Genomic DNA, 144,179 nt, shown 5'->3' with positions numbered 1-144,179 from the left:
CGTGAGCATGATGGGAAGGAAAATTGTGCTCAAGTGCTGAAAGAAGAATTACATAGAATGCTTGGCATAGAATATGTGAATGATGAGCATGATTGCAATGTTCTTAGCATGAATTCTTTGAATACCCATGATGCTAATGATATGCAAAGCCACAAGCTTGGGGATGCTATATTTGATGAAGATGATCTTTTTAGTTCTTCCACTTTGAATGATCAAAATCATTTTGATGAAAGCATGCCCCCTATCTATGATGATTATTGTGAGGATACTTATGCTTTGAATAAGAGGGATGATAATACTTGTCATACTTTCTAAAACCCCTTTTCTAAACCTTGCTTTTTCATTGTGGACACAATTTGTAGTGCTCAAGTCTTTTACGATACTCCCACTACTATTCTTGAGAATAGATTTCCTTATGTGGAGAGTAGTAAACAATTTATGCTTGTAGATCATGAAAAGAAATCTTTAGGTGTCGGTTATATTGTTGAATTCATTCATGATGCTACTGGAAATTACTACAAGAGAGGATCGTATGCTTCTACTTATTGCAATAGTATCAAGCTTCCTCTCCATATGTTGAAATTTTTGAAGCTATGCTTGTTTTGCCTTCCTATGCTAGTTGATTCTTGGTCCCATAAATTGTTTGATCACGAAATCCCTATGCATAGGAAGTGGGTTAGACTCAAATGTGCTATCCATTTGCTCCATGATGCTCTCGTTGTGTTTCAATCCTTACCTTTTATGTGAGCATCATTGAAATCAATGCCTAGCTAAGGGCGTTAAATGATAGCGCTTGTTGGGAGGTAACCCAATGAATAAATTTTTCTTTGCTTTTTGATTCCTGTTTTGTTTTCTCCACACCATAATAATTCTGTTATGATTGTGTCTTTTGTGTTTCTTTTTGTGTTTGTGCGAAGCAAAATCGTTATGATTAGTCTTGGTGATGATTGTTTGATCATGCTGGAAAAAGACAGAAACTTTCTGCTCAAGAAAAGAATTTTCATTTTTATTCAGTAAGAGCTTTTGAGTTTATTATTTTTGATGCTTGTTTCTATGAAATTTCTTCAGACTGTCGTAAGTTTTCAGAATTTTTGAAGTACAAGAGGTATACGAAATATACAAATTGCTACAGACTCGTCTGCTGTTAACAGATTCTGTTTTTGTTGTGTTGCTTGCTTATTTTGATGAAACTATGGATAGTATCGGGGGGTATTAGCCATGGAAGATTGAAAATACAGTAACCCAACATCAGCATAAGTAGAATTTAAGCTCGCTGCAGTACCTAAGGAAGTGGTGGTTTGCTTTCTCATACTAATGTTATCACGAGTTTCTGTTTAAGTTTCGTGTTGTGAAGTTTTCAAGTTTTGGGTGAAGTTCTAATGGACAAAAAGATAAAGAGTAGCAAGATATCAAGCTTGGGGATGCCCAAGGCACCCCAAGAGATGCAAGGATGCCGTAAAATCCTAAGCTTGGGGATGCCCCGGGAAGGCATCCCCTCTTTCGTCTTCAATCCATCGGTAACGTTACTTGGGGCTATATTTTTATTCACCACATGTTATGTGTTTTTGCATGGAGCGTCTTGTATCGTAGGAGTCTTTTATTTTTGTTGTGTCACATTCTTCCTTGCTGCACACCTAGAGAGAGATACATGCACTCACCGTGATTTTGTCGAGCTTCACTTATATCCTTTGGTAGACAATTCAGCTCACATGTGCTTCACTTATATCTTTTGAGCTAGATACTTTTGCTCTATGTGTTTCACTTATATCTTTTAGAGCACAGCGGTGCGTGGCTTGGTAGTTGATCTATGCTTTGGAAGTAGTCTCAAAAGGGGTAGTTATCCAAAGGGATACGAAAACTTCCACCTTCATGTGCATTGAATAGTTAGAGAAGTTTGATTCCTCTCAATTAGTTTTGAGATATGGTTGTGGTAATATTGAAGTTATGCTAGTAAGATGTTGTGGATCTAGAAATACTTGTGTTGAAGTTAGTTATTCCCATAGCATGCATGTATGGTGAACCACTATGTGATGAAGTCTGAGCATGATTAGTCTTTTGATTGTCATCCTTTGTGTGGCGGTCGGGATCGCGCGATGGTTTATACCTACCAACCCTTCCCCTAGGAGTATGCATTGAATGCTTTGTTTCGATTACTAATAACTTTTGCAACAAGTATATGAGTTCTTCATGACTAATGTTGAGTCCATTGTTTAGATGCACTTTCACCTTCCACCATCAGTATCTTCTTAGTGCCGTGCAGCTTTCGTCGGTGCACAAAACCCACCATTAGCCTCCCTCAAAACAGCCACCATACCTACATACTATGGCTTTTTCAAAGTCATTCCGAGATATATTGCCATGCAACTACCACCATGACATGTTCCACCACGTCTACATTGCCATTGCATGATCGTAAGACAGCTAGCATGATGTTTCCATTAATGTCTATGCCATGCTAGATCATTGTCACGGTACACTACCGAAGGCATTCCATATAGAGTCATCGTTGCTCTAAAGTTTTGAGTTGAAAGTGTGATGATCATCATTGATGGAGCATTGTCCCATGTGAGGAAATAAAAGGGGCCAAACATGCCCACCAAAAAAAGAGGCCAAAGAGCCCACCAAAAAAATAAAAAATATATGAGAGAAAAAGAGAGAAGGGACAATGCTACCACTTTTCCACACTTGTGCATATTAACCACCATGATCTTCATGATTGAGAGTCTCTCGTTTTGTCACCACCATATAGCTAGTGGGAAATTTTCATTATATAACTTGGCTTGTATATTCCAATGATAGGCTTCCTCAAAATTGCCTTAGGTCTTCGTGAGCAAGCAAGTTGGATGCACACCCACTAGTTTTATTTAAGAGCTTTCACATACTCCTAGCTCTAGTGATCATTTGTATGGCAATCCCTACTCATTCACATTGATATTTATTGATGAGCATCTCCATAGCTCATTGATATGCCTAGTTAATGTGATCATCTTCTCCTTTTTTTGTCTTGCAACCTCCACCACACTCCACACCACTTATAGTGCTAAAACCATGGCTCACGCTCATGTATTGCGTGAGAGTTGAAAAGGTTTGAGAAACTAAAGGTGTTAAACAATTACTTGGCCAATACCGGGGTTGTGCATGATTTAAATTCGTTGTGCAATGATGATAGAGCATAGCCGGACTATATGCTTTTGTGGGGATAACTTTCTTTTGGCCTTGTTATTCTGAAAGTTCATAATTACCTTGCTAGTTTGCTTGAATTATTATTGTTTCCACATCAATAGCAAACTATTGTTTTGAATCTAACGGATCTGAACATTCATGTCACGTGAGAGAAGTTACAAAGGACAACTATGCTAGGTAGCATGCAACATCAAAAATTCATTCTTTATCAGTTCCCTACTCGAGGACGAGTAGGAGTTAAGCTTAGGGATGCTTGATACGTCTCCAACGTATCTATAATTTTTGATGGTTCCATGTTATTATCTTGTCAACTTTGGATGTTATATATGCATGAATATGCTATTTTATATCTTTTTTGGGACTAACCTATTAACTCAGTGCCAAGTGAGAGTTTCTGTTTTTTCCGTGTTTTTGGCCCATTTTCAGACGGAGTCCAAATGGAATGAAACTTTACGATGATTTTTTTGGACCAAAATAGACCCCCAAAGCTTTGGAAGAAGGCCAGATGGGCCACCAGGGAGTCACAAGAACTCACGCCGCCACCCCCCCCCCCCAGGTGTGGCGAGCAGGCTTGTGACCTCCTCGTGGGTCCAACTGAAGCAATTCCACCGCCATAAATTCCTATAAATTCAGAAACCACCAAAAAGAAACCTAGATCGGGAGTTCCACCGCCGCAAGCCTCTGTAGCCACCAAAAACCAATCTGGAGCCCGTTCCGGCACCCTGTCGGAGGGGGAATCCATCTCTGGTGGCCATCTTCATCATCCCGGCGATCTCCATGACGAGGAGGGAGTAGTTCTCCCTCGGGGCTGAGGGTATGTACCAGTAGCTATGTGTTTGATCTCTCTCTCGTGTTCTTGAGATGTCTTGATCTCGATGTACCATGGGCTTTGCTACTATAGTTGGATCTTATGATGTTCTTCCCCCTCTCCCTTCTTGTAATGAATTGAGTTTCCCCTTTGGAGTTATCTTATCGGTTTGAGTCTTTGAGAACACTTGATGTATGTCTTGCACGTGTCTATCTGCTGTGATCAACTTGCGGGTTTGGGACAATTGGGAACCTATGCATATGGGTTGGCACACGTGGATTCATGTGAGTACTTGATGTATGTTTTGGTGATCAACTTGCGGGTTCGTGACATTGGGAACCTATGCACACGGGTTGGCACACGTTTTGACTCTCTGGTAGAAACTTTGGGGCACTCTTTGAAGTTCTATGTGTTGGTTGAATAGATGATTCTGAGATTATGTGATGCATATCGTATAATCATGCCCACGGATACTTGAGGTAACAATGGAGTATCTAGGTGACATTAGGGTCTTGGTTGATATGTATCTTAAGGTGTTATTCTAGTACGAACTCTATGAAAGATTGAACGGAAACAATAGCTTCGTGTTATTTTACTACGGACTCTTGAATAGATCGATCAGAAAGAATAACTTTGTGGTGGTTTCGTACCCGACAATAATCTCTTTGTTTGTTCCCCGCTATTAGTGACTTTGGAGTGACTCTTTGTTGCATGTTGAGGGCTATTTATATGATCCAATTATGTTATCATTGTTGAGAGAACTTCACTAGTGAAAGTATGAACCCAGGCCTTGTTTCCACGCATTGCAATACCGTTCGTGCTCACTTTTACCATTTGTTACCTTGCTATTTTTGTAATTTCATATTACAAAAACCTATATCTACCATCCATATTGCACTTGTATCACCATCTCTTCGCCGAACTAGTGCACCTATACAACTTACCATTGTATTAGGTGTGTTGGGGACACAAGAGACTCTTTGTTATTTGGTTACAAGGGTGCTTGAGAGAGACCATCTTCATCCTACGCCTCTCGCGGATTGATAAACCTTAGGTCACCCACTTGAGGGAAAATTGCTATTGTCCTACAAACCTCTGCACTTGGAGGCCCAACAACGTCTACAAGGAGAAGGTTGCGTAGTAGACATCACATGCTGAAGTCACCATGAATGAAAACACCAAGCTTTGTGACTTCTCGAATACTAATAATAATGATTTTATTAGTACTTCGATTGCTCCCGCCACTAGTGCGGAGTCATACGAAATCAATGCCGCTTTGCTGAATCTTGTTATGAAAGAGAAATTCTCTGGCCTTCCTAGTGAAGATGCCGCATCCCATCTCAATACCTTAATTGAGCTTTGCGATATGCAAAAGAAAAGAGATGTGGATAATGACGTGATTAAATTGAAGCTTTTTCCTTTCTCGTTGCAAGATCGCACAAAAACTTGGTTTTCTTCTTTGCCCAAAAATAGTACCGATTCTTGGGATACGTGCAAAGATGCTTATATATCCAAGTATTTTCCGCCGGCTAAGATCATCTCTCTCCGTAATGATATCATGAATTTCAAGAAACTTGATCATGAGCATGTTGCACAAGCTTGGGAGAAAATGAAATCAATGATTAGGAATTGTCCCGCTCATGGCTTGAGCCTTTGGATGATTATTCAAATCTTTTACATTGGCTTGAATTTCGCTTCTAGAAATATCTTGGACTCCGTCTCAGGTGGAACGTTCATGGAAATCACGTTAGGAGAGGCCACAAAGCTCTTAGACAACATCATGACGAACTACTCTCAGTGGCACACTGAAAGGTCACCTACTAGTAAGAAGGTACACACTATAGAAGAAATTAACTCGTTGAGTGCTAAGATGGATGAGTTAATGAATTTGGTTGCTAGTAGAAGTGCTTCTTTGGATCCTAATGATTTGCCTTTGTCTTCTTTTATTGAGAGTAGCAACGCTAGCTTGGACGTAAATTTTGTTGGTAGGAATAACTTTGGCAACAACAACGCTTTTAGGGGAAACTATGTTCCTAAGCCTTTTCCTAGTAACTCCTCTAATAACTTTGGCAACTCCTACAACAATACCTATGGAAATTACAATAGATTACCCTCTGATCTAGAGAGTAATATCAAAGAATTCATCAGCTCTCAAAAGATTTCAATGTGTCCATACAGGAAAAACTACTCAAAATTGACGATTTGGCTAAGAGCGTTGATAGGATTTCTTGTGATGTTGATGCTTTGAAAGTTAGATGTGCTCCTCCCAAAATCAACATGTATGAAACTTTGAAAGCTATGCGTGTTTCCATGCTTGAGAGCCAAGAAAGAACCGCCCAAATTCGTGCTAGACATGAATGGCTTAAAAAGGCGTGTTCTCGTGATGAGAATCACGAAGATCTTAACGTGTCTGGTGTGACTCCCATTGAATCTTTGTTTTCTTGTGTCAAACCTAATGATTGTGGGGCCAGTATGAATCCACTTTGGTTGAAAAGTGCCCCAATGATTCGGAGTCCATCTATCTTGATGCTAAAAGCGTTAAAAGTGGAGTAGAAGACGTTAAAACTTTGAGTAGTAATGAAGTTACTACCATGGATTTCAAGGAATTCAATTATGATAGTTTCTCCTTGATTGAATGCATTTCTTTGATGCAATCCATGTTAAACACTCCGCACGCTTATAGCCAAAACAAAGCCTTTACCGATCATATCGTCGAAGCTATGATAAAAGCTCTTGAAGAGAAACTTGAATTGGAAGTTTCTATCCCTAGAAAACTTCATGATGAGTGGGAACCTACCATCAAAATCAAAATCAAAAACTATGAGTGCAATGCTTTGTGTGATTTAGGTGCTAGTGTTTGTGCGATTCCAAAGTCTTTATGTGATATTCTGGGTTTTAATGAGATTGAAGAGTGTTTTCTTAATTTGCATCTTGCTGATTCTACTATCAAGAAACCCATGGGAAGGATCAATGATGTTATTATTATTGCAAATAGGAACTATGTACCCGTGGATTTCGCTGTGCTTGATATTGATTGCAATCCTACATGCCCTATTATTCTTGGTAGATCTTTCCTAAGGACTATCGGTGCTATCATCGATATGAAGGAAGGGAATACTAGATTTCAATTTCCTTTAAGGAAGTGCATGGAACACTTTCCTAGAAATAAAATAAGATTGCCTTATGAATCCATGATGAGGGCTACTTATGGTTTGAGCACCAAAGACGACGATACGTGATTCTATCGCTATTATGCCTAGCTAAGGGCGTTAAACAATAGCGCTTGTTGGGAGGCAACCTAATGAATTTATGTTTTTTCTTTCTATTTTATTGTGTTCACACTTTCACAATTCTGTTGTGATTGTGTTTTTTGTGTTTCTTTTTTGTGTTTGAGCCAAGCAAAATCTTTATAATTGGTCTTGGTAATGGTTGTTTGATCTTGCTGGAAAAAGGCAGAAACTTTTCGCTCACGAGACGATTTTTCATTTTTATTCAGAAAGAGCTTTTGAGTTGAATATCTTTGCTGCTGATTGATATGATTTTCCCTAGACCGTCGTAATTTTTCAGATTTTTTGAGGTACCAGAAGTATACGAAGTATACAGATTGCTACAGACTCGTCTGTTTTGACAAATTCTGTTTTTGTTGAGTTGGTTGCTTGTTTTGATGAAACTATGGTTAGTATTGGAGGGGTACTAGCCATGGAAAAGTGAGAATACAGTATCTCATCATCAATATAGATGGAATTCAAGTTTTCTACAGTACCAAAAGAAGTGGTAGTTTGTTTTCTTGTACTAATGTTATCACAAGTTTCTGTTTAAGTTTTGTGTTGTGAAGTTTTCAAGTTTTGGATGACGTTCTCATGAACAAAGAGATAAGGAGTGGAAAGATCTCAAGCTTAGGGATGCCCAAGGCACCCCAAGCCAAATTCAAGGACACCAAAAATCCTAAGCTTGGGGATGCCCCGGGAAGGCATCCCCTCTTTCGTCTTCAATCCATCGGTAACATTACTTGGAGCTATATTTTTATTCACCACATGATATGTGTTTTGTTTGGAGCATCTTGTATCATAGGAGTCTTTTCTTTTTGTTTTGTCACAATAATCCTTGCTGCAGACCTTTTTGAGAGAGAGAGACATGCACCCATCGTGATTTTGCTAGAATGCTCATTGTGCTTCACTTATATCTTTTGAGCTAGATACTTTTGCTCTAGTGCTTCACTTATATATTTTGAGCTAGATACTTTTGTTCTTGTGCTTCACTTATATCTTTAGAGCATGACAGTGCATGATTTGGTAGTTGGCTTATGCTATGAAAGAAGTCCCATGTGCTTGGTACCCAAAGAGGATGCAATAACCTCCATCTTCATGTGCATTGAGTAGAAAGAGAAGTTTCGATTCCTCTCAATTAGTTTTGAGACACGGATTCGGTAATATTAAAAGCTATGTTAGTAGGGTGTTGTGAATATAGAAATACTTGTGTTGGAGTTAGTGATTCCCGTAGCATGCACATATGGTGAACTGCTATGTTAGGAAGTCGGAGCATGATTGATCTATTGATTGTCATCCTTTGTGTCGAGGTCGGGATCGCGCGATGGTTTACACCTACCAACCCTTCCCCTCGGAGTATGCGTTTAGCACTTTGTTTTGATTACTAATAAAAACTTTTGCAACAAGTATGTGAGTTCTTTATGACTAATGTTGAGTCCATGGTATAGATGCACTTTCACCTTCGACCATTGCTAGCCTCTCTAGCGCCGCGCAATTCTCGCCGGTGCACAAACCCACCAAACTCCTTCCTCAAAACAGCCACCATACCTACCTACTATGGCATTTCCATAGCCATTCCGAGATATATTTCCATGCAACTACCACCGTTCCGTCTCATGACTTGTGCCGTCACTTTTATATTGCCATTGCATGATCATACTAGATCGTTGCACATCCCGGTACACTGTCGGAGGCATTTCCTTTGGAGTCATCATCATTGTGATCTTTGAGCTTTGAGTAAATAAAAGTGTGATGATCATTATTATTAAAGCATTGTCCCATGTGAGGAAATAAAAAAAAAGAGGCCAAAGAGCCCCAAAAAAAGAGAGAGAGAAAAAAAGAGAGGCCTAAGAGCCCAAATAAAAAATGAGAGAAAAGAGAGAAGGGACAATGCTACTATCTTTTTCCACACTTGTGCTTCACGATAGCACCATGTTCTTCATGATTGAGAGATTCTTGCTTTGTCACTACCATATGCTAGTGGGAATCTTCGTTTTATAACTTGGCTTGTATATTCCAATGATGGCAATCCCTACTCATTCACGTTGATATCTATTAATGGGCATCTCCATAGCCTATTGATACTGAAAGTGCATACTATGCCCCTAATTGTATTTTGGTGTTAATGACAACACATACATAGGAAACTAATCCTATTTGTTGAGTGTATCTCAGGACGGAAAGTACTTTAGTAGATTAAGATTTATGTGCCAAAGGTTGCCTGAAAAGATTGGTGAGTTATATTTCGAGAAGACTCGGGATTAAGAAGAGATGCTGTAGAATAGTCTTTCGAGTTTACTGATATTGAGTATAGGGATCCCGCACTATTAAGAGGGGATCACAGGCTTTGCGAGAAACTTGCTCATACCACATATCTACAACCATGTCAAACATCACATATTGTCCACTCTCTACAATTCAACATATGTCCAATCTCCTCGGACATCCGGCTCCCTCCGGACGTCCGAGGGCCGGACGTCCGGCTGGGTTCGGAAATCCGCAACCAGACACCAGTAGTTTGAAGGAACTATATCTCGGAAATCCGGCTCCCTCCGGACGTCCGAGGGCCGGACGTCCGGCCAAGCTCCGGAAATCCGGAGGTCAACACCAGTAGTTTGTGTGCACTATATCTCGGAAATCCGGCTCCCTCCGGACGTCCGAGCGCCGGATGTCCGACACCCATCGGAAATCCGGAAGCCACCACCAGTAGAAATTGTGCTGTATAACACGGACTTCCGGGCCACTCCGGACGTCCATATGCTGATGTATTCAAACATGTTCAGGCACATCTACAGGCCTCGGACGACCGACCCCTGTCGAACGTCCGGCCGCTAATAAACTAAGAAGAGTTCCAGTCATGCCTACAGGTCTCGGACGTCCGACCCCCGTCGGACGTCCGGTCCGTCACGGACGCCCGGACTTCCGACAAGTGTCGGACATCCGGACCGTGTGTGACTTATTGCACCTCCAACGGCTAGATTTCACTCCACACTATAAATACTCTTCTCCCACCTCGTGAAATGTTGTTCAACACAGCTAAGACACACCCAAGAACACCTTTCCTCTCACTCACTCTTGTCTACACTAAATCCTAGATCCCAAGAGCATTTGTGAGTCCTTTAGAGTGTTGTTCCAATCAAAAGATAGATCGTCTCCCTCTCCTCCTTCCCACCAAAGTGATTTGTGATTTGAGCAAGTTTTGAGCAATCCCCGTGATCTTGTTACTCTTGGAGGTTGGAGACTCCTAGGCGGTAGGAGTCTTCGGAGAGGAATCAAACCATTGTGATATCCCCCAAAAAGTTTGTGAAGGTTTGGAAGCCACCTCAAGGCTTACCACTAGTGGTTGAGAAACGCCTTCGTGGAGTTATCTCAAAGGGAGAATAGGGTGAGCCTTCGTGGCGTTGGTGTGCCTTCGTGGTAACATCCGCCCCTCTAACGGTGACGTAGCTTCCCTCCAAGGAAGTGAACATCGGGATACATCCTTGTCTCTCTCGGAGTTTCGGTTATTCCTAACCCTAACTCTCTACTTGTGTTAATCCTTATTACATACTTGTATTTTCTTATTGTTTACCGCTTGACTTGCTTCACTCCTAATAGCTTACTCTTTGTCATAGCAATTATTAGGCTTACACTTATATTCCGCACTTTAGCCTAAAATTGCTAAGTAATTATTAAAATTTGGATTTGTACCTATTCACCCCCCTCTATGTCCATCTTGATCCTTTTCAATTGGTATCAGAGCCTCGTGCTCTATTTGTGTGGCTTAACCACCCTAGAGCGAGATGGGCGTGGATCCAGGTGCAGTAGCTCCAGTGCAGAGGGACGGGACTTCCGCGGAAGTCAAGTCTTTCACCTCTGAGGACCTGGAATGGGCCCTTGCCAAGCAAAAAGAGGAGCATGATGCTTCTCTTGAGTCCATAATTCAAATGAGACTAGCAGCACTAACCACGGGGACAACCACGTCCCCGAGGGCCTCAGGGCCCCACGTGCACGGTACTTCATTTGGCCAACCTCCTCCGGAGAGGAACCAAACCAGTGTTCCATGGCTTTATGCTAAGTCTCAAATTGAGAAACCTAAGTACAATCCTGGAGGAAAACCTCCCTTGCTTGATGACAATTCCGATTTTGCTTTGTGGAGAGTTGGTATGCAGGATCATCTTAGGTACGCCAATGATGAGATGCTGGACATCCTCGAGCATGGGTACAATCCTGTTGATCCAAGATGCCTCACGCCCAGAGAAACTTATGACAAGCATCTCAATGACACTGCGATCATGTCACGCCCAAGATGCGAGCCTATCCTCAATTTGGCACGAGGGCCTCGTCAGGGATAGAAGCGCATCTCGTCGTGTCGCAAGAATGGATATCGTTACAAGTACATGTACTGAAAAGGAGAGATATATAAATAGAGTTGGCTTACACTCGCCACAAGCAACATCAGAGTCACAGTACATTACATATTCATCAAGAGTAAGAGCAGGGTCCGACTACGGACGAAAACAAACGAGAAAAGAAGAACGACGTCCATCCTTGCTATCCCAGGCTGCCGGCCTGGAACCCATCCTAGATCGATGAAGAAGAAGAAGAAGAAGAAGAAGAAGAAGCAACTCCAAATGAACAATCAATGCGCTCGCGTCAAGAAATCTTAACCTGTACCTGCAACTGGTGTTGTAGTAATCTGTGAGCCACAGGGGACTCAGCAATCTCATTTCCAAAGGTATCAAGACTAGCAAAGCTTAATGGGTGAGGTATGGTTAAGTGGTGAGGTTGCAGCAGCGGCTAAGCATATATATGGTGGCTAACTTACGAGTACAAGAAGTAAGAGGGGGAAGATCTACGCATAACGGACGTGAACTACTATTGATCAAATGAATGATCCTGAACACCTACCTACGTCAGACATAACCCCACCGTGTCCTCGATCGGAGAAGGAACTCACGAAAGAGACAGTCACGGTTACGCACACAGTTGGCAAGTTTTAATTAAGTTAACTTCAAGTTATCTAGAACCAGTGTTAAACAAAGTTTCCACGTTGCCACATAACCGCGGGCACGGCTTTCCGAAAAGATTTATCCCTGCAGGGGTGCTCCAACTAGTCCATCACAAATTACCACAAGCCGCATAGAAATCCTCAATCGCGAAGCTCGCGATCTCGTCGGATTCCCTAGTGGAAAACCTCAACTCTGAGATTACCCAAAGCATCACCGGAATCCCGATGCACAAGATATCTCGTCAAAGGTAAAACTAATCCAGCAAGGCCGCCCGACGTGTCGACGATCCCGATAGGAGTCGCGTACCTCGTTCTCAGGACACGACGGATGAGCGATGGTTACCACGCCAAACGCCGAGTTGCCCCGGGTAGCGTTAATAAGCTGCTCTGTTTTGGACCAACACTCATGAGGAGCACTGGCCCGGGGGTTGATTAAATTATCCTCGGGGCCCGGGAAGTCCCTATGCAATTTTATTAGGTGATTAGGCAAATGTAGTACCAATGTTGGGCCTTGCCAGACCAGCTTTAATCTAAAACGAATTATCAAGGGGGTCCCCATAACGACCCCGATCGTGTAAGGAGCGCTTAGTTATGGAAAATAACACCGGTAGCCGGTAACTAAGGGGGCAAAGGTGGAACAAAACACCAGGCTAGAAAGGTCGAGCCTTCCACCTTTTACCAAGTATATAGGTGTATTAGATTAAATAGCATTTATTATGGTGATATAACAAGGAACCCATGCTTTCACATGGAAGCAAAGCACCTGCAACTAGCAACGCTAACAACAAGGTTAAGCAAGCAGTAACATAGCCAATCAGTGGTTTGCTAGGTTGAACAGGTTGAAGGTTATCATGGCATTGTTGAGAGGCTGAATTTAACAGGTGGTAGGCAATGAGACATAAACGATAGAAGCGATAATCTAGCATGGCAATGATAGTAATGGTATCTGGGGAAATGATCATCTTGCCTGAGATCCCGCTTGGAAGAAGAATGCCTCCGTGAAGCAGACGAACCGACGTAGTCGAACGGGTCCTCGCATCTGACACGCTTGCGGAACTCTATCGAGACGGGGAAACCGGAAACAAGCATCAACACACGATATTAACCACACGATGCACAACACAAATGATGCATGAGCAGCTGAAAACATGCAAGCCACGGCATGACAAATCACACAATCAAACACTACACATTAAGTGAAGTTCAATATGCACGAGTTGCATATTGACGAAACTCCACGTTTAATTATTTAGTTCTATCCCGGTTAGATACACGGCAATATTAATGTTATCAAACATGCAAGAGGTGAAGCGGAAATTAATCTACCTATCTAGGCATTTTAAATGAGGTCGGAAACGACATATAGCATCTCCGAGACGACCTCTCACGTTAATTTCCAATTCTGTCCAGATCTGAACTAATGCATTTAATTAGTTGTTAAACAGCAAAACAAATAGGTTCACGTGATTCTACGCGTCAATGCAAGCAATCTACACATAAAGAACATCTCTAACGGAGCTACGGATCAAAAGTTACAAGCACCACAAGATATGATGGCATGAATGCAATATGTGTGCAATGGCGGCTACGAGCACTTCATCACATGCAACCAGCCAGAGAAAATGAAACTACACGAGATTCCGAGCAAGTTTCATGTAGGACACGAACAAATCGGAGCTACGGTTCAAAAACTACGAGCAAAACAAGAAAGGACTACAATCTGCCAAAATCAGCCACATAGCATATTCTACGCCCCACAACTACGGATACACAACTCCGATAAACTCAAGCGAGACATTGCATGAAAGAGGGCAAGACGCACTACTACAATCAACTAACAACAACTAGCATGGCAGCAAGGAGCACTAGGAAAAGAAGTCACAAAATGGCATCTCACACACTATTTCAGACTTAGTGAAAATTACACCTCATGAAAGTGCAGTTTTCGATCTGAAGCAATATTGACAGCAGCAAAACCTATAGCTACAGGTCTCCAAATGGAATGAAACTTAACAGCATGCTAGAGGAACATAAGGGGTACAACTAACTCCATTGGACCAACCTCAAAAGAGCTACAGATCACAAGATGCAAGCAAGACAAGACAGCAACAAAATAATAACAGATTCCAGACTTAGAAATATTTCGGCTCCTCTAAAACAGCACTATCTCTAGCAACTTGAGGGCAATCAAAACACGCCTAAACATGCATTTCTATTGCAACTAAAAATACCATGGGCTAAACAAAACATCCAAGATCAACTCCCTAGTTGACAACTAACTCAAACGAGACGCGGAATAAAACCTACGAATTAAAGAAAAGGCCTCACGGCAAAATATCGCGCGATCTAACTTACTCAAAAGCTAAAACTAATTGCACAGAAAAATCCATGAGATTTTTCTACCCCGGAAACATATAAAATATGTGGGGTTGCACAACAAAATAAAGCCACACACTAATGCGGGAGAAATAAACCTAGACACGAAAAATAATCTAACGGCCAATCCCTACACGCAAAAATGACAATGACCGCTCTAAAATACGCGGAAAAATAGTCCCTAAAACATGGACATTTTTACCACGGCATCCGGGCTACCCGAGAACGCGCGAAAAATAAATACCGGACACTAACAAATTAGGACAGCAAGTTAATCTATGCATACGGCACGCCAAACAACGTCGAATAAGAATGCAAGTCTTATAATCGGGTTCTACGCGAGAAAATACACGTTTTACATATATAAAACGTTGCGAACCGACTAACGGTTGAAAATATACACGCGTTTTAAAATACGTCTACTTCTCTGGAATTTGATATAAATCCGAAAATCCCTAAACAGTCTTACGGGCCGAACTGGGCGCAACATAGCAATAAAATGCGTTGGCAGGGGAATACCTCAAGGCTTACCTGGGCTGGCCGGCCTGGTGGAGCGAGGAGGAGGCCTGACGCTCGGCTACTTGGGCCGCGACCAGCGCTGGGCCACAGGCGAGGCGGGAGGAGCTGAAGGGCCTCGGGCGAGGTGGCGGCAGCGAGGCCCAGAGGCGCTGGTGGGCCGGCCCACACGGGCGAGGAGGCGGCAGCGCCCGCACGATCTCCTCGTCCCCTCGACCAGGGAGCCACGGCGGCGCTGGCAGGGCTGGGCGCCGACGGGGGCTGCTGCAGCGGGACGCTAAGGCGACGGGAGGAGGCGGCGCCGGCCGGATCTGGCCGGACCTCGCCGGATCCGGCCGCCGGCGGGGCGAGACAGCAAGGCGGCGACGGGAGGACCAGGGCCCTGGCGGCGGGGTTGCAGCGGCGTGGCTCGACGGGGCAGGGACTCCGGCAGGCGTGGTGGCCACGGGCGGCGGGGTACCTCCGGCGAGGAGCTGCGGGTCGGGGTCGAGGTGGCGCAGAGGGCTCCGGCGGCGACGGCTGCTGGCCGTCGCGGCGACGCGGGAGAGGGAGCCACGGGGAGGCGCGGCTCAGGCAGGAAGAACGGGGGCGGCGGCGGCTCGGGTCCGGGCGGCGGCGCGCGGATGGGCCCGGCGGGCCTCAGATGGGCTCGACGGGCCCGCGGCGGCTGGGGCTGGGGAGAGAGAGGAGAGGCTGTGGCGGCTAGGGTTAGGTTTAGGGCGCGGATTTCGAGGAGGAGAGAGGAGGCTGTCCAAAATTAAGGAGGAGGGGGGTATTTATAAGGAAACGAGGGGCTCGGTTAACCGGAATCCCGATCCGGATCCAATCGCGGGGTCGGTTTCGGACGATTCCGAACGCAGGACATGCTAAGTGGTCGTGTTGTGCAGATATCCGAAGACGAGAGGGGAACGGGCGGCGCGGCACAGATTTTAAAAACACCGGCACACGTCCGACGAATAACCGAAGACGGTGCCGCTACGGGCGATCGTTCGGGTACCAGACGGTCTCCGATCGCGACGAAATTTGACAGGTGGCCTCGCTATAACTAAACACGGCCGCACGTCAAATCTCAACCCGATCAGAGAAAGTTTTAAACGCGCTTTAAAAAACAGGGTTTCGACGGTGCCGCGGGCGCGTGCGTGTGCGGTCAGGCTCGGAACGAACAACGACGAACGCGAAGAGAAGCGGCAACTAATAACGGATGCAAGTTTTGAAAACTGGCGGCAACGGAGATGCCGATGCAATGCAGATGATGCGCAGGATGCGATAATGATGCGACAAATAAAAAATAGACACACGACGAAAACGGAAAGAGAGGGGAATCTTCTGGAACGTCGGCATCGGGCTGTCATAGATCATGTGCATAAGAAAGGGGATGAATGACAAGCAACGAAGACCTTACATTCACATCACAAGTGCCAAGGAATTGTGGGACAGCATCATAAGAACCAAGACCGGTACCTCCACTCTTCGGCTTGCTCAATATGAAATTGCCAAGGGGCAATTACAGAATTTCTGTATGGAAAAGGGTGAATCTCCCAAGCAACTACTAGAACGGCTCATGACTCTCGCCGCAGACATCGAGTCATGTGACTGTGACAAGACGCAAGATGGTTTCAATTTGACCAAGAGATTTCTTGTGGACAAGTTACTTCACGCTCTTGCTCCATATCACCATCAAATGGTATGGGACATGAGACAGCATCATGCTTTCAAAGAAATGACTCCGGATGACATCATATCCACTTTCCAACTATTTGAAGAGTCAAAGGCAAATGCAACAAAGCACCTAGCCATGCATGGCACTTCAACATCAAATATCAACCTTGCTTTGAAAGCCAAGCATGAGTATGACGAAGAAGAAAGTGAAGAAGAAGAAGGTGATGATGACTGTCAAGATGGTGATGATGTTGACTCTGATGAAAGCCCATCTTTTGAGGACATTGCCCTCTTTGTGAAGAAGTTCAGTGCAGGGAAGTTCAAGGGTAGATTTCCAAATAAGAAGGTAAGGAAATGCTATAACTATGAGGAAACCAACCACTTCTCCAACGACTGTCCTTATGAGAAGAGAGAAGACAAACCAAGGTTTCCAAAGACCTTCGTAAAGAAGAAGTTACCAAACCCTGTGAACTCCAAGTCCAAGAGGACAGATGGAAGAGCAATGGTTGCTCAAGAAGAATCAGATCCAGAAGATGTTGGTGGAGTTGCCGGAGTAGCTCAAGATACATAGAGTACCTTGAGGCTAGTCAACAAAAGTGGTGATGTTGTTCACTACAACTATATGAAGGACTACAAGGGCAACGCTCACAAGTGTCTGATGGCAAAGACTGCCATGGGAGATGGGGAAGACCAAAGCTCCCATGATAAGGTTAAGGTAACCCCACGGTTAAACTCTTTCAGTCTAGCTTCTACCCTTTATGATGAGTATCTTGATGCAGAAGATCATTATGAGGATAATGATTTAGATCATCCCATGTTTGCTAAAATGAACAAATTTATGTGCTCTCTTAAAGGAAAGAAGCTCACTATGTTTCGAATACTTATGGAAATGGTGAGTAAGCACACCAATACCATCAAGGAACTCGAAACCCTCGTCACTGAGGAGAAGGAGAGAAATGAACTCCTTGAGCAGAAAGTCCTTTATGAGGAGGCGCAAAATATTGCATTATGTTCAAAAGTAGGTGAAAACCTTGATAAACATGCTAATGATCTTGCCTCCTTGAAAAAGGCTGAAAATGTGTGCAGAGAATTACTAAATGATAAAGATCGACTTGTGAACTCTCATGCTTCTCTTTCTAAGGACTGTGAGCGTCTATCCTTGTCCCTCAAAGACAAGGAAGAGAAACTCACTGTTCTTACAAAGAGATTTGAGGCACTTAAGGACACTTATCTTGACACTCTAGCTAAGGCCTACTCCTCACCTATTATCAATGTTGATACATGCACTACTAACCCTAGTAGTGAACTAACATCTATCCTTGAGGAAAACTGTTCGTTAAGGGCACAGCTAGACAGAGGTCTCATGACATGTGCACAAGGACAAAAGACTCTCAATGAGATCTTAAGTCGACACAATGGAGGTGTCGCCAAGGAAGGACTTGGGTTCGACCCAAGCACTACCAAGAAAAGTGCATCTCCTCTGAAGTGTACCACTCCTCTTAAGGAAATATTTGTACCAGAGGGACACACGGAGAAAGGTAAGGTTGTGAGTGGATCGGCCACTAGGGGCTTGTCTATTCACAACAAGACAACCGAATTCATGCCGCCATCCTATGTACTACGCAAATCAAAGGAAGGAGAGGTCTATGCTAAATTCGTTGGTCCCCGTAATGCATTTCGATTCTATGCTATTTGGGTCCCTAAGACTCTTGTAACTAATGTGAAAGGCCCCATGACAAAATGGGTACCTCAAACCAAGTCTTAATTCTTTACAGGCTATTTTCTCCGGTGGAGCAAAATGGGTGATCGACAGTGGATGCACCAATCATATGACCGGAGATAGTAACTTGCTCTATGACTTCATGCAAGCCATTCGACCATACATGAGCATTGTATTTGGTGGAGGGTCGAAAGGGCAGGTAATTTGGTTGGGCAAGGTGGCAATCACTAATGACATGTCTATTGCAAATGTCATGCTTGTTCAATCTCTTCAGTATCATTTACTTTCAGTTCGCCAATTGGCTTCCGTCGGTTATGACACATTATTTGGACTAACGAATGTGAAAGTCTTTAAGAGAGACACTCTTGAAGTGGCTTTTGTTGGAGAGTTGGATGGCAATCTTTACACGGTTGATTTCTCGAAAGAGAGCACTTTCCATACAACTTGTCTAATGGCCAAGGCCGACATGGGATGGTTGTGGCATCGCCGGCTCGCCCACGTTGGCATGAAAAATCTTCAAAATCTCTTAAACGGTAATCACATCCTTGGACTAACAAATGTATCTTTTAAGAAAGATCGTGTGTGCAGTGCATGCATAGCTGGGAAGCAACATCAATCAAGACATCCACCCAAGAACGTTGTATCCACTTCGAGGCCGTTAGAGCTCCTTCATGTGGATCTATTCGGGCCTCCTTCATGGGCAAGTCTTGGAGGGAAAAAGTATGGCCTAGTCATTGTTGATGATTACTCAAGATATACATGGGTGTTCTTTCTCAAGTCCAAGGACGAGACAAAGGTCACTTTCATTGATTTTGCCAAACAAGCCCAGCGGAAGTTTGACAAGGACATTAAGGCAGTAAGAAGTGATAATGGCTCTGAGTTCAAGAACTACACCCTAGAAGAATTTCTGAGTGATGAGGGGATTGAACATCAGTACTCCGCACCTTACACTCCCCAACAAAATGGTGTGGCAGAAAGGAAGAACCGGACACTTGTGGAAATGGCAAGGTCCATGTTAGATGAATACAAGTCACCACATAGCTTTTGGGTTGAGGCCGTCAACACAGCATGTCATGCATCAAACCGGCTCTTCCTCCGATCAATATTGGAGAAAACTCTGTATGAGCTCCTAACTGGGAACAAGCCCAATGTTAAGTACTTTCGTGTGTTTGGATGCAAATGCTTCATCCTCAACAAACGAGAACGGTTAGGGAAATTTCAATCCAAAACTACTGAGGGTATTTTTGTTGGCTATGGGTCAAACTCTCAAGCCTACAGAGTCTACAACAAATCCACTGGATGTGTTATAGAAACCTGTGGCGTGACATGTGATGAATTTAACCACTCCCATGGGGAGCAAGTTGATCTAAATGATGCAGGTGAAGAAGACTCCCCACAAGATATCTTAAACATGGGTGTAGGTGCACTTCTGCCTATGGAACAAAGACCCCACGATGATGATGAAGATGATGAGAGCATCTCGCATCCTCAAGACGGTTCACTACTCGTACCTCCACAAGATACTAGCACACCCATCATTCCAGTTGTTGAGGATAAAGTGGGAGATGACACTCAAGAACAAGTTGATCTTCAAGAGGTAGACCAAAGTATGGGTATGCTTGATGATGAACCTCAACAGGTACAACGCGAAGAGGAATATCTTCCTCCGCACATAAATGATCCATATGTTGAGGACATTGATGATGGAAATGAAGTTGAACCTCGTGAAACCTTGACCTCCATCATGCCGCGTGTGGCCGGTCGTGTTGATATTGATCAAATCCTCACAGGCGTATCGGAAGGTAGAGTGACTCGTAAACAATTAACAAACTTTTGTGCTCACTTTTTGTTTGTCTCTAGTACCGTGCCACACAGGGTTCAGGATGCGTTATGTGACAACGACTGGCTACTTGCTATGCAAGAGGAGCTAAACAGTTTCACACGCAACGAAGTATGGTCATTGGTAGAACGACCAACTGAGGAACATAATGTTATTGGAACTAAATGGATTTTCAAGAACAAGGAAGACGAGAACGGGACTGTTCTACGCAACCAAGCAAGGTTAGTAGCACAGGGGTAGTCCCAAGTTGAAGGTTTGGACTTTGGTGAAACTTTCGCCCCTGTTGCTCGTCTTGAGTCCATTCGCATTTTATTGGCCTATGCTGCTTTCAATGGTTTTACCTTGCATCAAATGGATGTGAAAAGTGTTTTTCTTAACGGTCCTCTACAAGAAGAAGTATATGTATCACAACCACCTGGGTTTGTTGACCCTCATCACAAAGACCATGTATATAAACTTCACAAGGCACTTTATGGTCTTAAACAAGCACCCCGTGCTTGGTACGATCATCTTAAGAAGTTCCTACTCGATGATGGCTTTGTGGTGGGGGAGATCGATCCCACTCTTTTTACTAAGAGGGAAAATGGTGATTTGATCTTATGCCAAATCTATGTAGATGACATCATTTTTGGTTCTCCTAACATCCATTTGTGCAAGAAGTTTGCGGCCTCCATGACCAAGACCTTTGAAATGTCACTCAACACGGACTTGAAGTTCTTTCTTGGTTTTCAAATACAACAATTTCAAGAAGGGATTTTCTTGTCTCAAACTAAGTATCTCAAGGACATTCTTGAGAAATTTGATATGACAAATGCTAAACCAATGAAGACACCCATGGCCACCGATGTAGTTCTAAATGAAGACTCAAACGGTATTCATTTTGACCCATCTACTTATCGCTCCATGATTGGTTCGCTGCTTTACCTTTGCGCATCTAGACCGGACATCATGTTAAGTGTAGGAATATGTGCTAGATTTCAAGCTTCCCCTATGGAAAGACATCACATGGCAGTTAAGCACATTCTTAGACACCTTGTTCACACCCCAAAGTTAGGCTTATGGTACCCTAAGGATGCAAAGTTTGATCTTATTGGGTATTCTGATGCGGATTGGGCCGGTGATAAAGTGGGACGGAAATCCACTTCCGGTGCATGTCAGTTTCTTGGACGCTCGTTGGTAAGTTGGTCCTCGAAGAAGCAGAACTGTGTTTCTCTCTCCACGGCCGAGGCCGAATATATTGCAGCCGCAAGCTGTGCTACTCAATTGCTATGGATGAGGCAAACACTGAAGGATTATGGTATCATGTATCGACACGTTCCTCTTCTCTGTGATAATGGAAGTGCCATAAAGATCTCCGTAAACCCCATTGATCACCCTCGCACAAAACATATTGATATTAGGTATCATTTCTTGAGAGACCATGTGCAAAAGGGTGACATTGATATTACCCATGTGGGTACCGACATGCAGTTAGCCGACATTTTCACCAAGCCACTTAGCGTAGCTAGGTTCTGTCAACTTAGGTGTGAACTTGGTATCTTGGAGCTTGACAACATATCTTGAAATCTTGCACACATACATACACTCACATTATGGTTGTGTCTTGATGTGCGCATATATTTAGGGGGAGTGCGTCGTAATTCTATGTGTTTTTAAGCTTACAACGTACGCATAGATCATTTCATGCATGTAATGCTTCTAGAAAAATAGTGCTCATAGTTTGTTTTATATATATACCATGCAAGTCATCATCATCACAACAAAAATTACCAGAACTGCCCCCCCCCCCTCCTCTCTCTCTCGGACGTCCGGCTCATCTCGGACGTCCGGCGCCAGAAAACCCTCCGGACGTCCGACGCCTCTCGGACGTCCGGCGCCAGAACATCCTCCGGACGTCCGACACCTCTCGGACGTCCGACCTCCGGACGTCCGAGGCCTCTCGGACGTCCGACGCATCGGGGCCCCTATATAAAGCTAGGCGCGGTGCTGGGCCTTTCTGCACTAATCCCCAGCGCCCCATTTTCCCCAGCCGCCGCCGCCAGCCCTCGGAGCTGCTCGAGGAGCACCTCCCCAACGCCGCCACCCCCGAGATCAAGCCGATCTCCTCCACGGATCCCCTAATTCTCCTTCCGTACTCTTCACGGGATCCATCTCAGGTTGCTCCTCCGTCTTTTCTCGCGTGGATTTGATTTATCCCATGTCTCTCCTTGTTTGTTCCTCATTTGGGGATTCTTCATCCGCGTAGGGCTCCATGGGCAAGACCAAGCACACCGCTCGGAAGACCGTGGTCGGCTCATCCTCTCGCATCCCTATGAACACGGGGTTGGAATCGGATGAGCCACACGTCCCTTCAAACGGGTTGCCCGGCGTTCTCCGCCCCGACGGTCGCCGTCTCCATCACCGTCTGATGATGCTGACCCCGACTTCGAGGAGGAGCTTGCCGCCGAGGAACTTCCTCAACCCGTCGCTCGAAGGTCCAAGCTCGGGTCTCGCAGGGCATCCTACATGCCACAACCGCCTCCTGCCCAGCCTGAAGGTGAAGCTCGCCGCATCTCTTTAGAGCCTCCTGCCATGTTAGGTCGTGATATCACAAACTTTACCACACTTGGGGCAGCTTCCTATCTTACTTTCCGCCGCGGTGTAAATCAATACGAGGTCGGCAGTGATTCTACGGATTCACATTTTCGCACAAACGTCCAGGCAGACGTCTTTTCCACGGTCATAGTTCCTAAGGGGTTATCTAATCATCATTACATTGATATTGAGCATATTCGCAAGCACCCGGCGAAATATCCGGGTGCCTTTGAGCTTATTGAGTCTTCGGGGCTTGCCGCCCCGTTTGCTTTTCATTGCGACTATAATGCTGCTGCCATTCACGAGTTCTATGCCAGATGTCATTTTGGCTCTGACAACACTGTCACCTGGATGACCTCTGATGTTCGCTTCAAAGCCACTTATGCTACTTTTGTTGCCGCTCTGGGTTTTCCCCATTCCGGCCATAAAATACATAAGGATGATCCTAACCATGCACCTAAGAATATTGAAGTGTGTGGACACCTCCTCAAACCACTACGTGAGCTTGATGAGGATGAGCACCAGAAGGACCTTAACCAGGTATCCATCTGGCGCTCACCTTTCTTCATTATCTTTCAGTGTGTCATCCGCACCATCTATCCCAAGATGGGTGATAAGGGTTCTTGCAGTGGCTATTGTATCGATATCATGTACCACTTGTTCGAGAACCCCAAGACCAAAATCAATGTGCCCCATTTCCTATGGCATGAGATTCGGCTTGCTAGCTTTCAGTTCAAGCGAGCCTTTCCTCATGCTCCTTTCATTCAGGCACTTATTAACCACGTTGCTGATTTCTCTGTGGCTACCACTCACATCCATCGCAAGTGGACCATTCCTGCTCACATGGCGAATGATTTTGCTCCCAAGAACGCCCCTTCTTCATCTACTACCACTCGCTGCACTACTGCACGGGCCGCCACCCCTTCATCTAGCTACGCGTCTCTCGGTCGCATTGCCAAATTCCTTGGCAAAGCTCACTCTGCTTTGATGAAGGTTGTCTCCTTTCAGTGTGGTCAAACCCATGATGTGGTTTCCCGCTTAGTTTCCTCTCAGAATGACCTCAAGGCTCGTCTGCGAGCCTCGGGCGATCTTACTGTGAGTGATGATGAGGCCCCTCATGCTGCTCCTTCCATTGATTTTGGCTTCCCTTCTGGTCCTGAGTGGTCTGAGTTCTTTGACGAGGTTGGGGGCAGTGGTTTGGCTGATGATGCTGATGATGATGGTGATGAGCTCTGAGTTTTGTTGGTGTTATTGATGTCTCCCTTTTTGGTACTTGGTGCCAAAGGGGGAGTAATGTATCGTAGTTAAATTTTCATTCTCGTCATTTTTAGTCTTTGGAGATTTAATGTAATGGATAAAACTCATGTATGGCTACTTATGAATGGTTGTGATTTGCTATGATATCATCATAGACTATTATGTCTTGCTCCTTTATTTCTATGATGATCTATTTTTCCTCCATGTTGATCCATTTGGAGCTTCGATTTCTTTATCATGCATATCCTAAGGGGGAGCTCCGTACTAAATATCTCCTAGACTATAATGTATGGTTAATATTTTTGAGACCTATGTATATGTTGTCATCAACTACCAAAAAGGGGGAGATTGAAAGTGCATACTATGCCCCTAATTGTCTTTTGGTGTTAATGACAACACATACATAGGAAACTAATCCTATTTGTTGAGTGTATCTCAGGACGGCAAGTACTTTAGTAGATTAAGATTTATGTGCCAAAGGTTGCCTGAAAAGATTGGTGAGTTATATTTCGAGAAAACTCGGGATTAAGAAGAGATGATGTAGAATAGTCTTTTGAGTTTACTGATATTGAGTATAGGGACCCCGCACTATTAAGAGGGGATCACAGGCTTTGCGAGAAACTTGCTCATACCACATCTCTACAACCATATCAAACATCACATACTGTCCGCTCTCTACAATTCAACATATGTCCAATCTCCTCGGACATTCGGCTCCCTCCGGACGTCCGAGGACCGGACGTCCGGCTGGGTTCGGAAATCCGCAGCCAGACACCAATAGTTTGAAGGAACTATATCTCGGAAATCCGGATCCCTCCGGACGTCCGAGGGCCGGACGTCCGGCCAAGATCCGGAAATCCGGAGGTCAACACCAGTAGTTTGTGTGCACTATATCTCGGAAATCCGGCTCCCTCCGGACGTCCGAGCGCCGGATGTCCGACACCCATCGGAAATCCGGAAGCCACCACCAGTAGAAATTGTGTTGTATAACACGGACTTCCGGGCCACTCCGGACGTCCGTATGCTGATGTATTCAAACATGTTCAGGCACATCTACAGGCCTCGGACGACCGACCCCTGTCGGACGTCCGGCCGCTAATAAACTAAGAAGAGTTCCAGTCATGCCTACAGGTCTCGGACGTCTGACCCCCGTCGGACGTTCGGTCCCTCACGGACGCCCGGACTTCCGACAAGTGTCGGACGTCCGGACCCTGTGTGACTTATTGCACCTCCAACGGCTGGATTTCACTCCACACTATAAATACTCTTCTCCCACCTCGTGAAATGTTGTTCAACACAGCTAAGACACACCCAAGAACACCTTTCCTCTCACTCACTCTTGTCTACACTAAATCCTAGATCCCAAGAGCATTTGTGAGTCCTTTAGAGTGTTGTTCCAATCAAAAGATAGATCGTCTCCCTCTCCTCCTTCCCACCAAAGTGATTTGTGATTTGAGCAAGTTTTGAGCAATCGTGATCTTGTTACTCTTGGAGGTTGGAGACTCCTAGGCGGTAGGAGTCTTCGGAGAGGAATCAAACCATTGTGATATCCCCCGGAAAGTTTGTGAAGGTTTGGAAGCCACCTCAAGGCTTACCACTAGTGGTTGAGAAACGCCTTCGTGGAGTTATCTCAAAGGGAGAATAGGGTGAGCCTTCGTGGCGTTGGTGTGCCTTCGTGGTAACATCCGCCCCTCTAACGGTGACGTAGCTTCCCTCCAAGGAAGTGAACATCGGGATACATCCTTGTCTCCCTCGGAGTTTCGGTTATTCCTAACCCTAACTCTCTACTTGTGTTAATCCTTATTACATACTTGTATTTGCTTATTGTTTACCGCTTGCCTTGCTTCACTCCTAATAGCTTACTCTTTGTCATAGCAATTATTAGGCTTACACTTATATTCCGCACTTTAGCCTAATATTGCTAAGTAATTATTAAAATTTGGATTTGTACCTATTCACCCCCCCTCTAGGTCCATCTCGATCCTTTTCAGATACGCCGAGTCAATGTGACCATCTCCTCCTTTTTGTCTCACAACCACCACCACACTCTATTCCACCTATAGTGCTATATCCATGGCTCGCGCTCATGTATTGCATGATAGTTATAAAAAGTTTGAGAAAGTAAGAGTGTGAAAACAATTACTTGGCCAATTCCGGGGTTGTGCATGATTTACATTAGTTGTGTGAGGATGATGGAGCATAGACAGACTATATGATTTTATAGGGATAACTTTCTTTGGCCTTGTTATTTTGAAAGTTCATGATTACTTTGCTAGTTTGCTTGAAGTATTACTGTTTTCATGTCAATAGCAAACTATTGTTTCGAATCGTACGGATCTGAATATTCATGCCACGTGAAAGAAGTTGCAAAGGACAACTATGCTAGGTAGCATTCCACATCAAAAATTCATTCTTTATCACTTCCCTACTCGAGGACGAGCAGGAGTTAAGCTTGGGGATGCTTGATACGTCTCCAATGTATCTATAATTTTTTATGGTTTCATGCTATTATCTTGTCAAACTTTGGATGTTTTGCATGCCTTTTATTTATTTTCTGGGACTAACTTATTAACTCAGTGCCAAGTGCCAGTTCCTGTTTTTTTCCATGTTTTTGACCCCTTTAAGAGGAGATTTTGAAACGGAGTCCAAACGGAAGAAAATCCCGAAAAGATTTTTTCTGAAACGGAAGAAGATCGGAGAGCTTGGGGGCCAAGCCATAAGAGCCCTAGGGGCCCCACAAGCCCCCACCCCGCAGCCAGGGGGGCGCGCCATGCAGGCTTGTGGGCCCCCTGGAGGTCCCCTGACCTAGATCTTACGCCTATAAATTCCCAAATATTCCAAAAAAAAATCAGGGGAGCATCGTAATCACTTTTCCGCCGCCGCAAGCTTGTGCCTCCGCAAGATCCCATTTGGGGCACGTCCTGGTGCTCTGCCGGAGGGGGGATTCGGACACGGAAGGCTTCTCCATCAACACCATAACCTCTCTGATGATGCGTGAGTAGTTCACCATAGACCTACGGGTCCATAGCTAGTAACTAGATGGCTTCTTCTCTCTCTTGGATCTTCAATACAAAGTTCTCCATGATCTTCATGGAGATCTATCCGATGTAATCTTCTTTTGCGGTGTGTTTGTCGAGATCCGATGAATTGTGGATTTATGATCAGATTATCTATGAATCTTATTTGAGTTTCTTCTGATCTCTCTTATGCATGATTTCATATCCTTGTAATTCTCTTCGAGTTGTGGGTTTTGTTTGGCCAACTAGATCTATGATTTTTGCAATGGGAGAAGTGCTTGGTTTTGGGTTCATACCATGCGGTGACCTCACCCAGTGACATAAGGGGTAGCGAGGCACGTATCGTGTTGCTGCCATCAAGGGTAAAAAGATGGGGTTTTCATCATTGGTTTGAGATTATCCCTCTACATCATGTCATCTTGCTTAAAGCGTTACTCTGTTCGTCATGAACTTAATACACTAGATGCATGCTGGATAGCGGTCGATGTGTGGAGTAATAGTAGTAGATGCAGAAAGTATCGGTCTACTTGTCTTGGACGTGATGCCTATATGCTAGATCATTGCCTTAGATATCGTCATGACTTTGCGCGGTTCTATCAATTGCTCGACAGTAATTTGTTCACCCACCGTAATATTTGCTATTTTGAGAGAAACCTCTAGTGAACACTATGGCCCCCAGGGTCTACTCCACACCATATTTTCAGCCTTACACTTTTTACTTCGTTGCACTTTCCGCCTTGAGATCTCACTTTGCAAACAATCTTGAAGGGATTGACAACCCCTTTGAAGCGTTGGGTGCAAGCTTGTTTGTGTTTGCGCACGTACTTTGGACTTGACGAGGCCCTCCTTCTGGATTGATACCTTGATTCTCAAACTGAGGGAAATACTTACTGCTCCTGTGCTGCATCACCCTTTCCTCTTCAAGGGAAAAACCAACGCAAATCAGAGAAGTAACAAGAAGAATTCCTAAGCGCCAGGAAAGGACTTTTGTTGCCGCAGCAGATAGCGGTCGATGTGTGGAGTAATAGTAGTAGATGCAGAAAGTATCGGTCTACTTGTCTCGGACGTGATGCCTATATGTATGATCATTGCCTTAGATATCGTCATGACTTTGCGTGGTTCTATCAATTGCTCGATAGTAATTTGTTCACCCACCGTAATACTTGCTATTTTGAGAGAAGCCTCTAGTGAACACTATGGCCCCCGGGTCTACTCCACACCATATTTTCAGCCTTACACTTTTTACTTCGTTGCACTTTCCGCCTTCAGATCTCACTTTGCAATCAATCTTGAAGGGATTGACAACCCCTTTAAAGCGTTGGGTGCAAGCTCTTTTGTGTTTGCGCAGGTACTCTAGACTTGACGAGATTCTCCTACTGGATTGATATCTTGGTTCTCAAACTGAGGGAAATACTTACTGCTCATGTGCTGCATCACCCTTTCCTCTTCAAGGGAAAAAACAACGCAAACCACACAAGTAACAAGAAGAATTCATACGCGCCAGGGAAGGACTTTTGTTGCCGCAGCAAAACTCAAGAGGTAGGAAGAAGAATTTCTGGTGCCGTTACCGGGGAGCATCAAGTGAAGCTTATCCAAGTAAGTGTCGCAAACTCATCTCTTGCATTTAACTTTTTTGCCTCTCGTTTTCCTCTCCCCACTTCTGAAAAAAAAAATACAAAAATATTTGCTTTTTTCGTTCGCCCTTTTCTTTTGCTTGGTTTCTGTTCGCTTGTGTGCTTGTCTCCTTGGTGAAGTCACCATGACTGAAAACTCCAAACTTTGTGACTTCTCGAATACTAATAATAATGATTTTATTAGTACTCCGATTGCTCCCGCCACTAGTGCGGAATCATATGGAATCAATGCTGCTTTGCTGAATCTTGTTATGAAAGAGCAATTCTCCGGCCTTCCTAGTGAAGATGTCGCATCCCATCTTAATACCTTCATTGAGTTATGCGATACCTTGGTTCTCAAACTGAGGGAAATACTTACTGCTCCTGTGTTGCATCACCCTTTCCTCTTCAAGGGAAAAACCAACGCAAGCCCAGTCTTCGTCAACGTGTCAATTTCTGGTGCTGTTGTCCGTTGCCGTAGTAGTGAGCTTGTGGGCTCCACGCTCCACTTCCTCCGCTGATTCTTGCGCCAGTATTTTTTATATATTCCACCAAAATTCTTCGTAAATTTTCAGGTCATTCTGAGAACTTTTATTTCTACACAAAAACAACACCATGGCAATTCTGCTGAAAACAGCGTTAGTCCGGGTTAGTTCCATTCAAATCATGCAAATTAGAGTCCAAAACAAGGGCAAAAGAGTTTGGAAAAGTAGATACGATGGAGACATATCAACTCCCCCAAGCTTAAAACCTTGCTTGTCCTCAAGCAATTCAGTTGACAAACTAAAAGAGACAAAATAAAAACTTTTACGAACTCTGTTTGATCTTGTTGTTGCAACTATGTCTAACTCATAACCAGAATTTTAGCAAGATCACAAGCTAACCACATAAGCAAATGACATCTAGGTCTCACGGTAAACTCATATCAATGGCATAATCAACTAGCGAGCAAATAATAATAAATCTCAAACGTCAACACTTCAATCAAAACAATCATGAAGCAGTACGAACATATGGTATCTCGCTAGCTCTTTCTGAGACCGCAAAACATAAATGCACATCACCTTCAAAGACCAAGGGCTGACTAAACATTGTAATTCATGGCAAAGAAGATCCAGTCACAGTCATACTCAATCACAGTTAAAAGCAAAGCATAAAAATGACAGAGGTGCTCTCTAATTGGTGCTTTTATAAGAGGAGGATGACTCAACAGGAACATAAATAGACAGGCCCTTCACAGAGGGAAGCATTGATTTGCAGAGGTGCCAGAGCTCAAGCTTTTAAAACAGAGACAAATAATTTTGGGTGGCATGCTTTCATTGTCAACGCAATGACTAAGAGTTTTCACCATCTTCCACGCTACACATGCTATAGGCGGTTCCCAAACAGAAAAGTAAAGTTTTGACTCTCCCACCACCGATCAATCACACTCCACGACCAGCTGAATACTCGGGTGCCGTCCATACCAACATCAATCCAGGGGAGTTCTGTTTGCAATTATCTTTTCGATTTGAGCATGGAACTGGGCATTCCAATTACCGGCCCCTTTCTTGTGAATGATAGTGAATAAACACATATCGAGGATAACACGCCTAGCATGGAAGATACTGATAGCCCCCTGTCACCACATGAGCGGTTCGGGCATGCAAAACAGATTATTTCTTGAAGGTTTAGAGAGTGGCACATGCAAATTTACTTGGAACGGCAGGTAGATACCGCATACAGGTAGGTATGGTGGACTCATATGGAACAATTTTTGGGTTTATGGAAGTGGATGCACAAGCAGTATTACCGCTTAGTACAAGTGAAGGCTAGCAAAAGACTGGGAAGCGACCAACTAGAGAGCGACAACAGTCATCAAAATGCATTGAGATTAACCAACATTGAGTGCAAGCATGAGTAGGACATAAATCACCATGAACATGAATATCATAGAGGCTATGTTGATTTTGTTTCAACTACATGCGGGAACATGCACCAAGTCAAGCCACTTGAATCATTCAAAGGAGGATACCATCCTATCATACTACATCATAGTCATCTCAAAATTCATGTTGGCATCCAAGACAAACCATTATAAGCTCCTAGCTAATTAAGCATGGCATCAGAAACTATGATCTATAAGTTGTCATTGCAAACATGTTTCTCTCACAACAAAGCTGAATCGGGAACTATGAGCCAGTCATATTTACAAAAACAAAATAGATCGAGTTCATACCAGCTTTTCCAGGCTCAGTCACTTCATCATATATCGTCATTATTGCCTTTCACTTGCATGAACGAATGATGTGAACAATAATAAGAGTGCTCGTGCATTGGACTAAGCTGGAATCTGCAGGCAAACACAAAGGAGAAGACAAAGTAATATGGCTCTTTGACAAATAAACATATATGCATGCGAGAGCCACTAAACATTGTAACCATGGTCTTCTAACCTTGACCCAAAAAAAACTATTTACACGGGAAAGCTCCCAACAAGCAAAAGAAGAACAAGAAAATCTTTTTGGGTTTTCTCAAACTAGACAGACACACGAAAAGAAAACGAGAAAAAGAAAATAAACTAGCATGCATGATACAGTGGCAAAGTGTGAACACCGACTAACAAAGTGAAAGCATAAGCAAGAATATAAAGTCGGTGAGAAACACGTACTCCCCCAAGATTAGGCTTTTGGCCTAAGTTGGTCTACTCCCAAGGAGGGAAATAACCAGCTCCGGGGTACTCCGGAGTGGACTGAGGGTGCCACTCCTGTGTGAGCTCCTCTGGCTCACACTGATAAACTGGCGTCTGGTACTCGACTGGTGGCTCAGGCACGGGCACCTGTGGTTGGGCTATGCCCCAATATGCGTAGATGTACGAGGGCATAATAATGTACCTACCTGCATGAAGATTGAACAAAGAAGTAGCAGGCAAAGTAATAGTCTCACGAGTACCCTGACTAAATACCAAGTTATAAATCATCCTTCTATTTATATCTCTATCAAGAAAGTCATGGCGAACCTGTTGGGGAACGTCGCATGGGAAACAAAAAATTCCCTACGCGCACGAAGACCTATCATGGTGATGTCCATCTACGAGAGGGGATTTCCGATCTACGTACCCTTGTAGATCGCACAGCAGAAGCGTTAAGAAATGCGGTTGATGTAGTGGAACGTCCTCACGTCCCTCGATCCGCCCCGCGAACCGTCTCGCGATCCGTCCCACGATCCGCTCCGATCTAGTGCCGAACGGACGGCACCTCCGCGTTCAGCACACGTACAGATCGATGATGATCTCGGCCTTCTTGATCCAGCAAGAGAGACGGAGAGGTAGATGAGTTCTCCGGCAGCGTGATGGCGCTCCGGAGGTTGGTGGTGATCTAATCTCAGCAAGGCTCCGCCCGAGCTCCGCAGAAACGCGATCTAGAGGTAAAACCGTGGAGATATGTAGGGGGGAGAGGGGGAGCCTTGCCTTGGGGTCCAAGGACCCCCAAGGGGTTCGGCCGAGCCAAAGGGGGGGAACCCTCCCCTTCCAAACCGAGTCCAACTAGGTTTGGAAGGAGGAGTCCTTCCCCCTTTTCCCACCTCCTCTTTTTTTTCTTTTCTCTTTGATTTTCTTCCTATGGCGCATAGGGCCTTCTTGGGCTGTCCCACCAGCCCACTAAGGGCTGGTGCGCCACCCCCAAGTCCTATGGGCTTCCCTGGGGTGGGTTCCCCCCCCCCCCCCGGTGAACACCCGAAACCCATTCGTCATTCCCGGTAACTCCGAAAACCTTCCGGTAATCAAATGAGGTCATCCTATATATCAATCTTCGTTTCCAGACCATTCCGGAAACCCTCGTGACGTCTGTGATCTCATCCGGGACTCCGAACAACATTCGGTAACCAACCATATAACTCAAATACGCATAAAACAACGTCGAACCTTAAGTGTGCAGACCCTGCGGGTTCGAGAACTATGTAGACATGACCTGAGAGACTCCTCGGTCAATATCCAATAGCGGGACCTGGATGCCCATATTGGATCCTACATATTCTACGAAGATCTTATCGTTTGAACCTCGGTGCCAAGGATTCATATAATCCCGTATGTCATTCCCTTTGTCCTTCGGTATGTTACTTGCCCGAGATTCGATCGTCAGTATCCGCATACCTATTTCAATCTCGTTTACTGGCAAGTCTCTTTACTCGTTCCGTAATACAAGATCCCGCAACTTACACTAGGTCACATTGCTTGCAAGGCTTGTGTGTGATGTTGTATTACCGAGTGGGCCCCGAGATACCTCTCCGTCACACGGAGTGACAAATCTCAGTCTCGATCCATACTAACTCAACGAACACCTTCGGAGATACCTCTAGAGCATCTTTATAGTCACCCATTTACGTTGCGACGTTTGATACACACAAAGCATTCCTCCGGTGTCAGTGAGTTATATGATCTCATGGTCATAGGAACAAATACTTGACACGCAGAAAACAGTAGCAACAAAATGACACGATCAACATGCTACGTCTATTAGTTTGGGTCTAGTCCATCACATGATTCTCCTAATGATGTGATCCCGTTATCAAGTAACAACACTTACCTATGGCCAGGAAACCTTGGCCATCTTTGATCAACGAGCTAGTCAACTAGAGGCTTACTAGGGACAGTGTTTTGTCTATGTACCCACACAAGTATTGTGTTTCCAATCAATACAATTATAGCATGGATAATAAACGATTATCATGAACTAAGAAATATAATAATAACTAATTTATTATTGCCTCTAGGGCATATTTCCAACAGTCTCCCACTTGCACTAGAGTCAATAATCTAGTTCACATCACCATGTGATTTCAACGAATCCAACACCCATATAGTTCTGGGGTATGATCACGTCTTGATCATGAGAGAGGTTTTAGTCAACGGTTCTGAAACTTTCAGATCCGTGCGTTCTTTACAAATCTTTATGTCATCTTATAGATGCTGCTACTACGTGCTATTCGGAAATGCTCCAAATAACTACTCTACTATACGAATCCGTTTCACTACTCATAGTTATTCGGATTAGTGTCAAAGCTTGCATCGACGTAACCCTTTACGACGAACTCTTTAACCACCTCCATAATCGAGAAAAATTCCTTAGTCTATTTAGTTACTAAGGATAACTTTGACCACTGATCAGTGATTCAATCCTGGATCACTCTGTGTACCTCTTAACAGACTTGCTGCAAGGCACACATCAGGTGCGGTACTCAGCATGGCATACTTTAGAGTCTACGGCTAAGGAATATAAGACGACCTTCGTCTATTCTCTTTATTCTGCCGCGGTCGGGTTTTGAGTCTTACTCAAATTCACACCTTACAACGCAACCAAGAACTCCTTCTTTGCTGATCTATTTTGAACTCCTTCAAAAACTTGTCAAGGGATGCATCTTGTTGAAACTTCCATTAAGCGCTTTTGATCTATCTCCATAGATCTTTGATGCTCAACGTTCAAGTAGCGCAATCCAGGTATTCCTTTGAAAACTCCTTTCAAACAACCTTGTATGCTTTAGATAAATTCTACATTACTTCTGATCCACAATATGTCAACCACATATACTTATCAGAAATTCTATAGTGCTCCCACTCACTTCTTTGGAAATACAAGTTTCTCATAAACCTTGTACAAACCCAAATTCTTTGATCACCTCATCAAAGTGTATATTCCAACTCCGAGATGCTTGCACCAGTCCATTGAAGGATCACTGGAGCTTGCATACTTGCTAGTATATTTAGGATCGACAAAACCTCCTGGTTGTATCACATACAATGTTTGCTCAAGGAAACCGTCGAGGAAACAATGTTTTGACATCCTACGTGCAATATTTCATAAATAATGCAGCAACTACTAACATAATTCTAACAGACTTTTAGCATCGCTACGAGTGAGAAAGTCTCATCATAGTCAACTGTTTGATCTTGTCGGAAACATCTTTGCGACAAGTCGAGCTTTTCTTAATAGTGACTTATCACCATCGTCGTCTGTCTTCCTTTTAAAGATCCATCTTTTCTCAATAGTCCTATGACCATCAAGTAGTTCTTCCAAAGTCTACACTTTGTTTTCATACATGGATCCTCTCTCGGATTTCATGGCTTTCAGCCATTTGTCGAAACCCGGGCCCACCATTGCTTTCTCCATAACTCGCAGGTTCACTGCTGCTCAACAACATGACCTCCAAGACAGGGTTACCGTACTACTCTGTAGTAGTACGCGACCTTGTCGACCTACGAGGTTTGTAGTAACTTGATTCGAAGCTCAATGATCACCATCATCAGCTTCCACTTCAATTGGTGTAGGCGCCACAGGAACAACTTCCTGCGCCCTGCTACACACTGGTTGAAGTGATGGTTCAATAACCTCATCAAGTTCTACCACCCTGCCACTCAATTCTTTCGAGAGAAACCTTTCCTCGAGAAAGGATCCGTTTCTAGAAACAAACACTTTGCTTTCGGATCTGAGATAGGAGATGTACCCAACTGTTTTTGATATCCTATGAAGATGCATTTATCCGCTTTGGGTTCAAGCTTATTAGACTGAATTTTTTTCACATAAGTGTCGAAGCCCCAAACATTCAAGAAACGACAGTTTAGATTTCTCTAAACCTCAGTCTATACTGTGTCATCTCAACGGAAATACGCGTTGCCCTATTTAAAGTGAATGCGGTTGTCTCTAATGCATAACCCATAAACGATAGTGGTAATTCGATAAGAGACATCATAGCATGCACCATACCAAATAGTGCGTGGCTATGATGTTCAGACACATCATCACACTATGATGTTCCAGGTGGCATGAACTGCGAAACAATTTCCATATTGTCTTAACTGCGTACCAAAACTCGTAACTCAGATATTCATTTCTATGATCATATCGTAGACAGTTTATCCTCTTGTTACGACGAACTTCACTCCGAAACAGAATTGAACTTTTCAATATTTCAAACTTGTGATTCATTAAGTAAATACTCTTGTATCTACTCAAATCGTCATTGAAGTAAGAACATAATGATATCCACTGCGTGCCTCAACACCCATTGGACTGCATACATCAAAATGTATCACTTCCAACAAGTTACTATCTTGTTTCATCTCAATGAAAACAAGGCCTTGCTCATGTGGTATGATTTGCATGTCACTAGTGATTCAAAATCAAGTGAGTATAAAGATCCATCAGCATGGAGCCTCTTCATGCAATTTATACCAACATGACTCAAGCGGCAGTGCCACAAGTAAGTGGTACTATCATCATTACCTCATATCTTTTGGCACCAATATCATGAATATGTGTAACACTACGATCGAGATTCAATAAACCATTGAAGGTGATTATTCAAGCAAATATAGTAACCATTATTCTCTTTAAATGAATAATCGTATTGCAATAAACACGATCCAATCATGTTCATGCTTAACGCAAGAACCAAATAACAATTATTTCGGTTTAACACCAATCCCGATGGTAGAGGGAGCGTGCGACGTTTTGATCATATCAATCTTGGATACACTTCCAACACGCATCGTCACCTCGCCTTTAGCTAGTCTCCGTTTATGCCGTAGCTATCATTTCGTGTTACTAATCACTTAGCAACCGAACCGGTATCCAATACCCTCATGCTACTAGGAGTACTAGTAAAGTACACATCATGTATATCAAATATACTTCTTTCGACTTTTGCCAGCCTTCTTATCTACCAAGTATCTAGAGTTGCTCCGCCTCAGTGACTGTTCCCCTCATTACAGAAGCACTTAGTCTTAGGTTTGGGTTTAATCTTGGGTCTCTTCATTAGTGCAGCAACTGTTTTGCCGTTTCACAAAGTATCCCTTCTAGCCCTTGCCTTTCTTGAAACTTAGTGGTTTTACAAACCATCAACTATTGATGCTCCTTCTTGATTTCTACTTTCGCAGTGTCAAACATCGCGAATCGCTCAAGGATCATTGTATCTATCCTTGATATGTTATAGTTCATCACGAAGCTCTCACAGCTTGGTGGGAGTGACTTTGGAGAACCATCACTATCTCATCTGGAAGATTAACTCCCACTTGATTCAAGCGATTGTCGTACTCAGACAATCTGAGCACACGCTCAATGATTGAGCTTTTCTCCTTTACTTTGTGGACAAAGAATCTTGTTGGAGGTCTCGTACCTCTTGACAAGGGCACAAGCATGAAATCACAATTTCATCTCTTTAGAACATCACCTATGTTCCATGACGTTTCAAAACATCTTCGACGCCTTGCTTCTAAGCCATTAAGTATTTTGCACTGAACTATCGTGTAGTCATAAGAAACGTGTATGTCAGATGTTCACAGCATCCACAGACGACGCTCGAGGTGCAGCACACCGAGTGGTGCATTAAGGACATAAGCCTTCTGCGCAGCAACCAGGACAATCCTCGGTTTTACAAACTTAGTCTGCAAAGTTTGCTACTATCAACTTTCAACTAAATTTTCTCTAGGAACATATAAAACAGCAGAGCTATAGCGCAAGCTACATCGTAATTCGCAAAGACCATTAGACTATGTTCATGACAATTTAGTTCAATTAATCATATTACTTAAGAACTCCCACTCAAAAAGTACATCTCTCTAGTCATTTGAGTGGTACATGATCCAAATCCACTATCTCAAGTCCGATCATCACGTGAGTCGAGAATAGTTTCAGTGGTAAGCATCTCTATGCTAATCATATCAACTATACGATTCATGCTCGACCTTTCGGTCTCATGTGTTCTGAGGCCATGTCTGCACATGCTAGGCTCGTCAAGCTTAACCCGAGTGTTCCGCGTGTGCAACTGTTTTGCACCCGTTGTATGTGAACGTTGAGTCTATCACACCCGATCATCACGTGGTGTCTCGAAACGAAGAACTGTCGCAACGGTGCACAGTCGAGGAGAACACAATTTCGTCTTGAAATTTTAGTGAGAGATCACCTCATAATGCTAACGTCGTTCTAAGCAAGATAAGGTGCATAAAGGATTAACATCACATGCAATTCATGAGTGACATGATATGGCCATCATCATGTGCTTCTTGATCTCCATCACCAAAGCACCGGCATGATCTTCTTGTCACCGGCGTCACACCATGATCTCCATCATCATGATCTCCATCAACGTGTCGCCATCGGGGTTGTCGTGCTACTCATGCTATTACTACTAAAGCTACATCCTAGCAAAATAGTAAACGCATCTGCAAGCACAAACGTTAGTTTAAAGACAACCCTATGGCTCCTGCCGGTTGCCGTACCATCGACGTGCAAGTCGATATTATCTATTACAACATGATCATCTCATACATCCAATATATCACATCACATCGTTGGCCATATCACATCACAAGCATACCCTGCAAAAACAAGTTAGACGTCATCTAATTGTTGTTGCATGTTTTACGTGGTGACCATGGGTATCTAGTAGGATCGCATCTTACTTACGCAAACACCACAACGGAAATATATGAATTGCTATTTAACCTCATCCAAGGACCTCCTCGGTCAATTCCGATTCAACTAAAGTTGGAGAAACTGACACCCGCCAGTCATCTTTGAGCAACGGAGTTACTCGTAGCGATGAAACCAGTCTCTCGTAAGCGTACGAGTAATGTCGGTCTGAGCCGCTTCGATCCAACAATACCGCGGAATCAAGAAAAGAGTAAGGAGGGCAGCAAAACGCACATCACCTCCTACAAAAACTTTTGTGTTCTACTCGAGAAGACATCTACGCATGAACCTAGCTCATGATGCCACTGTTGGGGAACGACGCATGGGAAACAAAAAATTTCCTACGCGCACGAAGACCTATCATGGTGATGTCCATCTACGAGAGGGGATTTCCGATCTACGTACCCTTGTAGATCGCACAGCAGAAGCGTTAATAAACGCGGTTGATGTAGTGGAACGTCCTCACGTCCCTCGATCCGCCCCGCGAACCGTACCACGAACCGTCCCGCGATCCGTCCCACGATCTGCTCCGATCTAGTGCCGAACGGACGGCACCTCCGCGTTCGGCACACGTACAGCTCGACTATGATCTCGGCCTTCTTGATCCAGCAAGAGAGACGGAGAGGTAGATGAGTTCTCCGGCAGCGTGACGGCACTCCGGAGGTTGGTGGTGATCTAATCTCAGCAGGGCTCCGCCCGAGCTCCGCAGAAACGCGATCTAGAGGTAAAACCATGGAGATATGTGGTCGGGCTGCCGTGGCAAAGTTGTGTCAAATCAGCCCTAAAACCTCCGTATATATAGGGGGAAGAGGGGGAGCCTTGCCTTGGGGTCCAAGGACCCCCAAGGGGTTCGGCCGAGCCAAAGGGGGGGGAACCCTCCCCTTCCAAACCGAGTCCAACTAGGTTTGGAAGGAGGAGTCCTTCCCCCTTTTCCCACCTCCTCTTTTTTTTCTTTTCTCTTTGATTTTCTTCCTATGGCGCATAGGGTCTTCTTGGGCTATCCCACCAGCCCACTAAGGGCTGGTGCGCCACCCCCAAGGCCTATGGGCATCCCCGGGGTGGGTTGCCCCCCCGGTGAACACCCGGAACCCATTCGTCATTCCCGGTACATTCCCGATAACTCCGAAAACCTTCCGGTAATCAAATGAGGTCATCCTATATATCAATCTTCGTTTCCAGACCATTCCGGAAACCCTCGTGACGTCTGTGATCTCATCCGGGACTCCGAACAACATTCGGTAACCAACCATATAACTCAAATACGCATAAAACAACGTCGAACCTTAAGTGTGCAGACCCTGCGGGTTCGAGAACTATGTAGACATGACCTGAGAGACTCCTCGGTCAATATCCAATAGCGGGACCTGGATGCCCATATTGTATCCTACATATTCTACGAAGATCTTATCGTTTGAACCTCAGTGCCAAGGATTCATATAATCCCGTATGTCATTCCCTTTGTCCTTCGGTATGTTACTTGCCCGAGATTCGATCGTCAATATCCGCATACCTATTTCAATCTCGTTTACCGGCAAGTCTCTTTACTCGTTCCGTAATACAAGATCCCGCAACTTACACTAAGTCACATTGCTTGCAAGGCTTGTGTGTGATGTTGTATTACCGAGTGGGCCCCGAGATACCTCTCCGTCACACGGAGTGACAAATCCCAGTCTCGATCCATACTAACTCAACAAACACCTTCGGAGATACCTGTAGAGCATCTTTATAGTCACCCAGTTACGTTGTGACGTTTGATACACACAAAGCATTCCTCCGGTGTTAGTGAGTTATATGATCTCATGGTCATAGGAACAAATACTTGACACGCGGAAGACAGTAGCAACAAAATGACACGATCAACATGCTACGTCTATTAGTTTGGGTCTAGTCCATCACATGATTCTCCTAATGATGTGATCCCGTTATCAAGTAACAACACTTGCCTATGGCCAGGAAACCTTGGCCATCTTTGATCAACGAGCTAGTCAACTAGAGGCTTAATAGGGACAGTGTTTTGTCTATGTACCCACACAAGTATTGTGTTTCCAATCAATACAATTATAGCATGGATAATAAATGATTATCATGAACTAAGAAATATAATAATAACTAATTTATTATTGCCTCTAGGGCATATTTCCAACAAAACCATGCTACCATAATCTAGATATCTCTCGGGAAGAAGAATCTCTTGTTCTTCCTCGTCCAGTCTAATAGGTATCTCAAAATGTCTAGCAAGACGAGTAGCATATATACCTCTATAGACAACGCCTTTAGAATGGTTCGTGTTCAACCGTTGAGCTACTATAGCGCCCAAGCTATAAGTTTTGTCATTATAAAGGGCTTCGCGCAAGACCGCAAGATCTGGGGAGCTAAGGGACCCAGCTTTTCCACGGCCAATCAAACATTTTCCCACAAATAATGAGAAGTACCGAAGCACGGGAAAATGTATGCTAGCAGCTCTAACACAAGACACTCCTCTCTCCTCTCCTACAGCAATAGTATCTATGAAAGCCTCTAAGTCCCGTGGACGAGGTTCATGAATATCCCCAACAAAAGACAATTTGCAAACATTGCAAAAATCCTGGAGTGACATGCGCTGGGGGATATCATATAATTTGAACTCAACCATAGGAGGATTCTTCCTTGGATAGAAGTTAAAGCTTTGCACGAATATATTAGTGAGGAGGAGGTATTGCGGACACTTATCTTCAACGAATGCGGTAAGGCCTGTGTTCTCCATCAAGTAATAAAAATCCTCATAAAGTCCGACGGCGTGTAAGAACACATCGCTTGGCCACTCGCACGCTCGAACTTCTGCAACTCGAGGGACCGGATACCTGGGCTTGTTCTTCTCACTTCCACCATCCTTGGGCTCACGGCTTGAAGAGCCTCTTAAGAACCTCCTCATCTTTTCCCTTTTCTATCTGTGAAAAATTCTGAAATTTTTAGTGATTCTAAGGAAAAGTGAATAAGTCCCAACGAAACTCGTAGCAACTACTCCCACAAGTGCCTAGAAGCCATATTACGCATCAAAACTACTTGGGACCAGCTAAAATTAGCATGCAAAGCTCAAGAACATGGTCACCAAGGCAGCAAAAATGCGCGATGTATAAGGCACTAGAGCAAAAACTAATTGGACCAATGGAGGAGTCACTTACCAAGGAGCAATTTCCCCAAAACAGTTTGGTGAATGGTGCTTTGCATAGGGAGATCGAAAGTCCCAGCAAGAAGAGCAAGAACACGGGTTTGAGTTGCGAAACGATTTTTTCTGGAGGTAGGAGAAGCAGATGGGAGCTAGAATGGGTGGAGGGGGTGCACGTGGGCCCCACAAGCCTGGTAGGCGCGGCCAGGGGGTGCCCGCGCCTCCAGGGCTTGTGGCCCACTGGTGCAACCCCCAGACTAGCTCTTCGTCTCAGTATTTTTCAAAAATTCCAGAAAAAAACCATACTTGATTTTCACGGCATTCGGAGAACTTTTATTTCCGGGGTACTTTTCTACGGGACGCAAAAACGGAAAACAGGGACAACTAAACTAAATCTATCATTTTTCTTCTAAGCAATCGAAGGTGAAAGCTTGGAAGAGAGGTTTGTGACTCCTCGATTCATCCATCTCATGGTCATCGAAAGAAATTCCGTTAATGAGGTTGATCAAGTCTCCTTGACAAACTTTTTTGAATTGCAAAAGAAGATGGAGAATTTTCGAATAGCCACTAGGTTACCTCAATGGGGATATGAATATCCCCAACAAGCAAATCATACTTCATCTTGACAGGAGGTATAGGGCATTCAAAGCTCCCAATATGAATCGATGAAGTTTTTTCGATAGCATTGATGCAATGTACTCGATATTGTTTCTTCGGAAAGTGCACCGTATGCTCATTACCATTGACATGGAAAGTGACATTGCCTTTGTTGCAATCTATAACAGCCCCTGCAGTGTTTAAAAAGGGTCTTCCGAGGATGACAGCCATGGCATCGTTCTCGGGAATATCCAAGATAACAAAGTCTGTTAAGATGGTGACGTTAGCAACCACAACATGCACGTCCTCGCAAATCCTGATAGGGAAAGCAGTTGATTTGTCGGCCATTTGCAGAGGGATTTCTGTGGATGTCAACTTATCCAGTTCAAGTCTACAATAAAGAGAGAGAGAGGCATAACACTAACACCGGCTCCAAGGTCGCATAACGCAGTTCTAACGTAGTTGCCTTTAATGGAGCAAGGTATAGTGGGCACACCGGGATCGCCTAGTTTCTTAGGAGTTCCACCCTTGAAGGTATAATTAGCAAGCATGGTGGAAATCTCAACCTCAGGTATCCTCCTCTTATTAGTCACAATATCTTTCATGTACTTAGCATACGGAGACATTTAACGCATTTGCACAAAGACACGTCTGATCATCTCAACAAAGCGCTCAAAATCTTCATCATCCTTTTTCTTGGATAGTTTTTGAGGAAAGGGCGTGGGTTTCTGAACCCATGGTTCCCTTTCTTTACCATGCTTCCTAGCAGCGAAGTCATTCTTATCGTATCTTCTATTCTTAGGTTTTGGGTTATCAAGATCAACACCAGGTTCAATCTCGACATCCTTTTCATTACTAGGTTGAGCATCATCATGAACATCACTATTGATATTATCATTAGGCTCATGTTCATCACCAGATTGTGTTTCAGCATGAGAGACAGAGGCATTGTTTGGACTCTCATGTGTAGGAGCAACAGGGTTGCTAGCATGCAGGTTCCTATCATCTTTCTTCTTCTTTCTAGGATGACTATGTGCATCAGTGCTAACTCCTTGAGAATCTTGTTCAATTCTCTTAGGATGACCCTTAGGATACAAAGGTTCCTGAGTCATTCTACCGCCTCTAGTGACGACTCTGACAGAATTGTCATTCAACTCATTGAGCAAGTCATTATGAGCCTTAAGTACTTGTTCTACTTGAGTAGTAACCATAGAGGCATGTTTACTCAGAAGCTTAAGATCATTGACATTTCTGTCAACACAAGCACTTAAATGACTAAGCATACGAGCATTCTGTTCCAATTTTCTACTAACATAATCATTGAAACTTTGTTGTTTGGCAACAAAGTTATCAAATTCATCTAAGCATAAGCTAGCAGGTTTATCAAAAGTAATATCACTCTCATCGAATCTACGAAGAGAATTTACTTCTACTACCTGTATCGGATTATCAAGACCATGGATCTCTTCGATAGGTGGTAGATTTTTGACATCTTTAGATTTAATGCATTTCTCTTTCATAGATTTCTTAGCTTCTTGCATATCTTCAGGACTGAGGAATAGAATACCTCTTTTCTTCGGAGGTGGCTTCGGAGGTGGTTCGGGAATAGTCCAAGCATTCTCATTGCACAAGATGTTATTCAATAGGATCTCAGCTTGTTCTACGGTTCGTTCCCTAAAAACACAACCAACACAACAATCTAGGTGGTCTCTATAAGTATCGGTAAGTCCATTATAGAAGATATCAAGTATTTCATTCTTCTCAAGAGGGTGATCAGGCAAAGCATTCAGCAGCTGGACGAGCCTCCCCCAAGCTTGTGGGAGACTCTCTTCTTCAACTTGTGCAAAGTTGTATATTTCCTACAAGGCAGCTTGCTTCTTATGGGCAGGGAAATATTTTTTAGAGAAGTAGTAGACCATATCCTGTGGGCTACGCACACAACCAGGAGCAAGAGAAGTGAACCAAGTCTTAGCATCATCCTTTAGCGAGAAAGGAAACAGCTTGAGGATATAGTAGTGGCGGATCTTTTCCTCACTCGTGAATAGGGTGGCTATATCGTGCAGTTTGGTAAGATGGGCTACAACCGTTTCAGACTCATAACCGTGAAAAGGATCAGATTCGACCAGAGTGATTAACTCAGGGTCGACAAAGAATTCATAATCCTTATCTTATCGGTCACAAAGATAGGCGAAGTAGCAAACTTCGGGTCGTATTTCATCCTAGCGTTCAAAGATTTTTCTTTCCACTTGAGCAGTAAATTCTCAACATCATAGCTATCCTTGCAAGCAAGAAAGTCCTCAGCTATCTCTCCCTCCATAACATAACACTCAGGCATATCAGGCAATTCATATCTAGGAGAGCTAGTTCTAGCAGGCAAAATAGCAGGTTCTACTTCAATAGTATGAGTCGTTTCAGAAGTATCATCACATCTAGCAGCAACTCTAGCAATTTGTGCATCAAGGAATGCACCAATTGGCAAAGCAATATCAAGCATAGCATCATCATAAGCATCATGGGCAGCAGAAGTAGCATCATCAAGCACATGCGACATATCAAGATTTCTAGCAGGAGGTGGTGTCGCAAACTTACTCATAACTGAAGGTGAATCAAGTGCAGAGCTAGATGGCAGTTCCTTACCTGTCCTCGTAGTTGAGGGCAAGACTTTAGTTCTTGGATCTTTCAGAATCCTCATAGTGACCAGCAGACGTAAATCCCAAGTGACTCAGAGAATATAGTTGTGCTTCCCCGACAACGGCGCCAGAAAATAGTCTTGATAAGCCACAAGTATAGGGATCGCAACAGTTTTCGAGGGTAGAGTATTCAACCCAAATTTATTGATTCGACTCAAGGGGAAGCCAAAGAATATTCTCAAGTATTAACAGTTGAGTTGTCAATTCAACCACACCTGAAAGATTTAGCATCTGCAGCAAAGTATCAGTAACAAAGTAGTGTGATAGCAGCAGTAGCAACAGTAACCAGTAGCAGCAAAGTAACAACAGTAGCAACAGAGTAACAGTAGGAGCAGTGACAGCAGTAGCGGCAAAGTAACATAGCAAGGACCAGTAGAAAAGACTCGTAGGCATTGGATCGGTGATGGATGATTATGCCGGATGTTATTCATCATGCAACAATTATAACACGGAGAGATAAGTAACTAGCTCCAGTTCGTCAATGTAATGCAGGCATGTATTACATATGTAGTCATACGTGCTTAGGGAAAAGAACTTGCATGACATCTATTGTCCATCCCTCTCGTGGCAGCGGGGTCCTAATGGAAACTACGAGATATTAAGGTTCTCCTTTTAATGAAGAACCGGACCAACACATTAACACTTAGTGAATACATGAACTCCTCATACTATGGTCATCTCCGGGAGTGGTTTCGGCTATTGTCACTCCGGGGTTGTCGGGTCGTAACACATAGTAGGTGACTACAACTTGCAAGATAGGATCAAGAACACACATATATTGGCGAGAGCATAATAGGTTCGGTTCTGAAATCATGGCACTCGGGCCCAGTGACAAGCATTAAGCATGGCAAAGTAGTAGCAACATCAATCTCAGAACATAATGGATACCAGGGATCAATCACCGTCAAAACTAACTCGATTACATGATAGATCTCATCCAACCCATCACCGTCCAGCAAGCCTACGATGAGATTACTCACGAACGGTGAAGAGCATCATGGAATTGGCGATGAAGGAAGGTTGAAGATGACGATGGTACGATCTCCCCTCTCCGGAGCCTAGAACGGACTCCAGATCTGCCCTCCAGATGAAGAACAGGAGGTGGCGGCGCCTCCGTATCGTAAAACGCGATAAACTCTTCTCCTTGATTTTTTTCCGGGCGAAACGGACTAGATAGAGCTGGATTTGGAGGCAGTGGAGTTTTGTGGGCCCCACAAGCCTGCCAGGCGCGGCGAGGGGGCCCGCGTCTGGTGGGCTTGTGGGCTCCACACTCCACTTCCTCCGCTGATTCTTGCGCCAGTATTTTTATATATTCCACAAAAATTCTCCGTAATTTTTCAGGTCATTCCGAGAACTTTTATTTCTGCGCAAAAACAACACCATGGCAATTCTGCTGAAAACAGCGTTAGTCCGGGTTAGTTCCATTCAAATTATGCAAATTAGAGTCCAAAACAAGGGCAAAAGAGTTTGGAAAAGTAGATACGATGGAGACGTATCAGACCCAGGTATACAAGACCCGGGCAGGCCAAGAGGATGGCAGCCAGTTGACCCCTGGCACACTATGTGTGCCAAAAGTGTATTGTGGTTGCCCGATGCTATACAAGGGGTGAATCAGAACCGAGAGGGAGAGAGGAACAATCTTGCAATCACACACTCTCTCTCACACACACACATGCTTGTCTCGGGAGCACGAACTATCAGGTAAGATGGGGTGTTACACCTACTCGGTGGCTTGAACCTAGATAAACAAATGCTCAATCTGTGGAGTGACATGAAGTGTTTGAACCATGCCCGAATCTCTAAAAGGGGATCCCGCGATCTCAGATCTCGCCGATCACCCATCGATATTTGGTGCGTGAGGTAGGGGGCAAGACTTCGTGTTTTCTTCATGCCATCGCTGTCAACAATGCCCTTACATGGATCACACGCACGGTGGTGGAGGCAGACTTCGCGACCCGCATTCGAGGAACCACCCCTCATGGAACTTCATCACAACTCAACCGATGCTCCCAAGGCAGCGGCGCAATACGCCCAACCATTCCCGCACCGTCGAGCGTCAACCAGCACACCACCGACTAGGAGTTGAGGGGACCATGCATGTCTCCTCCGACACCCGCCTATGCCATTGGAGGAGGAATCCTCCATTATGCCCGTGGCTTCAGGAAATCGACGAGCTAGTGGAAATTGGTCGCCAACACCCAGCTACGAGGGGCACCCGTACTTCCCCTTCGTAACCAAATTGGTTGCAACGTCCATGCTTATGTCGACGATATTGTGATCAAGACCCGCCAGGGGGAGACACTACTGGAGGACCTCAAGGAAACATTCGATAATCTACGGGTATATCAGATGAAGCTAAATCCCACCAAGTGTGTTTTTGGTGTGCCTGCAGGGAAATTGCTGGGTTTCCTGGTATCGGAGCGCAGCATTGAAGCTAATCTGGACAAGATCGAAGCGGTTACGTCCCTTGGAAAACCGGCGAACGTTAATCAAGTTCAACGACTGGCGGGTCGCATTGCGGTCCTAAGTCGTTTTGTGAGTCGCCTGGGGGAGAAGGCGATCCCTCTTTATCAGTTATTGAGGAAATCCGATCGATTTGTTTGGACAAACGAGGCAGACGAGGCGCTCGAAGCCCTGAAACGCCAATTGGTCAACCCGCCAGTCCTGGCCGCTCCGACTGAAAAAGAGCCCATGCTTCTGTATATCGCGGCAAATTCCAAAGCAGTAAGTGTGGGAGTGGTCGTTGAGAGAAAGGAGGAAGGGAAGGAATACCCAGTGCAACACCCGGTATATTTTATCAGCGAGGTGCTAACTCTTTCCAAGCAGCGGTACCCACACTGGCAGAAATTGGTGTATGGGGTGTTTATGGCGAGCCGAAAACTTAAGCATTATTTCCAAGAACACCCTATCACAGTGGTTAGCTTTGCCCCCCTTGGGGACATCATCCAGAATCGGGAGGCAACAGGGCGAATCACCAAGTGGACGATAGAACTTGGGCCCCATCACATATAGTATACCCCCCGCACAGCCATCAAGTCCCAGGCATTAGTTGATTTCGTCAACGACTGGACGGAGTTACAGGCTCCGGAAGACCGGCCCGATCTCACTTACTGGACTATTTATTTTGATGGGTCTAGGCAGCTGGAAGGCTCGGGGGCTGGTGTGGTGTTGGTATCCCCTCAAGGAGATAAGTTCTGTTACGTTCTCCGACTCATGTTTCCGTGCACCAACAATGCAGCGGAATACGAAGCTCTGCTTCACGGCTTGCGACTCGCCAAGGAGATGAATCTAACACGGGTCAGATGTTTTCGCGACTCTGATTTGCTGGCACAGCAAGTTTCGGGTACCTGGGATTCTCGGGACCCTATGATGGTGGCCTACAGGCGGGCTGTGTCTGATGTGGTGGGTCATTTTCATGGCTATCAGGTGGACCATATTGATCGGCGCCTCAACGAGGCAGCTGACGCCCTCTCACGACTTGGCTCCCAGAAAAAGCCGGTTCCTCCTAATGTTTTTCTGGATATCTTACATAAACCATCCGTGATTTTACCATTAGAGGAGGAATTGGCGATACCAGATCCCGAGTCTCAGCTCGTGGCGGCTCTCCATGTCACTTCGGATTGGGTTCTCCCTTATCTGGCTTATCTCGCTCGGGGCGAGTTACCGGCCGACGAAGTTTTGGCTCGCCAAATCGTTCGGCGCAGCAAATCCATGGTCATCATCAATGGCGAGTTATATAAACGGAGCGCCTCTGGAGTTTTTCAGCGATGTGTTTCCTCCGAAGAAGGATGCATAATCTTAAATGACATTCATTCCGGAGACTGTGGGCATCACACCGGGTCACGTTCTTTGGTATCGAAGGCTTTCCGTCATGGTTTCTTTTGGCTGACGGCTCATGCAGATGTAGAAGATATAGTTCGTCGGTGCGAAGGGTGCCAGCGTTATGGGAGGCAGGCTCATGTGCCGGCTCAAGAATTAAGAATGATTCCCATTACTTGGCCTTTTGCAGTTTGGGGGCTGGACATGGTCGGCCCCTTTAAAATGTCCTCTAACAAGAAGACCCACCTGTTGGTGGCGGTTGATAAGTTCACCAAGTGGGTTGAGGCGGAACCTGTTGGAGCTTGCGATGCGGAAACGACGGTCAAATTTTTGAAAAGGCTGATTTTCTGGTTTGGATATCCGCATAGTATCATTACTGATAATGGTACTAACTTGTCCCAAGGAGCGATGCAGGAGTTTTGTCGTCGAGAACATATCCGACTTGATGTTTCTGCAGTCGCTCACCCACAATCTAATGGGCAGGCAGAGAGGGCGAATCAGGAGGTTTTGCGAGGGATTAAGCCTTGACTCATGGTTCCCCTGGAAAAAACCCCAGGGTGTTGGGTTGAAGAATTACCTTCGGTGTTGTGGAGTATTCGGACCACCCCGAACCGATCCACGGGTTTCACCCCTTTCTTTCTGGTCTACGGAGCAGAGGCTGTTCTCCCTACTGACATAAGGCATGACTCACTTAGAGTCGCCGCATATGTGGAACAAGACAATGAACTGGCGCATCGAGACTCTTTGGACGCCTTAGAGGAGGCGCGTGACCTGGCTGCGGCTCGTTCGGCTATCTACCAGCAGGATCTACGGCGTTACCATAGTCGCCGGGTTAAGAGTCGGACCTTTCAGGAAGGCGACTTGGTTCTTCGGTTGATACAAGATCGAGCCGGCATGCACAAGCTGTCACCACCTTGGGAAGGGCCGTTCGTCATCAGCAAGAATCTCCGCAATGGCTCTTATTATTTGGTGGATCTCCGGCCTAATCGGCCAACCACGGAGGCTGAGTCAACTCGCCCGTGGAATATTGCCCATCTGCGGCCTTATTACACTTGAGCTCTTAAGCTCTACACTTTGTAAGTTTTTCAATTTCATTATGAAGTAATAAAGTTACAAATACTCCCTGGCTTGGGGGCTTCTTCATTACAGAGCAATTGTGTCATCCTGTTGCGACCTTATGAGCCGACAGAATCATGCATTTAGGGTGTGTGCACGAGCTTTCTAACTCGCCTCATCCTGTCGCAACCTTATGAGCCGACGAAACCTGCATTTAGGGTGTGTGCACGAGCTTTCTGACTCGCCTCATCCTGTCCCGACCTTATGAGCCGACGAAACCTGCATTTAGGGTGTGTGCACGAGCTTTCTGACTCGCCTCATCCTGTCGCGACCTTATGAGCCGACGAAACCTGCATTTAGGGTGTGTGCACGAGCTTTCTGACTCGCCTCATCCTGTCGCGACCTTATGAGCCGACGAAACCTGCATTTAGGTTGTGTGCTCGAGCTTTCTGACTCGTCTCATCCTGTCGCGACCTTATGAGCCGACGAAATTGCTGTGCTATTTTTTTCTTCATGGCATAGCCTCGAGGGCTTTTAAACCTTTCTTTCTGACGCCTATTGAAAATATTTGTTATCATTTGTTTGATTTCACATATGCTATTTTCAAAGTTTAAGTCAGGAGGATGATCAGAATTGTTTCATCCATGGCGAATTAAGCATCATAAAGGATTCTTAAAAAGGCGGGTCAAATATTTCAAATCGCCTTAAGGGCGATATGAAGATTCTTGCAAAGGGTATCACCAAAACAATACCGACTTATGGAAAAAGACCTATTACATGGCTCTCAGGCCAAAATCAATAAGGTTTATTCTGCTGGCGCCTTAGGATCATTCTGCTCTGAGCTTTGGCCGACTTCGATTTGCAAGTCGCCCAGTACCCAGTTGCACTTAGACAAAGTTGCGAAGTCATCTTCATCAGTCAGGATTGATGCCAGGTCTGCGTCCAAGTCAAAAGGATTCTTGGGTCGCCGAGGAGTTAGACTGGTCGTCACAAAGGTTGGCGGGTTGACCTTTTTGTTTTTGTTATCATAAGCCGCCTGATACTTTGATAAATCAAGACTTGCTGCAAGTTGGGTTGCTGCCAGCCGGGAGTCCTTGACGACACGTTGATAGTCTTCTTCAATGAATTCTGACCCGTCGTCTTTAAGCTGAGGAAAGCCGGCTGCTACCTCTCCCGGGTTGATTTCTGGAGCATACGCCAAGCAGCGACTCGGGGCAGTCAGAACACCCTTTCGGGCGACTGACCGAGTTAGCTCGCCAATCTGAGCAGGAAGTGTTGATAAGCAGCCAAGCACCTTCTTTATGGAAGTTATAGGTTCTTTGGCACCCATCACAGCTTTAACAGTCAAGACACTGCCGGTGTACAGTTGCTCTGTCAGCGTGTAAATCGCCTTCAGCATCAACACGCAGTCTTCTTGAAGGTTGGCGGCTCTCGGACCTGAGCACAGAGTCATGATGATCAGCAACTTATGATAAGAATTATTTATAAAAAAAGAGGAGATCAAAAGTTTAAGTAAGCTTACCAAAGATGGCTTGCGTCATGTTGGAGATATGACGCTTCAAGTCGGACAATTCCTGTTGTACAGTAGCCAGCCTGGCTTCAGCCTTCTCTGCTCTTTTTGTGGCGGCATCTTGGTCAGCTTGAGCTCTTTTCAACTCGGCCTTGAGTTTCTCCAGTTCAGCCAAGGCCAATTGATATCTCTCCTCTGACTTAGCTCGGGCGTCTTGTTGACCAGATAAGTTTTTCTTTAAATCGCCAAGCGCCGATTCGGTCTGAGCAAGAGTTTCCTGCTGAAAGTACAAAATAAGGGCAAGTCTCAGAACTATTGCAAGCAATATCCCTCACACTTGGGGGCTAATGTATAATTTTTTCTTTTCAGATGAAATTATACAAAATCAAGACCCGGCTCATCTTTTTACTGATGACCCGGCCCTTGGGGGTTACTGGTCGCAAAGTTTTTCTAAATTTTTTAAAGATCCGACTCATCTTTTTACTGATGACCCGGCCCTTGGGGGTTACTGGTCGCAAAGTTTTTCTAAAATTTTCAAGACCCGGCTCATCTTTTTACCGATGACCCGACCCTTGGGGGTTACAGGTCGCAAAGTTTTTCTAAAATTTTCAAGACCCGGCTCATCTTTTTACTGATGACCCGGCCCTTGGGGGTTAATGGGAGTAATATAGTATAACAAAACTTACCTCATGTTTGTTTTTTAACATCCGCAGCAGGCTTTTCTCCATCTCATAGCTCGCCTCCAGGCGACTTGCAAAACCAGAGCAGAGTTCCTTAAACTCCAGATTTTCATATTCGGAAAGCTTCGCTTTGGAGAGCCCAGACTCGGGAATGGCTTGAGAGGAGGATGCTACATGTTTGGACAAAACTGTTGCCGCCGGCTTAGAGAAGCCAGTACCAGTAATAACCACAACATCTGGGTCTTCTGTTGTCGTCAATGGACTTGGCGGCTTAGGGGTATCCATTGTTTCCTTTGGCGACTCAGGAAGATCCATTTGATTTTCAGGCTCGGCTTGATCCGGTTTGTCTTGAATCGGAGTTGATTCTTTAATGGATTCTGAAGTTGCGACAGGAGTTGATCCATTGGTTTTCCTTTTCTTGGTTTGTGCCCTAAAAAGAGGGAATAAGCACATTAAGGAACTGAAAGTTCATTACTCTCAAGATTCAAAGCAAGGTTATTAAAAGACTTACCCTGGAACTCGAATCATTGGTGGAAGTGTCGACATCACTGAGTCGCCAGATGCGGGAGGAGAATTCTGCAAGAATTATACGTCAATAATACAGGCGGGTTACAAGCGTGATCCAAAGAGACATGAAGAATTGTTATTCATAAAGTACCTCATTTGGTTTTCTTTTGTTCGTTGCTGGTAAGCCGGATACCAGATCGCCGGAGTGACTTCGTGTCTTCCGATTTGAAGTATGCTGTGCTTTCTTCAGTAGGAAATTTGGGTCCAAACAAGCATTTGGATGTGAGAAGGGAACTTTCCCACAAATTCGCCCGACCGGCTTAGGAGGAGAAGGAGATGAATCGGAGGAAACGGAAATTACCTCAACAGAGTCCTCCTGGCTTTCGTTGTCTTCATTCTATTACAAGGAGAAGGGGAGATATAAATACAAAGGTTAACAGTAATGAATGGCGAGTGAAAAGAGGACGAATTTTTACCTCCGAAAGTGCATCGCCGACTTGAGATTCGTCGACTTCGGATGGCTCAACCACATCAGATTTGCCCTTACCCTTGGTTTTCTTTGAGGGCGGCCTAACATTTTTCATGGCTGGCCTTTTGGGTTTCCTAGACCAGAACTTATCGCCTTTCTGAAATAACATGTGTTACGAAACCACAATGCAAATGAGGCATAAAGAGTAAGGACCAAAGGCGGGTTAGGTTTGTTCACCTTGGGCGCCGGGTTAATTTTGCAGAAAGGTTTGAGGCCGATTTGGCCGCATTTTCCCGCAGGCTCGCCAGTCAGCTTTTTGATAATGGTAACGATGTCCTTTTCTGTTAAAGCCGTATGGAAATAACATTGAGGGTGATCCAGGGTGCCATCAAATTCACACATCAGACCGTCCCGGCGGCTCAGAGGGAGGATACGCCATTCGACCCAACAGCGGATTAGGTCAACCCCGGTAAGGCCGTTGTTCGTCAAGGATCTTAATTCAGACAGTATCGGGATGAATTCCGTTTCTTCTTCCTCGGTGAGCTTGTCTGGGAGCTTGAAGTTGGTCGGAAGGCGAGTTGGCCTGTAGCCCAGAAGCTTGTTTTCGCCTGCAGGAGAAGTTTCTTGACAGTAGAACCAAGACTCACCCCAACCTTTGGGATGGCTAGGCATGGCGAGTGAGGGAAACGAGCTATCCCTGCAGCGTTGGACATTGACGCCGCCAAGTTCCAAGCTGGGGCCGTTGTGGAATTCCGTTTGGCGATTCAGATGGAAAAAATGCCAGAATAAAGGAATAGAGGGCTCAATCCGCAGATAAGCCTCACAGAAAACTTGGAATTGGCACAAGTTACTTATGGAATTGGGTCCCAAATCCTGGAGGCGGACGTTCATGAAAGTCATGGAGTCCCTAAGAAACTTTGATCCGGGCGGCTTAAAACCTCGCTCCAGATGTTCAACAAAAACGACTATTTCCCCTTCTTTGGGGTTAGGGAGATCTTCTCCGAACCCGGTGCGCCAGCCAATAACATTCTGAGGATCCAAGCTGCCCGTTTTCACATAATCAGCTAATATGGTGTCATCGACCTTGGTAGGAAGCCAGTCACTTTTGAAGACGGCGCCCATGCTACAAATAAGTAAAGTATGAAATTACATGCCTCGAACATCTACTGTATGAGATGAAATCAGTTCATTTAACTCGCCGAGTACTTTGACTAAGGGAAGGGTTTGACCCGCCAGATCAAAGGGCCGAGTTGGGTTACTATGGCGACTTACGGAGTGTGGCTATTCACAAGGGCTACGTTCTAAAGATGGTAAAGGTGTTTGTTTGAAGTATCAGAGTATGAAGACTATAAACAGCTTTTTGCAAACACTAGGTAATGAATGGATCTACTAGGCAGATGAGAAAACCTAAGAAAAATGACTGGACGCAGTAATTTATTATCAGATGACGCCCTTCGCTTGGTGAAAACATTATTTTAAAAAGATTCACAAGTAAAGGCGGATAAGTAAAGGTATTCAAAGCATTAGCTATCCTATCGACATTCATGCTAATCGGTTCAGGGTAGGCGGCGCCTGTATGCAAGGAACATCAAGAACATGGCAGTGGCTGGAGCTTCAAGCAGAGATTGAATCTATTCCTAAAAATGGGCGGAGGCCTAACCTGATGCTTTCGGGTGAAAGAAGCCGACGATGATGGAGTTTGTTGAAGAAGCACGGGAGTCCCGTCGAGCGAAGAGGTTTTCGGCGGCGGCAGAGTTCGTGGTGAATGGCGAGATGGTCGACGGTGATGCAGTGGACGACGACGACGGCGGACGGGTCGGTTGCGGCGCGAGACTGGACGACGGCGAAGGCCTACAGGCGGCACCGAAGCTCCTCGCGTGAAGGCCGAAAGCACGGTCGGCGGCGGATTCCTCGGGGGCGATGAGATTTTCTCACTGCTAAGATGGGGAGGAGGTTGACGAGACTGGTAGGTGGGAAGCACCAGTTCTGTCCCCCCTGGTCTATTTATCAAAGCGGGTGCTGGAATCGAGGCGCCGTGAGCGGGAACCGCCGGGGGATAAAAAGATTCGCTATAAATGCGGGCCGAAGATTTCGGGATAACAATGCGCTAAGATCCGTTGGGATTGTGACCGTCTTCCCGAAAATCGAGGAATAAGAAGAGGCTAATCAGTAATGGTTTGGCGACTTAAAGAATTCTCAGTGCCCAATGGCGGGTGTACAATTTCTGACATATGAAGAAAAATGAGGGATGAATCGCCTTCAATGGAGCAGAGGTATTGGCATGAAAAAGAAAAGTTCAAGTCAATTTGGGGCCTAATGTTGGGGATATTACCTGTGGATGACCCGCCCTAGTTGGGCCGGGTTATCCATTAGGCGATTCACCCAAACATTTAGTTGGGCCTCGTCTTGGCCGAATCAAGGTCGTATGACGGTTTATATCTCCTGGAAGGTCTCCAAGCTTCGGAAGATGGCGACTTAGAGACCACAGGGGTCACGGGTTGTAGGAAGGAAAGTATCCTTGTAAACCCTAGGGGTTCGACCTGTATATAAAGGCGAGTCCCAGGGGACGGAAGGGGGAGGTTAGAAATCATCGAGTGCTAGGTTCGGCGAGTTACGCCCTCCTTGTAATCGAAACCATATCAATACACACCAAAGCAGGACGTAGGCTTTTACCTCCTCACGAGGGGCCGAACCTGGGTAAATCGTCGTGTCTCTCCCGCTTAACTCCTTTGAGTCGCCACCAAGGTGCGATGGCTCCAGTATTAAGTCCTTTCACGAGGACATATGCCGTGACAAAACCACGACAGATGCCGTCACCACCGCAGAAGGGGAGCCTCGAGTCCCGCAAAACGAGTGGGCATCGAGTAGGGCCCTCCCCCTCTAACACCGCCCCCGCCCATGTCCATGACCTCTGTGACGTTCTCGACCGTAAGGGGGCAACCCTCACTTGCGAGGGGGGGGGGGGGGGGCGCTGGCACGTGGTGCCCGATGCATCTTTCCACCAGGACCGATCTCATGGACTGCCACTATGTTGAGGACCTCGTCAAGAGCACACACATGGTCCTCCATGAATTTTAGATTTTTTTGAATTGATGATCATATTTACAAATTTGTGAGCATTTGTAAAATTATGTGTTCTTTAAAATTTGTGAATATATTTACAAAATCACGATTTATGTCAATTTGTGAACATTTCTTTGAATAAACAAACATTTTCCAAATCCATTACATTTTTTAAATTTAGTGAACATTTGTAAAATCTGTAAACATTTTTAAATTTATATACTTTTTTTAAAACATGAAAAATTATAGTATCCATTTATATTTCCAATTTACACTTTAATGTAAAAAATTGAATTTTTTTGCTTGGTAAGTACTCCATTCGTTCCTAAATATAAGTCTTTTTAAAAGTTTTATTATGGGTATATATACATATTTTAAAATATAGATTCATTCATCTTGCTTCGTATGTGTTCGGTTAAGTGAAATATCTAAAAAGGTTTATATTTAAGAACGGAGGGATACTCAGTTTTTTTTAGGTAGTTGTTGTTCTTTTTAACCGGTGTGAGAGCGACCAGGAAAGCGCTATTGGGCCGCGGGCCGCCTACCGTGCGCGCGAGCGCCAGCAACCAATTCCGGCGCCTCAAGCGCCTTCGACAATCGCTCAGCCTCCAGTTTCCAGCTCCCGCATCCCCCAGCCTACAGAAACGGAGACGGAGCGCGCGGCTGGCCGAATCACCTCCCCACCGCCCCTCCGCCGGCCATCTTCCCACCGCGCGCCCGAATGCGCTGCCGCCACTTCCTAAACCCCCTCCTCTCTCCCCTCTCCTTCGCAAAACCCCCTTCCCGCCCCCTTGCCAGCCGCGCCCGCGCCGTGGCCCAGCCGCCCGCCCAGGCCCAGCGCCGCGCCGCCCTCGCCGAGCCCGACGTCGGCATCTCCCGGTTCGCCTCCTCACTCCCCGGCTTCCGCGGCGTCCTCAAGCAGCGCTACTCCGACTTCGTCGTCCACGAGGTCGCCCGCGACGGCACCCTCGTCCGCCTCACCTCCTTCGACCTCCCCGACGAGGTTTGCCTCTCGAGCTCCCTGTTGCTTCCACCCCGCATTGCGGTTTTCCGGATTCAGGAACCGTGGTCTGATGCCATGGTTTCGGCTTGGTGCGGATTCGCAGCGTGCAGATACGGATGACGAGGCCAACGCGGACCTCCCGCATGCACTGGATTCATTCCGGCTGCTCTGCGGTGACGCTGATGCTGAGGCGTTGAGGGGATTTCTGTCGAGGGTTTCAGAGGGTGATAGTAATGTCTCACCGATCATTCTCTCCCCTGACGCTGATAAGGCTCATCGCTTGGTGGGTTTGATTTTCCCGATATTGTGGTTAACTGGTTATGGTGGAAACTTGGATTTGAACTTGTCAAGTATTCGACATTTTCTAGGAGGTGCATGACTTCTTCAAGAGGAACTTCATCTTCTTGGTGACGGACACCGTTGAGCACAGCGATGGGGTCCAGAGGTGTATTAGGGTGCGGTTGAGGTCAGGGCCACGTGGCCGGAGGAATGTTGGTGAGAAAGCGAGCAATAGGACGGGCATAGGAAGTTCTGAACCTTCAGGCTGGAGAGATGACATGCCATTTGATAGTAGAGGATCTATAACCTGGCCTTACCATCTTGGGAAGTTTCTCAGGTGATGGCATTACATATCATCCCATCATTTTTAATCTATGATATTTTAGTATTCATGCATAAGGATGCATAGGACTGCACATTTAGGTTGTAATTCATTCTACAGGTTTCATCTCTACAAAGAGAACAAGGACACCCAGGAGGCACTAAGAGTTATAGGAAAAATGTTAGGGCTTCAGGTGCCTGTTTGCCATTGTTTTCATTAAAATATTTGCAACTTCTTTTTTTGAGTTGCTGAATGTATTCACATATTCTCAAATTACTTGTATTATCCACAGCCACGATCTTTTAGGATTGCAGGGACAAAGGATAAACGTGCCATTACAACCCAACAGGTCCTTATTTTCCACAGTAATTTATGCTGTCAATTCATGCACGTATCAACCTTTTGAATTTATTTTCATTTATTTATTTGGGCAATATGATTTGTGATTCAATATAAAAAGCATGGTGTCAAAATGGGAAGTATAATATTTTTCTCCGAAAAAAAGACGATACTTTTGACTATTGCAGCCACAAGGAAAATTGGATGATATAGTTTCAAAAGACAAATATTTTAGTTTTCCTTGGGTTTATGAATTTTTATTCTCTTCCTTCTCATCAGGTAACACTTTTCAAGGTACATGCTAGTAGGTTGGCTGCTCTAAATAATAAACTCACTGGCATTAAAGTTGGAGATTTTAAGTAAGTGGTTATGTGTATCATCTCCTGTGTACAACATTGATTTATGTCATTGATAATTCAGTAGCTGATTACCTTTTTCTAGTTATGTGAAGGAGGGCCTTGTTCTTGGTCAACTCATGGGAAACCGATTTACAATTACCTTAAGGTGCATGTTTTCTTTGTGATGGCACTATACATCAATGCTATAATGAATTTGTTTGACCTTCTGCAATACAAATGGTGCACACAGTCTGTGACACACGCTGTAACATAAGTATGGTGGCTATGCCGTGTCACAATTTTATGCTAAAATTCACGATGGTTACAATTTACTATTATCTTAGATTCCTGTCATGGCCTTATTGTTTTTATTTTCAACTACAGAGTGATTGGAGAATTCATGCTTTCCATTGCTGTTATCTGTCAGGAGTGTTATCGCAGAATCAGAAGACGTGATTAAGGCAGCTGTCGATGGATTGATAAAAAGTGGATTTATCAATTACTATGGTCTACAGGTACAAGAAACATACCGTCTTATTTCTTTTATCTATGCTTCAAGCTTTCTTGCCACTATTCTCTGACGTAAAATTATTTGTATTCTGTTTCTAGCGTTTTGGTAGTGCTTCAGTACCAACTCATCTCGTTGGTGCTGCTTTGCTGAGAGGAGAGTGGAGAAGTGCTGTTAGCTTGATTCTTGATCCAAGGGAAGGAGATATCCTTGATTATTTTTGCTGTTTTACAACTAGAAACTTTAAGATGTAGTGCTCGAAGTTGTTCAGCTTAACTTAGCTGCGTACAGTATGATGACATGAATGGGGTAAGGGAACATTATAAGGAACATGGTGATATTGATGTGGCTATTAGGAATTTTCCTCGGCGTCTCATAGCAGAGAGGGCCATCGTAAGTGTATTCCGTCTTCCTTTTCTTGGATTATATGTCGTTACATCTGAGCGCTTTTATTGTCCTATCACATTTGCTGGTTATCGTTGTAATGTTCTGGCTGATTTTTGGTGCTTATAAAGTCTATTTATCCGTAGCAAGTGAGATCGATGTATCTAGAAAATGTTGAATCTGTGATATGAGGACTTGTGATGCTATGGACCAACAGAAAACAAGATGATGTCACAGAATGATAATGCAAGCTTATATATTAGTCTATCTGGTGCCCAGAATTTGACATTGACTTGATTTTAGTAGATGTTGTATGAAGTGTAACTACAAAATGGAGAAAACTTACCAACTTATGCTGGATGAGGTTATAAACTAGAAATTATTACATTGATGTCTTGATTCAAATATATTAATTACTAAATACTCCCTCCGCCCCAAAATAATTGTCTTAACTTTGTACTAGCTTTAGTATAAAGTTGTACTAAGTTTGAGACATTTATTTTGGGACGGAGGGAGTAAGTTATAACAAGGAATGTAGTTTTCCTATTCTCTGTTTTATCATTTTAATTTGACAATAAAACTCTTATATCTGTGCTTTCTGTCATTTTCAGCTTCAGCGTTTGAAGAAGTACCCTGGCAACTATCTACAAGCACTAATGGCTATACCTAGAACACTGAGACTGATGTATGTTCTATACTTCTAGTGCATGCTCTAAGTTTTAGTACGTCTCATGATGTTAAATTGGAATACAGCATCTGTGATGGCCGTAGAGTTATTTCCTTGAGAATCCACCATGCCTGCAGTAGTTACTCTTTTCTGGGGGGCAGAACTTTGGCTCCTGTGAGCACATGCTCCTGGGCGAACAGTAAAAACTTAAACAATATGTAAATAATAAAAGCCATCTGTTCTTTTTTGGCAATATACATGTTCATGTCTTCTATCATCTTACAAAGTTCAATGAAAAAATGACATACATTTTGCTCTAAATAAGAAAGAAAGAAAAGAAAACCTGGTGCTCTAAAAAGGCAATTTTTAAGCGCCAAATATGTTTCTCGGTACAGGCCACAAAACCAGTGTTTCTCCTCATGAAAAGTTCATGTATATATAGGGCATGGACATGTAAATGTTTTCTTTCTTCAGTTTTTATATATCAAGATTGTCATTTATCACCCCCGGAGCATATGCTCTTGGGAGCCGATTTGAATATCCGCTCTTTTCTTACTCACGATGAAGTATGGTCTACACATCTACGTCTACTTATTAAGCGGTGTTGACTATTTTACACAGGTATGTACATAGTTACCAGAGTTATCTATGGAACCATGCTGCGAGTATGAGAGCTGGAATATATGGTCAGTGTACTTTGTGCTTCTGTGGCTCATTAGATTTTTGATCTCATTAGTTTTGTTATTTTGAGACAATACTGGAGACTTTCTGCTGTTACTTAAAGTATTATAGTACTACCTCTGTAACTTTTTATAAGATGTTTTTAGAGTCTATGACAGTGTCAAAAAACTTCTTATATTAAGTTACAGAGGGAGTACATCTTATATTGTAGCATACTGATGTAGGAGTTGTACTGAATGAAAATCAGCTCATATTTACAAAGCAATAAATAAATCCTTAGTTGCAGAATTGTCCTGGCATTGCGATATTGTTGAAAGACTTTATCAAGTAAGTGTACTTTGAGTAAACCAGAGGTGTCAATGCTGTCATCTGAACAAGAAAAATTTAGGCATGTTTAACTTAATCATATGGAAGTTGGAAACTATACGTCTACACCCAATATTTGCGGTGCACTTTTTGTATGGAAACAACAGAGCACTAGTGAATAAAAATATATATAAAGCATGAATAGTTTCAATAGTACAAGAGAAAAGATCTATACTTCCATAGGACCCAAAAGAAATCAAGGAACATGATACTACGAAATATATATAAAGCATAAATAGTTTCAATTGTCCATTCTTTCCTAAACTACACTCCCTTCAAGGCACTGTACGGTAAGGAAGCCAATCTAGGGGCGATGGCAACATGGCCGGCGGAGGCGCCCGCCGGCGACGACATGGACTGGGCGGCGCATACGGCGCAGATTCGGGCACAGCTGGAGCGCGAGTAGCGGCGGTTCAAGAAGCTAGCCGATCGCAATCGCACCGAGCATCACTTCGAGGTGGGGGAGCAAGTTCTCCTGAAGCTGCAGCGGTACGTTCACCAGTCCGTCGCCAGCCGCCCCCGCGCCAAGCTATCATTCAAATTCTTCGGGCCATACACTATGCTGGAGAAGATCGGGCCCTTGGCGTACAAGCTGGACCTGCCAGCCACAAGTCGGGTGCACCCCGTCTTCCATGTATCCCAGCGGAAGCCGTTCACGCCGGACTACACTCCAGTCATTGCCGAGCTGCCAAGCGTTCCAGACCTGTCCACATCGACGACGGAACCTACACTAATCCTGGAGCGGTGCATGACCAAGCGGGGCAACGTCACGATTGCACAACTCAAGGTTCAATGGGGCGCGTGCACAAATCCGGCCACGACCTGGGAGGACTATGAGGTGCTACGACAGCGCTTTCTGACGGCGACCATCTGGGACCAAGAAGACCACGGTGCCCAAGACGACGACCATGCTTAAGGAGGGGAGAATGTCACACCTGGCCACACCTGGCAGCTGTGACCTGGCCACACCTGGCAGCTGTGACCTGGCCACACGTGGCAACTGTGACCTGGCATGCCAGCAGGCAACCAGGGAGTTAACGCGTGTGTGGGGGCGTGTGGGTTATAAAGCAGCCGCTTGTGGCAGCGAGAGAGGGTGTGCGTTGTAAGAAACTTTCTGAACCTACCTAAGATTCCTCTACTATCCCACCTACCTCACTCTCGAGTCTCGTCCCTCTCTTCTTTGCCCTCACCCCCGATCTGATCCTTTCCCCCTCCCCCTTGGGGTGTTACACCTTGGTGTTGGATGTGGTGATGGAGGGAGCGCGACGGGGTAGGCGTAGACGTGGCCAGTCCACGGGGGCGGGGAGTTGGAGGCGCTCTGGTAGCCATCGTTGTTGGTGAAACGACGACGCTTGTTGTTGCACTGATTCGACGATGGAGACCCGAGCTTGCTGACATCGGACCAGGCCACCTGTTGTGGCTGCCCGAGGCTCCCTCAGGAGGCGGGGCAGGAGCAGGTGGCCGGTTGTGGACGACAAGGGCGCTGTGGTAGCTGGAGAAGTTGGCGTCGGAAGTCATCTCGTCCTGCAAGAACATGTCCACAACGATGTCAAACGCCAGGGGCGTGGGCGACTTCTCGATGATCTTTGTCATCATCTGGTTCTGGTCTTTGTTAATGCCGCGAAGAAATTGGATGATGAGCTCGTCACTGTCCACCGGCTTGCCGATGTTCCGCAACTCATCAGCGATGGTTTTCAAATGGGCGCAGAAGGTGGAGGCAGAAGAGTAGTCCTAGCGGATCCCATGCAACCCAGACTTGAGATAGAACTGCCGGGAGCGGCGATTGTTCAGGAACCGGGTCTTAATAGACGACTATATCCAAAAGGTTGTGGCCTCCCTGTCGAAGATGAAGCCGACGAGTCCGTGCTCATCGTCCCATAGAACCACTTCTTGACAGCTTTGTTGATGATCTTCCACGCCTTGTCGTCACGATGGTCGTTGAAGTCGGGAGAGATGTGGTCGGGGACGTCGTACTGGTCGATCGTCTCCAACACAAGGCCGCACTAGACCGAATAGTTGGCGCCTTTCATGTCCAACCGCATACCCACATGGTGGTGGATGTTGGCCCCCACGACACAGATGGCATGAGGTAGGGCCGGCGCGGGATAGAAGTTCGTGACGGGCGGCATGGTTCGGAGGGGAAGACCGGCGATGACCACCGTCAAGGGTGGAGAGGACAGTGGAAGGGAGGGGTTGGAAGAGGCGTAGATGCCATTGGAAAAGAGGGAACATACGTAGGCGAGGAGGCCGCCGACAAGGAATCCATGGCGGCGGTGGCCTTAGAGGCCGTAGCGGAAGCAACATAGATGGATCAAACTGATACCATGACAGGAAGAGCGTAAGAGTAATGATGCATTATAGGGTAATACTCCTCAATGGGGTGATTAAGTAGAGAGACTACATGAGAGAAATACACGCACATACAAACTGGCCGATCCTATCTATGTGGGTGAGGCGACACTCCGCAGTGTCATCGTGGGCTTGCCGAATGTTGAGACTTGACCGAAATTTAGCAAAGAGCATAATCGGGAACCCCTTCGTGAAAATATCAACATATTGCGAAGAGGTGGGAACATGCAGATCTCGAACCTCGCCGAGCGGGACTGTCGTGCACAAAATGAATGTTGATCTCGATGTGGTTCGTAGGATGCTACTGCATAGGGTTAATGAACATGTTGACAACAGACACATTATCACAATAGACAACATTGGATTTGTCGGAATTGACAAGGCCACCAGGTCTCAGTCATGGCACTGCACCACTTGTCGCTTCAGGACTCCAACAGTGGATGGTTCGCGGACTTCGGCGTCTCCACGCACCTCACCGCCGATCTAGGTATGCTCTTGCTGTTCTCCTCGATTTTGAATTATCCCCCTACTTATGTTGGAAACGGACAATCTATGCACGTCACTCACGTAGGATCGACTTCCCTCCTGAATCCCACTCGGCCCTTGTATCTCCAGAATGTTTTAGTAACACCTTAAATTATCAAGAATCTTTTATCCGTGCATCGTTATATCACTGATAATAATGCAATTGAATTTGGATCGTTTGGCTTAACTGTGAAGGACTAAACCAGCAAGGCGGCTATTCACCGATGCAACAGTGACGATGAACTTGTACCCATTTTCTCCAACAACACTCCCCACTTCGCCTCCATAGCCTACACGGGCACCATTTCCCGCCTCATGGATCTCTGGCATCGCCGCCTTGGCCACCCCACCTGCTAGCACTATCTGAGTCATTCTTTCTTTGGCCATCTCTGCCTCCTAGCCTATTCATCAGACGTCAAAAAACGCCTTTCTCCGTGGGAATTTAGCCGAGACTGTCTATTGCCAGCAACCTCGTGGGTTCGAGAATCCCGCTGCACCTTCCCATGTCTGTCTGCGTTCCATGTCTATCTGCTCCGTAAATCTCTCTATGGCCTTAAACAGGCCCCGCGTGCCAGCTTCACTCGCTTCGCCACGTTCATCCCCACCATTGGTTAAGTGCGACACCTCCTTATTTGTCTATAGATCCTCTGGACACACTGCCTATCTCCTTTTGTATGTAGACAATATCATTCTCACTGCATCCACCCATCTATTCCTTCGTTATGTTATTTCCCTTCTAAGGCAAGAGTTTGCCATGACCGATGTTGGTTCTCTCTCGCACTTCCTTGGAGTTTCTGTCATGCGCTCCACTTTTGTTTTCCTCTCTCAGCGGTAGTACGCGCTTGACTTTATCCAAAGTGCCGGGATGTTCGATCGTCATACCATTTGCACCCCATTAATTCCGGGTCGGCGGTGTGACGAACAACGAGGTAGTGGTGGTCGTCGCCTCAGGTCGGGTTGACGTTCTTCGCCGGTGGTGGCGACACGGCTAGATTCAGCCTCAGGTCTGTGGGTGGCGCAGGCTGTGGCTTGCCGGCAGCCGCCCTTGTCATGGCATTCGGCTGGTGGGGGTGGTGGCACAACAGGGGTGGTCGGCTTCCCCTCCTTTGCTCGTACGATTCGGTGTTGGAAGCTCAACGTGCGATGCATCGTTGACCGTCTGATGGTGGCAAGGGCGACCCGGGGAGGGAGGCATGATGCCTTCTAGCTTTGCCGACACCGAGATTTGAAGGAGCCAGATGTGCCGTGTCGGAGGCCTTGGTCCCCTAGGGTGGTTGGGTGGCTGCGGCACAGCTGGTGGCTGCCGACCTCCCCTGCTCTGTTCAAGTTGGCGGGGCCACCGCCCGGCCATGGGTTCGTTTGGGTTTGGAAGGACAAACCTTCTACCTTCCTTCAGTGGTCAGTCTTGTCTTCATGTTGTGGTGGCGTTGGAGGGGTGGTCTCGGATGTCGGGGCGGCTGCCCTAGTGGTGGGAGCCGCGATGCTCATGGTCGGGGCGCATGGCTCAGGTGCAGAGTGACGACCATGGCCGTGTGGGCGGCCTGGTGGCCGGTGCTTGGCGATCGAGGAGGGTTTTGGGGGCGGAGAGCGTGCCAGGGAGTAATACCTGTCTGGCTTGGACCAAGTCGACGGTGGCGGCGGCCGTGGGCGTCGTCCCCTTCGTGAAGGCTCCCTCACGCCTCTCTCCTTCCGTTAGCCCCAGGTAAAAATCGTGGTCCTTTTGTTTTGGGCGGCGATTGTGCCCCGGTGCCGTTCCCTTCCCGAAGGCGCCGTCTGGAAGTCCATGGTTTGCCGGGCGCAGCTTCGTCTCTTTGTGACGCCTCTGTCATGGTGGAGAACTCCGACAGCATCACGCGGGGATCTAATTGTATTTTTTTGTTGCCTTGTAGTGGGTTGGGATGGTGTAGCTGTTCTTGTGCACTGTTGTATCCTATCTTGGGTGTGTGTTGTGGTTTCGAGTTGTATGCTTTGGGTTGTATGTTGTTGCTTTATCTATAAAGTGGGGCGCGGGCGCGCGCCTTTTTCAGTAAATGTTTTGCTTAGTTTGCGGCTTGCCCAGGTTTCACATTTTTCTAGCTCCTCCATCAGATGCAACCATTCACTAAAAAACTAATTATTGCAAGGCACACAAGCCTCTTCCTCCATATTAATTTTTTGGTGCATTTAGTGACTCATATATTATTGTCAAGAGAGGCCGGGGGAGACCGAACATGACATGAGAGGAGTCCGTAAAGAGAGATCTCAAGGACTGGAGTATCACCAAAGAACTAGGCATGGACAGAGATGCATGGAAGCTTGCTATTCCTGTGCCAGAACCATGAATTGGTTGCGATATCTTATGGGTTTCACCTCTAGCCTACCCTAACTTGTTTGGGACTAAAGGCTTTGTTGTTGTTATTGTTGTTGTTGTTGTATTTAGTGACTCATATATGCATTTTGTTGCACTATAGTTATTCTGGGTGTCGAAAGTTTGCTTTCATTATTCAAAGCTACCATCCACTCTTCTTTGTTTTGTCTTTATATGCTAGTGGGTAAACATCACAGGTTTATCAGGTGTCATAGAAGGTGACTTGGTTTACAAAAAAGAATGTCTTGGAGAAGGAACTCTAACAGATACTTCAAAAAATAATGATGACCACACGATTGCATCTGAAATGGACATATTTGTTGAAACACTTCCGGAAGAAACGATCCAGTCTGTCAAGGTTTACTATATTTACACACAAACAACGTGAAAACTTGTGCATGAGAGCTGCTGTTTGTGAAATTCCCTTTCATATACTTCTCTTGTAGATAGCTGATTCTGAAGATTTATTGAAGGCAGTGTACACACTCGAGGATGTTGTCCTTCCTTTGCCTGGGTAATGAGCATTTTCTGTATGTTCTTTGGTTATTCAGTTGATTCGTTCGAGTGTTATGCTTACTTTTTCCATGTGCAGCTCAGAAACATTGTTTCCTGGAAATGAAGTTGCTGGGATTTATCATGAAATAGCTAATAAGGTAATGCTATCTTTACCGTGAATTTTATCGAATAATGTGCTTTTAAGTTCTTAGGCTTTTGTTTTTCTATTTTTTTCTACCAAACTATAGGGTGTAGGTGTGTAATATTGGATTAGTTTCCCTCTTTTTGTAGTACATTTTTAATTGCTACCCATGTGTTCTGTGCACCTTACCTGAGTACTCCCTCTGTTTGAGATTCGTAGGTGATAATTTCTGATTTTCTTTTCTATTTTACATGGAGTGTGCTTCTACCAAAGCATCTAGCGCAATTACTGCCTTCCCATTATGCCCTTCTTTGCTTTTATTGAAAAGCTGCAGAATGAAGTTGCCAACCAATCACGCTATTAGGTAACACCAAGCTTTTTGTTTTGGCAATAAATTCAGCTGCATGCAATCACTCTTGTCCAAGGCCAATCTAGTATATTTTCATTCTGATCTTTGTTGCTTTCTATTATTAGCTGGTTTTGTTGATGATCTTTGTAACTTTACTAGGAATGGTGGATGCTAAGTAATTTCTTATGTTTGGATTTATGAAGTTTGTTTTGTTGAAATGAGACACACATATCTCCCTCTTTACAGAGATATTATCTATGCGATTGTTGCACTTGTAGAGCACAAACCTATTTGTCAGACTAGTGAAAATAGATAGCTTCAAGCATTAAATAGTTTATTTTTAAATGTGTATTTAATGTCTATCTGTTTCTTTTTATTCCAGGATGGTATTAGCTTAACAAAGAGCATCCATGGAGTCAAGTAAGTTAGTTTGTTCCTATATATGTATGTTGCTTTCTGAAGCAAGTTATAGCTCTGTACAATAATTGTGATCTTAATGGGCCGCTATAAAACGGGTGTTCATAACACATCCAAAGTAAAAAGGGAAGTGTTTCTAGCCGTCTGACCGGCCGAGCCGCGCGCCGGTTGCACGCTAGCTCGGCACACATCAGCCCTACCCCACCAGGCCACAACCCACCTCTCTCTTTCTCCCTCTCCCGCTCTCTATCTCTGAGAATCCATGTGAGCTATTCCGTATTCTTTCTCCATACCTCTCGTTCATTCTCGTCTTCTTCGCGAGGTTTCCTCTCTCTCACCTCTGCTATCTCCCCACATCGAGTGAATCCCCGTTTCTTTTTTCTTGTCGTCTTGGCAGAACCGTCCTCCTGACGAACTTCGGTCGGCCAACCATCGCCGTATGTCTGGGGGTGCGATGCTGTAAGGGGTAGGAGGGAAGCGACCACCCGGGGGTCCTTCTGTTGTGACGCTACGAGCCGTCCTGGCCACACCGTGAGCGGGACAACGCTGTTTTAGTGGGGTAATGGCCGGGGTGTGTCGGGGTGTTGTGGTGCGAGGTATGAGGTGGTGCTATAACGGTGGTCGTGGGCGCTGCGACCGGCTGGGACAGATGCTGTGTCATGCTACGACTCCTGATAGTTGTGATTTTGGGTGAAGCGGCTCAACCTCCGTAGAGGCCCGCGTTTGGTATATATTGATCAGATGGGGCGCACCTCCCATCGTAGTGCATACATATGACGTGACTCACGGCAGGAAGTCACGAGAGAAAGAGAGGGAGAGATTACATCGAGGTAGTTACAAGAGATAGAGATAAAACAAATATGTAGAGACTAGCCCAACAACTACTCCTATACAGATATGTAACAACATATTTAACACCCTCCCTTAATCATAGCTTTGGTAAGTTCGCTTGAATTCCTCGAATGGTCTTGCAAGCAAGGCTTTGGTAAAACCGTCTGCAATTTGATCCTTTGAATGTACAAACCGAATCTCCAATTCTTTGCTAGCAACCCTTTCCCTTACAAAATGATAGTCAATCTCAATATGTTTAGTTCTAGCATGAAAAACAGGATTGGTAGATAAATACATGGTACCAAGATTGTCACACCAAAGACAAGGAGTTTGAGTATGACATATTCCAAGTTCTCTTAGGATTGACTTAACCCAGATGATCTCTGTTGTAGCATTAGCAGGTGCTTTGTATTCTGCTTCTGTACTAGACCTTGAAACTGTAGCCTGTTTTCTGGCACACTAGGAAATTAAGTTAGGCCCAAAAAAGACTGCAAAACCACATGTTGACCGCCTGTCATCTAGACATCCTACCTAGTCAGAATCAGAAAAGGCACTAACAAGAGTAGATGTTGACTTGCTGAAAGTTAAACCAGTGGTTAAAGTATTTTTCACATATCTCAGTAGGCGTTTTGCAGCTGTGCAATGTGCAGTGGTAGGTGCATGAAGAAACTGACAAAATTTATTAACAACAAATGAAATATCAGGTCTGGTAAGTGCCAAATACCGAAGTGCACCCACCAAGCTCCTATATTTTATGCCATCTTCTTGACTCAAGGACTCCCCTTTGCAAGGGATAATTTCTTTGCACCAGACAAAGGAGTTGGAGAAGGCTTAGAACCTTGCAGGCCAACTCTGTTCAGGAGATCAATAGCATATTTTTCCTGAGACGAATGTAGACCATCCTCTGAATTTCTTTTCACCTCAATGCCAAGGAAAAAATGCAGATCTCCTAGATCTTTAAGAGCAAACTCTGTATTTAGATCTTGTAACAAGGTTGTTATTACATTATTTGATGAGCTTGTGACAATGATATCATCGACACATATAAGCACAAAAATGAATGTATTTGACTTGTTGTAAATGAACAGTGATGTGTCAGATTTTGAAGGAACAAAACCAAGTGTCAAGTTTTGGGCTCAAGCGAGAGTACCATGCCCTAGGAGCTTGCTTTAGTCCATAAAGAGATTTATCAAGCCTGCACACATGAAATGGTGAGTTTTATTCTCAAACCCAGGAGGTTGTTTCATGTACACTTCCTCTTTCAGAACACCATGAAGGAAGCGTTCTGCACATCTAGCTGTCTGAGACTCCATCCTCTTGACACAACAATAGACAACACAAGACGAATAGTGGCAGCCTTAACAAATGGACTGAAAGTGTCCTCATAGTCAATGCCATACCTTTGTTTAAACCCTTTTGCAACAAGTCTAGCTTTATAACGATCTATGCTGCCATCAGACTTCTTTATTCTGAACACCCATTTGTAGTCAATTAGATTCTGACGTGGGTGAGACGGGACTAGGTGCCAAGTTTTGTTTTTCTGCAATGCAAATTCTTCTTCCATGGCTTTCTTCCACTTGGGGTCAGCAAGAGCCTCATGATAATTTCGGGGCTTTACTGTTGAACAAGTTAAACCAAAGTTAAGTTTGAAATTAATGGGTTGAATTACCCCGGCTTGAAGACGTGTACGAAGTTGTGTAGCAGTGATTGCAACAGGTTCTGTAGAAGGAGCAAGCGCAGAAGATCCATCTGCCTCGGTTGCCGAACCAGGGTTGTCTCTTGAGATGCCTGCAGGATCCTCTGTGGTTGTAACTGGTGGTGGAGACAGGGAATCAGGCACAGAAGATCCAGCAGGAGCAGCTTGATGCAGAGGGGATCCCGCGCCGGTCGGGGCAGGCCGGGCCCGCCTGGCGTAGCAGCGCATGTCCGATGGAAAACGCGTGGGTGGCGTGCCCTCGCCCGCCGACGTGACGCGTGCTGATTGGGGTGCAGCAGCCGCATGGTCGCGCTCGCCCACGAAAGACCGCGTGTTGGTCGCTGATTGCCGCGGAGGGGCTGCGAGAGATCCGCCTGCGCCTGGACAGGCCGCCTGGCGGGGCACAGATCCCGCGGAGGATCCCAACAGCTGGCACGGGGGTGATCCCAAGAAGGATTTGGCTGACGACGTGTCTCGACCCGGGGAGCACATGAGATATGGCTGAGAGGAGCTGTTGTCTTGATCAATTTGAGGCGTGTTTTTTTTTCTGTCGTCATCGTTTTTGCACCTATAACATCACGAGTCTCAATAACATCATTGGTATGGTTAGTCAAATGATCATTGCAAGTATCATCCCCATGTCTTGGACCTACGAGATTAGGGGGAAGGAGAAGAATTTCTTTTCAAAGTTATGCACCGGCATTGGGATGAAGATTAGCAAATGGAAACACGGTTTCATCAAAAACAACATCACGAGAAATGTATACCCGGCTAGTGGAGACATCTAGACATTTGACCCCTTTGTGTTGAGGACTATAACCAAGAAGGACACATTGCTTCGAATGGAATATAAGCTTGCGAGGGTTATAGGGGCGAAGGTTAGGCCAACATGCACAACCAAAAACACGGAGATATTTATAATCTGGTCTAGTATGAAGAAGTCTTTGCATAGGAGTTTCATTATGATTGACATGACTAGGCAACATATTAATAAGATGAATAACAGTGAGGAATGCCTCATCCCAAAATTTGAGAGGCATGGATGCACTAGCTAGGAGAGCTAGTCCAACTTCAATGATATGTCTATGTTTGCGTTCGGCAGAACCATTTTGTTGGTGGGCATGAGGACAAGAGATATGATGGGAAATGCCTAGTTGTGGTCGGTGACCTTGGCAGCCTGGATGCGCCCTTCACCCCTGATGAGATTTGGGCTGCGGTGCGGTGAATGCCGGCGCACAAGGCACCAGGGCCAGACGGGTTCACCGCAGAGTTCTTGCGGGCCTGTTGGAGCACTATCAGGCAGGACATCCTGGATGTCTTCGAGCAGTTATTCCTGCTTCGTGGGAGAGGGTTTGGTAAGCTCAACCAAGCACTCCTGACCCTGCTGCCAAAGCGCGCGGATGCACATAAGCTGGGCGACTATCGGCCTATTTGCCTGATCCACATTATGGCCAAGCTATTCGCGAAGGTTCTGTCGTTGCGCATCGCCCCCAAGCTGGATAGCCTAGTCAGCCGCTGAAAAGGATCGAGATGGACCTAGAGGGGGGGTGAATAGGTACAAATCCAAATTTTAACAATTACTTAGCAATTTTAGGCTAAAGTGCGGAATATAAGTGTAAGCCTAATAATTGCTATGACAAAGAGTAAGCTATTAGGAGTGAAGCAAGGCAAGCGGTAAACAATAAGCAAATACAAGTATGTAATAAGGATTAACACAAGTAGAGAGTTAGGGTTAGGAATAACCGAAACTCCGAGAGAGACAAGGATGTATCCCGATGTTCACTTCCTTGGAGGGAAGCTACGTCACCGTTAGAGGGGCGGATGTTACCACGAAGGCACACCAACGCCACGAAGGCTCACCCTATTCTCCCTTTGAGATAACTCCACGAAGGCGTTTCTCAACCACTAGTGGTAAGCCTTGAGGTGGCTTCCAAACCTTCACAAACTTTCCGGGGGATATCACAATGGTTTGATTCCTCTCCGATGACTCCTACCGCCTAGGAGTCTCCAACCTCCAAGAGTAACAAGATCACGGGGATTGCTCAAAACTTGCTCAAATCACAAATCACTTTGGTGGGAAGGAGAAGAGGGAGACGATCTATCTTTTGATTGGAACAACACTCTAAAGGACTCACAAATGCTCTTGGGATCTAGGATTTAGTGTAGACAAGAGTGAGTGAGAGGAAAGGTGTTCTTGGATGTATCTTAGCTGTGTTGAACCACCTTTCACGAGGTGGGAGAAGAGTATTTATAGTGTGGAGTGAAATCCAGCCGTTGGAGGTGCAATAAGTCACACAGGGTCCGGACGTCCGACACTTGTCGGAAGTCCGGGCGTCCGACAGGGGTCGGACGTCCGAGACCTGTAGGCATGACTGGAACTCTTCTGAATTTATCAGCGGCCGGACGTCCGACAGGGGTCGGTCGTCCGAGGCCTGTAGATGTGCCTGAACATGTTTGAATACATCAGCATACGGACGTCCGGAGTGGCCCGGAAGTCCGTGTTATACAGCACAATTTCTACTGGTGGTGGCTTTCGGATTTCCGATGGGTGTCGGACATCCGGCGCTCGGTCGTCCGGACGGAGCCGGATTTCCGAGATATAGTGCACACAAACTACTGGTGTTGACCTCCGGATTTCCGGAGCTTGGCCGGACGTCCGGCCCTCGGACGTCCGGAGGGAGCCGGATTTCCGAGATATAGTTCCTACAAACTACTGGTGTCTGGCTGCGGATTTCCGAAGCCAGCCGGACGTCCGGCCCTCGGACGTCCGGAGGGAGCTGGATGTCCGAGGTAATTGGACATATATTGAATTGTAGATAGTGGACAGTATGTGGTGTTTGATATGGTTGTAGAGATGTGGTATGAGCAAGTTTATCGCAAAGCCTGTGATCCCCTCTTAATAGTGCGGGATCCCTATACTCAATATCAGTAAACTCAAAAGAATATTCTATAGCATCTCTTCTTAATCCCGAGTCTTCTCGAAATATGAATCACCAATCTTTTCAGGCAACCTTTGGCACATAAATCTTAATCTACTAAAGTACTTGCCGTCCTGAGATACACTCAACAAATAGGATTAGTTTCCTATGTATGTGTTGTCATTAACACCAAAAGACAATTAGGGGCATATCATGCACTTTCAGCCGCAACCAGAACACATTCATTGCCGGACGCTCCCTCCACGACAACTTCATGCTCGTTCGGCAGTCCCTCCGGATGCTTCACCACTTGGGCGCCCCGTGCATCATGCTCAAGCTCGATCTCACGCGGGCTTTTGACTCCATATCATGGTCGTTCCTCTTCGAGATGCTACGCCAATATGGGTTCGGGGACAGGTTTAGGGAGTGGATAGCCATCCTCCTTTCCTCGTCCAGCACGTGGGTCATGCTCAATGGCGTGCCTGGCCCCTCGATTTGGCACCGCCGCGGGCTGCGCCAAGGGGATTCCACATCACCACAGCTATTTGTCCTCGCTGTCGACGCGCTAGGCCGCCTCATGCATCGGGCGCTCCAGACCGGCATACTCCGGCGGCTGCACCCCCGCCATACTGTTCCGGCCGTCTCTTTATACGCCGATGACGTGATGCTGTTTTGCCATGCTGAGATGGATGAGGTGCTCGCGGTGAAGGGCATTCTAGGCATTTTTGAGGCCGCGTCGGGCTTGCATGTCAACTATGGCAAGAGCTCGGCCACGATCCTGCATGGCGACGAGGATAGCGCTGCCTTGCTGGAGGAGTTGGGCTGCCAGGCGGCAAACTTGCCCATCACCTACCTGGGCATACCGCTTACTACTAGACGACCCACTGTGGTTCAGATGCAGCCGCTCGTTGATTCTGTGGCTGGCCGCCTCCCGACATGGAAAGCTTGGCTCATGAACAAAGCTGGGAGGTTGGCATTGGTCAAATCGGTCCTCAGCGCGATTCCAATCCACCAGATGCTTGCCCTTGCGCCTCCGAAGAAGACCCTGAAGCAACTAGAGAAGCTTCAGCGGGGCTTCTTTTGGGCTGGCCGCGTGGCTGCACAGGGAGGGCACTGTCACATTAACTGGCGCACGGTCAGCCGGCCACTTGCGCTTGGAGGGCTGGGCATCCGAGATCTTGAGCGCACAGGGCTCGCGCTCCGCCTGCGATGGCTCTGGTTATCAAGGACGGACGCCGACAGAGCCTGGCAAGGCCTAGACCTGCAGTTCTCCCGTGAGGAGATCGGCCTCTTCCACGCTTCCACCTTCATGGTGCTAGGTGATGGCCACACGACGCTGTTCTGGGAAGACCGCTGGCTGCATGGGCAGTCGATTCGCGAGCTAGCACCCTTGCTGTACCTATGCATCCCCAAGAACAGGAGAAGGGTGCGGACGATGGCGGAAGGCCGAGCCGGCAATGCCTGGGCCCGTGACATCCGCGGCGTCGTGGGGCTGCAAGAGGTTGGCCAATACCTGGCGACATGGCAGCGCGTCACGCACACCACCTTGTCCGCTGAGCCAGACAAGCTTGTCTGGAAATGGACTGCCAATGGAGAATACTCGGCGCGATCCTGCTATCAGGCAACCTTCCACGGATCCATCACTTGCCATTCCTGGCAGCTAATCTGGAAGGGATGGGCTCCGCCGAAGGTTAAGTTCTTCCACTAGTTCTTCCACTGGCTTGCGAACCTGGACCGATGCTGGACAGCGGACAGACTTGCTCGCCGCGGCCTCCCACAGCACGCCCGCTGCCTACTTTGCGACCAAGAGCCAAAGACCATCCACCACCTGCTACTGGCCTGCCCCTTCGCGCGGCAAGTCTGGCACGAGGCTCTCTCCTGGCTGCGCTTACCAGCCCACACATCGGAGCAGGATATCTCCATTCAGGATTGGTGGATTAGGGCGAGAGATGCAACTCCACCATCACTCCACAAGGCGCTGAGGTCCACCACGCTGCTAGTTCCATGGATGATCTGAAAACATAGGAATGCGTGTGTATTTGATCATGCCACTCCGTCGCTCTCCGAGCTCTCGGATGGGATCAAAGATGAGATGAGGTGTTGGGCTAGAGCCGGGGACAAGGGGCTTAGGGTAGTCTTGCCCCCATCCTGGGATGTTATTGAAACTGCTTGTAACCTGCTGTAATCGTCTCCTCTGAGACTGACTTTCCCTCTTTTCAATACAAAGAAACACACATCTTTGCGTTTTCTCGAAAAAAAATGCCTAGTTGTGCAAAAAAGGAGTTATCTCATACTCACCACCCCAGTCAGATTAGACAGCGAAGATTTTACGATCAAATTTACGTTCAACAAGTGCTTGAAAATTTTGGAAAACTTGAAAAACTTAAGAACGGTTCTTCAGAAGATAGATCCATGTAAACTTACTATAATCATTGATGAAACTAACATAGTAAGCATGACGTCCAACAAAGGTAGGAGCAGGACCCGATACATCAGAAAATGTAAGTTTCAAAGGTTTAACAGAAACACTAGTGGAAATAGGATAAGGCAATTGGTGAGTCTTTGCCTTTTGACATGAACCACAAATAGTTTCAAGACTACGCTCCCCAACACATGGGAGATGATTATTCCTAAGCACTTGTTGAACAATAAAAAAAGATGGATGTTCTAGACGCGCATGCCACCGTTCCGATGAGAGTTTGATGACACCGCATACTTGTTTATTGAAGCTTCTAAACCGAGGGATCAATGGATATAGTCCTTGCACACTTCTACCTCGAAAGAGATTCTCTTCGTGACCTGATCCTTGATCAAAAAGAAATATGGGTGAAACTCTAGAAAGACATTGTTGTGAAGGGCAATACGATGATTTGAAAGAAGATTTTTGGATGTGTATGGGACATGCAAGACATTGTTAATATGGATATTGCGATGTGGGATTGTGATAATTGAATGACCAACGTGACTAATTTCCATACCTTCATCATTGGCGTTGTGAACTTGATCTTGTCTGCGGTACTTTTCATGCATGGTCACCTTCTCGAGCTCATGGGTGATATGATCGGTGGCGCTGCTATTGGCATACCAATTTGTGTCCACTGCATACGACGTGTCAACTGCAGCTGCAGCCTTCTTGCGTCGTGAATTATTTTCAGCATATCGCCAATCACAATCCTTAGTGATGTGATTGGTTTTCTTACAAATTTGGCACCGATATTCATACTCTGCATAACCTTCAAAACGACCACCAGTACCTTGGCGCACCCTATTGTTGGGGTAGAAGGGGCGCTGCTGATTGTTGTTGTGGAAGTAGTTGCTGCCGCCGCTGCCTTGATGATGCTTCTGGTAGTGACCACCATGCCCGCCACCACCACCATGTCCACCGCCATTGGAGTTGTAGTGAGGGCTGCCATCCCCACTGTTGATGTTGCCGCCTCTATAGCCTCCGCCGCCGCGACCACCATAGTGTTTGGGCGGGCCACCACGAGAGGAGAACTTGGAGCTGCCATGCCCACGAGATGCAGCAAGGACGGTGGATTTGAAGGACTCGGCGCTGAAACCATGGAACATCTCCATGCGCTGATCGAAGTAGGACACCATACTGAAAAGATCATCTGTAGTGAGAGCCTCGGTGCGGACATCTAAGGCTGAAACTATGGGCTGATATTCCATGTCTAATCCTCCAATAATGAAGGAGATGAGCTCATCTTCAGAGATTGGTTTGCCCGCAGCGGCAAGTTCATTGGCCAAGGATTGCATATAGCCAAAATATGCGCCAGCCGATTGAGTGCCTTTCTGAGCATTGGTAAGATTGGTTCGGATGTTGTTGATACGGGATCTGGATTGTGAGGAAAACATGCGAACTATGGCAGCCCATAGTGCATGAGAGTTCTCGTGAGAGGCTACCTGGATTAGGACTTCACGAGAAAGGTTGTTGAGGAGGAACGCAAGAACTTGCTGGTCCTCGCGGTGTCAAACTGTGTATGCGGGATTGATGGTGGTTTGATCTTTGCCCTCGCTGTTTTTGTGGTAATGGTTTTGGATGGCTCGGGGATGGTTTTGTCAAGGTACCCATGCATGCCCGCAGCTCTAATCTGCGATAGCACTTGGGCCTTCCATAGCATGAAGTTCGTGCGGGTGAGTTCCCCGACACTTGCGAGGTAAGGGCATGGGAGGAAAATTAGGAGGATGCCATGGCAAAGGAAGCTGGTTAGGCTAGATGAGATGGGAGAGGAAGGCTCTGTATACCATGTGATTTGGGGTGAAGCGTCTCAACCTCCGTAGAGGCCCGCGTTTGGTATATATTGATCAAATGGGGCACACCTCCCATTGTAGCGCATACATATGCTGTGACTCTCACGAAAGGAAGTCATGAGAGAAAGAGAGGGAGAGATTACATCGGGGTAGTTACAGGAGATAGAGATAAAACAGATATGTAGAGACTATCCCAACAGCTACTCCTATACAGATATGTTACGACACTAGCACAATGCCCGTGCGTTGCTACGAAGCCATAAAAAACAAGAAATTACCATTGGCTTAGGAGATCATCATAAGATGATGGTGTCTTGCTGCTGTTGCATGGTTCACGATAAAAAAGAAAGCACGAATATAACAAAAGATCATGTTGCAGTCGCTAAAGAGTATTGAGTGACCATAGTAGGTCCTTCACAAGATTTATAGTGAGATACATTTTGAATTTGGAACATAGGAGAATGGTGTAAGTTAAATGCACAAGATTAAAGATTAGTTAGAGTGACATCATCTATCGACGCATTGAATTGTAATTTGTTTGCCCTCTTCTGCTATGACATGGAACCAAAAGAACTGGTCGGGCAAAGGAAGTAAAATCAAGACCATGATTTTGAATTGGAGGCATATTTGCATTCATGATTTACGTTTTTTACAAGAATGTTATTCTCACATGAGGATAGGAGTGTATTTGCTTATTTAAGATAGGTCTCACACATAGTAAAAGTAACACTTGTTTATTTGTGTCTTTTGAAAGGTTGCTAGTCCCATATGTGGGTAGTGCATTTGTTTATTTGTGTGGTCCCACATGTGAACTCACCACCACCTCCAACCTTTATAAGTAGGAAAGATATCATAGTGAGATAGATTTTGAATTTGGGACATAGGAGAATGGGCGTAAGTTAAATGCACGAGATCAAAGATTAGATAGAATGACATCATCTGTCGACGCATTGAATTGTAATTTGTTTGCCCTTTCTGCTATGACATGGAACCAAAAGAATTGGTCGTGCAAAGAAAGTAAAATCAAGATCATGATTTTGAAATGGAGGCATACTTGCATTCATGATTTGTGTTTTTACAAGAATGTTATTCTCACAACAGGATAGGAGTGTATTTGTTTATTTAAGATAGGTCTCACACATAGTAAAAGTAACACTTGTTTATTTATGTCTTTTGAAAGGTTGCTAGTCCCACGTGTGGATAGTGCATTTGTTTATTTATGTGGTCCCACATGTGAACTCACCACCAACTCCAATCTTTATAAGTAGGAAAGATATTTAGCAACAGGTAGCGAAGTTGAACTGTTGCAGCCGATGACATCGATTGCTGCGGTGCGACCGGCGACGTCAACTGCTAGCACCGGTGACTCGGGATGCTGGAACCGGTGATGGTGGCCAAGATGCGATCGTCAACCGTGGGAGCTGCAACCGGCAGCAGCTGGTGCTGGACCGTTTCTGGGATCGCCGCACTGGATGCTTGAACCGGCCGGCAACAGAGCTGCAACCATTGGCAGCGGAAGTTGGAACCCACCGGCAAGCCATTTTTTGCTGGGACCAGCGACTTCCGGAGCTCTGGAGGCGAGCCGTTTTGCTGGGACCGGCTACCCTCACTACTGCAACCAGCATCGAGGTTGCTACTGCTTGGTACCGGCCGGCGGGGAGCTGCAGTGATGAGCCCGACGTCTAGCTGACAAGGGCGAGCTGTTGCAAGAGTGGGGTGGGTGCGCATTCGCCTCACAGCCACGGCCTCCCATGCGGCCTGGTGTGGAGGAGAGACGAGCTGGCGTGAAGGGGATTTTTGCGGTTGACTTGTGGATCAGATCTGAGACACGGGGGAGGAAGACGACATGCGGTGTGCAGGATCCAACGGTTGGCGCTCGGCGAATCGGACGGCATACGTGCGACCGGTAGACTGGCACTGCACTGGCCAAGGAAAGGGGATTAAATATTGCATTTGGTCACGAAAATTGTATCTTTGGCATAGCTACTGTGTTATCTTATTCATATTCATGCATTTTCTGACGTATCATTTTAGTATTCATTTTTTGCATGCTAACTTGTGCTGGATAACACAATTTTCAATTCTAAGGGAATTCTCCATTACAAGCATGAAAGGAGGTTACCGTCGTGTATTACAACGACCTATTGACTGTAAATGGTATGTGCAACTTAAACAAAATTTTACTGTTTAATTCAATCAATTGCTTTGTTTATATTTTGGTTTGTTAAGTTTAACTATATTTTCTGTACAGCGACTTCTAGTTCTAGATGTTCCAATGCAGTTTCTCTTTTGCAGGATTCTTTTCTATACAATTTAGGATCAGGTTCCATTATCAAAGGGATAACAGAACAAAACAAGAAAAATAGCATCCATGTGCACCCACAAGTTGAACAACGAAAGCTGCTACCTCATAGAAACCAAAATGGACCTACTAACATCGGCACCAACTAGTTTAAAACGAAACAACAAATGGAGGGAGAAACACAAACAGCCCTGTCAAGCTCGAGCACCAAAATCAAACACTCCATTAACTTTTTAACTGTTACAACTCTCCAAATGATACTAGCAACAGGACAGGCCTCCAAAGATCCCCTATTTTACATGCTTCATCATCGTGCTCAGCCACTTCCTCTGTATCATCATCTTTATCTTGATCTTCCAGCAGCAGTCTCTGAGTTCTTTCTCCTCTACCATTGTTGTGAATGGCCAGCGCCTCATCCTGGAAAGCAGTTGCCCCTTGCTCCAGCAGCACCTGTTCCTCGGCATTTTGAAGACCTGCCCAGCAGTGCATAAAAGAATAGGCATACCAAATGAATTCAGCTGGAGATCTAACAAGCTTGTGATCAAAGCAGGCCCTATGACGTAACTTCCAATTGGCCCAAAATATAGCAGCCAAACCTACAATTTGTAGATTTCTGTTAATGGGAATAAAACGTGGTAGCCACCAAAAGTATTGAGTAAAGCACACAGGCCTGTTTTTGGCCCCTAGGCATTTACTCAAGATGCTCCAAATGTATTTCGCTGCCGAACAACCAAAAAGATGATTGATATTCTCCATCTCGAAGCAAAAACTACAAGAAGGATTACCAGTCCAGTTCCTCTTAATCATATTATCATTAGACGCTTATGCCATATAAGTCACAGCCATATCTTAATTTTCACAGGTATTTTAGCACTCCACAAGTGCTTAAATGATCTATCAGGACCCACATCAGACATGTGATATTAGCCAGATTTGACTGTAAATTTGCCATTTTTGGCCCATTTCCACCTGGGGCTGTCATAAGCATTTGAAAATGGAGTCCTGCTAATTTGGTCTCTTGTATCAGCAAAGTGTCCATTATGTACTATATTCAGTTATCTTCTGATTTTTTTTTTCGAGAAAACGCAAAGGATCTTTGCGTTTCATTGCATTGAAAAGATAGAGTCTGGATACAATCCTCCGAGGTCAAGTACAAATGCAAGAACTTCCGTTGCAGATCTCAAAAAGCTCAGGAAACTGATCTTTTGTATAAAACAATTAAAGCGGCTAAGCTAAGGCTGCTGCTGTGCATTTCAAGTGTTTTGGGTGAGTCTTGTTCTAGCTGACACGTGTATGAATTTTCCATTTGATTCATTACTGATTTTTGTGTGTGTTTTTCTACTGGTTTTTTAACGTAGTACAACACAGATGTCCACATACACACACATATGTTCATATCTATAAACACATGCACGCACACCCCATCAATATGAACACCTTTTGATACCGAGCTAGCATAACATCTTGAGATTGACGAAGTCACTGCAGGCGTCTTTGTAGTCGACGTTGATGCCCACATAAACTCACCCCTTTGAACGCGCGCACACACAATGTACCTCTATGAGCACTTCTGATATACTGAGCCAGCACAACTTCTTAAGATTAACGAAGTCAATGCAGACGTGTTGGTAGCCGACATTGATGCCCACATACACACATACACCCATCCCTATGAACGCATGTATGCACACCCTACGTCTATGAGCACCTCTAAGATACTGAGCCGACACAACATCTCGAGATTGACGAAGTCACCACAGACATCTTGATAGTTGACGTTGATGCCCACGGACACACACATACACTCACCCCTATGATCCACATTTTATCTTCAGCTACTCTCTCTTTCCTCAAAATTGATTTATAATTTCCCATTTGAGGTGTATCTACCCTTATATATTTCTTCACCGGTATTTTTAAATTAATTAGGATTTTTGGGTCGATTGGTGGCTAAACTTAGAGATGCATTGTCGTGCTTGCTTGGCACTCTTCCTCCAGATCCCTAATTCTTATTTTCCAATGTGTTGTGTGCGGGTCTATGTCAAGAAGTAGTCGTCTAGGACACCTATGCTGCTTCCTTGATCAATTTTTTTGTCGTGCCCTTTATCTGCTCATCTCCAGATCTCGGAGTTCTTTGCTGCACATTTTTCCGTTCAACCCCAGATCGTAGTCCCCGAGGTCAAGGATCAACTGATGATAATTATGCCACACACTTGAGATAATTCATGTGGACAGGTCATATAGCCGTGCTTTTGAGCTTTCAGTAATATTTTGTAGTACAAAATACACTGATCTATTGTAAAGCTAGTTAGCCAATAAGCAAGTCAGTTTAAATTTAGATGGTCATTTAGTTTACCTTTTTTTACAATGTATGCAGTTGCAAGTAGGCCAGTAGCAAAGCTGCTCACTTTTAGTTCACTTATTTTTTTCATGTGATTTACAGCTACCTCTTTTTTAAAATAGTTATCTTTTGGTCAACTTTATACTTTTTACAAATGATATTTGTTTCTCTCGGTCTAGATTATCAAATTATTTCTTAAACATACACTTAACTGTAAATGAAGAAACCCCCATTCTCTCCTTGACAATAATTACTTTAATTATCATTTTTCTAATTTTAATTCTTGATGTTTCGGCCATGCAAAACAACTAGGTATGCATAGTCGTATCTTACGTAATACTACAAATAACATAATTTATTTTCTCAAATTTCAAATGCATAGATGAATTGTTTTTCAAGTGATTAGTGATCCAATAACAATTCCAGATCAACACATTGTTTTGATGCTCCCTGTTAGTTTCTCCATCTTTCCTTTTACATATTGTCGACAAGCATTTTCACTTGAAAGATGATTCTTCTTAGATTGTTGCTGGTGGTGGTGATGGTGAATGCCTAACCTGCCTTTTCCCTTTGGCCTACAGATCACATGCCATCTTAGTGTTTGGGAATCTATACATGGAGAAATGATAGGTTGGGATGCTGGTTTGACAGGCATGATAGGTTGGGATACTCTATCACCAAGGGAAAGATTATCGGCTTCCCAATCACCCATAATCTTATAAATCTTATCTTCAGTTCCAGTCAGCTACATGCAATCTGCTTCCACAAGCAGGTACCCCAAATACTTAATAGGCCAAGAACACAACTGACAATTGAAAAGATGAGCATACTTTGCCCTTTCTCATCATCCTGTAACACCATAAACATCTCACTTCTCAGAAAATTGATTTTCAATCCTGACATCTGCTCAAAGAGATACAGTAACAGCTTGAGATTTCTAGCACTGTCCAGACCATCTTGTATAAATAATATAGTACTATCATCAGCATATTGCAATATAGCCACTCCTTTGCCAACTGAATCATTCTTTGCACTTTTGCAGGATACCTTGTACTTCTCAGCTAAACCGTTTCTTAATACTGCAGGGACGTCGTGACTTACACAGATGACAAAATACACTTAGTGGAGACTGACTTGGATGTTCTATCCAAAGCCAAGCCATCTGAAGTAAATGAACTATTATCTACCAGGGCGTCACATGATGGTTCATTGGACACCTCTGGAGCAACCATCCTAGCAGAGACCGAATCTACTGGCAGCTCAGATCTGTTACCAGAGCTTGCCGTAAAATTGAGTTTTACTCTACCGACATCATCTTATGCTACAATGGCCATCAGGGAGCTGACGAAGACTTCAACTTCGGTATTTCTCTAATTTCCAGATCATTTCATTTGGTTTTGATTTAAAAATATTTTTATTTGGTGCTGCTTCTGCAACATTTTATTCTTTTATTTACTTCATAATTGACACTTGGGGGCATTATAGGGCATTTCATCCAAATGCATCTCCTTGCTGGAACATCGGTACGACGGTACCACCCAGTTAGTACTTAGTACTGGTGCTCGAATGCCGTTCTTATTATTTTGCCTGTGTTGTTATTGATTTATAATTAGTGTCTGCTTAAGTTTGCCAAGCTCCCACTCTTCCTTAATTATCTAACATTTCTGTTGTTAATAAACTTTGCTGGATGAGTGTGCACCTCATAATGTTTTTTGGGTTGCACACAGGTTGATTGTCAGAAAGCATTAAACTCCTGAACCTGCAGTAACATGCATCATTTGCGAAAACTGATCTAATGTTGAACGGCATGGAAGTTTCATCAGCAAACTTTGTACTACGACGTGAGTTTTCCCTCTAGGCCTTCATCGTCGTATATTCTACTGCCTCCGTCCCAAAATAAGTGTTGCGGATTTAGTACTACGTTAGTACAAATTTTATACTAGATCAACGACACTTATTTTGGGATACAATATATTTTTATGGATAATTGATATCTACAATATTTAGACTGTAGTAACTTTTTTTTTTGGCTTGCAGTGATAACTCGCATGCTTTTCTGGATTCTACTTGTTGACTTCTCTAGCATTTCTGCAATTTAGGGGAGCATGCGGTCAGCTAGCAAGGAAAAAACCACCATTATATAGGATGCCCTACTGAGCAGAATAGGCAGCTTACCTGAAAAGGAAAAGGAAAACGAGTGTGTAAGCAGTTTTGTTTTGTATATGAACTATCATGGGTGTTGCTCGGGTCAAATGGTTTTCGGTGTCACAACTTAGAAATAGTTATTTCTCAATCGTTAAGAAATAATGAAATCATTTCCGTTAATTCACTGCAGAAACATAGGTGCCTTTTGCAACCCCGTGTGCACCTGTGCAAGTGAAAAAAAAGGGTCCGATATTCACCACATATGTTCACCACATATGTGACATATTAGACATTCATCCATATACAATTTGTGGTGTACGCAGGAGACAATCCACACGAATCGTATGTGAACTAACATTAGAATGCATAACTACAGTTGCTATTTAGCAATGAATCATAGTTACCATGTGAGTTTACCTAATTGTCACGTACGCATAACTGTAGTTGCTATCTAGCAACGTACGAGCATCGTGTGGGTGAAAAGCAGTTCGTGAACACGCGTGTGGATTAGGTGATGACCGTTGGTAGAAACTGATTTGCCTACACACCACAGTTGTTTACCGCGCACTACGTGTGGATAAGCTCTTCAATACAAATGCACGCGATGATGCCTACGTGACATTGAAATTTTAATAGATTTTTTTAAATTCATATAAAATAGAATCAACGTGAATCAATGCGTGTGGATAAATTATAAATACGTGTGGGCGTAGGAGCTGTAAACTATTTTTTGCAATGGCAATATACAGGCGTGTGCTAGAGCTTTTTTTTAGTACAACAAATCGGTTCTGGGAGGAGCTGTAAACTGTTTTTGGGATGGCAATATACGGGTGTGTGCTAGAGTTTTTCTTTAAGATACTTTTATCTATTTATTTTTAATCATATCAGTATAACGAACAGATTCATACCACAATGAAGCGGGACGGCAATATGCTAGAGTTGCTCTAATCCGTGCGGCACGCGCATGCTACGACACGCCGACACGGCCGCGCGCATGCACGCAAGACGTGAAACAGCTACAGCGACACGTATCGCCCCGCCTATCGGTGTGGCTGCTTGGAGCGGTGGCCGCGTGCTGTCCCGGCCGCCGCCGTAGCATACTACGTGCCGCAGTCCAAGGCCTCCGGACCGTCCCGACCCGGTCTTAAAAGCTCCACCGCGGCCGATCGTCATCTCCGCGTACCACTACCTGCAATCACCTTCTCGATATCCTGCGTTCTTGTATACCGGTATACGTGCTCGGCGTGCGTGCTAGCTAAGCTAGGTGCTGAACGACATCGGCCGGCTGCCATGGGGCGTGGCGACGGGCACGACGACGCGCTGCGGCGGTGGCTGCGGGAAGCGGGCGGGTGGCTGGTGGTGGACGGGGCCCTGGGCACGGAGCTGGAGGCGCACGGCGCGGACTTGCAGGACGAGCTCTGGAGCGCCCGGTGCCTCGTCTCCGCTCCCCACCTCATCCGCAAGGTCCATCTCGACTACCTCGAGGCCGGCGCCAACATCATAACCACGGCGTCCTATCAGGTACGCGCATGCCCACGTTTCCTCCGTTTCTTTCCCGTCCAAGCAAACGCTCTCTCTCTCTCTCTGTTTCTGGTGCACGCGCGATGACGCGGTGCGCGTGCGCGCACCGGGTGGCAGGCCACGCTGCAGGGTTTCCAGTCACGAGGCGTGTCGAGGGAGCAGGGCGAGGCGCTGCTCCGGCGGAGCGTGCAGATCGCGCAGGAGGCGCGCGCCATCTTCGTGGAAGGCCGGTCGAAAGGCCCCTACGCCGCGCGTGATGAGAAGGACGCCGTGGCGTCCGGAGCGCGCCGGCCCGTGCTGGTGGCGGCCTCCGTCGGGAGCTACGGGGCGTACCTCGCGGACGGCTCCGAGTACACGTACCGATCAATCCCAATCCCACCAGACACCGTCCATTCTTCTCTCTTACCAAACATGATTGATGTTTATGTATGTGTGCACGTAGTGGGGATTATGGCAGATCCGTCACCAAGGAAGCGCTCAAGAACTTCCACAGGAGGCGGCTCCAGGTGCTGGCGGACGCAGGGCCGGATCTCATCGCCTTCGAGACCATCCCAAATAAGCTGGAAGCACAGGCACGCATGCTTTACTAGCTACTACTACTAGTCACTAATTGTGAGCACGCCGTGATGAACCGATCAGCTCCTTGGTTGCAAAATTGCAGGCTTACGCTGAGCTGCTGGAGGAGAACGACATCAGGATTCCCGCCTGGTTCTCCTTCACCTCCAAGGACGGGGCCAGCGCGGCGAGCGGTGACCCCATCACCGAGTGCGCCGCCGTCGCCGACTCCTGCAGGAGGGTGGCCGCCGTCGGGATAAACTGCACCGTTCCAAGGCTGATCAATGGCCTGATCCTCTCCATCAGCAAGGTGAATGCGTTCGGCCGCGTCTCACCCTGCGTACTGCATGCCAGTTCACGTGTACTTTTGCTAACTTACTCGTGAGCGCCTGTTGTGCTTGCAGGTGACGAGCAAGCCGATCGTGGTGTACCCCAACACCGGGGAGACGTACGTGGCCGAGACCAAGGAGTGGGTGGTGAGTGCTCGATCCATCTCATGGCAGCAGCTGCAGATAGATTTCCTCGATCATGTTGGTTTGCAAAATCACGGACCGTTCGTTGGTGCGTGCGTTGCAGGACTCGGCTGGTGCTGGTGCTGGTGGTGGTGGTGCGCCGGGGACGGACTTCGTGTCGTGCGTCGGCAAGTGGAGGCAGGCGGGAGCTTCGCTGGTGGGAGGGTGCTGCAGGACGGCCCCGGCGACGGTGAGGGCCATCTCACGGGCGCTGCGAGAGGCGGATGCCGCCGATACCGACGATGAGTTCCCTGCAGTGGCCGTGCTGTAGAGACAGTCGTCACCCTTTCTCAGTCCATCGACAAGATTTAGCTGAAGTAAACGTGCATGTAAATCGTTCTCATGGCCATGTTGTGATGTAAATAGTTCTCATGGCTCAGGAAGCTTTGGTTGTTTGATCTTTTAGTCGTACTAGGATAATGCCCGTGCTAGTATAATGTCCGGGCGTTCCCACGGATCATGAATATTTTTTTATCAATTGCAAATATAATTACAATGCATGAAAATATTTGTATGCATAGAAATTATATTATATAACACTAAGAAATAATTGAAATCTACTTTAATGATCCAACTAATTATCTCTTACAAACTAAAATCAGATTGATGTTTTAAAGATATTTTTTGTATAATGTGAGGAATGTTGTCTTCCAACTTCATTACATGGTACAATGTGAGTCGCATCCTTTTAAATTGTAGGCTATATATAGATCATTTGGCTGGTATTTTTTTTAGAAATGACCTGTCATGCTATGTGACATTAATGTCAACGTATAAGCTCCTTATTTTTACCCAGCCACCGATTGTCGTTGCATCATCTCAACACCACAACATCGTCGCCGCCATCTCTCCCGTCCCCTCCATGCCATGCCGAAGACTGCCCACTCCTTCCCTCACCACCACATCTCTCATCTACGGCGTCATATCTCTCATCTATGGCGACTGGTGGGCTAGCATCCTCGGTAGCTCGATCCTCTCCTAGGAACGTCCTCTCCATGCCATATCTCTCATCTATGGCGACTGGCCTTCCTCCTTCTCCCTGTGACAACCTCTCATGCAGCCGCTTCGACACCGAGCTAGCCCACCGGTCTAGCATCCTCGGTAGCTCGATCCTCTCCTAGGAACGTCCTCTCCATGCCATATCTCTCATCTATGGCGTCGCCAGCCGCCTCCTCTCCCCACCTGATGCGGCCTTCTTCCTTCTCCCTCTAACAACCTCTCATGCAGCCGCTTCGACACCGAGCTAGCCCACCGGTCTAGCATCCTTGGTAGCTCGATCTGTCCGGGAGGTGCAAAAGGGATTGTAACCCTCAAAAGGGATTGTAACCCTCCATCCCTTCCTCCTTCTCCCTCTAACAACCTCTCATGCAGCCGAGCTAGCCCACCGGTCTAGCATCCTTGGTAGCTCGATCTGTCCGGGAGGTGCAAAAGGGATTGTAACCCTCCATCCTTGGTAGCTCGATCCGTCCGGGAGGTGCAAAAGGGATTGTAACCCTGCGAGCCACGTAGTTGATCCATTCGTATGTGAGCTGCACAACCTCCTGCACAGTGGTGTGGCACTGCGAGGGATACACCTTGATCGTTGAGGCTGCTCATCCCGGGTCGATTTTTGGTGCCAAGGAGTGCATATTGTCATGCCAGGGCGACCAATGTTTTATTCATTTGCCCTACCCATCCGACTCAAGTCTGATGTAGCTGCCAACATGTCTACCCTTCCTCTCAATTATCTCTATGGATTACAGGAAATGGCTTTTACATGTGCGCGCGTCGTAAAGCACGATAGGCTTGCGAGAGCAATCTTGATCTCCCCTTCATTTTAGTTATGGGGCCTAGTATCTAATCTCATTAATTCATCTTTCCTAATTTGAAAGGCGTAGATGGCTGTGCGCCTCTCTAATCTCTTACCCCCCTGATTTTCAGGGATGGGTGGGCAGGTAGCATGTACTTTTCGTTGCATGCAAAGAAAAAAGGAAATGACAAAAAATAAAGCACACAAATGCATTGTCTAATCCGATCTAAGTGCCTTGTTGGAAACTACACGCTCTATCACACATGAATTAGCAACCCTCTATATTATATTTCCACCCTTATGGCCATAGACTCAGCGGGAACAAGTGACACAAAGTTGCAAACCACACCTTCATAATTTAGACCTTCTTTTTCCTTTTTCTTTTTCTTTGGTTATGCATCAGAGCGTTGTATTACTAACCTCTTTGGATGAAATGGCATCTTGTTATACATTCGCTAAAATAAAGAAACTGCACGCTCTATCACACATGAATTAGCAACGCTCTATATTATATTTCAACCCTTATGGCCACAGACTCAGCGGGAACAAGTGACACAAAGTTGCAAACCACGCCTTCATAATTTAGACCTTCTTTCCCCTTTTTCTTTTTCTTTGGTTATGCATCAGAGCGTTGTATTACTAACCTCTTTGGATGAAATGGCATCTTGTTATACATTCGCTAAAATAAATTACAACCTGAGCGGGTATTTACCTTTTTAATATTGTTTCACCATACCAAAGCATCACCTACTTAGGTCGTAATTAAATACCATGTTGGAAGCAATGAGATAAATACTTAATATATTGGAAACAAAAGAATGGCCCTGAACCTGGGTACGTCTGCGTCATGTGCCTTGCACCCTCACCCGTCTCCGACGGTGCCCGTTGGCCCCAAACCACGACTTAAGCCATCCCTGGCATGTGTCACGGAAATACCACGACACCCCACCTTGTGCTTGTCCGCATCTGACGATGACCACCAGTATTGTCACGAGAACGGCTGCTCTAGGGACGGTGCCACATCCATAGGAAGGATGGGACGAGGGAATGTGTGAATATGGGTGGGCGGTTGTGCCCCTCTACTTATCGCATTGGATCCTTTTGTGTGAACCATGCAAACTGGCAGGGAGGGACGAACGAAAGAATGAACAAAAGACAATAGAGTTTAGTGAGGAGACGTGAGGAATTGAAGAAGAAAAGGAAAGTTATGGTTCTACTCATTAGTGTTGACTGAATTCTATTTGGAGAAGTAAGATTCAGATATATATTTGTCGATTAGTTAATCAGATTTTTTCTTAAACTATGTTTTGTTTCCTAAAACAAATTGCATTGATGGGAGATCATTTGTTTGTTAGGAAAGAGTTTGTTTCCAAGGAAAGAGTGGAGAGGATTTTTTTTGCTTAAAATATGTTATTTGTTTCCTAAAACAAATTGCATTCATGGGAGATCATATATGATAGGGAAGTGTTGGTTTATAAGGAAAGAGTGGGGAGGATTTTTTTCTTATAAGATGTTACTTGTTTTCTAAAACAAATCACATTGATGGGAGATCTTTTGTATGTTAGTGTTGGGTAACGTAGCATAAATTCAAAATTTTCCTACACCATATTCAGATCTTTCTATGGAGAGACCAACAACAAGAGAGGGGTGAGGGCATCTTCATACCTTTGAAGATCGCTAAGCGGAAGCGTTGCTAGAACGCGGTTGATGGAGTCGTACTCGCGGCGATTCAGATTGCGGTGTGATTCCGATCTAGTGCCGAACCACGGCACCTCTGCGTTCAACACACATGAAGCCCGATGACGTCTCCCGCACCTTGATCCAGCAAGGAGGAGGGAGAGGTTGGGGAAGATCTCCGGCAGCACGACGGCGTGGTGTCGATGGAGAGACGAAGTCTCCCGGCAGGGCTTCGCCAAGCGCCGTGGGAGAGGAGGAAGAAGAAGAGCAGGGCTGCGCCGAGAGAGATGGAAAACCGTATCTCCAAAGGCCAAAACCCCCACTATATATAGGGGGAAGGGAGGGGTGGCGCCCCCTTTAGGGTTTCCCCTTTGAGGGGGGTGGCAGCCCTAGATGGGATATGGGGGGGGGGCACGGGGGAGAGGGGAGGGGGTGGCGCACCCCTAGGTGGGCCTTAGGCCCACCAGCGCCTAGGGTTTCCCCTCCCTCCCTCTCTGGTGCGCCTGGGCTGAGTGTGGGGAGGCGCACCAGCCCACCCAGGGGCTGGTTCCCTCCCGCACTTGGCCCATGTAGCCTTCCGGGGCTTGCGGCCCCTCCCGGTGGGCTTCCGGAACCCTTTCGATGGTCCCGACACTTTGCTGGTGGTACCCGAAACATTTCCGGCGTCCAAACCCATCCATCATATATATCAATCTTTACCTCCGGACCATTCCAGAGCTCCTCGTGACATCCGGGATCTCATACGGGACTCCAAACAACCTTCGGTAACCTCGTATAACAATTCCCTATAACCCTAACATCATCGAACCTTAAGTGTGTAGACCCTACAGGTTCGGGAATCATGCAGACATGACCGAGACACTCTCTGGCCAATAACCATCAGCGGGATCTGGATACCCATGGTGGCTCCCACATGTTCCACGATGATCTCATCGGATGAACCACGATGTCAAGGATTCAATCAATCCCGTATACATTTCCCTTTGCCTGTCGGTATAGAACTTGCCCGAGATTCGAGCGTCGGTATACCTATACCTTGTTCAATCTCGTTACCGGTAAGTCTCTTTACTCGTTTCATAGCACATCATCCCGTGACTAACTCCTTAGTCACACTGAGCTTATTCTGATGATGTTCTACCGAGTGGGCCCAGAGATACCTCTCCGTCACACGGAGTGACAAATCCCGATCTCGATTCGTACCAACCCAACAGACACTTTCGGAGATACCCGTAGTGCACCTTTATAATAACCCAGTTACGTTGTGACGTTTGATACACCCAAAGCACTCCTACGGTGTCCGGGAGTTGCACAATCTCACGGTCGAAGGAAAAGACACTTGACATTAGAAAAGCTTTAGCATACGAACAATACAATCTAGTGCTATGCTTAGGAATGGGTCTTGTCCAGCACATCATTCTCCTAATGATGTGATCTCGTTATCAATGACATCCAATGTCCATGATCATCTATTGATCAACGAACTAGCCAATATAGAGGCTTGCTAGGGACACATTGTGATCTATTTATTCACACATGTATTACTGTTTCCTGTTAATACAATTATAGCATGAACAATAGATGATTATCATGAACAAGGAAATATGATAATAACCATTTTATTATTGCCTCTAGGGCATATTTCCAACAGTCTCCCACTTGCACTAGAGTCAATAATCTAGTTACATTGTGATGTATCGAACACCCATAGCATTGTGGTGTTGATCATGTTTTGCTCGAGGAAGAGGTTTAGTCAACGGGTCTGCAATATTCAGATCCGTGTGCACTTTACAAATATCTATTACTCCACTCTGGATATGGTCCTGGATGGAGTTGTAGCGGCGTTTGATGTGCTTGGTCTTCTGGTGAAACCTGGGCTCCTTGGCTATGGCAATGGCCCGAGTGTTATCACAGAAGAGTGTCATCAGACCCGACGCGCTTGGGACCACTCCAAGGTCAGTGATGAGCTCCTTCATCCAAATCCCTTCATGAGCCGCTTCTGAAGCAGCTATGTACTCCGCTTCACATGTAGATGCTGCCACGACTTCTTGCTTGCTGCTGCACCAGCTCACTGCCCCGCCATTCAAAACATACACGTATCCGGCCTGTGACTTAGAGTCATCCGAATCTGTGTCGAAGCTAGCATCGACGTAACCCTTTACGACGAGCTCTTCGTCACCTCCATAAACGAGAAACATCTCCTTAGTCCTCTTCAGGTACTTAAGGATATTCTTGACCACTGTCCAGTGTTCCATACCGGGATCACTTTGGTACCTCGCTACCAAACTTATGGCAAGGTTTATATGAGGTCTGGTACACAGCATGGCATACATTAGAGAGCCTACGGCTGAGCGTAGGGGACAATACTCATCTTCTCTCTATCTGCTATCGTGGTCGGTGACCGAGTCTTACTCAACCTCATACCTTGCAAAACTGGCAAGAACCCCTTCTTTGAGTTTTCCATATTGAACTTCTTCAATATCTTGTCAAGGTATGTACTTTGCGAAAGACCTATGAGGCGTCTCAATCTATCTCTATAGATCTTGATGCCTAATATGTATGCAGCTTCTCCAAGGTCCTTCATTGAAAAACTCTTGTTCAAATAGGCCTTTATGCTCTCCAACAACTCTATATTATTCCCCATCAATAATATGTCATCCACATATAGCATGAGGAAAGCTACAGAGCTCCCACTCACTTTCTTGTACAGACAGGCTTCTCCATAAACTTGTATGAACCCAAACGCTTTAATCACCTCATTAAAGCGAATGTTCCAACTCCGAGATGCTTGCACCAGCCCATTGATGGAGCGCTGGAGCTTGCATACCTTGTTAGCACTCTTAGAGTCGACAAAACCTTCTGGTTGCATCATATACAACTCTTCCTTAAGATACCCGTTAAGGAACGCCGTTTTGACGTCCATTTGCCAAATTTCATAATCATGAAAAGCGACAATTGCTAACATGATTCAGACTGACTTCAGCTTCGCTAAGGGAGAGAAAGTCTCATCGTAGTCAACTCCTTGAATTTGTCAAAAACCCTTTGCGACAAGTCGAGCTTTGTAAACGGTCACATTACCGTATGCATCAGTCTTCTTCTTAAAGATCCATTTATTTTCAATGGCTTGCCGATCATCGGGCAAGTCCACCAAAGCCCATACTTTGTTCTCATACATGGATCCTATCTCGGATTTCATAGCCTCAAGCCATTTGTTGGAATCCGGGCCTGCCATTGCTTCTTCATAGTTCGAAGGTTCACCGTTGTCTAACAACATGATTTCCATCACAGGGTTGCCGTACCACTCTGGTGCGGATCGTACCCTTGTGGACCTTCGTGGTTCAATAGCAACTTGATCCGAATCTTCATGATCATTATCATTAACTTCCTCTCCAGTTGGCGTAGGCGCCACAGGAACAATTTCCCGTGCTGCGCTACTCTCCGGTTCGAGAGGGGGTGTAATTACCTCATCGAGTTCTACATTCCTCCCACTTACTTATTTCGAGAGAAACTCTTTCTCTAGAAAGGATCCGTTCTTGGCAACAAAGGTTTTACCTTCAGATCTAAGATAGAAGGTATACCCAATAGTTTCCTTAGGGTATCCTATGAATACGCATTTCTCCGCTTTGGGTTCGAGCTTTTCTGGTTGAAGTTTCTTCACATAAGCATCGCAGCCCCAAACTTTGAGAAACGACAGCTTAGGTTTCTTGCCAAACCATAGTTCATATGGTTTCGTCTCAACGGATTTAGACGGTGCCCTATTTAAAGTGAATGCTGCAGTTTCCAATGCGTATCCCCAAAATGATAGCGGTAAGTCGGTAAGAGACATCGTAGATCATACCATATCTAATAAAGTGCGATTACGACGTTCAGACACTCCGTTACGTTGCGGTGTGCCAGGCGGCGTCAGTTGTGAAACAATTCCACACTTCCTTAGGTGTGTGCCAAACCCGTGACTCAAATATTCTCCTCCACGATCAGATCGTAGACACTTAATTTTTCTGTCACGTTGATTCTCAACCTCACTCTGAAATTTCTTGAACTTTTCAAATGTCTCAGATTTGTGCTTCATCAAGTAGATATACCCATACCTACTCAAATCATCGGTGAGAGTGAGAACATAACGGTAGCCACCGCGAGCTTCAACGTTCATTGGACCACACACATCAGTATGTATTATTTCCAATAAGTTGGTCGCTCTCTCCATTATTCCTGAGAATGGAGTCTTAGTCATCTTGCCCATGAGGCACGGTTCACATGTGTCAAATGATTCAAAGTCAAGAGACTCTAATAGTCCGTCAGTATGGAGCTTCTTCATGCGTTTAACACCGACATGACCAAGGCGGCAGTGCCACAAGTATGTGGGACTATCATTATCAACTTTACATCTTTTGGTACTCACACTATGAATATGTGTAACATCACGATCGAGATTCATCAAGAATAAGCCATTCACCAGCGGAGCATGACCATAAAACATATCACTCATATAAATAGAACAACCATTATTCTCTGACTTAAATGAGTAGCCGTCTCGCATTAAGAAAGACCTTGATACAATATTCATGCTCAAAGCTGGTACTAAATAACAATTATTAAGGTTTAAAACTAATCCCGACGGTAGATGTAGAGGCAGCGTGCCGACGGCGATAACATCGACCTTGGAGCCATTCCCGACGCGCATCATCACCTCGTCCTTGGCCAGTCTCCGCTTATTCCGTAGTTTCTGCTTTGAGTTGCAAATGTGAGCAACAACACCGGTATCAAATACCCAGGAGCTACTACGAGCGCTGATAAGGTACACATCAATAACATGTATATCATATATACCTTTAACGTTGCCGGCCTTCTTGTCCGCTAAGTACTTGGGGCAGTTACGCTTCCAGTGACCTTTTCCCTTGCAATAGAAGCACTCAGTCTCAGGCTTGGGTCCATTCTTTTTCTTCTTCCCGGTATCTGGCTTACCGGGCGCAGCAATGGCTTTGCCGTCTTTCTTGAAGTTCTTCTTACCCTTGCCCTTCTTAAAACTGGTGATCTTATTGACCATCAACACTTGATACTCTTTCTTGATTTCTACTTCTGCAGATTTCAGCATCGAGTACAACTCGGGAATGGTCTTTTCCATCCCTTGCATGTTGTAGTTCAGCACAAAACCCTTGTAGCTTGGTGGGAGAGACTGGAGGATTCTTTCAATTACAGCGTCATCCGGAAGTTCGACTCCAAGCGAAGTCAGACGACCGTGTAACCCAGACATTCTGAGTATATGCTCACTAACATAACTGTTCTCCTCCGTCTTACAGCTAAAGAACTTATCGGAGACTTCATATGTCTCGACACGGGCATGAGCTTGAAAAACTAGTTTCAGCTCCTGGAACATCTCATATGCTCCGTGTTGCTCAAAACGCCTTTGGAGCCCCGTTTCCAAACTGTATAACATGCCACACCTAACCAGAGAGTAGTCATCACTCCGCGTCTGCCAGGCGTTATGAATGTCCTGGGCCACTGCGGGAGCAGGAGGGTCACCTAGCGGTGCATTAAGGATATAAGCCTTTTTAACTGCTTCGAGGATGAGCTTCAAGTTGCGAACCTAGTCCGCATAGTTGCTACCATCAGCTTTCAGCTTGTTTTTCTCTAGGAATGCGTTGAAATTGAGGTTGACAGGTGCGTTGGCCATTGGATCTACAATATTTGTAAAGACAACTTTTAGACTAAGTTCATGACAATTAAGTTCGTTTAATCAAATTAAGTATGAACTCCCACTTAAATCGACATCCCTCTAGTCATCTAAGTGATACATGATCCATGTTGACTAACCCGTGTCCAATCATCACGTGAGACGGACTAGTCGTCATGGTGAGCAACTTAATGCTGATCGTATTCAACCATACGACTCATGTTTGACCTTTCGGTCTCTTGTATTCGAGGTCATGTCTGTACATGCTAAGCTCGTCGAGTCAACCTAAGTGTTTCGCGTGTGTAAATCTGGCTTACACCCGTTGTATGCGAACGTTAGAATCTATCACACCCGATCATCACGTGGTGCTTCGAGACAACGATCCTTTGCAACGGTGCACACTTAGGGGAATGCGTTCTCAAAATTTTATGAGGGATCATCTTATTATGCTACCGTCGTTCTAAGCAATAAGATGAAAAACATGATAAACATCACATGCAATCATATAGTGACATGATATGGCCATTATCATCTTTGCTCCTTCCATCTCCATCTTCAGGCATCGCATGATCATCATTGTCACCGGTGTGACACCATGATCTCCATCATCATGATCTCCATCATCGTGTCTCCGTGAAGTCGTCACGCCAACTACTACTACCACTACTACTATAGCTAACCGTTAGCAATGAAGTAAAAGTAGTAAACACATGGCGTTGCATCTCATACAATAAATTAAGACAACTCCTATGGCTCCTGCCGGTTGTCATACTCATTGATATGCAAGTTGTGAATCCTATTACAATAACATGATCATCTCATACATCGCACATGTAACATCACAACTTTGGCCATATCACATCACATGTCAAACCCTGCAAAAACAAGTTAGACGTCCTCTAATTATTGTTGCAAGTTTTACGTGGCTGATTTGGGTTTCTAGCAAGAACGCCTTCTTACCTACGTGACAGCCACAACGATGATATGCCAAAGCTATTTACCCTTCATAAGGACCCTTTTCATCAAATCCAATACGACTAGAGTGGGAGAGACAGACACCCGCTAGCCACCTTTATGCACGGTGTGCATGTTGGCCGGTGGAACCTGTCTCACGTAAGCATACGTGTAAGATCGGTCCGGGCCGCTTCATCCCACAATACCACCGAAAAAGAATAAGACTAGTAGCGGCAAGCAATTGACAAATCAGCGCACACAACCTTTTGTGTTCTACTCGTGCATAAAATCTACGCATAGAAAACCTGGCTCGGATGCCACTGTTGGGTAACGTATCATAAATTCAAAATTTTCCTACGCCATATTCATATCTTCCTATGGAGAGACCAGCAACGAGAGAGGGGTGAGTGCATCTTCATACCTTTGAAGATCGCTAAGCGGAAGCGTTGCTAGAACGCGGTTGATGGAGTCGTACTCGCGGCGATTCAGATCGCGGTGTGATTCCGATCTAGTGCCGAACCACAACACCTCCATGTTCAACACACGTGCAGCCTGGTGACGTCTCCCGCACCTTGATCCAACAAGGAGGAGGGAGAGGTTGGGGAAGATCTCCGGCAGCACGACGACGTGGTGTCGATGGAGAGACGAGGTCTCCCGGCAGGGCTTCGCCAAGCACCGTGGGAGAGGAGGAAGAAGAAGAGCAAGGCTGCGCTAAGAGAGAAATGGAAAACCGTATCTCCAAAGGCCAAAACCCCCACTATATATAGGGGGAAGGGAGGGGTGGCGCCCCCTTTAGGATTTCCCTTTTGAGGGGGGCGGCAGCCCTAGATGGGAGAGGGGGGGGGGCAAGGAGGAGAGGGGGGGGTGGCGCACCCCTAGGTGGGCCTTAGGCCACCAACGTCTAGGGTTTCCCCTTCCTCCCTCTCTGGTGCGCCTGGGCTGAGTGTGGGGGGCGCACTAGCCCACCCAGGGGCTGGTTCCCTGCTGCACTTGGCCCATGTAGCCTTCCGGGGCTTGTGGCCCCTCCCGGTGGGCGTCTGGAACCCTTCCCGTGGTCCCGACACTTTGCGTGTGGTGCCCGAAACATTTCCGGCGTCCAAACCCATCCATCCTATATATCAATCTTTACCTCCGGACCATTCTGGAGCTCCTCGTGACGTATGGGATCTCATCCGGGATTCCGAACAACTTTCGGTAACCTCGTATAACAATTCCCTATAACCCTAGCATCATCGAACCTTAAGTGTGTAGACCCTACGGGTTCGGGAATCATGCAGACATGACCGAGACACTCTCCGGCCAATAACCATCAGCGGGATCTGGATACCCATGGTGGCTCCCACATGTTCCACGATGATCTCATCGGATGAACCACGATGTCAAGTCCTTAGTCCCACTGAGCTCATTATGATGATGTTCTACTGAGTGGGCCCAGAGATACCTCTCCGTCACACGGAGTGACAAATCCCGATCTCGATTCGTACCAACCCAACAGACACTTTTGGAGATACCCGTAGTGCACCTTTATAGTCACCCAGTTACGTTTGTGACGTTTGATACATCCAAAGCACTCCTACAGTATCCGGGAGTTGCACAATCTCACGGTCGAAGGAAAAGACACTTGACATTAGAAAAGCTTTAGCATACGAACAATATGATCTAGTGCTATGCTTAGGAATGGGTCTTGTCCATCACATCATTCTCCCAATGATGTGATCTCGTTATCAATGACATCCAATGTCCATGATCAGGAAACCATGATCATCTATTGATCAATGAACTAGCCAATCTAGAGGCTTGCTAGGGACACATTGTGATCTATTTATTGACACATGTATTACTGTTTCCTGTTAATACAATTATAGCATGAACAATAGATGATTATGATGAACAAGGAAATATGATGATAACCATTTTATTATTGCCTCTAGGGCATATTTCCAACAGTTAGGAAAGTGTTGGTTTTAGGAAACATGTGTGATAATTGGATTTTATTATTTGGTAACATGCTATCGCTGACTACCCATTGGTAACATGTCTCATTAGGAGAGTTTTTGACGTGATGGTGGAAAAAACAATATGAGAAGATGATGATGGGACGTGAGACGAAAATAAACCATGCAAAAATAAATCAGATGAAAATAAACCGTGGAGGCTAGCCTACCAACTGTGATAGTTAAATGCGTGTGCGTTGCTACGGGCGATAATACACATAAAATGTGTTGCTAAGGTGGCAATGCATGTAAATGAATTAAAGATATTATTAAATGACACAAATAACTTGGTGATAAAAGTGATGGAATCATGACCTTCACCCCCCATTTATCCACCAAAATAGATCTCTAACGTGGTTGGGCATATTTCTTATATTTTGGGGATGAATTATGCAAACAGATTCTTACATGTAGTTGCAATTAGCAAATAACAATAATATTTTCCTCATGTTGCCTTCTTCCTCTATCTGTTGACCAACTACCTCCGGGCCAGCCTCCGGATCGCCGGCTTGGTGATGCCCTGGATGTTGTCGCGTAGGACCTTGTCGTGGCGCTTCGCGCCGCCCTTGCCGCACCCTGACATGGCTTCGTACTCGAGTGGCTTGGGAGGAGAGGGGTATTTGGGGATTTTGGAGCCGGGTCTAGTGGATGTAAGATATGCGTGAGATGAGACGCGGGGGAGGGACGGTATATAAAGGGTGAGAGGGGGTTGCGGAGGACGCTAGAGCCGTTCGATGGACGACTGGTGTTGCTTTTCCTGAAGATGCCGAGGATCATGCCATGGAGTGGGGTGCACATCGGTGACGTGGCATGCAGGGTCCCAAATTTTGTAATTTTTGCGTGCCCAGTTTGCATAAAGGGATGATAACGAAGAGGGCATTATGAAGTGATGCTCTCTGGCTGGTGGGGGCATCGATTTAATTTCTTATTAGTTGGGATGGTTAAAATCTGAATTTAGTGTCTATTTAATTGTCTCATCACTTGTCAAAGCAAGCATGAAAAAAATGAAAGGATAATCGAATGAATCGATTCGGTTTTTAATGGGAGGAGAAATCAGAAGAGATGGTGGGAGGTGGGGCAAAAATCTCCTTAAAATCCATTATTTGTTTCTGAAAATCTGGTATTTGTTTCCTAGAACAAATTCCACTAATTAGATGTACCAATTGATTTGTATGACTTAATAAGAAAGTCACATCCGTGATTTATTGCGTTAATGGCTCGATTTCATAATTGATTTGGCACAAAAAAACCCTACTTAGATGGTCTTAATCATTTGTATGTGTAATTAATTTCAGGTCTAATTAATTTTATTAATAACTTGATTTCTAGATTGATTTGGTTGTTCGTGTCCAAATTATGTTTGCATTAATGATTGAGTATCGATGAAACGACGTACGGACTCCTCCTTCAGGAGTAGAGACTCTCAGCTGTGTAGCGGTCTAGCTTGTTTTTGCTCTGTAGTTGTGAAGAGGTGGTTGCAATATTTCTCAGGAGGCGTGTACCGGTAAACCTAGTTGTGTTATACTAGCACGCGGAAGGCGGCACGCCATGCCTAAGCCCAAGTATAAGCCCGTTGTTGGCTAAATTGCAACTTAATTTGTTGGTTGCTCGTGTTTATTACAAACTGTCTAAAAGAGTAAAAATTGTTGGGTCGCATACAAATTGTCAAAAAGAGTAAACATTGTTGGGTCGCATACAAATTGTCAAAAAGAGTAAACATTGTTGGTTCGCATACATACAAAGATGAACGGAAGAGTACAATAATAAAGCGAACATTCGAGTAAAATGTTATACACTTGAAAAGTGAAAATAACCAGATTTTCTTGATAGGTGTCAGCATATTATCCCGATGTGATTGCTCATTTTCACTTATCCACTTTTCTCATGATGCCGAACATCATCGGAAAGTATCATATATGTCAATAAAGTGAATGGAAAGTATCATATATGTCAATACACTGAATGTTATCTATCGTTCATTCCTCTTTCATAGTGCACCTTTAACAACACAATGAATAGATGAAATCCGCCAGGCTTAGCATACTATAGACACATTTGATCTATTCGACGAAAGAAAATCATACTATAGACACATTTTATCTATTCTATAGAAGCAAATAGAATTGTTTTGTGTAGTAAGAAAGGAGAACATGTTGGAGCATGCATTTTGTTTGCCCTTCCATTTGAAAAATTATGTGATTGAAACCGAGGTTCAAAATGATATAGATACTAATTAATCAAACTTCAATGAAATTTTTGAGCTTTCCTAAAAGAATTAGAAAATAAAACTAATCAAGGACTGGTTATTTACTAACATGTTAACTAGGTAGAGTCAAGTCTGATGGAATTTATCTTGAAGATTAATATAAGAAGAACACAATGTCATTAGACACAAACAAAAGAATAAGACGATTGTTCTAAAAATGGAACTATAAATGAGAAGGATGGCATAATAGTATAATTTTTTAAATGGTTAGCTCAACATATATAAGATAATAATAAATATATGTTTATTTTGTTTAAGCTATAAACCGACAATAGACGCAAAAGCATTAGCTCCATATATTTAAGTTTCACTTTGTAGGACGTGTGAGATAACATGTAGACCGAAATTCTTAAATTTCTTAAATAGTAGCATAAATGCCACATAAATGAATATTCTCACCTCATACTTGATATTATAAGAATATAAACATCAAGTGGGCATGAAAACAGGTGGTTGGACAAAATGGAAGTTATTTTTGAGTTTTTTATGTCTTTCAACAAAGTCTACCTAGTTAAGGACTTTGTGTCGTATGTCGGCAAGTAGAGGCGGGCAGGAGCCCATCTCGTGGGAGGGTATTGCAGGACGGGCCCGACAACGGTGAGGGCCATCTCACGGGTGCTGTGAGAGGCAGATGCCGCTGATACGTGTCGTGGCCGTGCTGTAGAGACAGTCGTCACCCTTTCTCCATCGACAAGAGAGCTGAAGTAAACTTGCATGTAAGTCGTTCTCATAGCCATGTTGTGACGTAAATAGTTCTCATGGCTCACGAAGCTTTGGTTGTTTGATTAATGTAACAGTGTGCAAGTTGAACCAGATTGCAGCTATGTGGTGGACACGATCAACCAACCTATTGCGAAATTATTAGTGACTTTGCTAAAGTGATCTTCACGCATTGTTTCCGGGAAGGAAATTCCATGACATGTGGATTAGTTAAAACATTGCTATAGCATTACAAATCTTCTAGTTTTTGGGATGCGTTTACCCTGATTTTACTTCTCACTTGCGTGTATATGACCTATCCATTGGTTGAGAAATGAAGTCATTTTTGCTGTCCATAGAAAAATGAGAAATAAAAATTGTTTTTGCTATCCATAGAAAAAACGATAAATAAAATCGGTTTTGTTGTCCATAGAAAAAAAGATGGTTGTAGCGCTATTTCAAGAACCATCATGTTTGGCGGTGGCAACTCTTTGTAAGTAGGGGTGAACTTTTGATATTTCTATTCGGTGGAGCTTGGCCGACCAAGCTTCAAGTTTTTTTTTACCGTGAGAGCTTGTAGAAGTTAGCTTCTTAGTGCAAAAGCATTTGGGTGAAAATATATTTTAAAGTTGGTGGAGTTAGAAGCTGAAGAAGAACAGAACACGCTCCTATTCTATTACAAAAATGGAAAAAATACATTTATAAAGCATTCTCTCAAGTTATTTTAAGTGCTTTTATACTAAACTTTTACATTTAGTTAAAATTAATTATATTGTACTCCCTTGGTTCCTAAATATAAGTCTTTTTAGATATTTCACTAGGGGACTACATACAGAGCAAAATGAGTGAATGACACTCTAAAGTATGTCTATATACATCCGTATGTAGTCCCGTAATGAAACATCTAAAAAGGCTTATATTTAGTAACGGAGGGAGTACTTGACACTAAAAGTATATTTTCTATTACTAGTTTTTGTAGTTTTACCACATAACAACATAATTAAATATTAATTCTATTGTACTTTTCTTTGTCAATCGTAATGTATATCCATGATATTTTGTTTAAATTATAATGCACATATATATATGTATGTATGTATATATATATATATTGTGTAGGGTGCATGCATTCTTGTATATTTACGTATTATCAAAAATCAAAGTAGAGATCTCTAAGCAGTAATGTCTAACTATCTTAATAGTGCTTCTTGTGTATTACTAGGTAAGCATATGCACAAAACCTCCTCAAATACAAATTTAACATCCTAAATCACGGACATTCACACGAGAACTCGTTGCTATACATGTGTGTTTACTCTCCATGTGGTTCTAAAAATTATGAAACTGTGAATTGAATCCTTTATACATTGGTCACAACCTACTAATCTTAGTTGGACTAAAGTTCTAGGCAACTACTTCTCCATTCCTAAATATAATTTTTAAGAGATTTCGTTATGGACTACATAAGTATAGACATATTTTAGAATGTAGATTCATTCATTTTACTCCGTATGAAGTCCGCAGTGAAATCTATAAAAAAGACTTATATTTAGGAACGGAGGGAGTAGATGATACCCTGCATGTTGTTGCGGAATGTTTTGCAACACATTTCAATGAAATTTGATTGTATGCAATATGAATATATGAACTAACAATATGGAATCTAAAATTGAAAATACATAATTTTTTTTTGATTATTGGATAGTTGTAAAATATGTAGAATATTAGATTGGAAGATTCTAATGCATGTTTTCACGGTGAAGTGATTTTTCCCCTGTGGCGAGCCTTTTCTTATGCATGTTTATGTGGAAGGAGTGTGATTCAAAATAAACTTAGAATGCACTAATGCATGTTGCATGGTACAAAATTGCCATGCGTACATCAAAGTATGCTAGTGGATTGAGCTTGTAAATTTAAAAGATACAACCGTATTGATGATGTGCAAGCACAAATGTTTGACATAATTATAAGTGGTGGGGATCACTCTCTGAAGTATATGGGATTGGTGAGGACACCGTTAATTCAAAAACAAGTTAATGCGTAGAGGAGCACATCTCGGGTCCCTCCATACCTCTTTGTCGTGTTTATGTGAAAGCTGGACTTGACTTGCTTAGTTGGAGGGGACTTGAAAGAGAACTAGAGGACAATGTGCACATTGTCATTCCTTCAATTATGGAATTGTTTCAATTTTTCTTTCTGCGGGATTATTATAAAAATTTATATTCCGTGCATACCATAGATGTGGTTGAGCAAAGCGACTATATAGGACGGTCTTTTTAGTTTTGGAAAAGTCACATATTGTTCCTTTGTCTATAAGTTTTCTTTCTTTCTTCATTTTTAGTTTTATTTTTGATTCATTTTTATATTAGTTTCTAGTTATTAATAAATGTTTTTTTCAAATTTGTAAATATTTTTATTCAAAACTCATTTATATTGGTGTTTTTTTTTCAAATTCATATTTTAAAAAGAAATTATAATTTGTTTAAAACCATAAAGGTTATTCCATATTGTGAATACATTTTAAATTTATGAAAAAACACAATTGACTAGGAGGGGAGACCAAACTCGTGAGGCAAATGACCAGGAGGAACATGGTGGCACACAACAGCCCCGCGTCATTGATTAGGTTCATGTGATGTGTCATGCAAGTACTTTGTAACACTACAAGAAATCTGTCAACTTGTGACCTTCTGTCAGTGACCCTGTAAGAAATGGTCATATATCTACAACCATATGAGACCAATTGGTCATAAGTTGTTTGGGAGGCTCCCAACCCTAAACCATAACGACCATTTTGGTGAGAAAGGTCGTAATTTCCTTACACGAAATGATCGTAAATTAGATAACACTGATCCGCTGCCTTATTTATAGCTGATCACGACCAATATAAATGGTCATAGCCATCATAGCCTTGTAAATTGTGGTGCATTGCTATGACTAGGCGCCACCTTATCAGTTTTGTCTATGTGTCATGTCTATGCCTACGTTGTGAAGCAACCTACATTTACTCCATTCTCAAAATTCCCCAAAAATCTCATAAATTATTTGGATCATATATTCCTCAAATATGTCAAAAATCTTCCTTTTCTAGTTCAAAAATAATTCAGGAATATTCATTTTCCTATTTAGTTCAGAACAACACTTTGTGAAGCAAGTGTTATTTATATTTTCTTAATTGCCCTCAAAAGTTTTGGGCACTCTTTCCTATCCAATTCATTGCATCATGAAAAAATTCAGCTCCATTTGCCAATTATACCTTCCTCAGCAAATTTCCAAGGTTTATGTTCATCTAGAAGATTTCTCAAGGAAGTACTAGCTAGGCATATCCCAATGATTTGAATTTTTTTCCACATCTTCTATATGCCTAAATAATAGCTCTCCGCAAAATTTGAGCCCCATCTAACAATCCATGTGAGCTCACCATCCAACCTTCGTTTGTGGTAATATTTTCAGTTTCTGAAGCAACCATATTTTATATTGCTTTATAATTTATGAAAACTTACAAGGACATGACCCTTCCCATATAACCCCCTCTACCAAATTTAGCTCATTTAATTTATCCAATTTCCCTCAATATTGTTCCCAATTTTCTGTTCAGTGGAGAGCATTGTGAAGGAAGTACCATTTTTATTTATACAAATGGTATGAAATTTTTATAGTGATTTCATATACCCAAACTATCATCCTACTGCAAATTTTAGCTCAATCCAGTCATCTATGTGATCCCACCTTCTATTTCTATTTTCTGGCCAGATTGACACATTGCAAAGCAAGTGCTATCTATACCCCTACTATTGTCCTCAAACTTTTTGGCCTCTCTTACATATCCAAATAATTGCCGCATGCCAATATTCAGCTCCATTTGTTTAGTAAATCTTCCTCAACGAATTTCCAAACTTTCTATCGAGAGAGAAGCTTTGTGAAGGAAGTACTATCTAGGATTATGTAAATGATCTGAGATTTTTACAAATCTTCCATATCATCAGTCTCCACAAAATTTGAGATTTATATAGCAATCCATGTGAGCTCGTCATCCAATATTTTATTCTGGTCATATTTTCAGTTTGTGAAGCAACTATACATATATTGCTTAATTATTGCTGAAACTTTACAAGGGCATGTTCCTACCTATATAAATTCCCTCCATCAAATTTGAACTCATTTCATTTAGCCAATTTCTCTCAATAATTTTACCAAGTTTCTGCCGAGAGAAGAGCATTGTGAAGGAAGTATTACTTTGTCATGTCCAAATGGTATCAGATTTTTACACTGTTTTCCTTTGCCGAAATTACCACCCTCCACCAAATTTCACATAATCCATCCATTCATTTGAACCCAGCTTCAACATCCATATTTGTGTCCAATGTGGTACTTTACAAGGCAAGTCCCACCTAGGCTCCTCCATTTGAGCTACAAATTTGGTAAGACAGTCTCCTTAGTAGATGATCATCCTCAGCCAAAAATCACGTGCATTAGCTATGTGCATTTCCCACACCGCTAATCAAACTCTTGGCTGCTATTTCATGTTTGAGCTTAGTTCAGTCTCCTGTGAGAGTATTCTATTGTATTCTTCATCCTAACACCTACCGGGGGAGTGAACAGCCCACCATACATTCCTAGGCCACCCAGAACGCGTGGCAACACCATGGTCATGCGGTGACCACGCAACTGGCATGCCAGTTTACACGCTCTGAAGTTGGGGCCCTCGGCCACCATTCAAGGTGGCAATATTCCCCGTAGAGACGGGTACGCGTGGGGATTTACTCATCATGGAGCGGGGATGGGGGATGAATTCGTCCCATGGGTATTGTTTGGCGGGTACCCGTTAGTCCAACGGGGCGGGGATGGGGAGGAAATCCCCTCATGGGGACTCCATGGATACCCAAAAACTATGTCATACATATTACAAATGCATAATATATATATATATATATTAATACCTAGATATTTCACATAATTATTTTTTTCCACCTCTCTGAACAACCATGCACTCTTCAATCTCACCTATCCTAGTCAGTTTTGAGATCCCCATGGATACCCGACGGGTATCGGGTACCCGTTATTGACGGGGATGGGGGTGTTTTGTCCCCACGAAGCTTCACAGGGATCACGGGTATGGGGATTGGCGGGAATCGGGGCGGGGATGGTAGAGTCATCCCCGTCCCCGTTGCCATATTGAGCCACCATCCAAACCTCGACGTCTTGCCACCACACCATGTATCTATCATTAAATAGGTGCTTATGTACCTAGAAATGATTTTAAAAAAAATAAATAGCAAACTATAATGCAGCTGCAGTTCAAATTTGACCCGCTTCCTTCTAAATCAGCAGGTATTTTTCCTTTTCAGGAGAGGTGGATCAAAGCTTTTGACACCCAACCATTTGGTCAAATGTACATTAAATATGGCCTAATATTTTATAAAATTAATTTGGTACATTTCTGCAACAAATATATGGTAGGTCCTTCACAAAAAAACTCATTTTGGTCACTCGATAAATGTAAAATGAATTTTTTGTCCAAAGAAAATAAAAAATCCCTTTGGCAACATTGTTTGCCATTCCAAGATGCACCCTCGTGCACAATATGAGATCTTTTGAAAAAACTATGCCATGAACGTGGCCATAAGATCGATCATCTGGATTGAAAGCCATGAATCTTCACACATGATAGCTCTTTTTTTAGAACATTTCTTAAAAATAATTACTGTAGTCCAAGTTTATTAGTTTTCCTGGTAAGTTGGTCACGAATGATTACCCAATGCGAAGGTTTTCCAACTGTTTGACTTCTTTTGAATTTTTCATGCCCATTTCAAAATGCGCGGGCATGACCGTTCCTAGCTAGTGGTTGAATCTTGGAATCTTTTGGTATTTATCTATTAAAATATATATTTCTGTACCTAAAAATAAATTTTGGAGAAAATCATGAGCAAAATATGAGGGAGGTGTAGTTCAAATTTGACCCCCTTCTTAGTGAATCGCCCAAAATTTGTCCTTTTCATGAGAGGTGGATCGATAGCTTTTGCCATGCAACCATTTGGTGAATTGTACATAAAATATGGTATAATATTTTCTAAAAATGTTGTGATCCCATTTTGTAACAAATATTTGGTAGGTCCTTCACAAAAAAGCTCATTTTGGACACTCAAAAAATGGGCGAGAGGTGGGCGAAAAACTTTTAAGAGGGAACCATTTTGTCAATTTGTACATAAAATACGGTTGAATTTTTTTGAAAATTATTGCGGTCATGTTTTGTAACTAATATTGGATATGTTCTTAATACACCTGAAAACAAAGAAGAGAAACAAAAAGAAAAATAAATTTACATAAGCTTAATTTTAATTGGTGGAAATGTGTGTGCCATGGATTGATGACATGGCACACATCTATCCATCCATCCGCAACCCAACTACCCACACCCTAACTGAGATCCCCTCCTTCCATTAGACCCCTCTCCCATCTCCTCTGATTCAAATCCACTTCACCCACCGCCACCCCGCCCCCTTCTCCGTAGTCCAGGCGGTACAACTGACATAGAGGCATCGCCACGGCTGGCTTGCTCGCCGGCGCGCGTGTGCGTGCTTCGATACGTGACGCTCCATCGAGCTGGTCGTACCCTCTCCTATTTCCTCGCTTGATCCCCTCAAAACTTTTTACTCTCGATCGATCCGTCCTCCTCGTCGTTCATTGCCACCAAAGTTCATTTCTCTCTGGATTCGCTGTCCCCTTCACTCCCTCGAGCGAGCGATCAGATCCCGCTGGCCGAAGGTCCCCAACCCTCGTCCGATCTATATCATGGCGGCCAACACCGGCACCAGCGTCGGCGACAGCAAGATCCGCAACACCAAGCTGGTGAGCACCCCCGCCCGTTCACTGACGGCCTCTGCCCGTTCCCATCGTTCCTCCAACGATAGGCTGGATTTCATATTTTTATTTTATTTTATTTCAGGTCCACACGTTTGGGTAGCAGTCCCGTTGTGATTCGCTCCGGCCACTCTCTGCCCGTGATCCGATCAACACCTTGTATTTTTTCATATGCTCATGTGGTGTTGGATCGATGGCCAGGTTCTTCTAGGGTACGTCGACACCGGAAAGTCTTGCCTGGTGCTCCGGTTTGTCAAGGGCTAGTTCTTCGAGTTCCAAGTGAGCTTCCTTCCCTTCACATGCCATGCACTATGGCTACAAATTGGGTAGGGCTTGCATCTGTTTGTATGTTTCGCTGGTGGTACTCATTTTATTTTGCTGGTCGGGCTGGCCACTCGTGGTGCTAATTTTATTTTGCTGGTTGGGCTGGCCGTAGGTGTGACATCCTTGTATTATGCTACAGTAATCATTGTAATTAAGCTACAATGATGGCCAAGATTTAAGCTAATGCTTTTGCTAATCCAGTTATGATCGCTATTGGAATCAAACTATCATTCAAATTCCTTGTGGCAATTCAAATTCATTTCAAAAGTGTATTTAAAAGTTCTGCAAACTTCAAATTAAAAATCATGCTTAGGTTGTAAATAATTTCTAAGTATTTATAAAATTGGAACGAACATTTTATCATATCCTTAAGTACCTCAAAGTAATTAAAACTGAGACTGAGAATTATTAATAAATGCCCTTTGATTTCAGTCAATTCTAAATAAATTCTAAAGGTCCCCAAAAACTTTTTATGACAGTGCAAAAATTTGCGAGATAAGTAATGGATGAGATCCACCATTTTTCTCGGCTACCACGCCAACCCGAGTGCCCTTGCGCCCCGTGCCTACCTCCGGCCATCGCTCGTGGCAACTACGTTGCTCCTCAGTCGCACACCCCCTTCTCCCCCGATGCCGCTGCTGCTAGCCGGCACCACCAGTGGCGTCAGTCGCCGCCCTCCCTCGGTTGGCCTTGGGCCTTCGCCGTCGATGCGGTTAGTAGGGATTATGCCCCCTACTAACCCATTCCCGTGTGCATGATACACAGGGCATACCCCCTCTAAAACAATTTTTTAAAATGAATTAAAATAATAATTAATTACTAATTAGGTAATTAAGATTAATTAATTGACTTGATTAAATCCCTAATTAATTTTGTCTAATTTAATTAAAGTATTTAATTAGGGTAATTAATTTGGATGATTAATTAGGTTAATTAAACCTATGTTAAATAAACTAAAATCTGTTAATTAATTTAACTAAGTAGAGAATGATAGGTGGGTCGCACCTCCCTAAACTAGCCTCATTAATTATTAATTAAACTAAATAAAAATGTGAGTATGACACGTGGGGCCCACTGGTCAGTTTTATGAGTCAACAAGACTATTGACTACTGATGTCAGCATGACATCATGCTGATGTCATAACTAATTATTGAATTTAATTAAATCTATTTAATTCCTAAATAATTAATAAAAATTTAAAAAATAATATAAAATAATCCATAATCCGAATGAAAATATTTTGTACATGAATGTTGATCAGAAAAACGAGACAAACCAGAATACACTGTGTGTTCGTCTATCACACGTCTCTATCATAGCAAACATGAAACTTTTCCATCCGTTTCGCATGTCCGGTAGTAGCTAGAGACCCAGGAAATATCGTCACACATTTTGTCGATCCGTGTGTGATGACTAATACTTTGTCAGTGCATGCCTAGCCCTGCATATTGCCATGCCATGCATCGTGTTGCATTTGTGCTATTATATTTATTGTTTCTTCCCCGTATTCTCTGTGGTAGACCCCGAGACTCACACCGGTGCCGGGGACGACTACCCACGTGACGACCAGCCATTTGCAGCAGAGCAAGAAGGCAAGCAAACCCCCTTGGTCATTCCTATATCGCCTATTTTTTCTCCCTCATGCTTGCATTCGATTTTGCTATTGTTGTAGATAGCTCCTATTCTGATGCATAGCCTATTTTTGATGAACTGCTACTTTTCTCTACCGCAGTTTAAACTATTTAGTATAGGTGGAGGAGTGATCCCCATTTACCCCCTTAGTCTAGTTGCCCCTGCTTTTTCATCAAGTCTCGATCATCTAATAAATGATCCAAGACCCATCACAGCACTCACACCCCCTTAGTTGTACGATGCTGCAGAGGTACTATCGAGTATTGAGGGTGACACCTCGATACATACTACTGATGTTAGCTTTGTAGTGTAGTTAATCGATGGTGGTTTATGGAGGGTGATTCCTCCTTCACCGCCTCCGTTAACGACTCTGTCGTGCAACCCCTTTAGCGTGATTCAGCGAGGGTGATTCCTCCGTGGCCACCTTCATAGTTACATCGTCCGGACTCCATCAAGCGTGATACCTCAAATTCCTGTGATGCTATAACCACACAGTTACTTGACCTTGTTACTGGGAACTTGATGAATGGTGTGTTGCGGGTGACCGCGAGAATGTGACGAGGCGTGGCCGGACATTATGTTCCTTGCCACACATCCTCGAGATTAATTAAAATGCTAATGGATTTGGGTATTTGATCTGAGTTGGTTGGGAGACCTTTCCCTACTAACCTTCGCGTGGGAGAAGTTATGGGTACTTGACATCGTGGTATCAGTCGAAGCTCTTCAGACGTCATCAATAGAGCGGCGCGCGCCCGAGTGGCCCGGATAAGCATCGTTCTTGTATAAAGAGGTGCCAAGACTGACATCGACTACCCTTGCATCATGCAGGAGCGCGAAGGGTGACAGGCCCATGACCCTTGCGCGCTCAGGATTTAGACCGACAGGCTGGCCTCTCTGTTGAGCTTAGGTAGGGCTGCAACATGTTGATATTCCGAGGCTGGGCATGACCAAGGCAAGTGTGTCCGGCCAGAGTTTATCAAGCGTGTTGGGTACTGTGGTGCACCCCTGTAGGGTTGAAAATTAACTATTCGAATAGCCGTTTCCACGATTACATGACGACTTGGAGTTGCATCCCGATCTTATACAACTACAACTATTAATTAACTCGAATGTTTGCTCCGGGATTGCTTTCTCGTAGGGAGTCGGGGAAGAATCTCTGGGCGTGACCTTAATTAACATTACTGTAACAATATGAATATTTATTTGTGTTACTTTCTCTACTCTCGTCTATTGCGGCAAGACCGCTCTGTTACTTAACTCGAATGTTTGCTCCGGGATTGCTTTGTCGTAGGGAGTCGGGGAAGAATCTCTGGGCGTGACCTTAATTAACATTGCTGTAACAATATGACTATTTATTTGTGTTACTTTCTCTACTCTCGTCTATTGCGGCAAGACCGTTGCAGATGCTAGTCTTCAATAGGACTAGTCCCCTCTCTCTATTCTCGCATATGTGCAGTCTGTCCACATATAACCCCTTTCCTTTGATACCGATGCATACTTAGTATAGTTCTGACGTGAGTCTTGCGAGTACTTTGGATGAGTACTCATTGTTGCTTTGCTCCCCCTTTTCCCTTGATACGATTGTTGCGACCAGATGATGGAGCCCAGGAGTTGGCGTGTCCCGTCGATGATGATTGCTACCCCGACGGTGCCTACTACTACATGGAGGCCGATGACGACGAGGAGTAGTTTAGGATGTTCCTAGGAAGGAGGCCTTGCCTCGTTCGATTGTTGTATCTTTTGTGCTAGCCTTCTCTAAGGCATTGTCATTTTCATTTCTATACTCAGATATTTGTTGCTTCCACTGACTCCTGTGTTTATCGAGCTTCTGTATTCTAGCCCTCGAGTCCCCTGACTTGTAATATGAAGCTTGTATGTTTTTATTTGTGTCAAGAGCTGTGTTGTGATATCTTCTCGTGAGTCCTTGAGCTTGGTCATACGCATATGTGTGTATGTTTAGCGTACGATCAAATCGAGGGCGTCGCAAGTTGGTATCAGAGACGACTGTCTGTAGGTAGCCCCTTTCCAACTCCTTGGCCGAAGTTGAGTCTAGTGTTTGAAAAACATTTACTAACATTGTTGTGTGGCTTACGAGCCAACATCTCAATCGGGTGGTATTAGTATCTTTTACTTCTCTTCTATACTTTGGGTTTTTATCTCTCTTCTCTTTTGGGTTAAAAGATTTTGCTAACTCTAACATTGGGTTGTCGTAATCACAACGACCCGCAGAGCTAGATTATCTACTTCTGTTCTTCTGATAATTTGTTACACACACTATCATTTTACATCCTTGAATCTTCTTTTTCAAATGTGTCCTGCAAGGCAGATCGTACGCCTAACTTTGGTTGTCGATGCGATTGGGTTCCCGACCATTCTGGTCGACCTCTTGACCAGGATGGGATATCGCTCTTACCCAAGTACATTGTGTATGAGGACTTTTGCGAGTTCAACGAGGGGCAGTACCAGGCTGAGGTTCACATCTTTGATCAGACGAACATCTCCACTAGCGAGTTGCACACCTTGTGTGGAGTTGGGTTGACAATCGATATGTCCGTCCATGATGCTTCCTATATCGCTATCACCCGCCTCCGTGGAGTGTACCCTTACCTGGAGGAGACTGCGTTCAGATACATCGTGTATACTCCTGCTAGGGATGAAACTGGATATGATCTCACTGCCTACACCGCCACCGTTCGGGAGCACAATGATCGATCCTACATCGCTGTGTGTACCCCCTACATGAGACGTCGCTACGACCCACAGGTTCTAGTGTAGTACACCGAGGCGCTGGATCGTTCCTTCCGAGCTCAGACTATTGAGATGTACGCCATGCGTACCGTCTTTACGACGCTTGGACACAGTTGGTAGTAGCAGTCGAAGCGAGGATCCACCTTGAGTACATCCTCCACCCGTGCGGGACAGAGCTACCACCAGGCCTTGAGTGGCATGCTCTTGGAGGTCGTACCCCTACACTTGGACCTCAGCTCCCCGGTTCAATGCAGTACGAGTACATGAGTCGCATCGGGATGCAAAATCCTGCTCCTAGGTTCTCCTATCAGGGTCACCGTCGGCTACCTGGACTTAGCTGTTGTCTCCGAAGTTGATGTAGCCTTATCGCTATGTCTCGTTGTTGTATCCCTCCACTGCATGCATGCGTACCGCCTAGTGAGTCCAGGTTATCGCCAAATTTTGAATTTGTAGTCGATGGTCTGTAATCGAACTTATGTATGGGTCTGTATGTCGAACTTGGTTACTATAAAGTATCTATCGCATTTCCTTTCGGCATGCTTGATTGCTTCATGAATGACTACAAGACCCCTGCAATTACTTTATTCTAAACTACCCGTGTTAAATTTTAGCAGGATGGGTAGACCAGTTGGCAGCCGTGTGGCGCCACAAACGATCCACCACCCCCACCTCCTGAATATATGGCTGGGATGATCCAACAGTTTGAACTAAACATCTAGTTTATGCAAGGGCTCATGGACCAATTCCCAAGGCCGAACATGAATTAGCAGCAAGGCGTGACACTTCAGGACTTCTGCCGCCCCAAGCCTGCGATTTATGTAGCTAAACTCAGCCTCTTGATGCTCATGACTGACTCCGTGACATTGCTTACGAGTTAGAGTGTGCCAATGTGCCCCTAGCAATCCATGTCAACTTTGAATCTTACTTTCTGTAGTGTCCTGCTACTCAATGGTGGGACATTCATAGGCGCTCTCAGCCTGTTGGAACTATCATCACCTGGCGTGAGTTCCAAGCCACTTTCCATGCCGCTACATTCCTCAAGGAATCATGTATCGGAAGAAGCGTGAGTTCTGCAACCTTGTCTAGGGCAACGAAACCGTGGATGCTTATCAACGGGAATTTATGGACTTATCCTTTATGAAGAAGAAGACATTGCAACTAATGCTCATAGACATGAGAAGTTCCGTGATGGCCTCCACCCTGACATCAAGCTGGCTCTCCTTGTTCAGGACTATATTGATTTCGCCACCTTGGTGAACAAGGCCATTCATGTTTAAACTGGTGTGCAGGAATACAAGGATAGCAACAAGCGCAACCGATACATGGGTTCATCTTCGGGCCCATCTCCACAGAAGCGGAAGAACTGGATTCCCTACAACATGTATCATGCACTTGATCCTGCTCCAAAGCAGTCCTATGCTGCACCTCGTCTGCCGCCTCCACCACCTAGGCAGCCGAGGCTTCCAGCTCCACCGCCTCGAGATCCTCCTTCCTGTTCTGAGGATGGGCTGTGCTTCAAGTGTGGCCATTGATACGTTTCCAACGTATAATTTTTGATGGTTTCATGCTATTATCCTGCCAAACTTTGGATGTTTTGTATGTGCTGCTGGCTACGCCTACAGGGATTTCCTTGGCAAATATGCAAAGGATTCCCTCGCGGCCTTGGAGCCTTGCGTTGGTGTTCCCTTGAAGAGGAAAGGGTGATGTAGCATAGCGGCGGTAAGTATTTCCCTCAGTTTGAGAACCAAGGTATCAATCCAGTAGGAGGATCGCGTCAAGTCACAAGTACCTGCACAAACACAAAGAGCTTGCACCCAACGCTATGAAGGGGTTGTCAATCCCTTATAGATTGTTTGCAAAGTGAGAACTAAAAGCAAAAAGTAAACAAAGCAAAGTAAAAGTAAAAGCTGAGATGATAATTGTGAGTAGACCCGGGGGCCGTAGTGTTCACTAGTGGCTTCTCTCATGAAAGCAAGTAGACGGTAGGTGAACGAATTACTGTCGAGCAATTGATAGAACCGCGCAAAGTCATGACATTATCTATGGCAATGATCATACATATAGGCATCACGTCCAAAACAAGTAGACCGATACTTTCTGCATCTACTACTATTACTCCACACGTCGACCGCTATCCAGCATGCATCTAGTGTATTGAGTTCATAAGAACAGAGTAACGCCTTAAGCAAGATGACATGATGTAGATGGACAATCTCAAATCTATGATGAAAGCCCAAATTGTTACCCTTGATGGCAACAACATGATGCGTGCCTTGCTGCCCCTTTTGTCACTGGGAAAGGTCACCGCACGGTATGAACCCAAAACCTAGCACTTCTCCCATTGCAAGAATCATAGATCTAGTTGGCCAAACAAAACCCAAGACTCGGAGAGACTTACAAGGATATCAAATCATGCATATAAGAAATCAGCAAAGACTCAAATATAATTCATAGATAATCTGATCACAAATCCACAATTCATCAGATCTCGACAAACACACCGCCAAAGAGGATTACATCGGATAGATCTCCATGAAGATCATGGAGAACTTTGTATTGAAGATCCAAGAGAGAGAAGAAGCCATCGAGCTACTAACTATGGACCCGTAGGTCTGAAGTAGACCACTCACGAGTCATTGGAGAGGCAATGATGTTGATGTAGAAGCCCTCCAGCTCCAAAGTCCCCTCCGGCAGGGCACCGGGAAGGGTCTCCAGATGAGATCTCGCGGAAACGGAAGCTTGCGGCGGCGGAAAAGTGGTTTCATGGACGCCCTGATTTTTTCTGGGATTTTAGGGAATATATAGGCCAAAGAGCTAGGGCACGGGAGCGCCAGGGAGGCCACAAGCCTGGTAGCCGCGGCCCCCTTGGCCACGGCTACAGGGCTTGTGGGCTCCCCGTGGCCCCCCTGCCTTGGCCCTCAAGTCCCCCGATCTTCTTCTGTTCTGGAAAAATTCACTTCGGGGATTTTATTCCGTTTGGACCCCGTTCCAAAATCAGATCTGAAAAGAGTCAAAAACACAGAAAAAACAGGAACTGGCACTTGGCACTGAATTAATAAGTTAGTCCCAAAAAATATATAAAAGGTATGTAAAACACCCAAAGTTGACAAGATAACAGCATGAAACCATCAAAAATTATAGATACGTTTGATACGTATCAAGCATCCCCAAGCTTAACTCCTGCTCGTCCTCGAGTAGGGAAGTGATAAAGAATGAATTTTTGATGCTTTCATGCTACCTAGCATAGATGTCCTTTGTAACTCCTCTTATGTGACATGAATGTTCAGATCCGTTAGATTCAAAACAATAGTTTTCTATTGACGTGGAGACAATAATACTTCAAGCAAACTAGCAAGGTAATCATGAAATTTCAAAATAACAAGGCCAAAAGAAAGTTATCCCTACAAAATCATATAGTCTGGCTATGCTCTATCATCCTTGCACAACGAATTTCAATCATGCACAACCTCGGTATTGGCCAAGTAATTGTTTTCACATCTTTACTTTCTCAAACTTTTTCAACTCTCACGCAATACATGAGCGTGAGCCATGGTTTTAGCACTATAAGTGGAATGGAGTGTGGTGGACGTTGCAAGGCAAACAAGGAGAAGATTGTCACATTGACTAGGCATATCAATGAGCTATGGAGATGCTCATCAATAGATATCAATGTGAATGAGTAGGGATTGCCATACAAATGATGCACTAGAGCTAAGAGTATGTGAAAGCTCTTAAAGAAAACTAGTGGGTGTGCATCCAACTTGCTTGCTCACGAAGACCTAAGGCAAATTTGAGGAAGCCCATCATTGGAATATATAAGCCAAGTTATATAATGAAAATTTCCCACTAGATATATGGTGGTGACAAAACGAGAGACTCTCAATCATGAAGATCATGGTGCTTAATAAGCACAAGTGTGGAAAGATAGTAGCATTGTCCCTTCTCTCTTTTTCTCTCATTTTTTTTGGGCTCTTTGGCCTCTCTTTTTTTTGGTGGGCATCTTTGGCCTCTTTTTGTAAATGGGCTTCGTTGGCCTCTTTTATTTCCTCACATGGGACAATTCTCCATAAATGGAAACATCATGCTCTATCTTTGGCCTCTTTTAAGGCGTTACTCTATTCGTCATGAACTCAATACACTAGATGCATGCTGGATAGCGGTCGATGTGTGGAGTAATAGTAGTAGATGCAGAAAGTATCGGTCTACTTGTTTCGGACGTGATGCCTATATGTATGATCATTGCCTTAGATATCGTCATGACTTTGCGCGGTTCTATCAATTGCTCGACAGTAATTTGTTCACCCACCATAATATTTGCTATTTTGAGAGAAGCCTCTAGTGAACACTATGCCCTCCCGGGTCTACTTCACACCATATTTTCAGCCTTACACTTTTTCTTCGTTGCACTTTCCGCCTTCAGATCTCACTTTGCAATCAATCTTGAAGGGATTGAAAACCCCTTTATAGCATTGGGTGCAAGCTCTTTTGTGTTTGTGCAGGTACTTTGGACTTGACGAGATTCTCCTACTGGATTGATACCTTGGTTCTCAAACTGAGGGAAATACTTACTGCTCCTGTGCTGCATCGCCATTTCCTCTTCAAGGGAAAAACCAACGCAAGCTCAAGAGAAGAATTTCTGGCGCCGTTGCAGAAGAATTTTTGGCGCCGTTGCCGGGGAGGATCAAGTCAAGAACTCATCCAAGTAAGTGTCGCAAACTCATCTCTTGCATTTACTTTTTTGCCTCTCGTTTTCCTCTCCCCCACTTCTGAAAAACAAAAAGTTTCAACATATTTGCCTTTTTCGTTCGCCGTTTTCTTTCGCTTGCTTTCTGTTTGCTTGTGTTGCCATGTGCTTTCAATGTGCTTGCATCTTCGCTTCTTGAAAATCTAGTGATATGGATCCTCACCCACTTGCTAATCTCTTTAAGAGATCGAGTTATGTTGATCCAATTCCTAGTGAGTTGAGTGCACTTGACTATCTTTATGGAGTTTTGCTTGAGATGCGTGAATCTGAAAATCGTGATGAAGAAATTTATGAAGTGATTCAAGAGGGCTCCTTGAATGAAAAGCATGATTCTAATGGTTTCACTATAAATCCTATTAGTGTCTATCATGCTAAAAATATGCAAAACCCTAAGCTTGGGGATGCTAGTTTTGCTATGTCCACTACTTGTTGCAATAATCATGATTGGGGTAATGATTTTTCTTATGATCTTGAAAATTTGTTTAAGCCTCATGATGAATATGATATTTGCAATAATATTGAAAGTGGGTTTGGAGAAGTCATGACTTTAGTTGATGATAATCCCACTATTTTTGAAGGGCGTCAACTTTGCATGCATGTGGATCATGAAAGGAATATCCTTTGTGATAGCTATATTTTTGAATTTGATTATGATCCCACATGTAATTGCTATGAGAGAGGAAAATATTGTGGTAGAAACTTTCATGGTACCAAATTACCTCTCGTTATGTTGAGATTGCTATTGTCTCTTTCTTCTTCCTTGCATTTGGTAACTATTGGTTGTCTTGCCAATTTGTTTTCCTATGAAATGCCTATGCATAGGAAGTATGTTAGATTTATAGGTGATTTTCACATGCTTTATGATGCTCTCGTTGTTCTTCAATTCTTGTCTTTTGTGTGAGCATCATTGAATTATCAATGCCTAGCTAAGGGCGTTAAACAATAGCGCTTGTTGGGAGGCAACCCAATGAATTTATCTTTTTCTTTCTGTTTTGTTGCGTCCACACTATCATAATTATGCTATGATAGTGTCTTTTGTGTTTATTTTTGTGTTTGAGCCAAGCAAAACCTTTATGACTAGTCTTGGTGATGGTTGTTTGATCCTGCTGGAAAAAGACAGAAACTTTTCGCTCACGAGATTATTTTTCATTTTTATTCAGAAAGAGCTTTTGAGTTGATTCTTTTTGCTGCTGGTTTATATGCCTTTTTCCCAGGAATTCGTAATTTTTCAGAATGTTTGAGGTACCATAAGTATACGAAGTATACAGATTGCTACAGACTGGTCTGTTTTTGACAGATTCTGTTTTTGTTGAGTTGGTTGCTTGTTTTGATGAAACTACGGATAGTATCGTGGGGTACTAGCCATGTAAAAGTGAGAATACAGTAATATAACACCAATATAAATAGAAATAAAGACTGCTACAGTACCTAAAGAGGTGGTAGTTTGTTTTCTTGTGCTAATGATATCACGAGTTTCTGTTTAAGTTTTGTGTTGTGAAGTTTTCCAGTTTTGGGTGATGTTCTGATGGACAAAGGGATAAAGGGTGGAAAGATCTCAATCTTGGGGATGCCAAAGGCATCCCAAGCCAAATTCAAGGACACCAAAAAGCCTAAGCTTGGGGATGCCCCGCGAAGGCATCCCCTCTTTCGTCTTCAATCCATCGATAACATTACTTGGAGCTATATTTTTATTCACCACATGATATGTGTTTTGCTTGGAGCGTCTTGAATCGTAGGAGTCTTTTCTTTTCATTGTGTCACAATCATCCTTGCTGCACACCTTTTGAGAGAGACACACACTCATCGTGATTTTTCTATAATGCTCATAGTGCTTCACTTATATCTTCTGAGCTAGATAATTTAGCTCTATGTGCTTCACTTAGATCTTTTAGAGCACGGCGGTGCGTGAGTTGGTAGTTGGCTTGTGCTATGAAAATAGTCCCCAAAGGTGATAGGTACCCAAAGAGGATACAAAAACTTCCATCTTCATGTGCATTGAGTAGAAAGAGAAGTTTTGATTCCTCTCAATTAGTTTTGAGACGTGGATTTGGTATTATTAAGAGTTATGTTAGTAGGGTGTTGTGAATCTAGAAATACTTGTGTTGAAGTTAGTGATTCCCGTAGCATGCACGTATGTTGAACCGCTATGTTAGGAAGTCGGAGCATAATTGATCTATTGATTTTCATCCTTTGTGTTGCGGTCGGGATCACGCGATGGTTAACACCTACCAACCATTCCCCTAGGAGTATGCGTTTAGCACTTTGTTTCGATTACTAATAAAAACTTTCGCAACAAGTATGTGAGTTCTTCATGACTAATGTGAGTCCATGGTATAGATGCACTTTCACCTTCCACCATTGCTAGCCTCTTTAGTGCCGCGCAATTCTCGTCGGTGCACAAACCCACCATATGCCTTCCTCAAAACAACCACCATACCTACCTACTATGGCATTTTCATAGCCATTCCGAGATATATTGCCATGCAACTCCCATCGTTCCGTCTCATGACTTGTGCCGTCACTCTCATATTGCCAATGCATGATCATAAGATAGCTAGCGAGATGTTTCAACGTCATACGCCAAGCTAGATCGTTGCACATCCCGGTACACTGCCAGAGGCATTTCCTATAGAGTCATCATCGTTCGAAGCTTCGAGCTGTGAGTAAATAAAAGTGTGATGATCATCATTATTAGAGCATTGTCCCATGTGAGGAAAAAAAAGAGGCCAAAGCGCCCAAATAAAAAAAAAGAGGCCCGAGAGCCCAAATAAAAAAAGAGAAAAAGAGAGAAGGGACAATGCTACTATCTTTTTCCACACTTGTGCTTCATAATAGCACCATGTTCTTCATGATTGAGAGCCACTCGTTTCATCACCACCATATGCTAGTGGGAATCTTTATTATATAACTTGGCTTGTATATTCCAATGATGGGCTTCCTCAAAATTGCCCTAGGTCTTCGTGAGCAAGCAAGTTGGATGCACACCCACTAGTTCTCCTTTTGAGCTTTCACATACTTATAGCTCTAGTGCATCCTTTGTATGGAAATCCCTACTCATTCACATTGATATATATTAATGGGCATCTCCATAGCCCTTTGATACGCCGAGTCAATGTGACCATCTCGTCCCTTTTTGTCTCACAACCACCACCACACTCTATTCCACTTATAGTGCTATATCCATGGCTCACGCTCATGTATTGCGTGATAGTTATAAAAGGTTTGAGAAAGTAAGAGTGCGAAAACAATTACTTGGCCAATACCGTGGTTATGCATGATTTAAATTAGTTGTGTGGGGATGATGGAGCATAGCCAGACTATATGATTTTGTAGGGATAACTTTATTTGGCCTTGTTATTTCGAAAGTTCATGATTACCTTGCTAGTTTGCTTGAAGTATTATTGTTTTCATGTCAATAGCAAACTATTGTTTTGAATCTTACGGATCTGAAAATTCATGTCACACGAAAGAAGTTGCAAAGGACAACTATGCTAGGTAGCATTCCATATCAAAAATTCAGTCTTTATCACTTCCCTACTCGAGGACGAACATGAGTTAAGCTTGGGGATGCTTGATACGTCTCCAACGTATCTATAATTTTTGATGGTTTCATGCTATTATCCTGTCAAACTTTGGATGTTTTGTATGCCTTTTATATCTTTTTGGGACTAACTTATTAACTTAGTGCCAAGTGCCAGTTCCTGTTTATTCCGTGTTTTTGACCCCTTTCACAGGAGGATTTTAAACGGAGTCCAAACGAAATGAATCTTCCAAAAAGATTTTTTCCAAAACAGAAGAAGATTGGGAAGCTTGAGAACCAAGGCAGGGGGCCACCAGGGACCCCACAAGCCCCCTAGCCGCGGCCAGGGGGGCCCGCGCCTCCCAGGCTTGTGGGCTCCCTGGGCCACCTCTGCCCTAGGTCTTTCGCCTATATATTCCCATAAATTCCAGGAAAAATCAGGAGACCATCGAAAGTACTTTTCCGCCGCCGCAAGCTTCTGTCTCCGCAAGATCCCATCCGGGGCACGTTCTGGTGCCTTGTCGGAGAGGGGATTCGGATACGGAGGGCTTCTTCATCAACACCATGACCTCTCCGATGATGCGTGAGTAGTTCACCATATACCTACGTGTCCATAGCTAGTAGCTAGATGGCTTCTTCTCTCTCTTGGATCTTCAATACAAAGTTCTCCATGATCTTCATGGAGATCTATCCGATGTAGTCTTCTTTTGCGGTGTGTTTGTCGAGATCCGATGAATTCTGGATTTATGATCAGATTATCTATGAATCGTATTTGAGTTTCTTGTGATCTCTCTTATGCATGATTTCATATCCTTGTAATTCTCTTCTAGTTGTGGTTTTTGTTTGGCCAGCTTGATCTATGATTCTTGCAATGGCACTACAAGAGGACCCCCCTTGTAGCAACGGTTCTTTCTGTATCTAAAAGTCCATATATGCGTTGCTAGTGCATTTACTAACGGTTTGGGATGTGTTGCCTTATCCAGTGTTGCTAGTGCATAATGCAACGCTTACACTACCGTTGGTAAAAGGGACCGTTGCAAGACTACAACACATAAAACAGACTTTTGCAACACTTTTATTTGTTGGTTTTTAATGTATAGGAATCAAAATCCTATTGCTTGGTAACGGAGAAATAACAACGCTTCAAGAGTTGGCACATATATTACGTACATAATAATAATAATAATAATAATAATAATAACAATACATACATACATACATACATACATACATACGTACTGCTCGCAATTAAATTGATGCTCCAAGAAATGGTGATAATTATGTATTTCAAGGAAAGAAAAAAACAAGCGAATGTACTCACGAGGTACAAATCATATATATTATACAATATCGTTAGATTACAATAGTGAATATTACAGGAGGAATATCATCCAAATGTGAGGCATAATCTAAATATTTTCTTGACATCAAAGATCCATCTACATCTCTACAACTTAATCAAAACATAACAGAGGACCATCATCCAACGAGACAACATCCCTACAACTTCGCTAAAGCTGAAAGTATCCACCATCATCGTCTTGAAAAGGGTACATTGTCCTCATTGCAGATATATACTTGCCACACACCCATATAATTATCCAGTCATCTTTTGAATCTGCAAAAAAAGAGGAGAACTATTAACACACAATGCATTGACATGACGGAAGTAGTGCCAGAGGCATGATATTAGTCACGTATAAAGGTTGAAGGACATGCAATCTTTGTTTTTTTTGCATTACCGAGAGTATTGCAGTTTCTGCGATTATGTACAAATCTTCAGTTTACACAAGCGCCATATCGACATGCAGTGCCCAAAAATCATTGTAAATTCAACACGAGCAAATTGAAATTTAGGATTGCAACTTACAATTTTAGCAAGAGCTGCCTCCCTGACATGACTTTTCTGCCTCTTCAAGAACACATAAATTCCTGTCTGTTAGAGAAAAACAAAGTAACGAGACAAAACAAAAGGATCATATGAGCACTTTTACAGGTGGCACCCAACTAACCGAGTGATCCACTTCTAGAAGGTTCCAAATATATTCCGGCTTCCTCTTCTTATGCTCTTTTGTTTCTAATTTGTCAGTTGAATATATAGAACCATGAATTATGTTACATTGATGACTTACCATATATTGCAATTAGCAAGGAATGAGCAAGAGACTCACCTTATTCATTTTCATCCGCATCGGCATCATCAAAATCTGTAAAGCCTTCATCATTTTTTTTGAGAAAGTGATCCACTTCTAGAAGGTTCTTCCACCATATATTTTTCATTGGATTCAACAACGTTAATTCTTGTCCAAGATATATCTGTAGCAACATTACATTGGTCAAAAGCTTAAATAAATTATGTAAAGTAGAATATAGGTTGTTTCGTAAACTACAATATATAGCACACCGACGTTTGGAAAAATTACAATTCAATCCGAGAGAGACATCGAACATAAGTATCTGGATAGGATCATTGGAAGGGATAATATTCTATGGTTTTAAACCTGCTAGATCGAAGCCACCAGAATCTATCTTGTGCAAGCTAGCTTACGAAGCTAGCAGACAATCACCTGGATTAATCTACAGTAGCACTAGCACACATATATACACGTAGACGTTAACTTGACCATTGATTAGATGAATCAACTCTCTCGGCAAGAACAGAACAGACGCATAGATCGGTAGAGCATAACATAACAAAATTGATTAGGAGCGCAGATTGGTAGAGTAAGGAGCAGAAGAGGATGAAATGTGGAAGAGTAGGTCAACAACTAACCTTGTTTAGCTCGTGGTGATGTGTCAATGGTCGCCGGGCATGCGATGAGTCAAACAAGAGACAAGGAAGGGAATCATGTTTTTTAAACGGGAAGAGAGATTCTTCACAGCACTTCCATGTGGCTGCAGTGACAGCCCGTTTGGGGCAGAAGCAGCCATTTTCGAGATGTTTCCAACACAATCAGCGGGGGTAGCGCCATGACCTTCGGGCTTCGGCAGGGAAATTGGTCCCGCTGCAACGTGCATCGGCCCCCGGCTATGGGTCTTGGAGTTGCGGCGCGGAACCAACTAACTGCCCCGCATCGGCCCCCGGCTATGGGTCTTGGAGTTGCGGTGCGGAACCAGCTAACTGCCCCGCATCGCCCCCCGGCTATGGGTCATGGAGTTGCGGCGCGGAACCAGCTAACTGCCCCGCATCGGCCCCCGGCTATGGGTCTTGGAGTTGTGGCGCGGAACCAGCTAACTGCCCCGCATCGGCCCCCGACTATGGGCCTTGGAGTTGCGGCGCGGAACCAACTAATTGCCCCGCACCGGCCCCCGACGGCACCTTCGCGTACATGCAAAGCATGAGGTTGTGCCTTCGAACTAGGCAACACAAGAGCTCTGCGGGCACGAGATCATGGGGGCGCCAGCTATGAGAGATAAGCGGCGGCGAGCGATGAGCTGGGCCGTGGCGATGGCAAGTGGATTCGGTGGAGATTGGAGATGAGATACGGATGGGAACCGTGTTGATATGGGGGCAAAGGTTTCCGATATTGTTGGTGCATTTACCGCATCACGGTGTGTTTGATGTTAGTCTCCGTGCCGACTTCGTATGACAGGTGGAGCCATGGTAAAAAAGCGCGCTTATTCATTTTTTTGACCAGATTATTCGGTATTGGAGGGAGAGAATAGAGAGGGAAATTGAAAATTGGAGCAAAACCAAAATAGAAATACGAGGGAGTCTAAAAATTTAGAGCCAAATAAATTATAAATTTTGTTACTATATATCATCTTGCCCGTGACAGGCACTTTACATATATTTTTTGTGTCAAACAGAACATGTTTTTTCCAGGTTTATTGTTAGTTGTCCAGATCACTAGCTAGTTTTCATCAACATGAAGGCTAAGGCACCATTTTCCAAAGTTTGCAGTCCTATGAGGCTTAAGGTCATTGCAAAACGCAGGCCGTCATGACAGACACACTATTTATTCCGGTACACAATGATACGAGAGTCGGCCATCAAATGATTGCCCAAACGTCCGCCCACAATATTAACAAATTCAGATAAAATTCATGCAAACTTGACGGAACTCGTTCAAACGGATATATGTTCAATATTATAATTTACATAAACATAATGCTATTTCATCTGTTCAGGCGATGCGGGTGTACCAACTGAGCGGCTGCGAGGTTGGCTCCTCCTTCCCGCGGTGTCACATTTGGACCCACGATCGCACTGGAGAGGTAGCGAAGCCTGTTCTATCTTGGCGTAGTGGCAAGGCATGATGTCGGATCCACGTTGACCCTAAGGATCACCTGAAAAATAATATAATCCAGCCCTAATGAAAAAAACTAGATCGATATGATGTATATCAATATGGATCCAAGAATAAAGTAGAGGGACTGCACGCAGATTGATTTTGCTTGAACGGTTAACACAACTTTTCGCGTCGAATTCGTTATGTGTACATGCATGTATGTTTATTTTTTATTTTTTATTATGTGTATTTACGGTCTTATAATAAATATAATTTCCAACATGTACATGCAACATATATGATCTGTTGCAACTTATGTACTAAAGTATGGTCATGAGCTGCAACTCTACAACACATGTGTTGCAACGCATATATGCGTATCTATACATAATTTTGCAACATATAATCAAAACGTTGTAGAATTTGTGTTGCTTTATAGGGTGTATTCTTATAGTGTGGGAGAAGTGCTTGGTTTTGGGTTCATACCGTGCGGTGACCTCACCCAGCGACAGAAGGGGTAGCGAGGCACGCATCATGTTGTTGCCATCAAGGGTAAAAAGATGGAGTTTTCATCATTGGTTTGAGTTTATCCCTCTTCATCATGTCATCTTGCTTAAGGCGTTACTCTGTTCGTCATGAACTCAATACACTAGATGCATGCTGGATAGTGGTCGATGTGTGGAGTAATAGTAGTAGATACAGAAAGTATCGGTCTACTTGTCTCGGACGTGATGCCTATATGTATGATCATTGCCTTAGATATCGTCATGACTTTGCGCGGTTCTATCAATTGCTCGACAGTAATTTGTTCACCCACCGTAATATTTGGTATTTTGAGAGAAGCCTCTAGTGAACACTATGGCCCCCGGGTCTACTTCACACCATATTTTCAGCCTTACACTTTTTCTTCGTTGCACTTTCCGCCTTCAGATCTCACTTTGCAATCAATCTTGAAGGGATTGACAACCCCTTTATAGCGTTGGGTGCAAGATCTTTTGTGTTTGTGCAGGTACTCTGGACTTGACGAGATTCTCCTACTGGATTGATACCTTGGTTCTCAAACTGAGGGAAATACTTACTGCTCCTGTGCTGCATCGCCCTTTCCTCTTCAAGGGAAAAACCAACGCAAGCTCAAGAGACGAAAAAATATTTCTGTCATCGTAGCAGCCATCCAGGTCACCATGCTAGAGATTGTAGGAAGAATCCGAACCAGCTGGCACTTCCCTCTACTGGCAGTGGCAACAATCAGAACCACGACAACAATGCCATGCCTTCTTATGTTCGTGGTCAGGCCAACAACATTGATATGGGTCAATCTCAGGACCAACCTGCTACCATGATGGGTACACTTCTCGTTAACTCAATACATGCTTTTGTATTGTTTGATACAGGAGCATCGCATTCCTTCATGTCGGAAAATTTTGCATTTATGCATGGCATTAAATACGAAGAGATGAACATCCAATAGTGGTAAATACCCCCCGCGGGCCAATGTCGACCCTCCATGGTTTGCCCAAATGTCCCCATGGAAATTGAAGGATTGGAATTCCTTGCCGCTCCCATGTTACTGAAGTCTTCCAACATTGACCTCATACTGGGAATGGACTGGTTGAAAGCTCATACGGCTTCAATCGTTTGTACCACCAAAACCGTCCACCTCTTACTCCCTTCAAATGAATTAGTAAGCTACCATGCTTATCTCGTTCGAGATGCTGAGGCACGACTATATGCCTTGGATGCATTAAATGTGTCACCTCTTGAAGGGATAAAAAATATTCCAATTGTCTGGGAATTCCAAGATGTCTTTTGAGAAGAACTTCCGGGGATTCCCCCTACTCGAGCTGTCGAGGTTGTTACCGACTTGGTACCCGATACCACTCCTATCGCCAAGCTTCCTTATAAAATGCCACCCCATGAAATTCTTGAACTTAAGCAAGAAATTAACAATTCACTTCGCCTGAGTTTCATTCGTCCAAGTTCCTCTGCTCGGGGAGCACCTTCTCTCTTTGTTAGTCAGAAGGATGGGACAAATCGTTTGGTTCAAGACTACCGTCCTATCAATCGGCCACTATTCAAAATAAATATCCTCTTCCTCGGATAAATTATCTGTATGATCAACTTGCTGGTTCCCCAGTCTTCTCTAAGCTCGACGTGAGGATGGGATACCACCAGATCCGTGTTCGCAAAGAGGATATCCCAAAGACCGCCTTTGTTACTCGTTATGGATCGTGCAAGTACACCGTCATGTCCTCCGGCTTAACCAATGCCCCCGCAACCTTCTCTCAATTGATGAATTATATATTCATGGACTACCTCGACAAATTCGTCGTGGTATATCTAGATGACATGCCGGTATATTCAAAGAATTAAGAAGAACATGCCGAACATCTTCTTCTGGTACTGGAAAAGCTTCGAGAACATCAACTTTATGCGAGGTATTCCAAATGTGAATTCTGGCTGGAAGAAGTGACGTACCTTGGTCATGTGATCTCCAAGGATGGTATTGCGGTCAATCCCGAACGAGTTCAAGCTATTCTTGACTGGACTCCCCCGAAGAATGTCAAGCAAGTCAGAAGTTTTCTCGGACTCGCGAGCTATTGCCGTTGATTTGTCGAGAACTTCTCCAAGATTGCAAAGCCCTTAACCAATCTTCTTCACAAAGGTGTTAAGTATGAGTGGACTGATAAATGTTAGGAAAGTTTCCAAACACTCAAGGACAAACTGACATCCGCTCGAGTACTTTCTCCTCTGGATACAAAAAGGTATTTCGTCATATATTCTGACGCTTCTCGTCAAGGAATAGGTTGTGTCCTTATGCAAGATCGCAAAGTGATTGCTTATGCCTCACGCCAACTATGTGCTCATGAAGAGAACTATCTAGTTCATGAAGTCAAACTTGTTGCAGTTGTACATTCACTGAAAGAGTGGCGAAAATACCTTCTTGGTAATCATTGTGAGATCTACACCAATCATCGAAGTGTGAAGTACTTGTTCACTCAGCCGGATCTGGACCTCCGTCAACAGAGATGGATGGAGCGCATATTAGATTTTGACTATGGTATATCTTATACCCCTGGGAAAGCTAATATAATGGCTGATGCCTTGAGCCGCAAGTCGTACTGCAACCACCTCCAGGTTCAAAAGGTTCATGCTCGTGTTCAAGAGGAATTCCGAAGGTTGAACCTCCATATTGTTTCTCATGGTTATCTTGTTCCCCCTCGTGAAGATTTTCCCACGTTGAACCTCCGTGTTGTTAATGAGGGTTCCCTCGGTAACCTGGTTGCTAAACCAGATCTTGTGTGCCGTATCAAGACTTTTGAACTCTATGATGATGATGTAGAAATAATTAAACGCCACCTTGCAGAGGGTAAACCCTCTTGCCTCACTGTTGCTGGTATTGGCGCCTTGTACTTCAAGGGTCGCCTATTCGTCCCAAGTAAAAAAGAAAACCCAAGAATGACTGGAAGGGTGATGAAAGAATCTCGCGACACACCTTTGTCTATCCATCCGGGTAGTACCAAGATGTACCAAGACATTCGTCAAAGATTCTGGTGGCCAAATATGAAACAAGACATTGCACGCTATGTTGCAGAATGTGATATTTGCCGTCGAATCAAAGCAGAACATCGAAAGCCTGCTAGAACCCTCCAACCTATCTCTATTCCTGAGTGGAAATGGGACCATGTTGAAATGGACTTTGTCACTAGTTTTCCCAGACCGCAGAAAGGTAATGATGCTATTCTTGTCGTCATTGACCGACTGTCCAAAGTTGCATATTTTCTGGCCGTCTAAGAAACAATTACTGCTAGTCAGCTGGTAGATCTTTATATGCCTAGAACTGTTTCACTTCACGGTATCCCGTTGGTAATCAACTCGCACCGTGGCAACTTGTTCACTTCAAAATTTTGGGAAAGTTTTCAAAAGGCTATGGGGACCCATCTGTCCTTTAGCATCACATTTCACCCTCAATCCTAGGGACAAGTTGAACGAGTCAACCAAATTCTCGAAGACATGCTTCGAGTTGTGTTATTTCTTTCAGTAAGAAATGCGAGGAATCTCTCCTGTATGCCGAGTTCTCCTACAATAATAGCTATCAAGCTAGTCTGAAGATGGCCCCTTTGAAGTATTGTATGGACGAAGGTGTCGAACTCCTCTAAATTGGTCAAAATTGGGGAACGACCACTCTTCAGTCTGGATATTATCCAACACGCCGAAGATCAAGTCCACATTATTCATGAGAATCTGAAGGCTGCTGAGTCTCATTAGAAAAGTCAGTATGACCGTCATCACCAAGATATGGTCTATCAACCTGGCGAAAAGGTTTATCTTCGTGCCACACCAATGAGAGGTTCACACCATTTTGGGATCATGGCCAAGCTAGGTCCTTGCTATATTGGTGCATTCCCTGTTCTTGAAAGGCGTGGAAAGTAGCTTGTTAATAGGAACTACCACTGAACCTTTCTAAGGTTTACGGTGTCTTCCATGTGTCTCAGCTCCGCCGCTGCTTCAAAGATCCTATTCGAGCAGTGGATCATGATATGCTTGAGCTGCAACAAGACCTTTCTTATAAAGAGCATCCGGTCCGCATTCTCGATCAGACTGAACGTCAGACTCGTCGCAAGGTCACCAAGTTCCTTAAAGTGCAGTGGTCAAATCATTCTGAAGATGAAGCCACTTGGGAACGCGAGGATCATCTTCGTGATGAAGACCCCGAGCTCTTTCCTTCTACCTCTTAATTCTCGCGACGAGAATTTCTTGTTGTAGGGGAGAGTTTTGACATCGCTCGATTATGCTACAATAATCATTAAAATTAAGCTACAATGTTGGCCAAGATTTAAGTAATGCTTTTGCTAATCTAGTTATGATCGTTGTTGGAATCAAACACTGATTCAAATTCCTTGTGGCAATTCAAATTCATTTCAAAAGTGGATTTAAAAGTTTTGCAAACTTCAAATTAATAATCATGCTTAGGTTGCAAATAATTCCTAAGTATTTACAAAATTAAAACCAACATTTTATGATATCCTTAAGTACCTCAAAACAATTAAAAAAGAGGCTGAGAATTATTAAAAAATGCCCTTTGATTTAAGCCAATTCTAAATAAATTCTAAAGGCTCTCAAAAACTTTTTGCGACAGTGCAAAAGTTTGCGAGAAAAGTAATGGATCAGATCCACCATTTTTCAAAAGGGATATTGTAAAACAAAATAAATAAAAGGACCAAAATAAAAATAAATAAAAAATAAAAATGGTAAAACAATTAAAAAAGGAAACCCTTACCCCCATTGGGCCGGCCCGAGCCAGTCCAACCGGCCCAAATCGGCCCACCTCCACCCCACGTGGTATATAATCCCCCTTCTAACCCTAAAACCACCCACCCCACTCATTTCCCCCCCCCCACTGAGCCCCACCCTATGGTGGGTCTCTCCCCTTCCCTCACCCCATCGGCCGCCTCTTCGCTGCCGGACGCCTCACCTCCGACCACCGCCGCACGCCGTCCTCCTTGTCATCCTCCACGCTGGCCGACCCCGAGCCTCGTCGCCCCCTGCCCTGCAACGGAGGTGAACTGCGGGCTCTCCTCCTCCTCCCTTCACTCCGATCAACCACCACTCCCACTCCAGCGGATCCCCCATTCGCTCCGGCGGCCACGCCACAGTGCACACCGCCTCGTCACGCGCTCCCGGCCACCACACCACCCCACTACCCTCACGCCCCGCGCCCGCCTCCGGCCACCGCCGATGGGAACTTCGCCGCTCCCTGGCCGCACACCCCCTTCTCCCGCGATGCCAATGCTGCTAGCCAACACCACCACTGGCGGTCGTCGCCCCCCTCGGTTGGCCTCAGGCCTTCGCCGCCGATGCAGTTAGTGGGGGTTAGGCCCCCACTAACCCCTTCCCCTATTCATGACACATAGGGCCCACCCCCTCTAAAACGGTTTTAAAAAATGAATTAAAATAATTAATTAATTAAGATTAATTAGTTGACTTAATTAAATCCGTAATTAATTTTGTCTAATTTAATTTAATTATTTAATTAGGGTAATTAATTTGGATGATTGATTGGGTTAATTAGACCTAAGCTAAATAAACTAAAATATGTTAACTAATTTAATTAAGTAGAGAATGGCAGGTGGGTCCCACCCCTCTAAACTAGTGTGATCAATTATTAATTAAACTAAATAAGAATGTGAGTATGACACGTGGGGCCCACTGGCCAGTTTGACCAGTCAACAAGACCGTTGACTCATGATGTCATAACTAATTATTGAATTTAGTTAAATCTATTTAATTTCTAAATAATTAATAAATTTTATAATTAATATAAATAATCATTAATCCGGTTGAAATGAGACGAACCTGGATACACTGTCTTTTCGTCTCTCACGCGTCTCTATCATAGCGAACATGTAACTTTTACATCCATTTCACGTGTTCGGTAGTAGCGAGAGACGCTGGAAATATCGTTAGATATTTTCCCGATCCGTCCATGACGACTAATACTGCGTTAGTGCATGCCTAGACCCGCATATCGTGTTGCATCTGTGTATTATATTTATTGTTTCTTCCCCTCTTCTCTATGGTAGACCCCGAGACTGAAGCTCCTGTCGAGTACGACTACCCACCCGACAAACAGCCCTTTGCCGCAGAGCAACAAGGCAAGCAAACCCCCCTTGATCATTCCTATATCGCCTATTCTTTCTCCCTTATGCTTGCATTAGATTTTGCTATTGTTGTAGATAGCTCCAATTCTGATGCATAGCCTGTCTTTGATGAACTGCTACTTTACTCCACTTCACTTTAAACTGTTTAGTATAGTTGGAGCAGTGATCCCCATTTACCCCCCTTAGTGCAGTTGCCCGTGTTTTTTCATCAAGTCTCGATCATCTGATCGACGAGCCAAGACCCATCACAACACTCACATCCCCCTTAGTTGTACGTCGCTTCAGTACTACTATGTGTACCGAGGGTGACACCTCGATACGTACTCCTGATGTTAGCTCTGTAGTGTAGTTAACCAGTGGTGGTTTATGGATGGTGATTCATCCTTCACCACCTCCGTTAACGACTCTGTCGTGCAACCCCTCAAGCGTGATCCAGTGATGGTGATTCCTCCCTGGCCACATTGAGGGTTACATCGTTCGGACTCCATCGAGGGTGATACCTCAGACTCCTCTGATGTTATAACCGCACCGTTACTTGACCTTGTTACTGGGAAATTGATGAATGGTGTGTTGCGGGTGGATTCCCGCAAGAATCTGATGAGGCGTGGCCTCGCATTCTGGTCCTTGCAATACATCCTCGAGATTAATTAAAATGCTAATGGATTAGGGTATTTTATATGAGTTGGCCGGGAGACCTTTTCGCGCTAACATTCACGTGGGAGAAGTTATGGGTACTCGACGTTGTGTTATTAGCTGAAGCTCTTCACACGTCAGCAATGGATAGGCGTGGTCCCGAGTGGCCCAGATAAGCATTGTTCTTGTATAAGAGTTGCCAGGACTGACATCGGCCGCCCTTGCATCGTGTAGGAGCGCAAAGGATGATGGGCCCATGAGCCCTACACGCTTAGGATTGAGACCGGCGGGCTGGCTTCTCTATTGAGCTTAGGTAGGGCTGCGATGTCTTGATATTCCGAGGCTGGGCATGACCCAGGCAAGTCTATCCGGCTAGAGTTTATCAAGTGTGTTGGGTACCGTGGTGCACCCGTGCAGGGATGAAAATTTACTATTCGAATAGCCGTGTTCGCGGTTATAGGACAACTTGGAGTTGTGCCCCGATCTTATACAACTACAACTGTTACTTAACTGGAATGTTTGCTCCGGGATTTCTTTCTTGCAGGGAGTCGAGGAAGAATCTCTGGGCATGACCTTAATTAATATTGCTTCAACAATATGACTATTTATTTGTGTCACTTGACCTACTCTCGTCTATTGCTCCAAGACCGGTGAAGATGCTAGTCTTTCATAGGACTAGTCCCCTCTATCTATTCTCGCATTGCTGCAGTCAGCCCACATATAACCCCTTTTCCTTTGATACTGATGCATACTTAGTATAGTTCCGATGTAAGTCTTGTGAGTACTTTGGATGAGTACTCACCGTCGCATTGCTCCCCCTTTTTCCCTTGATACGATTGCTTCGACCAGATGATGGAGACGAGGAGTTGGCGTATCCCGCCGATGATGACTGCTACCCCGACGGTGCCTACTACTACATGAAGGCCGCTGATGGCCAGGAGTAGTTTAGTAGGTTCACACGCAGGAGGGCTCGCCTCATTCGATCGTTATATCTTGTGTGCTAGCCTTATCTAAGGCATTGTCATGGTTCATGCCTGTACTCAGATATTTGTTGCTTCCGCTGACTGGTGTGTTTATCGAGCTTCTCTATTCTAGCCCTCGAGGCCCCTGGCATGTAATATGAAGCTTGTATGTTTTATTTGTGTCTACAGTTGTGTTGTGATATCTTCCCGTGAGTCCTTGAGCTTGGTCGTACACATTTGTGTGTATGATCGGCATATGATCAAACCGAGGGCGTCACAGTAGGGATCGAACATCGGTGCCGTCTTCTTCTTGTAGATCTTGGCAGTCAATGACAAGACAGTCAAGTTTGAAATCTGGGACACGGCTGGCCAGGAGAGGTACCACAGCCCGTCGCCCATGTACTACCATGGCGCTGCCATCACCATCGTCGTCTACGACAACACCAACATGGTCAGTTAGTACAAGCAGAGCATGTCGAGGATCGACTACTGGAAATGATTTGTTGTGTTGGTGGTCATCTAGCTACTGATTTGCTACTACTAGTTAAAATGCCTAATGTTTTGGGTTGTAGGAGCACTACTAAATTATCTAGTTTGCATCCATTTGATGCCATGTGTACTATTGATTTGCTACTGCTAGTTAGAATGCCTAATGTTTTGTGTTGTAGGAGCAATACTAAATTATCTAGTTTAAATCCCTTTGATTTCCTGTATGCTACTGAGTTTTTGCAAGTAACTAGAATGTTGTAGGTTTAGTATAAATGTGGCTTAATCCATTGGATGGCTCTGGGTAGTTCAGTTGCTATCTAGACCATAACATATTACTGTCCCCTTTTTTATTTCCTTGATGGACATGTCACGGTTCAACTATCGTTGTTGTTTAGTACATTGTATTATTACTAGCTATATACATGATGTTGATGGATGCTCTTGTGGTTAGGATTCTACTCCTCGAAGTGATGCTCTTGTATTTCTTTCCTTCCTCATGCACCTGTAGACTTCATGCTATTTCTTTTCCGATTTGAACTCAAAATACCCGATTTCTCCTATCCATGTGCAATAGTGATACTTTGGATTTCATACGTGGAGCAGAGGACAAGGGTTTCATGGCCAGACAAGGTGCAAGGTGATCGCAAGCGACGAGCGAAGGTTGTTTGACATCGGCTATACAAAGTGCCACTATGAGCTCCTCCCTTTCCTTTGCTACAATCATGCTTTGTGAGTGTCAATTTAACTTCCATTTTTGGTGTTGTGCTACCAATTAATTTGTGTTAATACCATGATGCTTGAATTGTTATTTTCTTTTGGTAAATGAACCGCTGCTTTGGTGCATAGATGTATCTTGAAGAGTTGGAAAACTCCTGACATGTAGGTGACTGGAGCACACCAGTAGCATTGACGGTGACTCCACCTTCGGTGTCGCCCTCTTCTCCAATGGTTCGTCCCCCGTGTTCTACCCCCTCCCCCCATGTTTTGGAATTGGATCGTTTTTGTGAACTCTATTCATGTTCACTTGTAAATCTTATTTGATGTTTAAGCTATGACTTATGATAATGTTCAGTTGTTTGTTATTTTTTCACCCAAAGTTGGGTACTAATAACCTAAAAATGCACTCATCAAATTATTCAACATCAGTGAAAATGTTGCTATGACTAGTTTATTTGTTGTGAATGGAGTTCTTGGTGATTGAGACTCTTAGAAATAAGATTGTTGCTTCATATCATATAAAAATTTATTCATGCATGTATCGGAACTTTCTCGACATTCTGAACATGATACATGGCCTATTTTTCAAGTACATCCACAAAATAAGATTGCACCTCCGTTAGAAACAAAATGCAAGTTGTAATAGAAATAAAACACGTGAAGGCACAAAATACAGAAACACTATTCTGCATTAGTTTATGATGTCCGACAATTTAACATCATGATCTATATCTGTGCCTTGTTTCTATTCTTGATCTATATCTTGTAGCTTTTAAAAATATGGTTGTTTCTTTTACAAGACCTACAAGCCTACAAAAGTTGAAGTGCGAAGCCCTGACGCTAGTTGTGTGAAGCCCTACTTATCCAAGAATGCATATTATATATTGTAATAGTAGGCATATCTACTTTGTAACACACTGGTAAAATTCTAATGTACTACTTTAGTGTTAATTTGATGAATTTCATGTGTTTTCTCGGCTCTATTTGAAATATTAATATTGTGTGCAATTTGAAAATGTGTGAAATGGAAACGTGATGAGGGGACGTCTTATGAAAATATATAACCAATTTTGAACTTCTTGACATGTGGGATAAATTATGAGAAGAACATGATAAGTGGGACCTGCACAAAAAGCAATGGTTAAAATAGAAAATCGATGGAGTAAAAAGGCCATGGCCAACAAATAAAAAGGCTGCAATGTTGGGCTTGGGCCATGAAGCCGACCAAAAATTCACACGAAAAATATATAAGGTGAATTATTGGGCTCGGCCCATGTGAAGCACCGAACTGGACCGGGCTGATTTTGATCTACGACCATTTTGATTGGTCATAATTTTGCCATGCCAGCTTGCCACGTTGGATGTGACGTGTTGTGGGCAGACTGCGAGTGACCAAAATAATTGGCCATAAAAACAACGACCTTTTGTTTTGGTCATAACAGTCTATGACCATTACACATTGAAAGTCGTTAAGTTTCATTAAGGACGGCGAAATTTTCACCAACTATTTTTGGTCACAAATATGTCACAAATGAAAAATAATGACCTTTCAGCGATGAATAATGCAAATTAACATATTTCTTGTAGTGTAAACTCCCTACATAGTTTGGTTGCAAGCAGATATTACTATATTGTTAATTCCATGATGTGTGAACTTATTTACCTTTTGTCGATCACAAAAGGAACTTATTTACCTTCTTAGCAAACTTGTTCTTGCCATGATGAAGATTATTGACATAATGTTTTGTTTAAAGCTAAGTTTATTTATCACTCTTTCCTTATTCATCATTGTCTCCTTTGTTAGTTTATTTATCAGTGTTTCCTTATTTATCATTGTTTCCTTTGTCAATTTATTTACTATTGTTTCCTTTGTGAGAATACAATTCAATTTATTTATCGGTCTTTCCTTTGTCAAAAATGGAATGGTACATAGTTACAATTTTTCGTTGAACTATGTATCACAATACTATTTCAACTCAACAAGTTCACAAAACCATTGCCATTGACAATATACTAATGCACAACACAACTATAATTTTCAATTTTGAAATTGACAAAAATCTTTCTTTAGTCTCAAACATACTAGACATTACTTTCTAAGAACAACATTATTTTGAAGCCATGATCAACACACTTTACATTCTCACAACCATTGCATACATGACAACATAAACAACTATTATAAAAAGAAAAATAAAGCTCCTTGGAGTCCCTCCTTTTTATTTCTTCCTTCTACATCTTCTTCATTACCTGCTTCTCAAATTCTAACTTCAAGATCTTACTCAACATATCTTTCTCCTATTTCAATAACACCATATTCTTACTTGCAAGATTAGTGATAAAAATTGTAGCCCTACCAGTCCACTCTTGGCCTAACCATTTCAAATAACCACATGCTTTGTAGTCTTGTAGCCATTTGCAGTTTCATAAGATTTACATTTTCAAATAACCACATGTTCGAGATAATTAAATAATGCAATTAGCACATATGGGCATCCAAGAAACCTTTTGCCCATGTCCCGAATATCGGTGCATGCACGTTGATCATGGGTTTTCCAATGACAAGTCTCATTTGAATTCTTCTCCAAACATTGCAATCATGATCAAATTCATAGCTAGACATTGAATTCAACATTATCTATATCATTTGATCGTCCTCCTAAAGCATTTCAGTGCAAAGCACTAGCTCAAATCCTACTCAAACGAGATGCACTTGAGTGAAGACCATGCAAATAGAAAAAAATATGTTCACAACGCCCCCCTAGTACACAATCTAGACCACCTTCCATGAGTTGTCGTCGGACACTCCATTGCCCCCTATCGGGCACCTGACCTAAGCACACCATTGTCGCCAACCATCATCGACAAGAACCAATTCGTTGTCGTGTGTATAATGTGTGACATCTCAATTATTGATGGCCTCAATACCTCCCAAGCAGCCATTCCTAGCCCGACGAACATGGCGGTGTTTTCACCTCAAAATTCACCAGCCTATGGTTCGAGACAAAGCCGAGGAGAGGTGAATTGAGTGTTTTGTGCCATCGCATGGGCTTATGAGAAAACATAGCACCACCATGCACCTGGAACAACATTTTCTTTACAAAATACCTTCCAAGTCACCCTGCCATGCATCTTCTCCTCCCGTCCTCTCCACTGATTATGTACTAAACCGAGCGTCACAAAAAAATTCACCTGTCGAAGGACAAGATATGTCTCAAGAGCTTTGTGACCGAGTGTGATTTTGCAGCACACAGTGGATCAAGATAGATCCAGACTGATCACACTGGAGGTGTTATCCAAGGTGGAGAGGGGCTCGAATGAAGTACTGAATCATGAACTCCTAATGGCGGCAACCTAGTATATATGGTGGTGAAGACAAGAGTTAGTCAAAGGGGAGATAATCCAAATGTTAGAATGAATAATGATCTTTATATGAATACTTGCTACTAACTATGTCAAAGCCTATAGTCCAGAGCATAAAGAACAAGCTCGTGATCTTATGTGCAAGAATCCTAGTAGGGTGTGGTCAAGGTAAATGTAGATGCATCAGTGAAGAGGAACGGGTTATCGCAACACAATGTGGGTAAGTATTTCCCTAAGTTATGAAACCAAGGTTTATCGAACCAATAGGAATATCAACGACAACCGTCATCAGCGGCTGCACACAAAAGAACAAAGAACTTGCACCCAACGCGGGCAAGAGGGTTGTCAATCCCCTTGTACTTGTTATTTGCAAGAGAGTGAGGTGTGTAGATATTTGTAGATGGCAAGATAAAATAAAAACAAGTAAATAGTAGCAAGGTATTGTAAATATGTTGTGAATAGATCGTGGGGGCATAGTTTTCCCTAATGGTATCTTTCATCAGAAGTAGCATACGGTGGGTAAAAAAAATTAGTGTTGGGCAATTGACAGAAAAGTAGATACTTATGCGATATTCACGGCAATGATCATGTGTATATAGGCATCACGTCCATAAAAAATAGGCCGAATCCTACGTGCACCTATTACTATGATTCCACTCATCGACCACTATCCAGCATGCATCTAGAGTATTAAGTAAAATAGAGTAATGCATGGAGAACAATGACATGATGTAGACAAAGTAAACTCAATCAATATGAATAAAACCCATCGTTTTATCCTTAGTAGCAGCAACACAAAGACGCATCTTGTCCCCTTCTGTTACTAGGATACAGAAATTCGCCAGGTTGAACCTACTATAAGACACCTATCTCACCGAAGTAATATCAATCTAGTTGGCCAAACTATTTCAATAGATCGGGGAGAATTACGAAGCTACCATAACCATGCACATAAGAATCATATAAGTATTCAGAGAAGACTCAAATATTTGTCATGAATAATCTGAACCTAAACCCAAAATTCATCGAATCCCAACAAACACACCGCGCAAAAGGAATTACATCATGTGGATCAAAGCGAAGATACGATGATCATTGTATTGAAGATCAAGGGAGAGAGAGATTGCCATCTAGGTACTAGCTATGGACCAGTAGGTCTATGGTAAACTACTAACACATCATCCTGACAGCAACAAGGTTGATGAAGAGGCCCTCCATGATCGATCCCCCTCTGGCACGGTGCCGGAACGGAGCTCTACAAGGCCTCCTATCGAAACAGAGACTTTTGGTGGTGTAAATAGTGTTTCGGGACTGATTTTGGGCTTTTTAGGGTATATAATAATTTATAATCTAGAGAACGGAGTTAGGAGGGCCTCGAGGGGCCCACAAGCTAATAGGGCACGCTCCCAAGCCGCATCACATTGGCTTGTGGGACCCTCGTGTGGCCCCCAGCCTTCCTCCGATGCTTGTTGGTCTTCTTTTGGTCCAGAAAAAATATCTAAAAAATTTCAGGTCTATAGGACTTCGTTTGGTATGGTAAACCTGAAAAGTGAAAACATGTAGAAAACAACAACTAGCAAAGGGTCAATAGGTTAGTTCCAAAAAATAATATAAATTGGTAAATAAATACCCCAAAAGTATTCTAGAGTGATAATATATGAGCATGGAACAATAAAAAATTATAGATACATTAGAGACGTATCAAGCATCCCCAAGCTTAATTCCTGCTCGTTCTCGAGTAGGTAAATGATAAAAACAGAATTTTTCATGTGACATGCTACTCATAATATAACCTTATGCATGTATGCTCATTGAGAAACGATGAGTTGACAAACATTAAAATAATACTTATAGGTATAAGTAGAAAAATCATTAATCTTTCAAAGTATACAATCCTCAAAAAATGTTTTACCCCATTAATCTTATTATATTAGCAAGGCTTGGCTCCATCTTCACCACATTAATACAATGTCAAGCACCACGGTGTCGAAGTCAGGCCATTGGATCATACTTTTTCAATATGCATCAATTTTTTATTCTTCACGAAATACATGAGCGTGAACCATTGGACCTAGCATATAGGTGGAATAGAATATGGTGGAAGGTTTCAAAAGGGTAAAAAGTGGAGAACATAATCTCACATCAACTAGGCATACCAACGGGCTATGGAGATGCCCATCGATAGATATCGATGCAAGGAGTAGGGGTTGCCATGCAAATGATGCACTAGAGACATAAGTTTATGAAAGTTCTACCGAAGCGAAGTGGCGTGTGCATCCAACTTCCTTGCTCATGAATACCTCGAGCATTTAAAGAAGCCTGTCATCGGAACATATAAGCCAATTTTATGAAAAAGTGATTTCCACTAGCATATGAATGATATAGCATTAGACTCTCTATATGAATAATAAGGTGCCACTTTGAGGCACAAGTGTGGTAAAGGATAGTAGCAAAGTCCCTTATCTCTTTTTCACTCATTCATTTTTTTTCTCTTTTTTTATGGTGGGCTCATTTGGCCTCCCCCATTTTTATTTCCTCACTGGGACAATGCTCTAATAATGATGATCATCACACTTTTATTTACTTACAACTCATGAAAACTGGTAGGACGATATGACTCTGTATGAATGCCGCTGGCAGTGTACCAGGATGTGCAAAGATCTAGCATGACATGTATTAAAAATATGATGAATGGTGGCTTTGACACAAATACTATGTGAGCTCTATATGATTATATAAAGCATTATGATGATGAACGAACTAGTTACGTGAAGTGATGATGGAATTTGCATGGTAATATATCTCAGAATGGTTATGGAAATGCCATGATAGGTAGGTATGGTGGCTGTTTTGAGGAGGATATAAGAAGACTTATGTGCAAGAGAGCATGTCATGTCATGGGATTTGGATGCACGAGCGAAAGTTGCACGGATCCTTGAAGTGAGAACGGGCAATGCACAATACCGAAGAGTCTAGCAAATATGAGGAGGTGAGATTGCGTATGTCCATGTGTCACATTAGTCATGAAGAACTCATCTACTTATTCCAAAGTTGTATTAGTTTTATCACAAATCAAAATAGTACTTGCATGTTGATAACCCACAAGTGTAGGGGGTCCTATGTAGCCATTTTTGATAAGTAAGTGTGTCAAACCCAACGAGCAGCTAAAGGTAGAATTAATATTCTTTGAAGTTCTATCGACCACCGATACTACTCTCGCGCGGTAACACTTGCTTTACCTAGATAAAGTATGAAACCGGAATAAAACTAGAAGTACTTAGTAGGTATTTTAGATAGTTGTGCGAGAAAATAAAGAGCAAGTAAATAAAAGTTAGGGTATGTTTAGATAAATATTAATAAGTAAGTTGTATAGTAGAAAGCTTTTTGTGTAACGCAAGAGAAAGATTGTCCATATGCAATTGAATATAACATGATAGATACTTATCATATGGAATTAAGGAGAGGCATATGCTAACACACTTTCCATACTTGGATCATATGCACTTATGATTGGACCTCTAGCAAGCATCTGCAACTACTAGAAAACATTAAGGTAGACCCAACCATAGCATTAAACATCAAGTCATCTCTACTCCCATACGCACACAACTCCCTTACTCGGGTGTAAGCTTCTGTCACTTTAGCCACCCACTATAAGAGAATCATGAACATACTGCAAACTCTCGTGAATCCTTCATGTGTGCGCCTCATGGAAGGCACCTTAGGAAAATAACATCATATCAATAACAATACAAATCATGGAAGGCAACTTAGGAAAATAACATCATATCAATCACCATATAAACACACAACTCATATCAATAACATCATACCACAACTAACCCGTAGGAAAAATGAAATCTACTCAAACATCATAGGATAGCAACACATCATTGGATAATAATATATGGTATTAAGCACCATGTTCAAGTAGAGATTACATCGGGGAAGAGAGGTTTTACACCACTACATAGAAGAGGAGAGAGTTGGTGGTGATGGCGGCGACGTTGTTGGTGTAGATCGCCGTCACGATGGTTGCTATCGTGGCGCACCGGTGCCACCGGGGGAGAGGGGGAGATAGCCCCCACCTTCTTCTCATTCCTTGGCCTCATCTCTAGGTGGGAGGAGGGTTTCTCCTCTGGTCCATGGCCACCATGGCGCCCGGAGGGCAGCCCCCTCTAGGATTGGATCGATGTGTGTGTGTGTGTTTGTGTTTCTCTCCTGCTTTCGCGACCTCTTTTGTTTCCTTCACCGTTTCTTAAATGTTCGGAGATCTGTAACTCCGATCGGGCTGAAATTTTGAGGGGAGTTTTATCAGAAAATTCTATTTCTTGCAGCCAAAGGAGAGCTCAACTAACTTAAGGTGTGGTCACAAGCCATCAGGGCGCCCCCCATATCGCGCCATGTTGGCTTCTGCCTCCCTCGGGCACCGTGTTGCATTGATTCCGACTCCCAAAATTCACATATATTCCAAAAGAATCTTCGTAAATTTGTATGTGTTTGGAGTCCATTCGATATGTAATTTCTGCGAAACAAAAAAACACAAAAAAAGGAATAAACACTAGGCACTGGAAAAGCAAGTTAGTCCCAAAAAGGGATAATTATATTTATGCCCCTAGTTGTGTCCCACTCGTCTGTTTTACCCCTAGTTTCAGAAACTCACATGTTCTGTCCAAGTCACTTTGCATTTCTTTTGTTTTCCCCCTGTGTCATAGTTTTGCTTGGCCAACGCCATTTCACCATATATTCGCTATGTTTTGGACATCGCTTGCCACCTACTAGGATAGAAACCACTCGGGCCCATCTCACTTTCATCCTCACCCTGTCTCGTTCCCCACTCTCTCACGAACCCTAGCTCGGAGGCGGTGATGGTGGTGACCGAATCCACTCTCCGACGAACCCTAGCTCGCAGTGACACAACCCCTAGCGGATCCGATCATGCTAGCGATGGGGGTGACGTGGATGGCAGGGATGACGTGGATGGCGGCGGTGCCACCGGCGGTGCCCACACCCGCACCTGTAATCCCAGGGCGAGTTTGTCGCAGACAACATCAGGGTAAGTTCCCCCATCCCCTCCAGACCTGCTGTTTATTTCCCCTATCCCAGATCTACTGTTTGTTGGTGGATTTGGCTAGGATATGGATGCTTACGTTTTATTTAGGCTAGTTTTTCTGTATTTTGATGTTGTGCCATGTTTGCATAGGATGGATCTGGCTAGAGCATTTACTCTCAGTGTTAGAATGGATACATGCACTTTATCTACTGCTGGTACACAAGGAAAAGATATGGGCTTCACATTTCCATTGGTTGTGGACAATAGTAGCACATTTGATCAGAAGGACAACAATGTGTGGTAAATATACATGGGGATTATACGATGCTATGGAGATAAGGTATTGGGATGCATCCAAAGTTGCTTGGGGTCCCCGTTCAGTCTCATAATGAGTTAGGTGTTATGTTTGCAACTAATGCACAAACCATGTCATGCAATCTGGAAATCACTGTTATTTCGAGGCCTAGATCACAAAAATTCAAATCCCACTGGTTCAAGGCCCTATGGTTCTAAAGCATCTGGAAAACTTAGGACTAAAACAAGGGCAACAAGTAGCAGCTGCAAGCCACCTACAGCTCCTAGTGCAAATGTTCAGTCAGAGCATTCTTGTAGTAAAACCCAACCTAAACATAGCATACATGTTGATACTGTTGTGGAGGAAGCAGAGCCTGATGCAGAACCTTTGTCTGATGAAGAGGCTGATAAACTTTACCCAGGATAGACTCAACACAACATTGAGTAAGATCAAATAGATGAGTACTTCATTCCTGCTGAATTTTCAGATACAGATGAAGAGGAGAAGCTAGAGGA

The 144,179-nt window shown here is 44.2% G+C and overlaps 2 protein-coding genes across 9 annotated transcripts; both read left to right on the top strand.

The window, feature by feature from the left end:
- The first annotated feature begins 56,411 nt into the window (after positions 1 to 56,411).
- LOC123444534 (pseudouridylate synthase 7 homolog) lies at positions 56,412 to 83,976 on the top strand. Of its 8 annotated transcripts, none has more exons than XM_045121284.1 (21): positions 56,414 to 56,801; positions 56,905 to 57,084; positions 57,170 to 57,417; positions 57,523 to 57,595; positions 57,695 to 57,751; positions 58,021 to 58,100; positions 58,183 to 58,245; positions 58,507 to 58,594; positions 58,689 to 58,791; positions 58,877 to 58,980; positions 59,583 to 59,656; positions 60,260 to 60,324; positions 66,104 to 66,264; positions 66,353 to 66,420; positions 66,499 to 66,559; positions 67,275 to 67,312; positions 79,097 to 79,165; positions 81,432 to 81,545; positions 82,233 to 82,311; positions 82,387 to 82,423; positions 82,737 to 82,827. In XM_045121284.1, coding segments are annotated over exons 1-18 (1,815 nt in total). In that variant the 5' UTR covers positions 56,414 to 56,519; the 3' UTR covers positions 81,433 to 81,545; positions 82,233 to 82,311; positions 82,387 to 82,423; positions 82,737 to 82,827. The 8 variants fall into 8 exon arrangements, with proteins under 8 accessions (XP_044977218.1, XP_044977219.1, XP_044977216.1 ...); XM_045121281.1 differs by lacking the exon at positions 82,387 to 82,423 and adding an exon at positions 80,173 to 80,576 and having other exon boundaries at positions 82,737 to 82,823; XM_045121285.1 differs by lacking the exon at positions 81,432 to 81,545.
- Positions 83,977 to 84,714: 738 nt separating this feature from the next.
- LOC123444533 (homocysteine S-methyltransferase 4-like) lies at positions 84,715 to 86,884 on the top strand. Its single transcript, XM_045121277.1, has 6 exons — positions 84,715 to 85,317; positions 85,435 to 85,673; positions 85,760 to 85,889; positions 85,979 to 86,182; positions 86,277 to 86,348; positions 86,449 to 86,884. The coding sequence occupies exons 1-6, from the start codon at positions 85,087 to 85,089 to the stop codon at positions 86,653 to 86,655; spliced, it is 1,083 nt and encodes a 360-aa protein (XP_044977212.1). The 5' UTR covers positions 84,715 to 85,086; the 3' UTR covers positions 86,656 to 86,884.
- Positions 86,885 to 144,179: the final 57,295 nt, after the last annotated feature.

Source organism: Hordeum vulgare, chromosome 3H (assembly GCF_904849725.1).
Source record: "Hordeum vulgare subsp. vulgare chromosome 3H, MorexV3_pseudomolecules_assembly, whole genome shotgun sequence".
In the NCBI taxonomy this organism is placed as follows: Eukaryota; Viridiplantae; Streptophyta; class Magnoliopsida; order Poales; family Poaceae; genus Hordeum; species Hordeum vulgare.
This window is presented reverse-complemented; position numbering and strand designations above follow the sequence as displayed.

Excerpts from the sequence above, each read along its gene's own strand:
- LOC123444534 (XM_045121278.1), top strand. The coding sequence starts at position 56,520 with ATGCGCTGCCGCCACTTCCTAAACCCCCTCCTCTCTCCCCTCTCCTTC. Across the intron at positions 58,981-59,582 it reads TCATAGCAGAGAGGGCCATC|CTTCAGCGTTTGAAGAAGTA; the intron begins GTAAGTGTATTC and ends TGTCATTTTCAG. Across the intron at positions 66,421-66,498 it reads GTTGTCCTTCCTTTGCCTGG|CTCAGAAACATTGTTTCCTG; the intron begins GTAATGAGCATT and ends TTCCATGTGCAG.
- LOC123444533 (XM_045121277.1), top strand. The coding sequence starts at position 85,087 with ATGGGGCGTGGCGACGGGCACGACGACGCGCTGCGGCGGTGGCTGCGG. Across the intron at positions 85,318-85,434 it reads TAACCACGGCGTCCTATCAG|GCCACGCTGCAGGGTTTCCA; the intron begins GTACGCGCATGC and ends ACCGGGTGGCAG. Across the intron at positions 85,674-85,759 it reads GCGGACGGCTCCGAGTACAC|TGGGGATTATGGCAGATCCG; the intron begins GTACCGATCAAT and ends GTGTGCACGTAG.